Here is a 121,896-nt window from a genome sequence, read left to right on the forward strand (position 1 = left end):
ATCGCTCCGTCTCTTCTCCCTGGGAGTAAAGCACTGCTCCATCCAGTGTCTGTGAGTAGTGTCTTTCTTGGCGTCCCTGACACCTGCGCACCGTACAGGGAGGTGACATCCTGGGGCTGCAGCTTCTGGTGGCAGGCAGCTGGGGTCACTCGTCGAAAAGCAGACTGAGCTTTTCTTCCGCCATGCCTTTCTCTCTCCTCTCCAAACACTTCTCTACTATTTTTACATTGCGAAGATTTGTAAAAATTATATTCTATAATTAAAGCTCTGCTGTGATATCTAAAGGTTGATACAAATAATTAACAATCAAAATAACGTATCATATAAGAACCACATATGTGTTTGAACCCATAGAGAATGAAACATACACTAGGTCATTAAAATTTCGCCGCTTGGAGGATTTTCCAAGCATCAACATCCGAAGGATAATTTCTCACTTTCTCTCAAATCCCCTTTACTCTTTCTGGCTCACAGTCAGCTACCACTGTTTTTGAGGAGCCATGCCATCTCCTTTCTTAGATTCCTTTTTCGTTCTCCTTGCCTCTTCTTTAGACCAATTTAATCAGAATATATGGGAGGCGGACACTGAGTGTGATGGTTAATTTTGTGTGTCAACTTGACTAACTTATATGTCAACTAGGCCAAAGGGTGCCCAGACATCTGGTGTGGGGCCCAGGACGAGAGGAGGCTCCACGACAGAACCAGGCTGCCACGCGAGCTGCTCTGCCACCCGGGCCGCGGACCCAGCAGATCCACTGGTGCCCGAAGTGTCAGGGCAGAAAGGGACGCTGTTGGGAGGCTCTGCCAGGGCCCACAGGTGAATCGCAGCGCAGGCCCTTGGCATCCTGGAGCAAAGCCCTGCCACCCCCACAGATAACTACTCTCCTCTTGAGAAACGGCTCTGGCCTGCTACTGGGCCTCCTCAGAGACGGAGCGCTTAACCCTGGGCACCAAGTCACCACGCGACCTGAGCTGCCATCACGACCTGGGCGTCACCTGACCCATCCAGCCGTAAAGCTGCGCGTGCACAGTGGCACTCCATCACCAAGTGGAAGTGGTGGATGCGGCCCGGCCCAGCAGGCCTGAAGGCACAAATGAGTCACGTGAAGAAGTGGTCCAAATGCCCCCGGTCCCCCCTCCTGCTACACCTTCTCCTCCCAGCCTGCACCGACGGCCTCACGGGGAGTCCCCATGATCAGCTGACAGAGGAAGAGCTGACCACCCGGGAGTGGACAGCCGCAGCCCGACAGCCCCTACCTGGGACATCCCTGAAGGACACGGTGAAGGGACATCCTCCCGGGGCAGAACCTGGAGCAGCGCACCTGGCCGTTCACTTTACTTGGAAAGGGAAAAGACCTGACGTGTGATTAGATGCCAGTTCTTGGGCTGTGGCCAATGGTTTGGCTGGATGGTCGCTACTTGGAAGAAATATGACTAGAAAACCAGTGAAAAAAGAAATTTGGGGAAGAGGTATGTGGGCAGAGCACTTTGAAAGGGCAAAAAACCATGAAGGTATTCGTGCCCCATGTAAATGATCACCAAAGGGTGGCCTCAGCAGAAGAGGATTTTAATAACCATGTGGATAGGATGACCCCGTCTGTGGGTACCAGTTAGCCTCTCTCCTCAGCCACTCCTGTCATCGCCCAGTGGGCTGATGAACAAAGTGGCCATGGTGGCAGGGATGGAGGGTGTGCATGGGCTCAGCACCACGCACTCCACTCACCTAGGCTGACCTGGCTGTGGCCACTACTGAGCACCCAATATGCCAGCTGCAGAGGCCGACACTGAGCCCCCATATGGCACCATTCCTCGGGGTGGTCAGCCAGCTACCTGGTGGCAGGTTTCCTACACTGGCCCACTTCCATAGCGGAAGGGGCAGCATTTTGTTCCTACTGGAATAGACACTTACTCTGGATAAGAATTTGCCTTCTCCGTGTGCAATGCTTCTGCTGAAATGGCTGGTGGGGACTTACAGAAAGCCTCATCCACAGTCATGGCGTCCACGCAGCATTGCGTCTGAACAAGGAACTCAGTTCACAGCAAAAGAAGTGCACCAATGGGCCCGTGACCATGGAATTCACTGGTCTTGCCATGTTCCCCACCACTCAGACACAGTTTGTTGACAGAACAGTGGAATGGCCTGTTGAAGACTCAGTTACAGGGCCAGCTAGGTGGCAACACCTTGCAGGACTGGGCAAGGTTCTCCAGGATGCTGTATATACTGTGAATCAGCGTCCAATGTGGGGCTGTTTCTCCCATAGCCCGTGTCTACAGGTCCAGGAATCAACGACCCGTGTATACTGGTCCTTGATATCACCTATTACCTCTAATAAATTTTTGCCTCTTGTTTCCATGATTTTATGCTCTGCAGGTCTAGAGGTCTTAGTTCCAAAGGGAGGAATGCTTCCATCAGGAGACACAACAATGATTCCACCGAACCAGAAGTTAAGACTGCCGCCCGGCCCTCTTCGGCTCCTCATGCCTCTGAATCAACAGGCAAAGAAGGAGTTACTGTGCTGGCTGGGGTGACTGATCCTGACTACAGTGGAAACTGGACTGCGACCCCACAGTGGAGGCAAGGGAGAGCATGTCTGGATTATAGGAGATCCCTTAGAGCATCTCACAGTATTTCCATGTCCTGAGATTATGGCCAATGGAAAACTATATCCCAATCCAGGCAGGGCTAGGAATGACTCAGACCCTTCAGGAATGAAGGTTTGGGTGACCCTATTTAGTAGAGAACCATGACCAGCTGAAGTGCTTGTTGAAGGCAAAGGGAATAGGGGTGGGTAGTGGAAGAAGGAAGTTATAAATACCGGCTACGACCATGTGACCAGTTAGAGGACTGTAATTGTCATGAGCATTTCCTCCTTATTTCGTCATGAGTACCTGTGTGTGTAAAGCAAACCTTTGTCTTCTTTCCTCTCTTATGATGTAACATAAGAGTTTTACAGCATAGAATTAAGTTACGGGATGTCAAGAAGAGTAAGCATCACTTAAGGAACACACACACACGCACACACGCAGGCAGGCAGGCAGACAGACAGACAAACGCGCGCGCGCAGGTTCTGTTTCTCTAGAGCCTAACACTCTGTATTTGTTCCTTACAGGTCTCCAGGTGAGGACAAAATGCTTCCAGGATTAAAACTCTGACATAAGAGATTACAATTACTAAATCATGTTAGGAGAAATAAGTTTTGGGGAAAAATTCATTACCTGGACTGGTCAGCACCTGGCAACAAGCAGCAATTTTCCAAAAAACAAAAATCACACAAAAACGCCAAAAAGTGTTTTGAAAAAGTGCTTTGACAATTTACTGTACAGTGTTTTTAACAATTTATTTATATGTCGGCTTCTACATGCTCTTACATTTGTGTAAAACATTTGTACATATTCTTTACAATTTGTACATATATTAAATGGCTGTATCATAAACACTGTTCTATGAGATTTTATAAAAGGAAAATCAAGTAGGGAAAATTACTTATAAAACATTAACAAAAACCCGTGATATTAAGAACAAGAAGTTCTCATATTCATCTTCATTTGATTTCCTCTTCTACTAATTTTTTGGTTTCAGTTTATTTATGCTGGCCCAAATTTTCCATTTTCTATAATTCCTAGGTCATAAAAATGAGAGCAGTTGGAGAGACTGTCGTAAGGCCACGGTGGAGGGTGGACGGCGTCTGCAGGAGCAAGGTCGGTGTGGCGGCACGTGTTCAGATTCAAAGCTGACGGTTTGCAGAGTCTGCTTTGCTTTATGCCATTAGCTGAAGTACTAGCGATGAGAAAAATTCAGTCTGAAGTTTGGGACACAGGCTGGAAGAAGAGCCCTCTGCACTTTTCTTAAACACGAACGCTCTGGGGGTTACTGCGCATTCTTCAGGCTGCAGCCCTTATCAGTGCCTAAACTTTCCATTTTACTCAACTGTGTTTTTCATCTTTTCAGGTAATACCAACTGGCCTGCTAGTGTACAATCCAAATCAAGTGGCGCATCGTGTCTCGCTGGCACTTCTCACTATGCCTGACTGAACAGCTGAACACTGACAAGGGGGTTAAACGCTCGGGAGGAGCCTGTGTGCCCCCTGAGTGCTCCTTCCTGAGCACAGGAGTCAGGGCGCCGCTCCAGGCCCGGGAGCAGGCCGAGCATTTCAAAAACATCCCCAGCGTTTCCAGGTGTTCTTCCTAGTGTCAAGAACGCCTCCCCATGCTCAGGAAGGAGGTGCCAGAGAGAAAGCCCTCCTGGGGGAAGACGACGCTTCAAGGACGTTCCTAAGGAAAGCGAGGGCAGGAGAATCTGCCCATGGGTTTTTGCCAAGCTGCGTCCTCTAGGCCTCTCTGCTCCCTCTCCTGAAAACATAAGCACTTGAGTCATAAATATGTCAGTGAAAGGCATGTGGATTCTCCTGAAGAGACAGGAATCCCAAAGGACAGAAAAGTTATAAAAATATACAAACATATATATTTTTTATTCTGGCGTATTTCATATTTTTAAGAAAGCAATTAGTAATTATCTGACACGGGGTAAGAACAAGAAGATTGCAGGTAACTTACAAATTACAATTTTATGTAAAATATCACTGGGGGGAACCCCTAATTTTCTGTTCAAAATTCTGATAACTTTAAGTACTTTCCAAAAATAGAGAATTTCCATTGGTTAATAATGGATATGGAAACGAACAAAAGAAGACCATCCCCAGATAACGGATGCATTCAGGCTGGTTAATAAAGTAAAGGCAGTTTTTTGCAACTCTACTTCTTTTTGGTTTTCTTTTTTTCCTGTTTTTCTTTGTTTTGGAAGATAGGGGAAAAAACTGAATTGCATTGCCCCAAGTCAGAAAGAAGCACTTCGGAGTTTTCTTCACATTCCGTTCTGTTCTACATGACCGGGAAGCGGCCGAGGGCCTGCCTCAGCTTTTCTGCAATCTGGTGAAGAAAGAAAACAATTTTGAGATATTATTCCCATTATGACGTTGTAGTATTCTATTATTTCCACCTCTTATAAGTTAAACATTACAAAAATTTCAAGTACTTTCACTGGTCTGTGCTTCCAGTCCCTCCTGGCATCAACCCAGCCTCCACCCTGCAGGAGAGACCTCCTTATACCCCAGATGGTGGTGCCACAGCCTGCAGGAAGCCCCGGCTCCTCCCCATGGCCCCTGCCCGTCTGCACAGCAGCATTTCCAGATGACCCGCTTTTCCCCAGCGAGCCAGGTGGACGGGTCTGCGTTTGGGCCTGCATTCCTCCTGCGTGGGCACCTATGAGCTCCTGAGACCCAGCTGACGAGCCTGCGGCTCCTACACAGTGCGGACAGTACACACCTTCCTCTAAGGCTGGGGCTGCACTGCGTCAGGATTCTGGGCCTCGGTCTCCCCCACGGGGACCCAGCTCCTAGGAAGACACAGCTGTCTGAGTCGTCCCTGGGGCCTAAGCAATGGAGTGAGCGCTTGGTATATAAGAGGCACTCAATCAATGTTTGTTACATGAACAAATACACACATTTTAATAACTTAAGGGTTACCTTCTCATAAAAGCAGGTTAGATCTAACAAAGATGGTGGTTAAATACCTGGTTTTCTATTTTGAATTACAATGTCACTGATAACTACAACTCACCTGGGCTTGAGTCTTAAGTGATCAACATTACCGGAATTTCAGGAGTTGCCCTTCAATTATTTTCGGACATAGAACAACGTAATCTGTTATTCTAACACCTGATGCAAGGCAGCCCTACTGGCACCAACTAATAGAAAGTGTCTGGTTGGAGAGTGCAGGAGCCGCACACTGCGGGGGAGAAGCAGCTGGCGGAACGCTTTCTGTAAACTCAGCTCCGACCCCCAGTTCACAACACGCATGGGGCGCCTCAGCCAGAGCTCCCTCTCAAGCACCCGCCGTCGGAGACGCGAGTTCGGCAGCGTCCAGCCCAAAGGCGACAAGGCCTGCACATGAGCGTGGGGCTTGCCTGCCACGTCCCTGAAGACACATGAGCTAACACCACAGAACAGTGGGGACCTTAGGAAGAAACACGGCCACCAACACACGGTCAAATACAACGTCACAGAACTTGTCTTCAGGTCTGCGTTTCCATGCAAGATCTTTCTTTTCTGTACACTGATAAACAACAAAATTACTACGTAGAGGCATAAGAGTTTATGTTTTCATGATTGTTCTCTGAATGAAAGTATTTAAGGTTTCGCTCTCTTTTGTTTTCTTTCTGGAATTCCTCTTATGCATTGTGAAACCTCCCTCATCAACAGCCTGCCCGTGGTGTGTGCCGTGCCAGGCTCCGCGGAGAGCGTGCTGTGCAGTGTCCCTGTGCCCAGAGGCTGGGAGGAACTCAGGAACGACACAGTCAGGACTTCTGGGACCTCACGACTAGCGTCCAACACCCCTTCTTCTTCAAAAGAAAACCTTTTCTAACCCAGTGTTACTCAAAAAGGAAAAAGCAGACAGAAATAAGAGATTTGAAAAAACCCTTGCTCAGTATTTGGCCTCCTTTGGTTTGTTACTGAGCATTACAAAAACACCAACAGATCGACTTCATCTGGTCCGAGTTGGCAAGCAGGAGCCCTCTCTCCAGGCCCCGCACAGCCCAGGGAGGCAGGCGGCTTACCGTCTCGTAGAAATGCACCTGCTGCTCCAGGTACAGGCGGATGACGCTGTTGTAGTCGTAGATCCGGTTACTGTGAAAGTGGTTCATCTCGGCTGCAAGCAAAACCAAGACGTCAGTCAGCCCCAGGCGCCAGAGGACAATACCTGGCCCCCTGCTCACGTAGGACTCATCGCTGCCAGGTTTAACCTGGCTGCAGGGCAGTGCCGGTTCTTGGCAAATCACTTTACAAAGAGGCTAGAAAAGCAACTGGATCAGTTAATGGCAAACAACACTTTTTAGTAGATGGATGATTTTTTGCTGATTTGCATGTTAAATACGATGAAACCCAAAACGGATTATCACCCAAATGTGGACTATTGTTCTAACGGAACTGATGGAGCAGGAAACCACTTGGTGGTAATTCTCCTCAGATGACTGCGGGTCAGAATGCCACGTCTGTCTGCAGCGGAGCTGGCAAGGCCCCAGTGGGCCACGTTCCCTCTCGCACAGCGACCGCCTAGGCAGGTGTCTCAGGGCCTTTGGAAGGCTGGGCAGACGAGCAGACGCAGTGGACACCCTCTTCAGTAATGGCGCTTTGCAGCCTGAGCACCAGGGCTGTCAGGATGCAGCCTCTCACCAGGCGAGAGCATCTGACACCCACTCTTCATCTTGGCTGAAGGTACATATTCAGCACATGAATCCCCTATTGAAGTTTCTCTCAACACCGTCCCCACCCCATCACAGCTCTGGCGAGGCCTTCCTTATTGGAGCCCCTCATCGCCTCCCCACCTGCCTTTGCCATGATTCCCCGGGTGCAGAAAGCCAAGGGCTGGTGTAAATTCCTACAGAAAGCTAATTGTTCTGGGTGGTGGCAGTTCTTTTTTTTTGGGTGAAGAAGATTCGCCCTGAGCTAACATCTGTGCCAATCTTCCTCTACTTTGCATGTGGGATGCCACCACAGCATGGCTTGACGAGCGGTGTGTAGTCTGTGCCCGAGACCCAAACCTGTGCGCTCTGGGCTGCTGAAGTGGAGCATGCAAAATTAACCACTGTGCCACCAGGCTGGCCCATGGGTTTTACAGTAAGTCACCTGAAGTTGTACAAAACTTCTCATTTACCTCAAACATAAGTTCAAAGCCAAATTCCCCATTTCAAACCCTCCAAACCCAAATCTTCAATCAGGTTTCCCCAGTTCTGCCCCTAGTTGCCTCAGTTCTGGAACTCTTGCACCCATTCTTCTCTTTCTCCACTAATTCCCTAGGCCTGCAGCTTGTTCCTTGAAAAGCCTGCAGACGCGCTTCACTCTCCTCCCCCAGCACCACATCTTCTTTAGGCCCTTAGAATCTCAGCGCAGAAGCAGCGGTCGTCTGGCTGGGCTGCCTGGCGAACGTCTGCCCTCCATGGCGCTATCAAACTCTGCTCCCTTGACCATTTTTTTTTCCCCATCAAAAACTTTAAGTGGCTTCTTAATGCCCACATCGAGTCTAGACTTTTCTGCCTGGCTTTCAGGGACCTCCACAATCACCAAAACTTATTCCCCGATAACCTGCAAGTATGCTTTATTCCTGAAGGCCAAGGACAGAATCTTGGACCATTGTTTTGTGTGCTTTTTTCATCTTACAACATCCTTCCTCTTTCTCCTTTGCCCACACATATTCTGTCCATCCACCAAAACGGGAAAAATTCATTTACCGCTCCTGTCTGCAGGAAAACACTCAAAGACATAAAAATTAATTAACACCTTCTTTTTAATAACAGTCACACTATGCTGAAAATGCTACATCCACACTCCCTTCACATTCTGTGGTCCGGGGCATGAAGGTTACACTGCTAAAGGCTGAACTTTGGAGTCTAACAGAGCTTTGTGACAGGTGCTGATGTCAAGGGCTGTAAAGGCATCTCTAACATCTCTAAGACAGGTCTAATCGAGCTGTCACCCACAGTTACGGCAGGTAAATGTGCGAAAGAGTAAATAAATATTACAGATCTTCATTAACACTGGGATCCTGCAAACAGGAGGCGTATGAGGATATTTTAAATCAGCTTTCATTTATTCAACTGTCATTCACAGTTGGCTTTCTGTCCAGCAAGGAAAACAGCCACTTTGCTGGGGGAAAGGTCTCCACCAGCTAGGCGTAAACCTCTGGTCTTACCTTGTAGCGCGTACGACATGGTGCCCACGCGTTTCACCATGTTCTGCTTGTCCTGCGGGGTGATTTTACTAGTGGCAACCAGTTTATCGCTTTCTTTCACTTTTTCTATGGCTCCCTGTGAAATAGAAAATGCAATGGTATTACGAAAACAAAGCTAAAAGGATTAGTCACTCGTTTAAACTACAAGAGTGCTAGCGTCTTCTACAACTGCCTTGCTACTGAACAGGAAAATGTCCCCACGAAACAGGAACATCATCGATAGGAAAAGCATCAATAGGAAAGCAGTGAAATGTAACTGCCTCTAAGTCACTAGCGAGCAAAAAGGCTGCCACTGTTGAAAAATGGAACTAAGTTAAGGTTTATAGTTTTATTTTATAACAAAATAGAAAACCCCGAGCACACTGTTTGCGTGATATTTATAAGCCAATGCCAGCACAAGGGCAGGGTTTAAGGGGAAAGCTGGCGTTGGTGCGTTAGAGGGTCCTCTGAGGAGGGCAGTCCTGGGTGCACGCTCAGGTCCTCTCTGCGTTACAGTGTTTCCTGAGCTGCTGCCTAAGCCAGCTGGTCCTGAGGCTCAAGCTTCACCATATTGTCTGTAAGCAGCACTGAATCAACTTTAAATTAACACTTAGATGGAAGTAGTTTAAAAGCTGCCAAACATCTCCCACTCCAGTATCATCACACTGCTCATTACTGAGAGCCGTCTGGAAAGAAAAGCCCTCTCCTCCTGCATAAATTAGGCTCCATGCCTATAATGCTAACTCGGCTGGCACAAATTCCGAAAACATGCTAACTGTTCTGAGTTTTTCATTTATTGAAATTTTTATTTATTTATTTAATCCCCCTCCCCCAGTTTAACTGAGATATAATTCACATATAACACTGTATTAGCTTAAGGTGTACAACATAATGATTCTGACACATGTACACATTGTGAAATGATTACCATAACGAATTTTGTTAACATCCATCACCTCACAGAGTTATAAACGTTTTTTTCCTCGTGATGAGAATTTTTTAAGATCTGCTCTCCTAGGAATTCCACTTGTGGGTGTATATCCGAAGGAAACGAAATCACTGTCTCCAAGAGGAACCTGCACCCCCATGGTCACTGCAGCTTTATTCACAACAGCCAAGATATGGGAATAACCTAAGTGTCCACTGGCAGATGAGTGGACAGAGAAAGCGTTTGGAGTCTTCCGTTAAGCTGTCTGAAGCTGCACAGCCTTCTTGTTTCCTATGTCACCCTTCGTGGTGCTTCAATTACAAGCCAAATGCCAAATGGCCACAGGCAGGACTGTTGGGCTCACAGACCAGCCCTCGAGAGGGATTTTCCTAACAAACCCAGGTACATCGCAATATGCTGGGGGCACTGCAGTTGCTAAATACCCACGATTCTGAGGTAATAGACAGATTTTGACACAGAGACAGAAAAACTATCCATAACCAAAACCTGAGGACACCCTAAGCCAATTTCTCATTTAGTTTAAAAATATCTTTTTGCTGGGAATTATATAGTTTCCTTTTTATTAATACAGACACATAAATCAAGATTCTCATTTCAATTTTAATTAGGAAACCCTTCACGAGGCTCAGGGACAGAAAATCTTGTTTCGTCTCGACTTGCCCACAGCTCACGGGGTCTCACTGATGAGGGAAAGTATTATTTTTACTACCGTCTTGAATTTCCAACACCATGACCATTCTGACACATGACCTAACCACATGCATAAAGAAATATTCTTCATATTTTCACTTCCCTCAAAATCACCTTTTATAGAAGAAAAGACATGTAAAAACCACCCCTAGTTTTATGGGACCTCGCTACTGAAACACGTTAGCGGGCCCCTCCTCCCGACTCAGGCATGTGCTGACAGGCGAGGGGCGCAGGTGGCCAGGCACAAGGCCCTGTGTCACCGCAGCATCCTCCGGAAACTTCCACCATCAGGTTACCTTGTGAGTGCCAATAATATCCGGGAAGCAGCCAAGGAAACCTTTGTATTCGTGATTACACTCCATCAGGAAATGCAGATCCTTCTTCGGCTATAACAAGACACAAGGTGGTTGTTACCGGCAGAGGAATTCAGACGGTCAAGGAAAAGAAAACTGTCAGATCTGAGGACTGCTAGCCAAACCCCAGGGACCACGTTCAGTTACTGAGTGCCACACATTCAGCCTTGTTTTCCTACAAGAAAATAACCCCCAAGACTACTATACTCTCCATCACAGGTTGTCAAGAAAACGATAAAACATCGGATCATTTTCAGGTTGGTTGATAAAATTAGCAATTTGGGGTAGCCCAAAATACTGTGAGAAAAAAAAACTAGTTAAGAATGTATATAAGCAAAAAAGATGCTATAATGTCTAAATTTTAGCAGAGAATATAAAAATATTAATAAATCTGGTAATTATCTTAAGAGGCAACTTTGAATTTTTTCATTTTTCTGAATTACAATTTTTAACAGCTATGTTATGTACAGTTCTAAAAATGCATCTTTTTTACAATTATCAGGAGAGTGGTTAATGACCACATGAATGCGTACACATGAGTGTGTATGCACAAACATTTTCCTAGAAGTCATCTGGAAAAAAAATTTTTTACTTTAGAGATTTGAAACAACTGAGATGGTTATTCTCCTTAAGGGAACTTATTATCTTTTGTCTGTAAAAAGAACTGAAATCAGGCTCCTAAAGACTGCAGTGAAAGCCATGTGGCTGGAACGAAGCCCTGCTCCATGCCAGGAGCTGGGGCAGGAGCTTCTTCTCTACAGTTGCTGAGTCCTGAGATCCTCACGGAGTCGGAGCTACCGTCGAAATTTACCAGATGAGGAAACCAAGGCTCAGAGAGGCTAAGGGAGTCCAAATGGAGACCTGGGCAACGCCTCGTCCCGTATGTCCTAATCCCCTGACGGCCAAGAGGGGATCCCAGCCACTGACACTGGAAGGTATTCATAGATTTCTTGAAGACAGATTTATCCATCACTTCAGCTTAACCTACGAAACACTATTACCAAATACAGCTAACAAAGATACATAGGGCCAGAAAGGAAGAGGATAGCCATTTCGAAAGTGTCTTAAAACAGGTTTTAAATGAAACGTGCATTAACTAGTATAAAATCTTAACTGGCATTACGTGGTTCTGTTTATACCTGTTCTGCGACAAGACTGGCAATTTCTTCGTAAGTCTTCCCTGCTTCCGTTATTGCGTCATTGAGATCTGTTTCGCCTGAAAATCATTCAGTTATACCAGTGGTTATAAGTTAGACTCTCTTTTCATTTATTTAAGAAGTTTATTACAGACAATTTCAAACTTTTAAAAACTAGAGAACAGGACAATGAGCCCCCTCCACCCATCACCTGGTCTCCCCTTTAACAGCTCATGGCCAATCCTCTTTCACCTGGACTGTCTACTCCCTACCCCCCTTCACTGGTCACATAGCATTTCATCCACAGATTTTACGTAAAAGGTAAGGAGTCTTAAAAAAATAAGGACAATATAGGAGCACTACAGCTAAGGCGACAAGCGTTCCTGATATAGACTATCCAGTCAGCGTGCCGCTTCTTGGTGTCTCCTGTCAAGGCGGCTGCTTGAATCAGGAAGAAGGAAGGTCCACCCGGCATAGAGCCGATGAGTTTCTTAATCCACAGGTTACTTCTCCCCGCCCCCTTTTTCCTTGCAAATTTCTCTTTGGGGGATTGAAGAAACAGTTCATCTGCCTTGGGACCCCGTCTGGGTTTTGCTGACTGCATCTCTGTGGTGATGACGTAACAGTCCTGTCTCCCGTATCTTTCTACACCAGTCGTTAGATCTAGAGGTTTGATCGGATTCAGAAGACACGTTGTCCAGTCATTTCTATTCTGTACAGTGTTAGAAGCCACAAATGATCCCTGTCTGGACCTTTTATTTCAGCACAGGTTTGCAAAATGCTGCTACTCTGCTTCTAGCACTCCTTCTTTATCAGCTGAAATGCTTCTATAAAGAGAAACTTTCCTTCATCAACTTTTCGGTTACCCTGAGGCAAGTCTGAACAGGAAAAGCAGATTAAATGCTTGATTCCTTGTCTTTACAGTTTTCAGAATAATGAGGTGATTCCCTACCATCCCCAAGGGTAACAGAGATTAACTTCGTTTAAGCATCATTGTGAGTCTGGACTGAAACAGACTTGGTGTGCTTCACTCCACAGTGATGATTACTTCCGCTGATGCTCAGATCTCCTCTTCACTGGCCAGTGGAAGGCTCTTCAAGCTCGCTGCAGAGTTCTTTTTGATAAGCAGGAGCGCTGGCGCATTTCAGGGGGACAAAGTGTTTAGAAATCACCATGTGGGTGATGTCAGGCTGCCTCTTGCTACCACATTGGGTCACTATTTGTAGGCCTTTTCAGTGAACACAGCAAGGCAAACTGTATTACTTTTCAAAGGGGAAAACACATGATGAGCTCATGTTGATATTTCTAATTCCAATTTAGGACTCTAGGGCTTTTCTGAATATATTTTAAAACTTCTGATTTTTATGTTTATCTCTTTCATTTAAAAAATCTTCGTTGTTAACAGTAACATAATTACACACTTGCCTTACCCTGCAATATCTACAGCAGTTCCAGAAGAACCTGATCATTTTGGAGGCATGTGAATTCTACCACATTTTTTTACGAGAATGAGTAATCTATGAAAAGACTTATTTACAGCGTCAAGTCGTCGGAGAACTTCTCCAGGAACCATTTCCCAGATTATAACTGTCTTCTCTTTCCTCCCTTCCCAAGACTTGGCGTTCACTTATCTGCACCCTCCGTAATCACAGCAGATTCAGGCAACAGCAAGTGATACCTTTGTCTCTTTGAGCAGCGACCAGGAGAACAAGTGAACTGCTCTTTAAAAATTCCATGGTCTAGCTCTCAACAGTTTCTAAGTTTTATATGTGACTTCAAGTGACGAGAGACCCCAAATCTGGGCACATTTATTATAACCTAGCAACGAATTCTGAAATGACTGAAGGACCATTGTTAGCCTTAACAACCTAATCTCGGAGAGGTCCCGTTTCTAGATAGGATGTGGATGACTGCAAGGCTGCTGCTCTCATCACAACAAGAAAACACCAAAGAAATTAACAAGTCATACTTTTCCTCAGAGTCATGGAATCTCTGCTGGAAGGAAGAAATGCAAACACATAAACTCAGACAGTGGTGAGCCTGCGCCCCAGGCGAGCTGCTGGGTCTGGGGGCACCGAGGGGTGGAAGAGGGAGCCTTCCACCGGCAGAGGAGCTCTGCTGAGACAAGCAGGCACCCACTGAGCTTTCACCAGACACATGGGCTGGTGTCAGGGACCTGAACCTGGAGGGGCCCCAAGACAGAGCTGGTTCTCCCACAAGGACTTTGTGGACCGAGAAGTGACAGTGGGAAGTGAGGGCAGGGCTGAAGAGCAGAGAGACCTCAGGTGAGGTTTAAGGCAGGCGTGGATTCAGATGAGCTCTGACATAGAAGGACGCCATGGGGACCAACCAGATGTTTTTCCAGAAACTCCAGAACAAACTCAAGACACTAGAGAGCCACAGAGACGAACGGGCTCTCAGAGTCTGCCCAGCACCTGAGCAATGGATATGGCTCTAGTCTTGGCTCATCCATCAACCACCTGTGGTACCCTGGCCAAGGTGCTTATGTTTCCAGGCCTCAGGTCGCCCATCTTGAAAACGAGGGAACCAGACCAATCTTCAAAGTTCCTGTCCAGCCTAAAAGTTCTGATTATAAGACACATTTCAGCCAGGCCGATGAGAAATATTCACATACGGGGGCCCCGAATCTTAAATTTTGGTGAGACCAATTTCTTATTCCTGAGAATACTCAGAGACTGACACCCAAAGACCTACCTTCCCTGGGGATCAGGAAAACACCCTGGTGAAACGCCAGTTCTGTCATTTCGATAAGTGACAGACACACTCAAATTTAAGACGTGTCACTCACCTGACAAATCCTTTTACTTCCAACCTGCTCCACAGGTCAAATTACGTAAACATAAACCAAAATATAAAGGAGAAACAGCTAAGATGCTCTCATGAGTGTTGTCAGTGTGAACACAGCTCAGTGAACTCGAAACACCACAGGTGAGCCACAGAGCTCGGGGCACGCTGAGACCAATTGTGAGTTATGGAGAGACACAGGCAACGTGAATTGGTTACTTAGTCAAAAACTGCTCCTCCCAATGACATTGATGGGTTCTGGCCTCTGTAACAGGAAGACTTGACTTCAGAGTGTGGCAGAGAAATGAGAGCAAGGGCAGAGTGTTAGGTATCGCCCGCCTGTTTTATTACAACCCAAGGGCTGTATCTGAGCACAAAGAAGCTGGCAAAAAATAGAAATTCTAACAACCTTCACTTTTCTCGAAAGTAACACGGTGAGGTCACGGAAGTCCCGACTGGAGTCGCCTGGCCACTTTAGGGTCAGGGACAAGGGTTCTTGACTGTGGGGTTACCGTTGGTCTGCAAGAGCCTGAAGAGGCAGCTGGTTTGGATAAGACACTGGAGCCCCAAAGAATAAACAAAGACAGACGTACCTTGATAACCACTGGAACTAAACACCGTCGCTAAACTCTGCAGCGCCTTTCCTATCTTCTGATATTCCTTGGGTAATGCTGGAAGAGAAAAAGGAAAAAATTGTTGACTAGGCCTCTGAGTGAACTGAAATGGGTTTCAACTATTTTCTAAAAGTGATTCCTTTTATAATAAAAGAAATTTGAAGTGATTATAGTCTATGTGGTGGTTTTTTTAAAGATTTTATTTTTCCTTTTTCTCCCCAAAGCCCCCGGTACATCACTGTGCATTTTTAGTTGTGGGTCCTTCTAGTTGTGGCATGTGGGAGACTGCCTCAGCGTGGCCTGATGAGTGGTACCATGTCCTCACCCAGGATATGAACCAGTGAAACCCTGGGCTGCCGAAGCAGAGTGCGCGAACTTAACCACTTGGCCACGGGGCCAGCCCCAGGATTTAACTCTTTAAAAGAAACCATAATCCTGAGGTTCTGTGATACCTCTAAAAGATTTGATTGCAAGACTTACACTCATTTAAAATATTTCCAAAAAAAGGAAATAGCTTTCAAAGAATATACAGATTTAAATGATCTGCTATTATGGCCTCCTAAGAGTTTATAGCTAAAATTAATTATTTTAAAATGAAATTACTATTTTAGAGAAATGTCATTCCCCTTTTTGCTAAAGAGTTATTCCCTGTGACCACGGCTTGAAACAGATTTTGTCTTTTGGTTTTTTGTTGTGAGGAAGATGGGTGCTGAGCTAACATCTGTGCCAATCTTCCTCTGTTCCACGTGGGATGCTGCTGCACAGCGTGGCTCGACAAGTGCTGCTGGGTCTGCGCCCGGGATCTGAACCTGCGCACCCGGGGCTGCTGAAGCAGAGCGTGAGAACTTAACCCCCACGCCACCGGGCCAGCCCCTGCGTTTTTTTATAATGCTGCATTTGTATACATTATTTTTTCAGTCTTCGTTCTATCCTTAGGACACAGCATCATATTTCTTTGCCATGAGAAAGGAGCAACTGTTATTACTCCTGGCGTCTGGCCCTCGAGCACGAGCAGCTGCTATACTACCAGGGGTTTTGTTATTATTATGCGAATGGCAGAGGGCCATTCAGTCTAAGGCTTGGCCTTTTCTCCGCAAAGGCCAGACAGTAAATATTTCAGGCTTTGTGAGGCCACAGGTTTCTGCTGAAAGCACTCAACTCTGCCACTGCAACAGGAAAATAGCCACAGACAATGCGCAAATCAATGAGTATGGCTGTGTTCCAGTAACACTTTATTTACAAAAACAGGCAGCAGGCCAGACTTGGGCTGCAGGCCACGGTTTGCCACCTTCTGATGTAAGGCTTAGATTCCGGGTCTGGATTTAATAGACCTTAATACCGCTGTTAACTTGGCTTTGCTGTTTGAAGAATTCATCTACAAGTCACTTCACGATTCACTTTCTTGTTCATGAAAATTATTTTCTGACTTCAAAATTCTGATTCTTTTCCTTTACTTAGAAGAAAAATACCACCTTTTAAAAAATCTTCACAGAAACAGATAACTAAGCTCCTCCGTACGCTGAGTACCACAGGACTGACATACTCTGAAGGCAGGTATGTATTACTTTTACACAAACTAGAAACCATTTTTATTTTTAAGAAATAACCAAATACAACCAGTATTCTTGTAGAGTGTAAGAGCTGAAGGCCAGAAAACTCTTCGTGAGAGACTAGCACTGCCTCGAATTTTCCCAGAGATTCCCCTGGGCGGTTGCAGCTAGAGCTCAGCCTTCTCTCTGGGACTCAGAAGGCTGCTGGCAGTGAGCGCAGGATGGATGGATAGACCGGGGAGAAAACTCCTGTACCCTAGGCAGTCAATGGCATCTGTGCGAGTCCACTGCCTCTACAGCCTTCCGGGCCTCAGGGGTAATGGGGCAGCATGCTGTGGCGCGGTCCCCACAGCCGGACTCCTGTGTCTCTCCCCTGGGCCACCTGACAACAGAGCTGCACGGTTCTGGGGAGCACAGGAAAACACAGTCCAGCAGAATGACGGTCTACGAACATAGGGAAGGGGGGGGACACGAAGTTCTCAAGGACATGGAAAGAGCAGGAAAGGCCATGGCTGCCAGCGCCTCTTTCCCCCAGGCCTGCTCCTAGCCTGACCCTCTTTTGTATTTTCTATTACCAACTATACTAGTCTTTCCTAAAAATTAGGGCTTTGGTCAAATATACATCTTCCCAAATGGATGAAGATTAAAAGGTAAAATTATAAGATTAAAAATAAACAAAAGCACTCTCTAAACATGCAGAAAAAATGAATTTTCCATAGGTTACAAACTGCAAATAACTGGAAATATTTAAGTGAACATGGTGGGGCTTCTTTTTGTGAGGAAGACTGGCCCTGAGCTAACATCTGTGCCAATCCTCCTCCATTTTGTATATGGGATGCTGCCACAGCATGGCTCGATAAGCAATGTGTAGGTCTGTGCCCAGGATCAGAACCTGCAAACCCAGGGCCACCGAAGCAGTGTGTGTGAACTTAATCACTAAGCCACCAGGCCGGCCCCTGAACATGGTGTTTTGTGTCAGAGTTCTTGAACTGGCTTTATTGGAGCCCCTTTTCTGTTGTCCAACTAGGGCTGAAAAGTGGGGTTCGTCAAAGAGCTCTGGGAACCATGTGACTTCAGTTCACGGCATGCATTTTTGTTTGGGGGGTACAGTTCCTCAGTGTGATGGAAGTCATAAAGCTGAGCCTGCGTCGCCACCTCTAAAAACCGGAGGACGGCACTTACGTCCTGTGCACCGCTTCCAGTGCTCCTGGCCCACCGTCAGCAGCTCCTTCACGCCATCGTCCATGGCTTTGGTGAACTTACCCACAGCATCACACTTCTGTTCTCTGTGGGGCAGAAACACAAGAAGGCACGTCCTTGCCTTTGCTATCAAATGTCCCAACAGGGTGAGGCATAAGAGTAGAAAGATCGCTGCGGTCAATGGAGACTCTCACCAAACAGAACCACGGCTACTGTTTTCTTGCATTATTAACAACTGTCCTTTAACTAAATTAGTCTTAAAAACAGGCTTGATGCAGGTTTTTCAAGAACTACTTAAAAATCTGCCATTTATATTTTAACTCTGCTTCCGTTCCCCCTCAATTCCTCGTGAATTTTAACGAAAATTATTCTAAAGTAAATAAAAGAATCATTTCTTGCATATCTTATTTAGTGAAATCCCATCACTGGAGGTACCGTGGACTATACAACAACATGGTTGCTGATGGCAGCTGCTCAACCATTCCAGCAATTCCAGCAAGCACTTTAATGAATCAGAGAAAATAACCTGCATGTGCAATCATCTCAGTGATACTGAACACACCAGTTCTCTAAGGATGTAAAAAGCATTTACCCACCTGAAAAAATTAGCATAATATATTGCTAAATGAAAAAAGCAGTATAATCATAAGACAGAACGCATAGTGTGAGATGGTTTTGTTTAAACAATTTTTTCTTTAGATACGTATGTACAGAGGAGGGTTTGTTTGGAAGACCAAACACTTAGGACAACATATTAACATGGTTTTCTGTCTGGGTAGCTGGAAGATTGTGGATTTTTTTCCTGTCAAAATTTTTGGTAACACACAAGCATTGATTTTGTGATAAGAAAAAAGCTTCTTAAAATAAAAAAATCCCCTAAGATTTCTTATTAGTCCTTATATAGAAAAGGAATTACTCCAGATTTTCAACCAAGCCTACATTAAAAAAAAAGATAACAGATTAAAAAAAACATAGAACAAGCAGGTCAGAAATTGCTTCCTTCAAGGCAATATTCAAGGAAATTTCTGCTTTGTTGAATATTCAGTGGGTGTTGGCTGGCTCTGGGCACTGTGTTCCATCATACTTTATTGGAAATAACTACTAACCACTGTGCCAGCCATGAAATCACTGGCTTCAAGGTAAAAGGAAGCAGACTTCCATCTGTTATGGCTAGAAAGACAGTGCTTTCATGTGCCCATGACGCTTTCCTTGTATCTGACTACAAACCCCACTCATTTCATACGCTCTAGTCTGACAATCGGAATTCCAGTTGTAGTTGTACTGGCCAAAACCTGTAAGCAAAGATGGCGGACACAGTCTGAGAAGGAAAGTTTGGCAATCTCTCTTACATTTCTAGCAAGTCTAAGTCAGGGGCCTCTGGTTCCATGGTGGAAAATATCATAACTCCCACCAGCTCGTCTTTCTCAGCCTTCCTCTTCCCAGTTTTCCACTCCTGTAAATAGGAACATTGTAACATTACAGTGAAAAGCAAAGTCAAACTAGTCTTTCAAAATTCCCTAACAGAATCAGCTCGCTGATCATCTTTATTTTTCTAACTTTCAGGAAGCAGCTCCCACGCCATATCCCTCTGCACCATGGACCAAACGCCCACACATCCCAAGTGCAATCCTGCATGTGAACGTGCCACTGCACAACGGTCCCATGAGCCCAGGACCTTCGGAGTGAGGTGAGTCAGCCACTTGCCTTGCCCACTGCACACCAACAGAAACACGGCGACAACAAACACACCCTAGCAATGTGAACAAATTGCTCAAACTTTTAGGTTAACTGCTTTCTAAAAAAGGTTAAAGCTTTTCTAAAATATAATATAGGAACTCATATTATGAGCTATTTATAAAAAACATATTATTGCAAGATATTTATATAAAAGTGCCCAAAGGAAAAATACACAGTATAACGAATTCTCACAACGTGAATTCCTGTCTAACTACCACGAGGCCAAGAAAGCAAAGAGCTAGCATTCCAGAAGCTCCTCATAGCCTTTCCCAATCGCTACCCCTTCCTTCCCCCACAAAGGGGCCGCTATCCTCTCTTCTATGGCTATCACTTCCTCACTTTTCTTTACAGTTTGACCATCTAAGAGTGAGTCCCTAAACTATAGGTCTGCTAGTTTTCTGAACTAGCAAAGAACTCTATGCAGCGTATTCTTTGGTGTCTGGCTTCTTCTGCTCAACCTGTGCGTAGGAGCTACACCCACGCTGCTGTTGCAGCTGTGGCTCACTCAGTCCATGGCTGTATAATATTCCACTGTACAAATATTTCCCAATTTATTTATCCATTCTACTAATGGTAGCCACCTCCAGCCCCTGCCAAGTTACGAATAAAGCTGCTAGATACATGTCTCCAAGTGTAAATGTGCACGCATTTCTGTTAGGTATATATTGAGGGTGGAAAATGGTTCAGCTTTAGTAGATAATGACAAACTGTTTTCCAAATTGGTCTTACCAATTTTCACGCCCACCAGCAGTGGGTGAGAGTTTCAGCAGCAACCCATCTCAAGAACACACTTGGTATGGTCAGTCTTGCTTATCTTAGCCATTCTGGGGAGTGTGTAGTGGTATTTGCTGTGTTTTCAATGCATTACCTTGATTGCTAGTGAGATTAGGTGCATTTCTATACATCTGGTGATGATTCACATACTTCCCTTTGTGAGGTACATTACCAAATCTCCTATTTTTCTCCTGGGTTATCTTTCTTATATTCTAAAATCCAGCCCTTTTTGGTTATATATCTTCATTTTGAGCTTTTCACTTTTAATAGCTTCTTTTGATAAAGAGAAGTTCTTAATTTTAATGTGGTCTAATTTATCAATCTATTCCTGTATGGTTAGTCATTTTTGTGTCTTATTTCAGAAATCCTTCCTTACTCTGGGGCTATGAAGATATTCTGCTATGTTACCTTCTAAAAGCTTTATTGTGTTGCCTTTCACATTTAGACTTGTGGACCATCTGGAATTGACTTCATTTTTATTTTTGATTTTATTTACAATGGAAACTTAAAAACATATAAAGTAGAGAGAAAAGCATAATAAACCCCTACAGACTCAGCTTCCACAACGATCAACATTTTGCCAATCTTGCTTTATCCACTCTTCTCCATTCTACCTTTCATCTTTTCCAGCTTACTTTAATGGAAATCTGAGACATAGTATCATTTCACCTATAAATACCTCATTACATGTCTTTAACAGATAAGAGCATGTTTTAAGAACATAACCACAACACCAATATCAACTGTAACAAAATCAACAGTAGATTTTTGTGAAGGAGGGACCACATTTTCTTTTTCCCCCAGTGACGCCATCCAACTGACCCAGCGCCATTTACCAAAAAGACTGTCCTTCCCCCACTAAACTCAGCACCACCTTTGTCATAAAGCAAGCGTCCCCTCTATTCTGCTCTACTGGTCTGTCTGTCCTTCGCCAATACTATGCTTTTAAAACTATTTTAGCTTTATAATGAGTCTTGCTGTCCCACCTCCCACTTCTTACTTTTTCAAGAGCATCTTGGCTATTCTCAGCACTTTGATTTTCTACATAAGACATCTTTTCTGATCTTCAACCCATGAAACAGTATTGGAAAATTTATTTAGGTCTTCTTTTATTTGTCTCAACAATGTTTCATACATTTTTAGGTACACTGATCATTTTTATTCCTAAATATTCGATATTTTTGATGCTATTGTAAATTATAGTTTTTTTAAGACTTTCCTTTTTGTTTTTTGCTCATATATAAACATGCAATGTTTTATATCCAGCTATCTTACTAACCACTTATTTCTAAGCATTTTTCTGCAGATTTTTTGGGATTTTCTAGGTCCACCCATCTCTATGAGCTACTATGGACCACAGAATCACCGTTTTTACTGATTATCTAGTTTTACACTGTCATTTAGTAGGAGAGGAAAGTATGGCCAAGAGATGAAATGCCATGGCTGAGACCACAGAGGTAATCAGAAGCAGAACCAAGACTAGAACTCAAGTGCCCTGGCTGCGCGTTCTTTCTTTTTTCTAATATATCAAAACCACCAAAAAAGCCAACGTCTAGATTTATTTTTTTAATAACAACATTCTGCATAAAACACAACCTTTAGAAGTGCATTCTAGATCAAATCCTTGGCAAATCAATCAAACAAGCCCGTGTTAAAGTCCTGTGGGGAATGAGTCAGGCAGAAAACCTGGAGGGGTCCGTGCAGTTTTGTAACTACACAGAATTCACCCAAAGAACCTAGTTTCACTACTATACAGCTACACGACATACTGTGACTGAATATCGCATCTCGCCAGGAAAACTAGAGTTTTCTAGAGCAGACCATAAGGCCAGACCTACGATACATACAAATTCACAGAGAAATGCTGAAGCGCATCAGTCTTTTCTAATTCCTGACCTGGTCACGTACAACACACGCAAATGAGCCCGTCAATTCTAGAAATAAGCGGTAACTGAAAATAAGGCCCCAAATATTTCAACTATGTTCAGTGTATGCCTAAGTCTGTAAACACATGCACAGCCCTAATATTACGCTTGTTATTGTAAACATGTTCACTGTATGAAGAGAAAAGTACCACAAAGACGTTTAGCAAGTAAATCTCTGAAATTCCAACACGGTATACAGTATTTTATTATTTGATCAAACATGAAAATAATGTCAAGACTTTCTTCTAGGATCGTAATATATCTCCTATCTGCCTTTGGCGCCCGAGCTAACTAATGCTTTTATTCTTCAGACTGTTTTCTAAGATATGTAATATTTGTTATGAGAGAAATTCTGGAGAAAACACCTTTGGAGAATAAAAAGGTACAATAAAGAGTACAGTAAAAGCTTGCTGAGAGAGAAAACGATTTCCAAAGCAGACAATAAGGAGATGTCAAGTAGCCAATTTTGTCTTGATTTTCAAAAAAGAACAGATGACTTGGCAGAATGACAGCCCACGGGGGCAGGCAGACCCCAGCATTTACTTTGCACTCACAACTACAGTTCTGGAAAACAACTTGGCTTTGAGAAGCACAATTTAATTCCAAACCTACTTTTCCTTTCAAAATGCTATTACACTGTAAGATGAAGACGTGACCGTGAGAAATCATTCACTCTACTGCCCTCACTTCATGCTGATATCCTGCGTGCTTTGGGGTTTATCCTAGTTTTAAAAGCATCTAGGAAAAAACTCCCCACGCTATCATGTCCTTCACCGCTGCCCACCCTGGGCCAGCCCACTCCCCCCGTTTACGGGAACCGTTCCGGCAGCAGCTCTTTTGAACGTCATGACGGATTTCCTACGGTTGGGACTTACGTTTCCGTTTCCTCATTGTCTTTGGAGGAAATGAGAAATCACCAAGCGGCCAACATAATTTTAACTCCTTTCAGACACAAAATTGGTGTGAATGTGAGAACTCCCAATATCCTCTAAGGCTATCATAACAAAAAGCCTTACCTTTTCATCTCGGAAATTTAGAAATTGCTGGAAAACCTCACTTTCTGAGATTACTGGATGGCGACACATCCTGGTCATCCAGGCCTGCAGTCTCTCCATGCGCATTTTGATAAATTCTTCTTCAAAGCGACCTGCAAGAGACAGGCCCGGAGTGAGGTGCAACTTCGTCTAAATGGATTACTGCTGCTCCAACTGAAGAGCCGTTTACATCGCTGCTGGCTACTCGGTAGGAAGTCATTTAGTAAAAGGGAAACCAGGGTCAATTTTTCACTAACCTAAAACCAAGCAACAAAGTGAATGCTCAAAGACCTCCAGGAAAGATACAACAGACTTGTTACTTTGAAAGAACGAAATTCCAAGTTAACAAATTAACAAACCTTTTAACTGAGACAATAATCATAGCCTCAAACTGCTATTTTCTTCAAGGATCCCTAAAATACTCAACAAATTTAAAAGCAAATTTACCTCAATATGAAAAATTCTCTTTCTTATAAAGTAACATTACGCCAGTTCCTGTGGCCATATGAAGCCCCATAGGCAAGAAAGGAGTGAAAGAGTGGAATTTAATAAGTAATTCTTATGAAGCACATGAAATTTCTCTATTTATAAAAATGTGCCCAAATGCAATATAATCTCAGATATACAAATTCAAATTTAGTATTTATGAAAAGTAACTTAGGGCTATAGCTTTTTCATCTGCTTTGTTTTTTAAATTACTTGAACTGAAAATAGAAAAAGCAATTTTTCCATGAATGCAATAATGGAAGCTGCTATCCCAGAACTTATGACTATTCTAAAACACAGCTTAATAGGTGATATTCTGTTTTAAAAGTAGAAAATCAGCTTAACGTACCAAACATCAAAGGAGTACTGAGAATTTTTATAAGCCTACTAAACAAAGTCACTATCAGTTAAAAGGCTCCTGGAGATGGAAATTCTGGCTACAGCCCAGGGAGAGAATCAGCTAATTCTATCCCCAAAAAGCAACTACCAAGCTGAACAAAACCCACCAAAGCAGTGCTCTGGAAACCAAGCAAAGGCAAACAGCCATCTAAGAAGTGTTTACGTTTGCAAAACTACTGAACTTCGGGCAAGAAGAGTGGGAGAATGGGGCACTCTGGCCTGGGGCCGCTCCCGTGCTTCCCTGTTGCCCCTGCACGTCCCCACCCTCTACTTGGTGCACATGGAGGCTGTGCCAGGGCGAGGCCAGCTGCGAGGACTGCAGCTGCAGCTTCCCTGGGGAGGCAGGAGGCTCACTCGATCTGGAGCAGGAGACACCCAGGCTTCGGGGTGGTGGCAGTGACAACCCAGAGGCCAAGCTTGCACGGTTGAGCCAAGCATACTCCAGGCTGAGAGTGAGAGGAGAAACAGAGGGGACTAGAAGGGGTCCAGGCCAGCCACATCCTCCTAGCCACCTCTGAGGCTGCAGGCACATGTACAGGAGACACGAAAGGGCCCACGAGAAAGTAAAAGTCAGGGCTAACTTGGAAAGGACCAGAACTGTGAACGCACTCCCTGCCCACACACAGATCCATCAGCAGAGGACAGAGGCCGTCCTGGCTGGAGGGGGGCTTACTGCCAACCTACACAGACACAGGAGCAGGCCTGGGGAGCCAAACTCACCAAGGAAAACATAAAAATAATGGAGCTGCAGGGGAGACAGACTTCAGAGACGTAGCCCAGGCAAGTTACTTACCAAACAAGCAAGCGTAACGCAGAAACAACAATGACCCTCAGAGAAGAAAAACCAGAATCCAGAGGTGCTAAAATATATTCTCTAAAATGTCTCGTTTTCAACAAAAAATTAAGAGATACATAAAGAAACAGTGAGGTATGACCCACACTGAGGGGGGAAAAGAAAAGCAGTCACTAGAAACTGTCTCTAAACGTCCCCCTAGACTGTTTGACTCCAGCAGACAAAAACAAAAGGGCCGACAAAGCAGCTTCCATAAATATGTTCAAAGAACTAAAGGAAGCCGTGTTTAAAAGAGTAAAGAAAAATATGCAAAGAAATCAAGAAACAGGGGTTCTTAAGAAGGAGACAGAAACTATAAAAAAAATCAAATGGAAATTTTGGAGTTGAAAATACAATAACCGAAACTGCAAATTCACTGTAGGGGCTCAATGCAGACTCAAGACAGCAGAAGGAAGAACGAGGGACTCTGAAGATAACTCAACAGAAGTTATCTCATCTGAAGAACACGCAGAAAAGAAACTGAGGTAAAATGAACAGAGCCCCAGACCACATCAAGCACACCAACATACGTGTAATGGGAGACCCCAAAGGACAAGAGAGAAAAAGAAAAATCATTTAAAGCGATAGTGGGGAAAAATTTCCCAGATTTGATGGAAAACTTTAATCTATACTTCCAAGAAGCTCAACAAACTCCAAGTAGGATAAATATAAAGATATCCACACCAAGATACAGCAGAATCAAACTGCTGAAAGACAAACACAAAAAGAAAATCTTGAAAGTAGTAAGTGAAAAACGACAACATTTATGGGGAGTGTGCGCACAGGTGTGTAGCTGTGTGATCGACAGAACAGACTGGTTTGTCATCTGACACCCGGAGGTCAGAACGCAATGGAGGGACATATTCATCACGCTGAAAGGAAAACTATCAGCCACCAATTCTATAACCAATAAGCCTATCCTTCCTAACGGGGAAAAATGAAGACATTCCCAGATAAACAAAGAATTGAGACAATTCACTGATAGCAGACCTGTGTTACAAGAAATATTATAAAGAGTCCTGCAGGTTAAAAGGATATTACCTCAGGCTAAAATGAAATTACCCAAATCCACAAGGAGAAATGAAGAGCACCAGAAATATGTGGGTTAATATGAAAGACACTATAGATGTATTTTTTCTCGTGTCTTCTCTTAACTTTTTCAAAAGATATGAGTGTAGAAAGCAACAATTATCGCACTTTATTGCTGGATTTTTAACATATATAGATGTAATATATGATAATAACAGCATAAAAAGAGAAGGCAACGGAGTTATATTGAAGAAAAGTTTCTATTAACTTTACTAGAATTAATATTAATCTGAAGTGTACTGTGATGTTACAAAGAGATGCATATTATATCCACTAAGGCAACTACTAAGAAAATAACTTGTAAAATTTAGTTTTAAAAATGGGAAGAATTAAAAAGGCACATTAGAAAACATTTAACACAAAAGAAAAGCAGTAAAGGAGGAACAGAGGTATAAACAAGGCACATAGAAAACAAACAGCAAAACAGCAAATGTAAGTCTAACTGGATCAAAAATTATATTAAATATGAATAGTCTAAAAACTTTAATCAAAATGCAGAGATTGTCAGACTTGATAAAAAAGCAAGATCCAACTATGGTGCCAAGAAGAGACATACCTTAGATTCACAGACACTGACAGATGAAAAGTAAAAGGATGGGAGACAATGTACCACGCAAACAGTAACCATAGGAGAACTGCAGTGGCCATATTAAAAACAGACAAAACAGACTTAAACACAGACTTCCTGTGGAAATCTTACTAGAGACAAGGGGGAGCACTTCATAATGATAAAAGGGTCACTACATCAGGAAGATACAATTACAAACTGAATGAACACCTAACAAGAGAGCCTCAAAATATATGAAGCAAAAAGTGACAGAATTGAAAGGAGACATGTCCAACAATAATAGCGAAAGATTCAAATACCTTATTCTCAATAATGAACAGATCTAGAAAGAAAACTGGCAAGGATCTAGAAACCTGAACAACACTATCAATCACCTCAGCTTAACCAACAAGACACACAGACGGCTCTATGCAACTGCTGCAGAGCTGATATGTGGAACACTCTCCAGGACGACCCCACGACAGGCCATAAAAAAGTCTCAATAAATTTAAAAGATTAAAATCATACAGGATATGCTTGTTCTCTGAGCATAACAGAAAAAAACTGGAGATCAAGCAACAACAAAAACGTGGGAAATGCCCACATATTTGGAAATTAAACCTATTTCTAAATAATCCATGGGTCAAAGAACTTACAAGGGAAATTAGAAAATATTTTTAACTGAATGAAAATGAAACATATCAAGATTTATGAGATACAGCTAAATCAGGACTTAGAGGAAATTGTGTAGCATTTAATGCTCATAGCAGAAAAAGAGAAAGGTCTCAAAACAATAATCTAAGTTTCCATGCTACAAAACTAGAAAAGGAGTAAATTGAATCCAAAGCAAACAGATGGAGAGAAACAATAAAAGAGCAGAAAAGAACGAAATAGAAAAGAGAAAATCAAGAAAATAGAGAGGAGACACCAATTATCAAAATCAGGAATGAAGGAGCAGCTATCCCCACAGACCTTAAAAGTATAAAGGAATACCGTGAACAATTCTGAACCCATACCCAACAACTTACTCGAAACAGATCAACTCTAGAAAGACCTGAACAACCAAAGCTCACTGAAGAAGAGAGAGCCTGAGGAGCCTTATACCTACTTAGGAAATTCATACTCAAAGCCTTCCCACAAAGAACACTCTAGGTCCAGATGATTTCACTGGTGAATTCTATCGAACACTTACAGAAGAAATAATATCAGTTCTAATCTCTTCAAGAATACAGAAAAGGAGGGAATACTTCCAAACTTATTTATGAAGCAAGCATTACCCTACGCCAAAACCAGGCAAAGACATTACAAGAAAACTATAGACCAATAACCCTCATGAACACACACATAAAAATCTTCAACCAAATAGTAGCAAACTGAATCCAGTAATACAAAAAAAAACAATACTATGTCAGGACCAAGTGAGGTTTATCTCAGGAACGCAAGGCTGGTTCAGCATATTAAGAAAAACTGTACAATTGCATCAACAGATGCACAAGATACATTCAAGTAGAAAACTTTCAGCAAACTAGGAACAGAAGGGAAGTCCCTTAATTTGATAAAAGGACATCTACAAAAAATCTACAGCTAACATCCTATTTAATGGTGAAAGACAATGTTTTCTCTCTAAGATTGGGAACAAGGCAAAGATGTCTGCTCTCACCATTTCTATTCAATATCATACCGGACGCCTTACCCAGGTCAATATGGCAAAAACAGAAATGGAAGGCAGACAGACTGGGAAGGATGAAATAAAACCATCTCTACTCCAAGATAATGCGATTGTCTACATAAAAAATTCCCAAAGAATTCACAAAAAGCCTCCTGGAACTCGTGAAGTTAGCAACATTGCAGATATGAGGTCAATACACAAAAATTGGTTGTTTATCTCTAGATGCAACAAATAACTGGAAAACAGAAATTAGAAAACAAATGGTACCATTTATAACAGAACTCCTCAAATAAAATTCTTACATGTAAATCTAACAAAATATGTGCAGAATCTGAATGCTGAAAACTACAAAATACTAATGAAAATCAAATGTGACATATTTACGCTCTTGGATTAGAAGACTACATATTAAGATTTCAATTCTCTCAAAATTGATCTATGCAATCAATGCAATGCCAATCAAAATCCCAGCATGATTATTTACAGTTATCTACAAACTCACTCTGAAATTTACAGGGAAAGGCAAAAGAAAAAGAATAGCCAAAAACAATTTTGAAATAGAACCAAGTTGGGAGAGTCACATTACCTGATTTAAAGACTTACTTTGAAGGTACACAGATCAAGAAAGTGTGGTACTGGCAAAAGGATGGACACATAAATCAACGGAACAGGACCTCAGGCCAGAAATAAACCCACACAAATCTGGTCAATTGGATTTTTTACAAAGGTGCAAAGGCAATTCAACAGAAAAAGGATACTCTCTTTCCAACAGATAGTGCTGGAACCAGTGGATACCACCTTACCCTACCTCACATCTTATACAAACATTAACTCAAAAGGCATGGTCGACCTAAATGGAAAACCTAAAACTACAAAATTTGTAGAGGAAAATATCAATGTGAACTTGGGTCAGGTAAAGAGGTCTTGGTCACAATGCCTAAAGCACAATCCATAAACGAAACAACTGACACAATGGGCTTTATTAAAATTAAAAGCTTTTGTTATGCAAAAGACACTGTTAAGAGAAAGACAAGCTATGCCTGGGAGAAATTATTTGCAAAAGGACTTGTTTCCAGAATATATAAAGAATTCTCAAAATTCAACAATAAGAAAACAATCTAATAAAAAATGGGCAAAAGATTTAAACAGACATTTCACCAAAGGAAAGACATTGATGGGAAATAAGTACATGAAAAGTGCTCAACACCATTAGTCATCAGGCAAATGCAAATTAAAACCATGATGAGATACCACCACATATCCTAAACTACACTTGTTAAAATCAAGAAAAACTGACACTACCAAAAGTGCCCTGACACTCTCATCCATCGCTGGTGGGGATTCCAAAATGGTACAGTCACTTTGGGTAAGAGTTTGGCAATTTCATAAACATTAAACACACACCTACCATATGACCCAGTCATTCTGCTCCTGGGTATTTATTTGCCCAAGAGAAACGAAAACTTATATTCATATAAAAACTTGTATGTGACTGTTTATAGCAGATTTATAATTGCCAAAACCTAGGAACCCAAATGTCCTTCAGTGAGTGAACGGAGAAACAAACTATGATACAGCCATACATTGAAATACTTCTCAGCAGTGAAAAGAAGACACAAACTACTGATAACACACAAGATGGATGAATTTCAAGTGCATTGTGCTAAGTAAAAGAAGCCAGACTCAAAAGACTACACACTAGATGCTTCCATTTATGATATTCTAGAAAAGGCAAAATTATAGAGACAAGGATCAGACCTGTGTCGCCACGAGTCAGGACCAGGGGGAGGGGTTGAATATAAAGGGGAAGCAATGGAATTTTGGAAGGTGATGGAACTTTCCGTAGCCTGAATACAGTGGTGGTTACAAGACTGGAGTGGTAGTTGTCAAAACTCTTAGAACTGTACACCAAAAAGGAGTTAATTTACTGTATGTAAGTTTAAAAATAAATTTAAAAAAATGCAGCCTGGACTTTCCTTTAGAAATTATGAGTACAAATAAGCACAAGTCTTTTAATGAGAAGAGTCTTATCGACCCACATATCAAAAACCCATGAACAGCAGGATGGTCTGGACACCTCCTGTATAGTAAAACACTTCAAATTTTGCACTTACTGGGAGTAGAGATTAAGTAGTACATAAACTTAAGCTATGCAGACCCACCTCCCGGACAGAAGAGACCCAGAAACTCACTGTGGACCAGGATTACACTGAATTTCCCATAGGAGAAAGTGAATTACACCAAGAGTTCATAATCTATTCACTGGTTGAAATTAATTAACTAATGATTCTTCTTCTTCTTCTTATTTTCTGACATCGCCGGTTTATTTCCAAACTATGACTTCGGAAGTTATTTTGTGCTTGGTAAGATTTTCATACCAGGTTCCAGAGAATCAGGGAAAAGGCAGGGAGGAAGGATTGCCATTTCCTCATTTTCAATGAACCTTACTTATTAGCTTTCCACTAAGAATGTGAATGTACCAGTTTGGCGTCCAGGAATCAAACCAGATTCATTCAGTATTATTTCACAAAGAACAAAATCCTTGCACAAATGAAAAACGTTATCTCTAAGTGTTTCACGGAGCCATTATCGAGTCCACAGAAGTGTCATGACATCATCCACTTGGCAGTCCGGTTTCTTTTCTCCAGGGTTTCCGTGAGAGGGGAGTGTACAGAATCACATCTGGTTGGTACCACGGGCAGGAGGCAAATCAGGGAGAAAGAAAGCGGCTTCTGTGCTTTTCCGTTTCCTCGGCACACATCCCAGCCAGTGAATCAAAGCCCAACTCTCTTCTGACTGGGGGCTGCTGCTTTCTCGCTTTTCTGTGACATCCCCCGGCTTCAGGCCTGAACTGCTTTTTTTAAAGACAAACCTTAGTATGGGAGGATAACCGTGACTCTGATGCTTTAAAATGGCACCAAGTTATCTGACTCAGAATAGATGTGTTAAAGCCTGAAAGATATGAGAAATCTCCACAACCCTAAAACAGCTCATTGATCCATTTCCTTAAACACTACAGAGTGCATATTGGGCTAATCACGTTGATAAAGGAGAGGATAAAATTCAGGAAACGGACTGAAATTTGAAAATACGGAGAAGGGCAGAACTGAAGTTTCCATGCAAAGAATGCTAAAATTTTTCAAAAGAGAGCTGTGATTTAACGCAATAGAATGGCAAAAATGAGGGATAGTGAGTATCTGAACTGGGCAGGGGACTGGGGGTATGGTGACACCTCTGTGTGGAAGAAGTGGCAGCTGATGCTGACCTAGTCGCCCTGATACGGCTTCCCCTCACCTGCCTGGCTCCACGAGGGACTGCTCAGGACCCCCATATGAGGCCGGGATGGGTTCATCCACCGGGCCATGCCACCCCACCCTCCACTCTCCTAGGACAATTTGAAATTTCTGAAAAGTTTTCAAAAAATCCAAATCAAAACAACTTCCTTAAAAATAAAACTTTCCATCTCCTCAAAAAGTTTTAAGGAAACAAACATGAAACAAAGTAAAGTACAAAGTGAAGTTTTAAGGAGAATAAGTTTCTTCCCCTAAGGTTACTAATTCTAGCTGAAGACAAGCTGGTCCACATCTCATAAGGTCAACAGAGCCGGCTTCCGAAGCAGATTCAAATTCTGTTCTTAGCGCTAGCGAGCAGCGCCCGTTTAAGGTCTCTGCTCTGAAGTGACAAAGCACATGGGAAGCGTCCAGACACACGGCACACCTGGCACGTCAGGACAAACGGAGCCTGAGAACATCTGGAGCTGCCTCTGCCATCTGGCTGGCTAAGATTCTCAGTCCCTCCCTCAACTACTGATCTGGCCTCTTGCTGAGTCAAGACTCGCCCCTCTCTGGTGTTCCCCGCCCTCTGGGGAAAGAGCCCCTCCTTCCCAGATCCCAAGTTTCTCCTTTCTGGGCTCAGCCTTTCACTTCTCTTGGAGGCCTCTCAATAAAGCTCTGATCTTCTAAGCCTTACTCTCATCTTCGACCCCGTCCTTTCTATACTTACTAGTTTCATTTATCTCAAAATTTTCGAGCTACACACTAAACCCCTTTCTATTCTTTAGTAAAGTTTAGCTTCTTTACAAACTTTTATTCCGAGACAATCAGAGTCTGAGCACACAAACTCCAAGTTCTATACTACACTGGAGAAGAAGGAACTCAATGACCGTTCTCAAAACGGACACAGAAATAAATACTCTCTATCTGCATATTTACAAGGGGCTGTGGCAGCACTGTGGATTCGTTACCAGAAGATTACTTGGGGTGGGGTTGGGGGGGGACACGACACTTTAAACAAATAAGAAAGGGAGAGTGTAATAATCAATGATAAATAACAACACTCGAATATCAATAATCACTCACATGATTGAGCAGAGAGCCTGGCAGCTGCCTGCATTAACACCTGGAAGCTTTGCCACTTCTACAGCTGACGTTTACACACTTGTAATGAAAACGACACAGCTGCACTGTATAACGTGTTTGCATCATTTGGGTCACACATTGCTATTGCCATTTTAGGCTATTTGGATCATTTCTATTTTCTCCAGTGTCATTTTTCACATTTTAAAAATTCACATATTTCTTCTATAGAAAGAGTATAGCAATAAAGACACAACAATTTTGCTGGAATCTAAGATATGTGCACAAGAACTCTGAGAGAAAATTTTACGTGACATTCTCGTTAGGTGTTTAGGTAACTTCCAAATACATGTACAATAGATACCGCTACATTTAGCCACTGTTTCCAAACGTATACATCCTGCTCCTCTGGAGGATGGACAATGCTGTCACCAGTTTATACGATGATGCTCTAATGGAGTCCTGTCACTTGTCATCCTGGTTCTGGGTCACACACACTCACCTGTGACTTGCTTATCTGGAAGAGAAGGGATTGGAATGGCTGACCCAAACTTGACCAGGAGACGCTCATATAGCCAGTCAAAGTGCTTATACCTGTGGTTTACAGATCGGTTAGTGTTCTACAAAATAAGAGAAAGAGGAAAAAGTTACCAAGGCCAGCTACAGAAAATGAAGAAAAAAGCAAACTGTAACTAGTGAGGTGACCACGACTGTGTCTGCTAACCGGGATACTCACAGTAGGCGTTAATTGGTACTCGATGTAGCTCTTCAGACCATACATTTTGGAGCCCTTCCTGGGATCTGCTACCACGCAGTCGAACGTGGAGGTGGGATAAACCCACATTGGGCCGTAATCTCCGACCTACACAGTGTTCCAGGAAGAGATAACGTTGTTACGTGGAAAGACAGTGATACAACTGACATGTCATCAAATGATTCTTTTTAGGACTCGAAGTCCTTTCGAGGGTCATTCTTGCCCCTCTTTGAGAAGTTGCATAAATGCTCTGTTCCCCTGGGGGTCATACTTAAAGAACTCGCTTGCTGACACGAACCCTTCTGCTCCCCACGTGGGCTGTCTCAGGCCACGGGGCCCAGATGCCTGCTGGCCTCCCCTCTGGGGAGGGCTGGATGGAACACAGTTTTCTCTCTCTAGTTCAGCTGTCTTAGTTATAGGTGACGAAGGGCTCCTTTTAAAATTTCCAATCTATCACAGACTGACAGTTTTGTGAAATATAAAATTATACACTTGGATGTCTCAACAACGTCCAACTGCCATCACACTTCCTCAACACTTCCTCTCATTTTCTGCGCACCCAGTCCTAATTGTTTTTAAAGGTAACAGGAGGAAAAAGTGGGGTGGGGTACGAAAGTTCAGAGGTTATCAGGTCAGGAAGGTGACTGGAGCCTGGAAATTTTAATAAGGGATGAAAAAGAAGACCTGTGACAGCAAGCTACTATGACTGCCCAAGAGGGAGCCCAGATCTGGAAAACCCTCTTAAAGCTACAGAGCAGGAATGTTTAAGACGAGCCCTGGGACCAAGAGAGGCACCACTGACCCGCGAGGACCCAGCAGGCACAGGGTCACACTTTATTAGTGGGGAGGGTTACTGTGCCTGAAAAGCGGAGAACCAGGTCTCTGCTTTCTCTCGGTTTTCAGAAGACTCGACGGCTTTCCTCAGCTTCCTTCTCCACAGAAGAGGTCTGCACAGGCAGGACTGACCACAGGGGACGTGGGCCCAGTTCTGCCTAAAGCTGTGGGGCAACTCAAACACGGGGGCCTTTAGCTCTGTCCCAACACTATCAGGCTTGTGACAAGGTCCCCTTGAACATCTGAGGGCAGCGCCACAGGCTCTTAATTCTGTGAGGCTTTAAATTTAATGAAAAGAACAATGATGCACGTCCAGCATTTAACAAAAAGTCTGAAGAAAAAAGTTTAAAATAATCTTAAATCTAACCACTCAGAAGATTACCCCAAATTTGCTTTGAGGGAAGGAGGATAAAAGGGGATCTTGGTCACAGCCCTTCTCTCTGGAGGGTTCTAGGATTTCAAGCCTTTCAAAGATAAAGGAACAAGTAATAAAAAAAAAATCCAGTATTATTCTCGCAATTTTATCAAGTTTCCCAGGACCCAGAGACTATAGAATAAGACCAGATGTTTCCTCATCCTTGTTTGAGTCCACGGTGATTACACTCAAAGCTTCCCTCTCATCTTAGAGTGAGAGGGCTAAGTCAATAGGGTCAGAAGATAGCCACGGTTCTCTTCTCCAGAATTTCTTCTGGGAATATAGAGCTAGATAATGCTTAGGCAGAAAAAAATCTATTAGCAATCAGCATCTGGGTGACACCAAAGAGCCTGCTTCACGTATGTAATGATCAAGTTATTCTAAGACAGATAATGTTGACGGTGTCGTCAACGCTCAGCTTTTATTTGCCATGTTCTTATCATGAGCTGACAGCTGGTTTACTGGAAGGAAGACTATTGCCAACCAGTGGAAAAGGCACCTTCTGACAACATGCATGTACTTTGCTGGTGTAGAGACCTAAATACCTGAACTGGGTTTATCAGCTAAATATATAGGGCTGGTAGAAAAACAGGATATAAAAGATACTTGAAGACACTTCAGAGAAGGAAAGTTATTAAAAGAATATATGCTATGAGTGCTGTTGGTTCAATACTAATAGTTTGAAAAGTAAAAATAAAGAATATCTACACAATATAATGACAAGCATTAATTCATGCTAATCACCTTTACTACTCTTGACATGCTAAAACATACTGTCAGTTACTTGGAGCACTAAATGTGTTTAAAAACGCTTTCCAAAGACTAATACACTCTCCTGGCTTTAAGCTATTATAAAGGAGTTTAATGAGACACAAAGCAAAGAATAAAAATGGACAAACTTACAATGATAGGAATTTTCTCTTTGGGTTTTGCTAGTTGCTTGGCCAACAAATACTGTTCCATTCCAGGTTTTGCGAATCCAGGAAACCTAATCATGAAGACAACGCTTGTGAGTCTTACGTCTTTCCTTCTAAGAATTCTACAGCTCTCGTCCAAGTTTACTCAACGCTAGTTTTCACCTTGTTCTGTCTTTCAGATGGACTAGAACTAGGAAGCTGCGGTAAATGAGACCTGACACAATCAGATTGTTCAATGGCCCATTAGACATTTAATTAAGCTTCATCTGCTAATTGAACAGTGTGACTCCAGAAGGTGTGATATTTATGGGTGCTCTATTTGCTTAACTTGATCTGAAACACTCTGTCACCCCATGAAGAGTGAAGGGCAGACCAGAAAATGTCCCCCACCCCCGCCCTAGTCACAGGAGGGGAAGTACTCAGCACAGCAATGTGAAGTGACCACACAGGGCAGCAGCCACACGCCAGCATTTGCATATCCAAATTAAAGCCGCCCTTCAGCACACTCCATTCAGAAGGCCACAACTAAACCAAAGAAGCTGACACTGTTCATTGCTGATTGTACCCTTTTGGAATTGCCTTCAGAACCAGTTTCTGAGACACAAAAGAAAACCAGTCTCCTTACTAAAAAGACTCAAATTATAACAAATAAGCTTGGCTACCTCCAGAAATCAAATCTATAAAGTTCTAAATTTGGAGAAAGGCAAAAATAAATGCATAGCCGTCCAAAGTGCTACTTTTTTTTGTCGTTTTTTGGTGAGGACGACTGGCCCTGAGCTAACATCTGTTGCCTATCTTCTTCTTTTTGCTTGAAGAAGACTGTTGCTGAGCTAACATCTGTGGCAATCTTCAACTATTTTTTCTATGTGGGATGCGGCCACAGCATGGCTTGATGAGTGGTGCCTAGGTCAACGCCTGGGATCTGAACCTGTGAACCCCAGGCTGCTGAAGCAGAGCGTGTGAACTTAACCACTATGCTACCAGGCTGCCCCCACAAAGTGCTACTTTTAAAGAAGAAAAAATTAATTTGGGTTTTAGAATTTTTTTTTTAATAACCAGAAAGGAAAAAACCTTCAGAAAGCAAAATACCTAATATAGCAAAAGAAATCTTATTTCTACAAAAAACCAGCTCCATTACTTCGAAGTTCATTCATATACCAAGTTCAAGGCCAACAAGATGCTCTCAGGGGCCCAGATCTTTTCTTCCACTCTCTACTGACTTTCCTCCATTCCCTTTTCCCCAGGCATGCTTAAAACACAGCTCATCCAAGAAAGAACAAAGAGGAGTCTAGGAGCGGGATGGCCCTGGGTTTCAATTCCAACTCCAACACAACAGCTATGTGACCTTCAGAGCTTCAGTGTCCTTGTGCAAAGAATGGGACCAATACGATCTACTTGTTAAGGTGATAAGGGAATTAAATGAAAAGATCTATGTAAAGAGCCTAGTATGTACTCCTAAATTAGAATTATTTCTAATTACGCCATCATCTCTTTGAAATACTCCCTACCACTCAGGCAGAACCTTCTCTGTGCTTCCTCCACACTCAGAGCATATTTTTGCTGTACGATTTATCATGCGTAATCGCCATTATCCATTTACACACTGCAGCAGACTAGAACTACCTTAGAGAAAGCGTTCACACTTCCAGGACCTAAAGTAGTTATGGGAATATACTAAATGCTTAATGAATTAATTGGCTCACCTGGGCCACTTTTATTAAAGAACCTATAATTTTGGTAGAAAATGCTGATGGAAGAATCTGGGAATTACACTCAGTGACAACTCCTTGAATAGACCGTAAGCTTCTGAGTGCAGAAATCACATTTCACACGTATCTTGGCATTCTTATGGACCACAGTAAAACTCTAGCGCCAGCCGTGCACTCAGTTAATACCCACTGAATGGCAATGAAATTTTCTGAATATTATCAAGGTGGATTCCTACACCGCTCAAATTTCTCATCTCCTTTTCTAGTATAAGGTTTATGTCCCATGACTGGACTACAGCAGTCATATAAAATGGATTAGCTGCTGAAAAGTGTTAATACTTTAAAAAAAGTTTTACAACTGTTATAAATGAGTCATTTACACATTAGTCTAGTTAAATAAAAATACATAGGATTTTAAACAGCTCCCAGCACCAGGGAGAGAGAAGCGCCTCAGAGGTTCAGGGACAAATCAGGAGCCCTCTGATTTGCTTTCATCCTGGACTGAAAGTTTAGAGCAGGAAGAGTTCGTAACAGAAGTCAACTCCTCCACTTTAGAGATGAGGAAACTGAGGTTCAAAGGGGCCACCAACTTCCCCAAGATCATACAGCAACTGAGAGAGCAGGGGGAGCCAGGAGAGCAGTCAGAGGCCTGGGCTCGAGCCAGAACCGCACTTACTAGCCATGAAAACTCGACCCGTCACTTCTCTCAGAGTCTCTGCTTCCTCGTTTTCAAAATGGGGCTGAGAGAATCATTATAATAAAGTGGGTTTTAAATTTCCTCCGTATTTAGCTTTAAAGCACTAAGAGTCACGCACATCACCATACACTGAGAACTTCAAATCTGACCTAAGAAATAGGCCACAGTCAACAACGAACGACTAACTCTATTACGTGTGCAACTGAACATGAAAATACAAACGGAAGAAACCGAAGAGAAGGGTAGGAAAAGTGTGTAGCTAAAAGATAACTCATTTAATCACCTGATGCTATTCAGATACACCGACTTGCAGGGCTCATTAAACTCACGTATATGCAGATCTGGATCTGGATCTTGATATCCAGATCTCTACCAAACACTGTTTACAATTTTACCAGACACGGATTAACATTCTTTGATATCTGCTTTGAATCATGGACTTGGAACACTGAGAAAAAGTGTTACTCATTTTAGAAAAACGATTTTAAACCTGATTGCTGTAAGAAGAGTATCTGAAGATTCTTACGAAGTCATAAATTCTATCTCCTTCAAGGACACTGAGGGGGCCTGCAGACTGAGCCAGAACTCTCTGCAGGATCTGTCACGGCTCTGTCCACACTCGCCCCTTCGCCCACACCTTCCCGGTAAGCAGCCTAGCTACAGGTACTGTTCAAACATTTTTTTTAATCTGAGAGAAATCTACGTGAAAACCAAGTCTTAAACATGTTAGGGAGAGTGGCTGAGAGCAGGCATGTGCTCAGGACACTGAGGGACTGGACTGGAATCCACACTAGTCACTTTCCACCCGGGTGCGCTTGGGCAGTTACTTAGCCCCTGGGCTTAGTTTCCGCCATAGTGAAACAGAGATTATATGCACCACAAAGGGCCATGAGGGACACATGAGAATGCACAGAAACTGCTGTGCACAACGTGTGGCACGTGGTAAGTGATCAACGTGGATGACGATAACAAAATGGAGTAACATATGTCAAGGCTTCTAAAATGGAGCTGGGAGGCCATTAAGGAAGTGAGGCTTATGCACGCACACCACATCCACCGTGGCCAGATGTTAACTGAACTTTTGACCTTTACCTGCTGCCAGACATCACGTCTTGAAGCACTTCCTCATTCCAAGAACGGCCAACTTGCCTAGATACGACCCAAGGACCAACTGCGTGCTGCTGAGTCAGCTCACCCCATGCCAGAACCAACCATGAGCTGTTCAGTGTCAACCTCTGTAGGCCTGTGTCCCCTGCCTTCACAAACCCTGCCTCTAGCATCTTCCTCAGAGCGCATCTGAGTTTCTACTCATATCTGTCTCCCGAATTGCAATTCTTGAGACCTCAAGTAAACTTTTTGCCCCTTCTGCAGTTTACGCCTCTTATTCATTGACACGAATAAATAGCAAAACATTTTTAAAAGAGTTATTATTAATATTGTTATTTTTAGCTTTCCTGCAACATCAGCAATAAAATCTTAATACATTATTGATTTGATAAAGGTAAAAACAGTATTCGGCAGATCATTAAATAGAACAGATATTTCACTTTAAAATGAAAAAAAAAAATTTTTTAATAAGCTTCCAAGCTAAGATGCAAATAAAAATGACCAAATTCACACCCAAAACTTTACAGATCACTGGAAGGAGAGAAAGTCTCTTTGGCTCTCTTCTGTTTCCACACAGACTCCATGTTCCCCGATTCCGTTAAACCTACTTGTTAAGTGGCAGCTTCATAGAAGAGGCGCCAGGACGGCTGCCCCCCCGCTGAGCGCCCCCTGCTTCGGCCGACTCCGAATCCTTGAAGTAGGGAGACGACGACTTGGGGTCGTCCCAGTCTTCATCCCAGTCGTCGTCATCACCAGCTGCTGGAGGTGGCATAGAAGATTGTCAATAAAGGAAAACAAAATAAAAGTGGAACGACAATTTTCTGATATTAACTACCAACTAGGCCAAACAATCAAAAAAGAAAAAGAGAAAAGGACGACTTTATTTTCTACTAACTGCCAATTGGGCTAACCAATTAAAAAAAAGAAGAAACAGGTGCGGTACAGGAGTACTGCAGATGTGAAGGGTACAGCCTCTGCAGCTACCTAGTTTTAAGGCTTGAACTGTAGAGTCTGCCCTTTAGTGCCAAAGACAAGTTAGAAACAACTTAAGAGGGCTGTCAGCCCCAGGAACTGTAGATAAATGCAGACTGTGAAAACGCCGCGTGGTACACAAGGGAAGGCCCTCCAGAGGCCTATTCACTGCTGAACCCAGCTTTAGAAACTCGCCAATAAACAGGTAAAGCGCCCTTTACACCGAGAAGATTGAGGAGGACAAATGGGATGATAGAGCTCTGAAAAGGAATTGTTTAACACTAATAATACTAAAGGTGGGAGAAGGGCAGTGAGGGGAAAGACGGTAAGGAACCGGATGAGGGTGGAGAAGGGAGAGAGAGAAGAGAGAGACAAGGAGTAATTAACCAGCATCTGTAGCCTAATATTCGAACAATAATCCCCGGGTCAGATAAGATGCTGCCAGTGTCCTCCCTTCCTTCCTCTTCCCACTGTCTGTGCCCCTGTCTCCTGCCTCTCAGGGCCTGAGGTGTCCTTTCACTATCAGGCAGGAAACAGTCCATAGTCCTGGGACCTCCGCCCTAAGAGTGCCACCACGAGAGGCTGAGACAAATGCCAAAACAAAAAAGAAAAGAATGGAAAGTATCAGAAGGATCTAGGCTCAGTCTCCCGGGGTCATGCCAAGTTACTACAGAACTAGAGGTCAGCAGTCTGGTCCCAACATTTCTGCCCAGCCCATGACTCCTGGTCCTGTGACAGGCCAGCTCCTGTCTAGAGCAGGAACTTGGAACCCATACCCGTGCCCATTATGGTGCTCATACAGGGAACACACAAAAAAATAATGTGCAGATCTCTTTTCATTTAATTTCAGAACAGACATAAATACCCTTTCTTAATTCCTGAATTGTTTCCCCTTCAATCAACTCCTCTTCTGCCTCAGTACTTCCACTCATAGCCTGGCAGTCAAACAGGCAGATCAGGAGGGTCAGAGGTCATAAACTGGCAGGTGATAAACCATATTCGATCTGTATACACATTGTTTTGGCCCGAGATTTAAAAATAAATGTGCATTAGTTGCCAAGATTTTTAAAGTGGGAAGATGACATAAAAATCGAGCTTTCCAGGCTCTCTCTGGAGCTGTGGAGGCAGGAACACGGGCTCAGTTCTCCTGCAATGGTCTCAATCCGCTGGCCAGAGCAGGGCTGCCTTCTTCTGTCTTCCGCAGCCTCAGGGCCGCTTTGTTCTTTCACTTTATGAACCTGGCCCCTGCCGAGTGTTTGTGTTTGTGACTCCTTGACACATAACTGAGACTGGACTAGAGATCATAATTAACGACCACCTATATTTGGATCCAGAAAAACAGGTTCGCTGTTAATGAATGAGAGCACCTGAGAACAGCCTCTTTGATTAAAATCTATTTTTAACTCGGATGCCCTCCTGGCTTTAAGCGTGGGCTCCTCTTCCTCACCTGGTCCTTGGTAGGCCTGGGGATGACCAAAGGCACTGTCCCAGTTATTGGAAGTGCTTTTCTGGGCTGCAGCCCCCTCTGGCTTGGCTCCCCAGCCATCCGTGCTGTTCCAGTTTCCAGATTTGGAAGCATTCCAGGCTGACCAGGGGTCATTGCCACTGCTGACCTGTTGTGAGGGGTAAAAAAAGTAAAAAGAGTATTTGTGACTTCTAGAAAGCACTACTCAATTCAGGAGGAATCACCTAACAGTTGAATACAACGAGGGTGCTGAAAAAAACTGATAGAAATTTAAAACAATCTTAAATTTAAATAACAAATTTTTTAAACATGTAGGAAAGCATAAAAAGCATTTGTTTTTAAACATACAAGAGAGCCCAAATTAGACTTTCTGCTCTGCACTTTTGGCTTTTTCCCCACTTAATAGCCTGAAACACTGTCCAAGGTGCAACAGCACACGGGGATGGCATCGTTCTCCACACGGCTCCAGAGCTCCACCACACTGACTTGTGACACTTCAACCGGCACTCGCTTATGCTCATTCATCTCGCTTCCAGTATCTCGCTCCTGGAAATACCGCTGTGGTGCACAGCCCTGCACACCACTGACAGGCCAGAGGGGTTCTGTCTTGCACAAAAGGGGACTGCCACACTCCAAAATTATTTTTAAAATATTTTTCTCTCATTATTCCTTTGAGTAATTTCATAGTTTAACTACTAACATTATAAATAAAATTTTGGAATGGGCAATCAGAGCACCCAATTTCAAGGAGCAGTGCAGTAAGAGGACCTGTAGCCACTTCCCATCACTGCCCCCCACCCGAGGCAACCACAGTTTCTCATTTCCTTGATTTTTAAAATTTTAAATCTTTAATTTGTCTCAAATTTACATCAGTATAAGAAAAAAAATAGGAATCCAGCTTCATTTCTTGCTGTGGTCAGTCTGTTCCCCAACACCAATTCCCCCACTGATTTGAAATGTCACTTATTTTTTTTTTTAAAGGTTGGCACCTGAGCTAACAAGTGTTGCCAATCTTTTTTTTTTTTTTTTTGCTTTTTCTCCCCAAATCCTCCCTGTACATAGTTGCATATTCTAGTTGCAGGTCCTTCTAGTTGTGGCATGTGGGACGCTGCCCCAGTATGGCCTGATGAGTGGTGCCATGTCCGTACCCGGGATCCGAACCAGTGAAACCCTGGGCCGCCGCAGCAGAGCATGCGAACTTAACCACTCGGCCATGGGGCTGGGCCCTGAAACGTCACTTGGATCACATCCTGGACTTGGCTTATTTCTGGACCCTCTGTCGTATCCTAGCCATCTATCTGTACTAGTACCAAGCTACGCTGGAGCCCACGAGACAGAAGACCATCAGTACTTTAGCATGCCATCTTTCATCTGCTTATTTTCACTCACGAACTGTAGCATGAGCTTAACATTTTAAAACTAAAACAATCTGAGCTTTAGCATTAGAATGCTAAGTTTAAAAAAAGTGCTGATTTTCATTTGAGTCACCTTAAATTCACATATAAATTCAGGGAAAATAAACGGTGCCTTTTTAAAAGAAAATAATTTCAATATTGAATCTGTTTATCCAAGAACACGGAATAGCAAATTTTCCTCTACACTTGAGTCTTCTTCCTTACATTAAAAAAATAAAATTGGTATTTATTTAAAAGAAAAAAAAGCGAGAGAGATTTGCAAGAAAATTACCCAAACTGTCTAATATACCTCTTCACTGTTTTAGAATGCTATAGTGGTTGGTCTTTTTAACTCTTAACTGACAGATGGGGTGGACAACTGCCCTCCAGCCACACACCAGAAGCATCAAAGAACAGAGTATATGTTCTACACGTGGAAGCATGTCTTCATTCTAGCATCTCTTATACCTTCAAGAAAAAAATGAAGTTACTAGTGATTTTGCTCTAAGTATTAACATCAGAAAGACGTGTCACCCACATGACTGAATTTCTCAAACACATGGCTTACAAAGTGAGACTGTCCAGCCACTCTTGTGGATACCAGAAATGAAGGCGGTCACACCGAGGGCCTGACAACCACACCCCATGCAAGAAAATCGCTTCCTTCCACAGCTTTCTTTAAGGGAGGGAGTCTTATTCAGCAACATATACTCTGCGCCCTCCAAACTCTAAACGACGAGGTTTTGTTTTAAGAATAAAAACTTCAAAAAGCACAAAAATTTTGGCTAGTAAGATGATAAGAACAGACATCCATTTGTCTAGCGTGATTTCCGGAAGTGCTGACTGAGCAGGACCTGCAGCGAAGGGCTGGGCCTGGCCTCCAGGAAGCAGTTAGTGGAAGGCGCCAAGGAGGGCAGGCTGCCTGCTTGCACTCCTGGCTCCACCTTGTTCTAGCTGGGTAACCCCAGGCGGGAATTCCAACCCAGGCAGCCTGACTCAATTCAGAAAGACTAACAGAAGCTAAATGAAGTCGACTGAGAAAGAACTAGAACAGAAGAGTGAAAGTTCAGCACTGCTATAACAGCAAGACTCTAAGTGTCAGCAAGCTGTCAAAGAAAGATGAAAATTTAGTACTGAGGACAAACCTGCATGTGAACTATTCATAGCAAGTATCCTAAAAAAGTTAAAACCTATTAGGAGAGAAGCACGTAACAGGGAAGTTCTTTTAAAAACTACTTTGTTTCTAAATTGCTTGTAGTAACAGCTGTATTATTTGGTTATGTATATGATCTTAGCTCTCTACCTAGGCTATATAATCCTGGTAGGTAAATCCAGTAATTGTTTGCTTCTCTCTCTGGGTCTTTTTTTTCCCTGGAACATTCCATCTTGTTTCAACCTGACTCCTGCTGATAAATCTTTCAAAACCTGACCAACTGGAAATTTCCTCTCCAGCTTCTATCACTGACTTTTTACTCTCTCTCTCTCTCTCAGATGACCTTTTCCTGACCTCCGACATCAATGACTAATAATCAGCTCGCACAATCTGCCACATTCTGTCTGTCTGAACCCACTCTTCCCACACTTTGGCCTCCGACTTCTTTGCTTTCACCCCCAATAACCCTTCTGTTCCTCAACTGCACAGTGTGCTCACACAGTAATCCATTCTGGTCCTCCGCTAAGGTTTCAAGCTCTGAGGGGCCTCTTTGATACTTTTCCAGTTTTCCCTCGTTTCTCCTTTCTACTGAGCAATGTCTTCATCTTCTTTTCCCTACCATCGTGGTATAGAACCCCTCCTGCCTTTACCAAGCACGCGTAATTAAAAACCCCTCATTAGATCCCGCTGCCCACGGAATAAACTCCTAGCTTCTTAGTCCATCGGTCCAGATCCTAACTTCGCCTTCCATGACATCCCATTCTCATGACTCGCTTGAACCTCACTCTGTGCTTCAACCCTCAGCTTCCCAGACTTTCCTACAACCTTGCCTTTGCTCACACTGTGCTCTCTAGCGCACGCAAAGCCTTCCTCCTAATCTTCCTAAATTCTGTCACAGCCCTTCCCGCTCAGGGCTCTGGCCTCAGGGCCTGCTTGCTGCCGTTCAGTCAGGCCTCCCACACTCTCCCAAGGTCTGTCTTCTGTTAGAGGTATTTGCATATCAGCTGGTCACTCCCATTAGGAAGTCCAGAGCACAAGGCCTGCCTTATTTAAAAAACATTTCCCCCAAAAAGATTCTCAAAATGCCTTACATAAAGTGGTAAGGACTCAAACATTTTTTTTTACTTTAGTGTTTAAATATGATGTTCTTGGGTATTTGTGTGAAATACATATTATTCTTTATCAGACATCTAAACTTTATAAGATTATCATTAGTTCACGAAGAGGGAAATTAGGTTTTCCTTATGTATACTGACTTGAGTCTTTTTTGGGAAAATAACCTGCTGTGGCCAATCAGAGAACAAGCAATTTTTAGCACATGACACCACCATACTCTTAGAGCAACAACGCCTTCTAAGTTACATAAAAACTGTATCAGGCCACTGTAAAGAAGCCGGAAGACACAGACAGACAGACGGACAGACGTGTGATAAAGCAAGAACAGTAAGATGTTAGTGGTCAAATCCAGAAGGGGGGCGTACGATTATTCACTATGAAATTTGTTTAACTTTTCTATGCTTGAAGTTTTAACAAATAGTGAAAAAAATCCAACAAACACAAATTGTATATACAATCATTCTGGGTTCTGAACTCCATTAGGATGCCTGCAGGGGACACAGAGAAGGACTGTGTCCATCAGGTCACCAGTGATTTCCGCCTGCCTGTGAACAGGGGCCTGGCACACAGTAATGGCTTAGTAAATTCAGGATGTGCTAAATGAGTATGCCCCCAAAGGATGGTTATCTGTATCTCTGTTACAAACACGTTTTAATCCACCTTGCACTAGAACTGGCTGATTATATCCAACACTCTCCCTACCCCCACTCCTACTGAATTAAATGTTCCTTAAGGCCAGGAGCAATAATACGAAATACATTTGCTGATTTAGCACTCTGAATTTACAAGCTATCCTATCCTCATAAGACAAACAGAGAAATACACTTACCTTAGCTTTATATCATAAGACTTATTTAAATACATCAACTGAAAAGATTTATAGCCTAAGGTAAGTTTCTTTGGAAAGCAGACTGGCTTGTGCCTGACTGCAGAGCCAGAAAAACCGCAGTGGGGTCAGGATGGCCATGAGGGTGGGTAGTGCTGGGCACTCCTGAGATGGTAACTGTAGGAAAGCTGTGCATTTTACAAACATATAATACGGGGTATAAACACATAAAAGGAACAAGGGTAGGCACACTGGTCCACTGGGTAAATTTCACATCCCTTTCTGAACCAGCAGGAATTTGCCTCAAGCGCATCTTACGGGGCTACAGCGGGGAAGAACTCGGGCTCTACAGCCAGTGGATCTGGGCTACTGCCAAGTGACCTTGTGCGACTGACTTCATCTCTCTTAATTGCCACTTACAAAATGGGTATACTAACAGTAGCTTCCCCACAGGGGCTCTGTAAGGATTAAATGACATAATGCTTATAAAGCATTTAACATGTGGTGCACGGCACGGGGGCATTCAGGAGGGGTGACCTTATCAGACAGGGGCTCATCTAGAATACAGAAGGAAAAGAATGGAGACTGGCAGTTCTTTGAGTAAATCCCCATTTGAGTACTACACTTGCTAGTTTGTTTTGTTTTTTTTCTTTCTTTAAATTTTTTATCTTTGAGGAAGATTAGCCCTGAGCTAACATCTGCCGCCAATCCTCCTCTTTTTGCTGAGGAAGACTGGCCCTGAGCTAACATCCGTGTCCATCTTCCTCCACTTTATATGTGGGACGCCTGCCACAGCATGGCTTGCCAAGTGGTGCCATGTCCGCACCTGGGATCTGAACCGGCGAACCCCGGGCCGCCGAAGCGGAATATGCGTACTTAACTGCTGCGCCACCAGGCCGGGCCCCACTCACTAGATTATGCTATACAAGAAAAGATCAGACAGTTCTATTTCCAAATGGTTTCAAGGCCAGATCACATTAATAAAGAAACTTAATTGAAGAGGTGATAACAGGCACTTAAGATATCGTCTATTCTAGCCAAAGACCTGTTTCCTTCAGATACATAAAGGAAAGAGGAAGAAGACAGAAATGGTTCACCATAAAGTTCAACAGCAACTCCTAATTCTCGGGGCTCTGGGCAAACATTTTCTGTGGGCCAGACGCTGAGATCTTGCTTTCTTCAAAGCCTACCCCCTACTGTCACACACAGGCTACAACGATCTGGTTTAATGATCCTTTGGCCTCCGACTTCTGTGCTCTCAATCCCAATAACCCCTTTGGTCCCTCAGACCCGCGGTCACACAATAATCCATTCCGCTCCCCCACTCAGTTTCAACTCTGAGGCGCTTCTCCTCTACTTTTCGTCCAGCTCCCTCCTCTCTTCTCTCTGCTGAGCAATGTCTTCGTCCTCTTCTCCCTCCCTTTGTGGTACCAAACCCCTCCTGACCAACTATCAACCACATGAAATTTAAAACCCTTCATTAGACCTCACTGCCAGTGAATAAATTCATCAATCAGGTCTCAGCGGAAAGGTCTCCAAGGTGTAAATGGCGATGACCCTTCAGTTCCTGATCCCACAACACTCAATTCCCAGGTTCCTGAGCCCCATGAATAGCTTTGATAAGATCTTTACCTGACAAAGGCTCCTCTCTTGGAAAAAAGGATTGCTTCTAGGGGTTTTAAATGTTTATTTCCTCTTGCCTTCAACTTTGAATTTTACCTTATTTATGGGAGGAGAAGATGAAGAAGGTGCCGAGTGGCTGAGACTTTCGACACAACCAATCTGAGCCAAAATATCCGCCTTAAAATAAAAAGGGTGCTCAGTAAATGGGCAAGAAAAAAAAAGAAAGGGTATACCAAAGTTTTTAACTAAAAATGTAAATTTATGGCAGGTCTAAGTTCACCAGAAAATTCTAGCATGCCACTCATTCAAAACATTACACGTCAAAAGCAGAGCTCCCATCGTGTAGCAGTGGGTTATTTCCAACGGATTAGTACATATTCTAAAGACTGCTGCTGTCACAACACAGTGTCACTGAAGCACTAACAATCATTATAAGCACCACAGAAGGAACAGAACAAATACCATGCAAGTCATACAGCCGATGAAAGAAGCTCCACAGGAAAAACACAGCCAAGCTTTAAAAAACGTTCAGCTGTTGAACCTTCTGCTTTCAAAGTCACCAGACATGAGAGAGAGCCCAACCGAGATGAGCAAAGCCACCTGGTCGACGTGAAGCAACCACAGCACCACGATGAGCCCCACCGAGCCCAGCTGTGGGCACAAAGCGGCCAGGCCAGGCCAGGCCAGGCTCTCAGGAGCAAGGGCTTCTGATGTGCGCTCCTGAGGGTGCCTGGCTCACAGCGCAGCATCGCTGTGAGAACAGATAACTGATACACTCCCATGAAGACACCAATGGCCAAAGTGGCAGCCTTGCCAGGAGAACAACTTTGCAGTCCAATTTCCAGGCTTCAATCCCAGCTCCACAACTGTCTAGTAGGGAAATCATTACCATTAACATTTACATAGCGTTACGAAAATGCGCTTTCCAGGTTCAACTCTGTTGTGAAGTAAGTAGTGGTATTATTTCCATTCTACAGATGTAGATAAACTCAGTTTTAGAAATCAGTTAATACACAAAGAAGATAATCAAGATGGAGTAACTGGGATCCAGTGTACACTTTCACTTAAAACTAAAAAAACCAGACCCAATATATGAAACTGTTTTCAAATCATTGGACATCAGGCAATAAAGGACCTGATCCTGCCTGGAGAGATTTGCCAGGCCACAGATCGGGGATGGGGGCCCACACAAAGCCCAGTGGTCTCTGCGAATTGAGGAGACAGAGCTGGGTGTCCGGAGCAGAGAACTGGGGAGGAGAGAGCGGCACAGAGAGCTCCAGAGATCTGCAGAGGGGGCCTCAGGGCTGAGGCTCAGTAGCGACCGCATATGCATGTGGGCAAACGAGCAGAGGAAACGATGAAGTAGCGATCCCTCCCACTGGGCCGTGCTCAGCAGCCAGAAGGGAAAACCTCAGGGTTCCTAGGGCATCGGGTGAAGCACTAAAAGGGGTTTTGCCTCAACGGTGAGGCAAAAACATCCCTGGACTAAAGGTTGCTCCAGCCCCACTTTAAAAAGCTTTCAAGACCTGAAGGGATTCAGCTGTTTCTAAGTAACTTCACTGGATGCCAGAATAAGACTAGGAAACAATTATGGGAAGAGAAAATATCCAGCATCTATCAAGTAAAAATCACAATGTCCGGTACCTAATAAAAAATCATCAGGCATGAAAAACAGCAGGAAAACATGACCCACAGCAAGAGAAAAACCAGCCAACCCAAGCTGACTCAGGAATGACATCGATAATAGAATTAGCAATATTTAAGAGAAGGAAGCTTTCGAATACCAATGAGACAGAGGCAACACTTTGAATGGGCTTCCAAGGGGTGACAAATTTAAGCATAAAGAAAAAAGCCACTCTAGTGGACTGAAACACACTGAATCCATGTAAATCCAGGAGTACATAATAATACTAAAAGAAAGAAAGATAGGAAAACTCATTTGTCACTATTTGAGGCAGTCATTTAAAAAACTTCTTACTTGAAAACTGGTAATATGAACCTTGGACATGTATACTGAACTCCAACAGAAACTGTTCTTCAGGGCCAGCCCTGTGGCCGAGTGGTGAACTCCACTTCTGTGGCCCAGGGTTCGCTGGTTCAGATCCTGGGCATGGACCTACACACCACTCATCAAGCCATGCTGTGGCGGCGACCCACATAGCAGAACTAGAATGACGTGCAACTAGGATACACAGCTATGTACTGGGGCTTTGGGGAGGGAAAAAAAAAAAAGAGGAAGAGGAAGATTGGCAACAGATGTTAGCTAGCTCAGGGCTGATTTTCTTCACCGGAAGATAGAAGAAGCTCAAAAGAAACTGGTAAGTAGTCACAGCTCCAATGGCCCACCCAGCTCCTTACAGAGGATGCCCCAAATTCAACCCAGGTCAACAGAGATCATTCAGTTGGTAAGTCAACCAGGTAAGGGGAGTCCCTAATCACGGGCTCACTGCCTGTTATATTACCATCTTGGGGAGAGGCCCCGGGAGCGTCTGAGGGTCCAGCTTATCTCACACAAGGAAATTCTTGCTGTGCCTCAGTCACACACGTGCTGTCATTTGGTTATCACAGCCATGGCCCATGACACAACTGCCCCCTAATAAATGGTCTCCTGCTTGGAAGGAAAGGAAAAAGGATGGAATTTTGTAACTAGAAACTTCCAGGGCAAGACTTTGTCCAGGGGTATACAACAAAAATGTATGGAAAGTTACTTGTTTTGTGAAGGCTGAGTTTACTATGCTTTTTCTTTTTCAACTCATCTGCACGGCCGAGATATCAAAGTCTTTACTCTGACATTCCTCACTCATCAAACATTTAATAACTGTGTGCCAGCTGTGTTAGGAAGTGGGAACAGAAAGCAAATAATGTGATTCCTATACCCAAAAATAGTTCAATCAGTTTCGGACAAAGATTTAACTCTTTTTATCAAAAGGGCCGAGAGAGGGTATAAAATTTTCTTATGTAAAAAGCTTAACCATTTTAGCTCAAAATAGAGAAGACTTTGTAAAATTTCCTATTTGTTCTTTATAGATCTTTTGCTCCAAGGACATCATCTAATTCTACAGACAAACCTCTCCAGACTTCAGAAAACCACTAAAAGAAACATAAAACTTGTACATTCTTTCTGAAATGAGGCTAGATCACAAGAACAGATTAAATCCATTTTTAGCCAGTCACGTCAACACTACCGACCGGAAATTACTCAAAAGAGTTTAAATTACTTAACAAATCCTTTGTTAATTTACATTCTGAACCCACAGATGTCAATTCCAGGTATTTATTTTTTAAATAAAGAAAATTAAAAGCATAAAATTTGCCTTAAAAAATGGATAATATTTGTATTAGCTTAGAGAATTTGCTTATTAGCACAAAGTCTTAAAATAGGTAGTTTCATGTACCAAATAGGATGATGCTACAAGTAAAAAACATAGTTTACTCCCAGGTAGACCTGTTAATGAAGGTCCTTGAGAAATGGGTTTTCATGAACACTCTTCTGACGATAGGCTATGCGTACAATGCTGACTGGCCTTTCATCACAGCAGTTTCAAGGTAAAAAAAACAAAACAAACCCTTTGCTTTTGTCATTTGCGTCCAGTTAGACAAAAGCAAACAACAAAACCACCCTAAACTATAAATTTCACCAGCACGCATTTTTGAAAGGGTCCCTGGATGAACACAGCTGTCTCTTACAAGGCAAAGATCTGTGAGCACAAAGAAGTTAGCATGGCCAGCCTGGTGCAGTTTCGAGGGCAAATATCTCTAACCACATCCTCTGAACAGATGTAGACAGCGTTCCTCACAAAGCCGTGTAACCAAGTAAAAGGGATTCCTGTGGGCTAGCAGTGGGGATGGGGAGACAGAGAAAATCTTTTCAATAAGAATCTCCTAAAGAGGCAATCTCCCATTAAGCAATCCTGAGACGTCTAGAGCATTACGGACCTCATTTGAGACAATCAAATAATAAGCCAATCTAATACTTTTGTTTCTTTTGCTGACTTATTTTTAAATGGACTAAAAATGGACTATTTTTGAGAAATGAGAAAGCAAAACGTAGTTACTATTGTCTTCCTCATCCCTTAACCAATAAAAATTCCTTCCTAACAAGTATCATTACATTGCAAATCTCTGCATAATAAAAAGATGTTATATTCCTAAATACCCACGTAACTTGAAGCTTTTGTTTCATATCTAATCTGTTAAAAAATAATGAACAATCTCAGAGGATTTTCTGTAAGAGAATTTAACTCTTTTTGTTTGGGTAACCCAGCAGATGGTAGAGGATGGGCTGGGGCAGCTCCTAGTCCTACAGCCGATGCTGAGAACACACAGCTCCTTCAGACAGGAGTCAGGCTGAAATCCGTAAAGCTCATAACATTTTACACTGTAAGAGACCTTTTGATGTATTTAGGACTGGACAAAAACTTATTCAAACATGTGCAGAGCACTCTATTATGGTGCAAGGCCTCTTATGGGTTATGGGAACAGAAAAAAATAACACAAAATCTCTGCTTCTCACCAAGTTTATAAGTAAGTAATATCATTTGTGCTAAGAATCGCACACGGTGCTACAAGAAGGGGGAAAGGGGAGAAAGGAAAAATTAAAAAAGACTTCATAAAGAACATGGAACTTCAGGGAAGGGCAGATTTTTTTTTTTTGAGGTCATAATAGTTTATAACATTGTGAGATTTCAGTTGTACATTATCATTTGTCAGTCCCCATATAAATGTGCCCGCTCTCCAACCCCTTTACCCCTGGTAACCACTAAACTGTTGTCTTCGTCCGTAAGTTTATCTTCCACAAATGAGTGAAATCATACAGTGTTTGTCTTTCTCTGTCTGGCTTATTTCGCTTAACATCATAGCCTCAAGGTCCATTCATGTTGTTGCCAATGGGACAATTCTGTCTTTTGCTATGGCTGAATAGTATTCCATTGTCTATATATAGCGTATCTTCTTTATCCAATCATCAGTCAATGGGCACTTGGGTTGCTTCCACATCTTGGCTATTGTGAATAATGCTGCAATGAACATAGGGGTGCATAAGTCTCTTTGGATTGTTGATTTCATGTTCTTTGGATAGATACCCAGTAGTGGGATAGCTGAGTCATATGGTATTTCTATTTTTAATTTTTTGAGAAATATCTGTACTGTTTTCCATAGTGGCTGCAACAGTCTGCATTCCCAGCAGCAGTGTATGAGGGTTCCCTTTTCTCCACATCCTCTCCAACATTTGCTATTTTTCGTCTCGGTGATTATAGCCATTCTCATGGGTGGAAGGTGATCTCTAAGTGTAGTTTTGATTTACATTTCCCTGATGATTAGTGATGTTGAGCATCTTTTCATGTGCCTATTGGCCAGCTGTATATCTTCTTTGGAAAAATGTCTGTTCATAGCCTCTGCCCACTTTTTGATTGGGTTGTTTGTTTTTTTGTAGTTCAGTTGTGTGAGTTCTTTATATATTATGAAGATTAACCCCTTGTCAGATATATGATTTGCAAATATTTTTTTCCCAGTTGGTGGGTTTGTTTTTCTTTCAATCCTCTTTTCCCTTGCCTTGTAGAAGCTCTTTAGTCTGATGAAGTCCCATTTGTTTATTCTTTCTATTGTTTCCCTTGTCTGAGAAGACATGGTGTCCGAAAAGATCCTTTTAAGACTCATGTCAAAGAGTGCACTGTCTATATTTTCTTCTAGAAGTCTTATGGTTTCAGGTCTCAAGTGGTTAAGTCTTTGATTCATTTTGAGTTTATTTTTGTGAATGGTGTAAAAGAATGGTCTACTTTCATCCTCTTACATGTGGCTGTCCACTTTTCCCAACATTATTTGCTGAAGAGACTTTCTTTTCTCTATTGTATGTTCTTGGCTCCTTTGTCGAAGATTAGCTGTCCATAGATGTGTGGTTTTATTTCTGGGCTTTCAATTCTGTTCCGTTGGTCTGTGTGCCTGTGTGCCAGTACCATGCTGTTTTGATTCCAACAGCATTGTAGTATATTTTGAAGTCAGGGATTGTGATGCCTCCAGCTTTGTTCTTTTTTCTCAGTGTTGCTTTAGCAATTCAAGGTCTTTTGTTGCCCCCTATGAATTTTAAGATTCTTTGCTCTATTTCTGTGAAGAATGTCACTGAGATTCTGATAGGGATTGCACTGAGTCTGTACATTGCTTTAGGCAGTATGGATATCTTAACTATGTGTATTCTTCCAATCCATGTGCATGGAATATCTTTCCACTTCTCTATGTCATCATCAATTTCTTTCAGTAATGTCTTATAGTTTTCCTTGTATAGGTCTTTCACCTCCTTGGTTAAATTCATTCCCAAGTATTTCATTCTTTTTGCTGCAATTGTAAATGGGATTGTATCCTTGAGTTCTCTTTCTGTTAGTTTGTTATTGGTATATAGATATGCCACCAATTTTTGTAAGTTGACTTTGTACTCTGCAATTTTGCTGTAGTTATTGATTATTTCTAATAGTTTTCTGACAGATTTTTTAGGGTTTTCTATATATAAGATCATGTCATTTGCAAACAGAGAGGTTCGCTTCTTCATTGCCTATTTGGATTCCTTTTATTTCTTTTTCCTGCCTAATTGCTCTGGCTAAAACCTCTAGTACTATGTTAAATAAAAGTGGTGAGAGTGGGCACCCTTGTCTTGTTCCTGTTCTCAGAGGGATGGCTTTCAGTTTTTGCCCATTGAGTATGATGTTGGCTGTGGCTCTGTCATACATGGCCTTTATTATGTTGAGGTACTTTCCTTCTATACCCATTTTATTGAGAGTTTTTTTTATTATGAATGGATGTTGGATCTTGTCAAATGCTTTCTCTGCATCTGCTGAGATGATCATGTGGTCTTTGTTCCTCATTTTGTTCATGTGGTGCATCACACTGACTGATCTGCAGATGTTGAACCATCCCTGTGGGGGGATGGGCAGACTTTTGCGAGACAGAAGGAGTCATTCTGTCATTCTTGGAAGAGAGAGCAAAAGACACAAGGAGGCAGTGGGACAGAATGGGGCAAACTGGAGAACAGCCAGTTTGGCTGAAGCCTAGGTATATGAGGTAAGGTAAGGATGGTGCCATGTTGTGGAATCACAGAAATACAATCGAGGCTGGAAAAGTATCCAGTCCCACCTCAAATTCACATGAGTTTCTTCTACAATTTCCCTACCATGCATCATTCAGTGTCTGAGTGCATAATTCTAACTGATAGGAGAGTGACTACCTCCTCAGATAGCTCTCTCTTGACAGGTAGAAATGCTTACTTGTTTCAGGAGGCAACAGGGAACTCCTAAAGTTTCTTGAGCAAAGAACTGCCATGCTTAATGTCTTATTTTAGAGGCAGCAGAGTAGAACATACTATAATGAACAATCATTAACTCCCTACTAAGTACCAAGTGTTCTCAACAGTTTAGAAGTATTTTCCCACCTACTCTTTCCAACAATTCTATGAGGTTTTACAGATGAGGAAACTGAGGCACACAGAAGCTAAGTAGCTTCCCCTGAGTCACACAGAAAGTATGAGATCTGGGATTCAAACCAAGGGTTTTCCTGCCCTTACACATCTAAAGGATGCACAACACTCCTGTCCATAACGATGGCTCAGGATGACACTCTGGGTTCTAAAGTGGAAAGAAAAGAGGGCAGAGAAATAAATAACATTTCAGAGAAACACAAATGGGAAACTTGGGAAGAGAAACCAGCTCTGTGGGGAAATAATCAGGGATTCTGCGCATGGTGAGTCTGAGATACAGAGGAGGCACATAGGGCTGATCAGCAAGAAGCTGGGAGGTGGGCAAACTGAAGAGAAAATTCAACATTGGAGAGACGCGTATAAGGGAATCAACTACACAGTTAAGGAGGGCAGAAGAGGGAGAGAGGCTGGAACGAAAAAGGATAAGTGGATTGAGAATATCTCATGGAGAACGGAGAGAGAAAAGGAGGAAAATATTTATGAAATGTCTCCCACGTTTCCAGCACCTCTTTACACAGGTGGCCGAATCCTCCAACAATTCAGGGAGCGGGTATTATACCAAAGCCACAACTCTTACGAAGAGGAGCCAGACGGCCAAACCGGGGTCTAACCCCAGAGCTCATACGCTTCCTGCTGCACCAAGCTGCCTGGGGGGAGGAGGAGGGATGGGATGAGAAACCGTGAAACGGAAAAACAGACACTCAAGGGGAACTGGGATACAGCGTGCTAAAAAGCAACAAGAACTTTCCAAAAAGAGAATCGGTTTATTTCAAGTATGTATATCCTTCCAGTGTTTAAAGAAGACAGAATATGAATCTCTCAAGTCAAAAATCTTCAGATAGAACATCTAGTTTTATAGAACTTTTAATTAATGTTGAATCTCCATTATTCTTCTTTAAAAAGTACAAACAAAAACTTCCCATTAACTTCTTTTTTTTTTTTTTTTAAGATTTTATTTTTCCTTTTTCTCCCAAAGCCCCCTGGTACATAGTTGTGTACTTTTAGTTGTGGGTCCTTCCAGCAGTGGCATGTGGGACACCGCCTCAGAGTGGCCTGATGAGTGGTGCCATGTCTGCGCCCAGGATCTGAACCTGCGAAACCCTGGGCCACCGCAGCGGAGCTTGTGAACTTAACCACTCGGCCACCAGGCTGGCCCCACCCGTTACCTTCTACTTGAAAGAGGAAGTCATCGAAGGATGTTTTTATACACCCATACTGAGAACCTTTTTAGAATCGAGGCAATGATATAATTTAAACCCTATTAACTGGGTGAGAAACAAGACCAGGACAACTATTAACAAGACATGTCTTTCAGTGACTTCTGAGCTTCATTTCCATCAGCCGGCTAACTCATTCTAGCGGCACAGCCCTGAATACAAAGTGCTCTCGAAACTGGAAAACACCATGTAAATAATTAATCATGAAACTAATATCAACCACTAAAAATCAGTCTCTTCCAAAGGTACTGCAGTAGCTCATCCAACTGAAAATCCCCATTAGAATAAGAAGACCATGGGGGTCAGCCCGGTGGCGCAGCGGTTAAGTTCTCATGTTCTGTTTTCGTGGCCCAGGGTTCCCTGGTTCGGATCCTGGGTGTGGACATGGCACCGCTTGGCAAATGGTACGTGTCCCACATATAAAGTAGAGGAAGATGGGCATAGATGTTAGCTCAGGGCCAGTCTTCCTCAGCAAAAAGAGGAGGACTGGCAATAGTTAGCTCACGGCTAATCTTCCTCAAAAAAAAAAAAAAACCAAAAACAAAAAGAATAAGACGACAAGGAGACTTTGATTCAGTTCTTGGGTATACTTCAATGAATGTTCTACATGACTGCATCTGTGGTGTGTGTATATGTAAACACAAGAAAGGTAACATTACCCATACTGAGGTGCCTTTAAAAAATAATACATCCATATCTGTACATCTAAAAGAAGCACCACTTCCCACTGGGTGGCTGTCCTGTAGTCTACCTGGCCAGCTCCCCTACATGACAGACAGAACAATGCTGCACTAAACCCCTTGCCCCATGTCTGTTCTGAGAGGAGATCTGCAGGATCAACTCAGAAGTGCTGAGTCAGAGAGTACATGCATCTAAATATTAATCTCCATTATTAACCTGTCCTCCAAAAGAGCTTCATCAATTTATCCTTTCACCAGCTTCGTACCAGAACGCCTATTTGCCCACGCCTCTCCTCACACTGGTATTAAAACATTTTAATTCTCTGTTAATTTGACAAAGGAATCTCAAAATGAGCATTTTCTTCTCCTGAGTTGTTCATCTTTTTCCTATAGATTTGCAAGAGTTCTTTGTATATTAACAGAATTTGCCTATATCTGTGGCATGTTAGAAATCTTTTTCCTAGTTGACTATTACTGTGACTTCAGTGTATCAATTCTTTCCTTAATGGCTGCTAGACATTATGTCATGCTTAGAAAGGCATTCCATATTCCTAGGCTGTAAAAAATAAGGTCTATATTCTCTCCAAGTACTTAAAAAAAAAGTTTTATAATTTTCCAAATTAAATTGTTCCAAAACGTTTCAAAAATAATGCATTCTATTCCTCTGACATTTACAATTCTAGTCTATACCACAGCCAAGCGACTGGACTATGTTTTTACAAAGGTTCCCTCATCTACTGTCAAAGGAAGGAAAAGCTCATAAAAGGTCCCGTAATGAATGTGTCCACGTTACCTACCTCGACCCCAGGTAGGCCCCCTGCCTCAGTGATTGCTCAGTAAGAACCTAGAACCAGGAGGTACCCCACGCAACCTGAAATTAGGAGTTTCAAGAAAAACAAAAGGAAGTGCTGTGTTACATATTAAGACATAAATTTATGAACTGAAATGCAGTGTAGACTAAAAATACAAAGGCAAGGAAGGCTCAGATAAATTGAAAAACAGCAGGCTCGAAGTGAGTTCTTCAGGGACATCTGCAGCTGGACAACCTCCTAGAGAGGTCTTGTTTAAAAGACATGACTTAAAAGAAAGATACAACAGTCAGAAAATTGGATAACCAGGAGCTGGATGTGTGGGAAGAAAGCCAAACCTAAAACTAGGGATGCTGAGAAGAGGAAACGGATCCTGGTTTGGAAGTTTGCAGGGTACTGAGTGACAGGAGATGGAAGCCCCGACGGGGAGAGACAGGCCGGCTCCTCTGACATGCCTGCCCTCAAAACAAAACGGTCCTCTGGGAGAGAGCACAACACCGGAGTAATTAGAAAATCCCAAGAGAATATCCCTGGAACCAAAATAATATTTTCTGACTGACATTCAGTAAATCAAAGAACGGGGAAACCTGATAGCAAAGATTTTAAACGCTATCAATTAATAATGGTTGTCTGGTTTCTTATTCACGACATCTTTCATGGCATTTATAAAATAAAACCACAATTTTGGCCTATTTAAATTGTTCTCATATCCCAGATAACTGAGAGCACCAATGGCTGTTAAAAATATTTTTACCTGATTTAAATTAAATTCAAATGCTCAAATTCATCAATTATGGTTATCCTTTCTGTATTGTGTTACTTCTATTTTCAGCTCACCTTTTCTTTGCTTTCAAAGGATCTGATTAGATTTAACATTAGATCGAATTAGTAAAATCTAACTTTAAAAAAAAGTTGCTGATATTATCTTCCAAATAACTTGAAAGAAAAAAAGTTTAGACTTACACTAATCAGTGTACTTTAGCACATTTAAATCCTGAGGAATTCACTTCACAACAGAACAAGATCTGAGCCTGATTTCGGGTTTGTGTTCGTCGGCTAAAGTGCGTCAGCCTCTCCTGAGACAATGGTTGAAGCAGGTCCCTGAATTAAAGTAAGATGAGTCCTGAGCCAGCCCTGATGGCCTTGTGGTTAAAGCTTGGTGCTCGCACCGCTTCAGCGGTGACCCGGGCTCACTTCCCCGTCATGGAACCACACCACTAATCTGTCAGTTGCCATGTGTGGTGGCGGGCCACAGAGAAGAACTAGAAGGACTTACAACTAGGAGACACACCCATGCACTGTGGCTTTGGGGAGAAAAAAAATAAGATGGATATTTTCATCTTTTGTTTCCTTCACTTATTTTATGATCATCTCATTATAATTCCCTTTTATTAAAATGCTGCCTTTTACTTAACGCAAACGCATTTCCCTGATGTTTCTGCATAACTCAGTGAATCTCTGCTGGGTGCCCTGTGCCTGCAGGGGACATGTGGCAACATCTGGAGGCATTCTGGCTGTTACACTGAGGGAGGTGTGCTGCAACTAGTGAGCAGACGCCAGGGACGCTGCTCAGCATCCCAGCGAGGAAGCTTCAGGCCCGACGTTAGCAGTTCAGGCTGGGAATCCCTGCAAAACTGCGAGTGAGGGTTAACCGTGGTTTCCTCACATTTTGTCAGCAGCAGTCTTTAACTGACCAACGTTCTCGGGTATTACAGAGTAACAAAATACAGGAAAATGGGGGCTGGCCCTGCGGCCGAGTGGTTAAGTTCACGTGCTCTGCTTCGGTGGCCCAGAGTTTTGCCTGTTCAGATCCTGGGTGCAAACATGGCATCACTTGTCAGGCCATGCGGAGGCGGCGTCCCACATGGCACAACCAGAGGGACCTACAACTACAACGTACAACTATGTACTGGGGGGCTTTGGGGAGAAGAAGGGGAAAAAAAGGGAAAGAGCTTGGCAACAGATGTTACCTCAGGTGCCAATCTTTAATAAAAAACAACGAAATTTTCAAGTATGGGGATCACCTTGCCTCTGAATCTGAAATATCTGGGCCAAACTAATTTGCAGTTCAGGATGTCCACAAAAAGCTATTTTAAACTATATAAAATCTGTGGTTAATATATGGTAATACCACTTTGATAAACTCTCTTGGGAGCTTAAGATACAGACATTCTGTAACAAATAATTATAAGTGATATGATTATTAGACTTCACATAACTTAAAATTTTTTATGTAGTTAAAAATTATCAGGAAATAATATCCCCTAACGCCCATTCATTTCTAAAGACGTAGGTAGCAATAACATTTTGATATCCATCTTCTCAATTTTCTTGCCTGTTACTCTGGATAATCATCCAGCAATAACCAAACTAGTCAAATTTTCATTAAAATTAAAGAAAACTTCAGCGTATTTTCCTCAAATCACCCCATGATTCTAAGTTTTCTAGAAGCAATACAGCCATAGTACCAAGTGCTGTGCGCCAGATTTGCAGCCACTTGTACATGCATTGCACCTGCAAGAGGTGGGGGCTCCAGCTGAGAATGGAAACAACAGGCCAAGGGTGGAGAAATCATTTCCTGTTCCAGCCAGAGCTTTGACACTGACCGTCCCAACAATAGGAACCTTCTTTTCTTTCCGCACCCTCACTTGAGAGAGTATTTGCAATTTACAGGGTTTGTGTTCATATCATGTCAGACTTTTAAAAGCAGATCGATAAACACCCTGCCTTCGCTCTTACAATCAACTTTAAAAACAGTCTTCAGCAGGCTTAACAGGTGAGTTCTTTGTTAATACCCAACAAAAACGCCACACAAACATCTAACAGCTACTTTGTTTATGCTTGCAGCAGAGAGCAACAGCGTTAACACATCACAAGCTTTCACAAATGCCCTCTGCGCTCAGTAAGCCGGGGCATCCAGCAGGATGACGCAAGACTTACCTGGTTACTACTGTTGGCAGCTGATGAATTGGCTTGAGCTGTACTCGCTGAGAGGGAATCGAGGAAGGCTTGGTCGGCCACTGAATTTCCACAAGAAAACTGATCTTTTCCATCATTGGGCAAGATCTGAATATTAGAAAGGACCACAATTATTTTCATAGATCTGTTATTTCAGAGATAAGTCCCTGAAGGGCAGCAAGAATTGTTACTATAATGGAAAAGTGGTTCATATTCTTAAACGGTAAGCAAGCCTGAGAATGTCTGTATTAACTATTCCTTTCTGTAAGTATGCAGAGTTCTAGAAAATGCAATTCATGCCAGTTTCCACGTAAATCCTCAGAATTTCCTGCTTCTTGTCCTGAGCGCATAGCGTACGGAGGTAAACACAGCACAAACAGAAGACGCACAATGGGTTCAGGGACCTGTGACCAGTGTATGGATTAGGCTGGGTGTGCGTGCACGGGCACATATTCTGAGAGAATGGTCTAGATTTCATCAGATTCTCCAGAGGGTTCAAAACTCCCACCTCAGCTCCCAATCAGGAACAGCAGACAGACAGCACCCACGCAAACCTCCTCCAGGGCATTATTCCTCTCTGCTGGAGGGGACCTTCATTCTCCATCTCACTCAATTGCTCACAGGGCACCAGGCAGCCTTACTGTCTGTCACCCAAGATGAGAGGCAAGCTCACCAAGTACCCAGTACTCAGTGTTGAGTGACCTACAGACCACCAGCAGGGGGTGCCAGGAGGCTGACTCAGAAGAGGGTTTGTCAGCTGAGTGGGCGTGCCCTGGGCAGCCCTCTCTCCGGTGTTGCCACACCAACCTTGGCATCTATCATAAGAGAGTTAAACCGGGCATGGCTCACAGCAGCTCATTCTAGACCCTTCTGTCTATGTTCCAGAAGAAGGAATTGAGAGAGACATCCTAAAATTAGCACAGGGAGCAGGAAAAATCTACTATTTAAACTTTGTGAATCAATTCTACAATACATAGTATGGGAGGCAGCAGCTATCATATAATAGGAACAAAGGAAAAATAGATACTTTTATTCAGAATAAGTAAAAGTTGCTATCCTTGGAAGGAACTTAATCTAAACATTTGGAGTCACTCTTTGGAGCTTGAGACTACAGGTAATATTTTTTCTTAGTTCTACTTCCAATGTATTCTCCTCTGTTTATGTAATTCGCCTGTATTACTTTTACAATGGAAATTTTTTTTATTAAAAATAAAATTGCTATCTTCCAGTCTGTCCTTTAAGTTGATAATTTATAAAAATGTGTTTGACAGAGTCCAGGTTTAATTAATAAATGATAGTACGTTCTTACTTCAACATAGTCTGTGGGAACAAGGCCTCGTTCTCCTTTGTTGTTTCTTCCTTCCAACCATCCTCCACCAACATCCTAATAAAATTTAAAAAAAAAGAAAAAGATTACAGTGGGAATTTCTGGTAGAAATTTTGATTTGGGAATTGTTACACATGAAAAAGTAATTAACATAAATTAGGTTTTTATTCCTACAGAGTTAACACTTCAAAATTTTTAATTCTTAGGCCTTCTCTCCAGAAAATTATATAATCGAAAAATAAGAAAAATCAAACTTCAACAATAAGTAAAGCTTGAAAAAGAGTCCATTAATACAATGCCTTCATTTTGTAATTCCTTTCTATTTACTGGTCTGTGGTAGATTACAAAAATGGTTTGCAGCTCCAACTGTCAAGAAAGTAGCATGCACACCCCCCCTCTAGAATCTGTGCTGTCCCGTGTGACGTCTTTGGCCAGCAGAACGAGGTGGAAATAATATGGGCTGAGTTCTGAGCCTGGCCTTGAGCCTGGCCTTGAGGCTTTGCACATTTCAGCTCGCTCTTTTTTCTTTCTTTCTTTTTCTTTTTTTTGAGGAAGATTAGCCCTGAGCTAACATCTGCTGCCAATCCTCCTCTTTTTGCTGAGGAAGAATGGCCCTGAGCTAATATCCAAGCCTGTCTTCCTCTACTTTATATGTGGGACGCCTACCACAGCATGGCTTGACGAGTGGTGCCATGTCCACAGCCAGGATCTGAACCAGCGAACCCTGGGCTGCTGAAGTGGAATGCGTGCATTTAACCGCTGTGCCACCGGGCCAGCCCCTCAGCTCGCTCTTTTTTCCAAAAGAGCTGCTACGTAAATAAATTTGAGTTGTTAGATGATGACAGAGACAAGGCCCAGTCTCCCTGTAGCCCCATCCAAAGCCAGCCAACAAGAGCGGAACTGCTAGAGGCGTGAGCGAGCCCAGGTCAGGAAGGTCATCCATCCGACTTGTAGACTGCTGAGCAACAACACATGGTTGTTTAAGCCACTAAGTTTTGGGATTGCCTGTTATTTAGGAAAAGCTAACTGATCTATGTTTCCTTAGCTCTTCTGGATAAGCAGTATTAATAAGCTAAATAATAAAGAACTTTATTATTTTTCAATCTATTATTGCAGCAATGTCCTACTTTTTCCCCTTAAAATAGTATGAGTTGTCTTAAGTTCATAAATTATGCCCTAATTAGTTAATAATTACCTGAATCTAGAACACACATTCTTTTTAAAAATCACTTTAAGTCACAAATTTGTCCATTTTTGATACAACAGTAATTTAAAGACAATACTATTTTACCAAGAAATGAAGAATACTTCTTTGTTTAAAAAAAAAAAATTAGGGGCCGGCCTGGTGGCGTAGTGGTTAAGTTCATGTGCTCCACTTCAGTGGCCCGAGGTTCGCAGATTCAGATCCTCGGCAGGGACCTACGCATCGGTTATCAAGCCATGCTGTGGCAGGCGTCCCACATATAAAATGGAGGAAGATGGGCAAGGACGTTAGCTCAGGGCCAGTCTTCCTCAGCAAAAAAGAGGAGGATTGGCGGCAGATGTTAGCTCAGGGCTAATCTTCCTCAGTAAAAAAGAGGAGGATTGGCAGCAGACGTTAGCTCAGGGCTAATCTTCCTCAGTAAAAAAGAGGAGGATTGGCAGCAGATGTTAGCTCAGGGCTAATCTTCCTCAACCCCACCTCCCCCCACATAGATGAGCAGATAAAAGAATCTTTACTCTCTCCTCTGATTGAAAATAGAACCTATTTACTTATATACATGTTACTAGCACATTATCTAAAACATACACTTTTTCTCCCAAGTAATTCCTTTTTGCATCTAAGACATATAAAATAGGTTTAAAAAATACTATCAATATTAAGAAACCACCATCCTTTTGGGCATTCCTCCTTCTCCTTCCTTCATCTTTGTGCTGCCACAGTCCTCCCTTCCTCCCTCCCACCTGGTAGGACACATCTGCTTCTCCTCCTCCTCTTCCCAGAGTCTCCTCGGCCTTCCTAGCGCCTTTCTTGACATGCTTACTCTCAAAGGGATAGTCTGGGGAGCCAGGCCACTCCCTCATCTCTACCTCTGCAGTTCCCTTTTTTTTTTTTTCTGGGAAAGATGTGCCCTGAGCTAACATCTGTTGCCAATCTTCCCCTCTCTCTTGTTTTTCCCCTCCCCAACCCCAGTGAACCGTTATATATTCTAGTTGTAGGTTCTTCTGGTTCTTCTATTGCAATCCGCTGCCACAGCATGGCTACTGACGGGCTGATGGTGTGTTTCCATGCTGTGGAATGAACCCAGGCAGCCAAAGCAGGGCACACCAAACTTGAACCACGAGGCATCAGGGCTGGCTCTGCAGTTCCATGTTGAAACTGATGCAAAATTATAGGGCAGGGGTGATTATCTACTATTCTTTAAACTCAACACATCTAAAAATAAACTCATTTAATCTTTCCAAAGCTCTTCTTCCTGACCTACGTACTTTACTAAATTCATCATTCTCTCATCATTCATCATTTGGTGCAGAGGCCAAAAACTCAGTGATCCTTGACTTTTCTCACCACCACCATCTAATCAAGCACCAGGTCCTCTTGGTCTGACTCTCAAAGCCTCTTGCCTCCATTTTCTTTTGATTCCTATTGCTACCACCCAAATCTTGTCCCTAGTCTCCAGCCACACCAATTCATTCTATACACCCTTGCTACGTTAATTTCCTTGAAGTGCAACAATATCAACAATAAACACCAAGCAAAACCCTTAAATGAACCCACTGCTTCCCAAACTAAGCCTGAAGTCCAGAGCCTGGCCCACAGGCCTGTCTGATTGGCTCTAGGAGCCAGTTTTCCTGGCCTGTCTCCCACTGGCATATACATGCCCTGTCCCGATGCTCGTGGGACACTTGTCTACACAGAGTGTTCCCCAGCGGAGAAGAAAAAGCAGAGCCTCAGAGCCCAAACAGACGTGGCCTCAAATCCTTGTTTTGCTACTTACAAGCGGGACGATCTTGGGCAGTTACTTGACCTCTAAGTGAGTCTCATTACCCTGCTTCATAAAACAGATGAAAAACACCAACCTCAGCGAGTTCATGGGGAAAAGATATCAAAGAACATGTGCACAGGACTGAGCCAAACGCCTGGCTCCTAGGCTGTCAAGAAAGGGCTGCTGGGACTGCCAAGAACTGCTGAATACTTTCTCATCTCCACACCTTCGATCCGGCCGGCATCTGTCTGGGACGTCTCTCTTTCCATTTCTGTTTGATGGAACTCCAGCCAGCTATCGTTAGGGGACTTAACTTTTCTCACTGTTTATATAATCGATTCTTACTTGACCATCAATACTTCATAAGCAACAGGACAAAAATTCATGTGGGTCTGAATGATCAACTTACTAAAAATATACAATTTTAAAAATCAGTCCTGAAGGGAGAATCAGATTTGGACAGAACAGTCCTCTTACCAGATTTGTAATGATGATGATTTCTCCTTCATTAACTGTCAGTTCATTATTTCCAGGCTCAGCAGCAAAATCATACATAACCCGAGCCTATTGGGAGTGGAGAGGAAAAGAGGAAGTTAGAAATGTAAACTTAACAGAAAAAACCCGAACCACCTTTACAGTTCACTTGTAAACCTGCCGGTGTGAACAAACGCTTCACGCCCGTGGCCGGGGTTGTTTTGGAAGAAAGGAAGACACATTACCGAAATGATTCATCAGCCCCACCGTGAGGAAGAACGACACCAGCGTGGGAGGCCCGCTCTGCTTTGGACACAGGCAAGGCTTCTGACAGCTGCCCACACTGCACCTAGAGGTCACCCAAGAAGTACTCAAAATACACCCATTTCATGAAGGAGGGAAAAAGCACGCCGTTCCTTTTAGGAGGTAAGACGTGGAAATACAAATATCGTTCATTCTGGGAACACGTGCTCTTGAGGACTGAAGAGGTATACATACAGACATACAAACATGTACACATATAGAAGATTCATGCGCTTTTAGATTCATCCCTTACAATTAAAACTCCCCCTACTCTTTACCAAGAGATAATGCAGCGTCCCGAGCCAACTAAACTCAGAAGTGTAAGATTTGGGGAGAAGACACATTGACAGGCTTCCTCTGTAATCCTTCCCACGCTACGACGACGCTCACAGGCCTGCGTAGGTCAGGTTGCCAGGAGATCAGGTAACCTCAATAGCTGCGATTTTCAAACTTATCCTGCAATGAGATCTTAATTTCATAGAAAACAGACCAAAGGGAAGCTGCTGTGGTTGACGTGAGGGGGCTACTCTTTCAGCCTCTTCCTCAAGACGACCCTTGAGGAATCAGCCCAGAAATGCGGATTCCTTGGAATATTGCCATTTACGTATTCCAACACAGAACCAGTATTATAAAAAAATATATTTTATATGACTTTATAATATATAATAAACATATATGTTTTTAGTCCATTTCAAATTCTAAGTAATTGTCTTCCGTGGACTGTCACACAGAACTGGGAACTGAACCCATTTAACAAACGTGACTGAACACCTACCATATGGCAACTGAGCTCGGCCCTCTCACTCAACACTGCTCTTCCCCACATGCACTTAATGATGCCTGACATCCTTATGACAAGGACTAAGGATTCATATGTAGCCATGAAAGGTTAGGGGGAAAAAACCCAAAAACTCATTTATTTCGAAATACATCAAAAATAATATGGGGGCCAGCCCGGTGGTGTAGCTGTTAAGTTCATGTGTTCCGTTTTGGCAGCCTGGGGTGCGCGGGTTCGGATCCCAGGCACAGACCCATGCACCGCTCATTAAGCCATGCTGTGGCAGGCGTCCCACATATAAAACAGAGGAAGATGGGCATGGATGTTAGCTCAGGGCCAGTCTTCCTCAGCAAAAACTGGAGGATTGGTGGCAGATGTTAGCTCAGGGCTAATCTTCCTCAAAAAATAAAACAATAAGATGGATTGATAAATGAGTATGTGATAAAGCAGGTATAATAAAATGTTATTTATAGAATCTAGATGGTGGGTTCATGGTGTTCAATGGAAAGTGATTTCAACTTTTCTACATATTTGAAATTTTTCATGATAAAATGCTGGAAAGAAACCAACGGTAGTGTACAGCCTGTCAGTCAAGAAACGGCCTCGGCTCCTTGAATTCTGTCCACTGAGAGGCTGGGAAGGGGGAGTGAAAGACGGGACTGCAGGCAAAGAGAGAATTCTGTAGGCGTTTACAGCCTTCCTTGGGTCATTACAAAGGACAACGAAACTGTGCTGAGCTATTTTTCTCAAAACAGCTGAAAAAGTAGATACAGTTCTGCTTGTCATGTTGTAGAGTGTTTTTTAAAAGTATGTCACACCAGGCTCAACCCCTCGTGCAAGGAGGGCAGCCGTGAGACAAATGTGTGAGGAGTGAGCAGGGTCCCCAGGCCAGGACACACCCACAGGACAGCCAGCAGCCTGGGGTCCCCAGAGCAGCTGGATGAGGAACCTGCTGCTTTTTACTGTTCCTGAAGAATCCTGGTTAACAACTGTTTTCAATCCAGCTAAATCCACCAATCCCCAAATACAGAAAACCAAAGCTTCTAGTTTACTAAAATGACTACTTGGTGAAACAGAATGTGAAACAAGTCAAAAATAAAAAAATGGAAACTCCCTTACACATTCAAGTATTACTGAACATTTACTCATGGAAAAATGTACACAAACATCGTAGGTTTATTTAAAACGTTGATCTCAGAGGTTTTTTTTTTAACCTAGAGATGCTTCTTAAAAATTAGAATTGAGGATAATTTTAGAGAACAAAAAGATTGAAAAAGCACATGCCCAAATGAGCATAACATGTCAACAGAAAAAAAACCTGACCATGTAGCCTAGGGGAGCAACCACTCTTACGAAGCTTCGGTGAGACTGGCAATGTTCCCGACGTCTTTTCTCTCTCCCATCCCTGTGTCTAGCTTCCACCTAGCCTTCCCACTTTCTCCCCTTTGTCCCCTTCACCACTGACAGTACCCAAACAGATAAAGATGCTGACCTCGACCCCAAATGCCCATCAGTCTAGCTATTTTTGATGTGGCCTTTGAAAGAAAAGGCCCATTTTTCTACATTGCCTTTTCCAAAGTTAGCTGTACTTTTCGAGAAGACTTAAATAGCTTTAAGAGCTAAATTTCCACACAGTTCCTGGTCAGTAGATAACTTCACACTATATATTGAATACATACTGTCAACCACAATCTCTTCAACAGCAATTTCAAAAAGTAATACAGATAAGGTGAAAGGCTAGTACACAGCAATCTCACAGAAGAGTCCCATTATCCAGATACAGCAAAATAAACACTGGCGAAGTCAAAGCTTTCACACCAAATGCTCTAGGCACTGGAACACGAGTGCGCCCCCATACACCTGTCTGATATGTGCATAAGCCATCATCCTTAACACAGATTTCCTTTTGGGAGAGGAGAGGGGTATAAAAAACATTCACTCTTTCTGACCCATGTTGTAAACATCTGTTATTCTGTCTGCGCCAATCCCTTCCTTCCGGAAACGGTTCCTGCCTGACTCCGAGTGAATGGTGAGCATATAACCCAAACAGGGGTAATCAGAACTCTCCTAGAAACCGACACGGAGGCTGGGGAGAGCGGGTCTTTTTCTCTGATACTATTGCAATGGCTAACTAGCTGAGGCATGGCAAGTCTGAAAAAAGAGTTGTGCGGAATGACAAAGCTGAGATAAGGGGAGGACCAGCCAGAAGCCTTCTCTCCCCGCACAGACATCTCAGTCACAGGAGGCAAGGTCTCTCCTTGGTGCTTAAGCTACTGTGACTTCAGATTCTGCCCCGTGCAAGCAAGAGAGTGCACGTTAATCCAAACCAATCACCTGAAATCAAAGAATTTACAAAGGAAACATTCTAAATAAAGAAAACACAGGATGTAAGAAGTACATTGCTGTATTTCCTATATTACAAAACAAAAAAACCCCCAAAACACTAGAGCCTTTTTAAAACAAACAATAATAGAGAATTAAACTAAATGGTTCAAAATAGCAAAAAATCCTGACAGCAAAAAAGTTCATAGGGGGGTTAGAACGCAGAAGACAAGTCCCCATTCTTAAGCATCTGCTTTAGTTTCACATAAAGCACAACTAAATCTTGGGAAAAAGCAGTAAATTTTCAGCAATGTGCCTCTCCCAACTTTAATTAAAAAGTAAGTAATATGCGTAAACTTTCAGAAATTCAAGGGACTCAAGGATCTTATTAATTTGACACCCTTGAGAACTAAAGTTTTGCATGTAGGTGATATTTCTATATAACTACTTTTTTAACGGCAAGCTTGTTTTACTTAAGCACACCCATTTGACTTTTTATAAAACCTTACACATTAATGCCTTCCTGCAGCTCGTCTTTACCTAACCAGCAAAATCACCAGAAGAAACAGAACTTACTCTAAGAGACTCTGAGAGCATTATTATACTATTAATACATGTAGATGTCTTTGTCCTTATTCTAATTGGTTAAGGCTTAAACACTTTTCAGTTTATATCAATCTGTGCTTTCAACAGCCTTTGTTAAATCCCGGCCTGTGCTTGTTCAGTTGTTATTCTGAATAAAATAGAGAATCTTAAATTATCCCTGAGGCCATCATCCAATTATCCCTGATGCTTCTCTGCTGAGTCATCAAAAGCCTGACAAGCTTGCTCTCCATAGTGTCACCTGTGTCATTAGTAAATTGTTAACACATCGCAGGGCCAGGGCCCCAGACAGCTGCACACACTAAGAATCCTTTCCACGGGGGTACGGATCAATTAATTCTCACGTTTTGGGTATGGTGCTCTTAAAATTTCCAAAGAAGGAAGTAAAGGTCGTCTGCTTTCTTAAATGTTTTCACAAGGAATGTTTAATAATCTATTCAAGAACATAGCTAAGATGACAGAATTCTGTTAAAGTTGTATTTTAATAGTTGTTTTAGTAAAAGATCTTTTTCCTATAGAAGAAATTTCTACAAAGAATCGGAAGCAGCCATTGAGAATGGCTGAAAATTTAATTTTTCTTAGGCAAAATTTTTAAGAATTACCAGTAAAATTGATATGTTCTTCAAAAACGTTTTTCCTAAAAATGGGTTTATATCTGTTTTCCTGAAACATGATGTACTTAAAGAAATTTTTTAACTGGCGGTCAGTTAGACAAGCAGTTTGGGAAATTTCCAACCAAACAGAAATGTGAATAGAAAATCACTGAGTGTAGGAATATAAATTTCCAAGAAACATTTAGAATAATCTCAAATCTAAGTGTAACCAAGGACAATTATACAATCCCGAGAGGGAAGCAAAGTTCCGAATACTTAGAATTACAGTCAAGCCGTACCATCCACTTCCACATCACCCTCCCTCTCTCCACTCACGCAGGACAGTTCCGGAGAGAGCTTGGAGGCCATGTTGTGACCGAACAGCTGGAATTTGGGATGATTTTAAGAGACTTTCTACCCAAACTCACCCAGATCAAAGCTTCTTTACACGGTGTACATGAGAATAATCAGACAAAGGCGTTTCAACAGTTATTTGATGTGGTGGCATCAAACTGGCTGTGTCACACACAACATCACTGTTACCAAGTAACGTGCCAGAAAAGACACTTCTGACACCCACATGCGACTGCTTTTCTGCCCATTGCTTCATAATTAAACATACACACAACACACACATGAAAGCAACTGGATTTTTTATTTTTAAGGCCATGTAAAAACGGCTGCATCATACGAAACACTTTGATGTAGATGCTTTAAATTGGGGTTGGTTTTCTTTTTCTATAAAAGGCCAGACAGTAAACATTTTAAGGTTTGCAGGCTATACCGCTTATCTCTACTGCTATAGTGCAGAAGCTGCCACAGACATTATGTAAACAAATGAGTGTGGCTGTGTTCCAATAAAACTTTATTTACAAAACACAAAATCTGACCTGGGCAGGTCCAATTTTGCCCATTGGCTGTAATTTGCTGATCCCTATAAAATGGCTGGGAACAAAGTTATTATGTAAAAATCATTAATATATAAAACATGAGGTCTAAAGGAAAGAATCTTTGCAATTCATATCACAGAGGTAATCTTTCTAACATATAAAGAGCTTCTGGAAGTCAACAAAAAGACCAGTAACCTAACAGAAAAATGGGCAGAGGAATAAAGGGTTCACTGAAAAATATAAATGGCCCTTAAACATGTGAAAAAAAATGCTCAATTTTACACATGAAAAAAAGATGAGGGCCAGCCTAGTGGTACAGTGGTTAAGTGTACACGTTCCACTTCTTGGTGGCCCGGGGTTCGCTGGTTCGGATCCTGGGTGCGGACATGGCACTGCTTGGCAAAACCCATGCTGTGGTAGGCATCCCACATATAAAGCAGAGGAAGATGGGCATGGATGTTAGCTCAGGGCCAGTCTTCCTCAGCAGAAAGAGGAGGATTGGCAACAGTTAGCTCAGGGCTAATGTTCCTCAAAAAAAAAAAAGATGAATTAATTTGGTAGATGTTGCCAGATTGCCCTCTATTAGGGACTGCATCATTTAAACCTCTACCAGAAATACAGACGAATGTGATGGTTCTTCACAAACAGGATAAATCACCCAACTTTTGGATTTTTGCCAAACTAGTAATTGAAAAATGCTACCCCAATATACTTCTAAAGATACATTTACCCTCTGACCGAGAAATCTCGCTTTGGGAATCCACTGTCTAGATGCACCCGTGCACATGTGTACAAGGTTATTTACTGCAGCACTGTTTGCAAGCTGCAAAATAGAGCATATAGTATGCAACCTTTTTCACAGGCAGAAGAATATTTATATTTGTCAGTATTTCCAAGGAGCAGCATTAGATAAATAAAAGAAATCATTTTTATATTGGCTTTCTATCGAGATGGGAGAGGACAATGAGTGGATAAGAACAGAAGTGAGAGGGAAAATCCTCAGTATATTTCTTTTCATATCGTTTTAACTGTGTACATGTATCACCTACCCAAGAATTCTAAATTAAAATAAGGGGAGAAAGACACCATTTACAGTAGCACCGAAAGATAAAATATCTAGGAATAAGCTAAAGAGATGTGTAAGACCTATCTGGAAAAAGCTTTAAAATGTTCCTGAAAGAAACACAAAACTGGAAAAACTGGAGAGTATGACAGATTGTTTGCAAAAATGGCCACAATAAATCTTACCTTCCCTGTATGAATACCTCTTTGCAATGTGATTTTGCCACCCCTCCCATTAAGAAGTGAATGCTGTTTTTCCCTCCTCTTGACTCTGGACTCATTCATGTGCTTGCCTTGGCCAGCAGAATGAGAGCAAATGTGATACACACAAAGGCATGAAAAGCACTTGCACACCGGAGTCTTGCTCTCTCTCAGCACTGGGACCTCTGTAACCACTGAACCAGCCTGGGTTAGCCTCTGCAGACAAGAGACCACCATCCTAGCTGTAGAAGGTAAGAACCCCAACACGTGAGCGACGACACCCAGGGCCATCCAGCTTCAGCCGGGCTTTCCAGACCACAAGAACACCCACAGACAACCCACAGAACTATAAGAAATAATACGTGTTTGTTGTTTTAAGTCACTAAGTTTGGGGTAGTTTGTTATGCAACAAAAACTAATTCATACAAAGAACCTCCTCATGTTTTTAGATGGAAAGTCCCAATATCATCAAGATAGCAACTTTCCCTTTATTAATTCTAATAAAAATATGAACAGGATTTTTTTTTTTCTGAAACAGAACAAACTGATCCTAAAATTGATTTGGATCCAACACTGGATCATTATAAATACACAAGAATAGCCAAAAAAATTTTTTTCACAAAAAAACAAGCAGACACTAGAAAAGTAGAAAGTCCACAACTAGTCCCCAAAACACAGAAATACAGTAGTATGATAAAGGTGGCATCATATTGTTTTAGAATAAATAAATAGCTATCTGGAAAAAAGCCAAGTGAATCCCTACCTCACATCTTATTACCAAAATAAATTCCAAGATTGATCAAAGATTTACATTAAAAAAGAAAAGAAACCACATATCTAGTACCCAGATTGGAATCTCCAAACAGCATTTTTCATTAAAAGGAATCAGATTTATTTAGAGAAATGACTGATTCCAGGTTTTAGGGAAAAAAACAAGAAGAAAACCCATACACAACATGTAAGATGCGCCTGGAACGTCTTTACTTACCAGATATCAAAGACACCAGCAAAATCTACTACGGCTGCATCAAAAGGACACAGGCTCCAACCTGCAGAGGAGCTTGCTGTCCAACTAACTGACAACAGAGTATCCATAAAGATAAGGACCGCACACATCAAATCTGTTTCAACCCACGAGTTCAAATGACAGAGCTAATTGGGCACCACTATAGGATACAAGGCGACCAATTCATTTTGAAAACTGGTAAATAAAGGTGAAAAAAATCAGGCATTTATTCTGCCTCTCCTTTACAAACTATACCACTAATTAATCAAGTAGCAGTTAAGAAGGTTTTCTTTCTATAAACATTCCAGCTAATGCAAAATGGTGCAGCCACTAGGGAAAATAGTATAGAGTTCTCAAAATATTAACAATAGAACTATCACATGACGCAGTAATTCTACCTCTGGGTATTTATCCACAAGAATTGAGCTGAGGGTCTCGAAGAGGTATTAGCGCTCCCAGGTTCACTATGGCACCATTCACAATGGCCAAGACATGGAAACAACCTCGATGTCCTTCACAGACGAATGGACCAAGAAAATGCGGTACACACGTGAAAAAGGAACAGACGAATTAGGACATCACTTTTCAACCCCCAGTAATTTACTGCATCTGAGCACAGTTTACCCAAAAGACAACCAGGAAATATTAGCCTTCTAATGGAATACAATGCCAGCTTTGAAATATACTTGAAAAGAAAAAAGAATTTGAACCTTACTGACCCTCTAGATCCTTGTACCAATTTACAGCAAATACAAAGGAATATATTAAACTATGCAATGAAGATGCAATAAGAAAATCAGATGCAGGAAATTACAGAACCCATTTTCTCTAACAAACAAATCCCAAATCTTTCGAAAAACAAGCCCGGGTGTGGAGGGGAGAAAGAGAGGAAGTAGGGGAACCTACAAATTTAGAGACTTACATGGATCACGACTGCAACATACAGACTTTATTTGGATTGTGAGTCCAACAAACTGCAAACAAGATTATGATATTTGAGACAGTTGGAAATCTGAATACTTAAGGGCTATGCAACATCTAAAAGTGTTCAATTTTTAGGTGTCAAAATGATATTATGGTTATATTTTTAAAGGACTCCCCCATCTTTAGACATATACACTAAAATATTTATGGATGAAGTGAAAAAATGCAAGAGCACGGGAAGTTGACGGGTTCTAGACAAAACGAGATGAGTCAACAGTTGCTGAATTTGGGTTATGGGTACACAGGCTTCATTATGCTATTCTACTTTTGAGTATGTTTGACATTCTCCACAATAAAAAGGTTTTTCTTTTTTAAAAGATTTTATTTTTCCTTTTTCTCCCCAAAGCCCCCTTGGTACATAGTTATGTCTTTTTTCTCAGTTGTGGGTCCTTCTAGTTGTGGCAATGTGGGACGCTGCCTCAGCATGGCTTGATGAGTGGGGCCATGTCTGCGCCCAGGATCCGAACTGGCAAAACCCTGGGCCACTGAAGCAGAGTGCGTGAACTTAACTATTTGGCCATGGGGCCAGCCCCTCCACAATAAAAAGGCTTTTAAAGAAACTATAAAAAGTACCAAAGGAAATCTTAGGAGAATCTTTTTAATAATCTTGCAGTGGAGATGGACTTCAAATATGAAACAAAACCCGAAAGTCCTTAAAAGGGAGAGATGGAGAAATTTCTCTTCACCCAAAATAAAACATACTTGCCTTGCCTGGCAAAAGCCAATAGAAACAAGATAAGAAATAAATGACAAACTGGGGGAAAAAAATGCAATTCACATCGCAGTCTAAAGGTTGGTTCCCCACTCTATAAAGGGTAACACAAATCAGTAAGGAAAAAAAGGAAAATGGCTCTTAACAATGTAGAACCTCACTTACAAAACTAAACAAATAGTATTTCTCACCTATCAGGCTGACAAAAAAAACAAAAGCAAAACTCCAATAATAATATCGTGATGGCGACGGTGCCATTTGTTGCAAACAAAGTCACAAACACGCACACTCCCTTACTCAGAAATTCCACCCCTGGGAAATACTAGAACTACTGGAAATGCTCACGTACGTGCAACGACACACATCCAAGGCCATTCGCTGCAGCACTGCTTACGACAGCAGAGGACCAGACAGCCCACAAGGAGGGCCTGCTTTGGCCTGGTAAAGAAGGGTACCTCCAAAAAATGGAATACGGGCACCCCAGGAAAAAAGAAGTATTTGCTTATTTTTTGGATGTGGAATTATCTCTAATGTATATGTATTAAATGAGAAAACACCACAAAGTACACCATTTATGTACAAAAAAAGGGAAAATGTGGGGCTGGCCCGGTGGTGCAGTGGTCAAGTTCACATGCTCTGCTTCAGCAGCCCAGGGTTTGTAGGTCTGGATTCCTGGTGTGGACCTAGACCACTTGTCAAGCCAAGCTGTGGTGGCGACCCACATACAAAACAGAGGAAGACGGGCAACAGGCGTGAGCGCAGGGCCAATCTTCTTCACACAAAAAAAAGCCTGGGAGGGGGGCAGATGCATTTGCTTGTACACGCACAGACTGTCTCTGTAAGGACAGAAAAGAACTTGGTGACACTGCCTCTGGGGAGAGGAGATGGCTGGCTGAGGGAAGGGACAGACAGTCCAATAACGGAAGAATATTCAGTGTTATCCCTTTCGTACCTTTTTAGTGTGTGTGTGTTTAATGAACCTACTGCCTAGTCAAAAAACCTAAAAATTGAAATCACCGTCTTACATCTCTGCCAAAACAGCTCAGAACCCTGTTGAAAATACCACAGTTTATTAGACAATGCTTTCCTGGTTATAACAAAGCGCAAAATGCCCCGAAGTGTAACTCCACGGACGATGGGAAGGCAAACAGAATCTGTCTGTAAGGCTCCATATTGCTGGGGTTCTCATCCCGAGTCCTGCTGTTTTCACTGTACATAAATATATACATAAATGCACTTTCACAACAACAGTAATAGACTGAAGTTAAAAAAACAAGAGTTAAAAATGTTTCTCTTTTCTTGCCAAAGGGCACAAGCACTGACAGATCTAAAAGTATCCTTGAAAACATCATGCGTTTGCACAGACACGCTGAACCAATCTGAACCAAAGTACACACACCCTCCTACATTTCATGTCTTATTCTCTTAGGACTCGTCCCACTGGAATATCCACCTTGTTCTTCTCTCAGCTGCAAGGTTACTAATCCCTGTGCAACTTCCAGAGCCGAGCGCATGAAAACTCACTCAGCTGTGCTAAGAAAATCGCCTCACCTCCAGCCCCACTTAAAACAGCTTCATTGTTCTCCCTGATTGTAACATGTGCATTGCAGGGAAAAAACACAGGAAAGTTGAAAAACAAACTGTACTCCAAGTCCCCAAATCCCAAACCTTGGAGACAACTGGTAGAAAACTCACCCCCACCCAGCACATGGTCCCCTCCCGCAGCACTCTGTGTGGACGGTTTCTGACTCCCCCCAGGAGCGGGGGAGATGTAATTATTGGCCACATGCGATTCTGAGCTCACTCCGGAGCCACAGCACATGGGTTCAGCTCCCAGCTCCGCCGAGTCACCAGCCTTGTAAAACTTGGTCGAATTCCTTAAAGTTTCTGTTTCAAATTCCTCAAGAATAAGATCAGGATAACTGCATGCGCCTCGTGACACAAACGATAAATGAAGTCATAATTACAAAGCGCTCAGAATGGTAACAGCACAAAGGTCCCAGGCAATGTGAGGTACCACGACCTTTGGGTTTTCTGAACATTATATACACATTCTGCACGTGCTAAACACTGTTGCCTAACAGTCCTCTTTCCTGCCCGCTGAAAGTTCTGGAACTAGCTTCAGGGTTCCAGGGAAAGAGCTGAGCACTGTCTTACTTGTTCCCACAACAGGTGGTGGAGTCAACTTCACCAGATCGTGCGAGAACCAGACCCACCTGAGGGGGTCAACCGTCGCCCCCGGCCCACGCCAGCCCCAAGTGTGGCACATGTGCACAGGCGGGGAGGACCCAGCAAAGCTGAGGACAGTCCCACAGGGAGTCCCCCAACCCCAGTCATTCGGGAAACATCAGAATGACAAATATTTAAGGAGACCAACCTTAAAACAAACTCGCAAAAATCAACAGCTTTTCTGTAATCAATAACAATAAAAAACCATAATTGGGGCGATATTCCCAACAGCAACAAAAAACAAAGCAGAAGAGATAATCAAAAGCATGAAAACCTCAGTGAAGAAAGCCATGTCAATATACCATGCTCTGTTCCTGAGAACAAAGGTAAAAACCATAAAGACGTCTGTCTCTAAATATAGGGCCGTTTCATCCGAAACCCCAAGGGCCTTTTTTTGGGAGAAATTACAAGTGAACTTGTCCCAAATGTACTCTGCTCACTTAAAAAGGGGCACCTGAAACATAACATGACCTGAGAAACAGAGAATGGCAATACTTTATTTTTAGCACTTTAAGGCCACAAAAAAAAAATCAATAGCCAGGGACCATATGGTGAAGATTTTCAACATTTTCATCCAGCTCTTTAAAACAAACTCAGCATAGTTTCCAAAATGGCACAAACTACCTTGAAATATTTATTTTCCACATGAGGTTGAAAACTTTCTCCAGATTAAACTGTCCTGTAAAATCAATTCCCATTTTAGCTATTAGTCCCTTTTGTCTTATGCTAATGACCACTGGCAAGTATTATTTAAGCCCTTTACCACACTGATGACTTTGTACTGAGTAGTCCAACAACTCTGTTTAGAAAGAAATGCCTTATCTCATAAAAGTTAAGAGAAATAGTCTTCACAAAGTACCTATCAAAATATTCTATTACACTCAGTGCCTTAAGTTCCTCCCATGGACTGAAGTTTCTCCTAAATCCGTATTTCCCCAGCAACACAAAGATTCTCAGAGGGCTCACCTGTGTGCTGGGCACTAACGGGGTTCCAAGCTAGAGCGCAGTCTGCATCGCTATTTGGAGACCCTGCGGATAAACTGTGAAACACTGATTACATGCAAAGACGGCAAAAAATAAACTTGTGCCCCAGAACTTCAGTATCATTTTCCTAGCAAATAAAGTAAAAAGAGAGGAGAAAAACTAGTACATTAAATAAGTGATACATCAAAATCAAGTGGTTAAAATAACTAAATTAACCAAAAGCAAATAGAAAGCCACTGACAATGGAGTAGCTGGTATCAGATTTGCCCTGTTACCATATACAGCTGGAAAACTGGACAAAATACATGAAACCAGAGTTTCTAGATATTGGGCAAAAGGGCAGTGGACCCTGAGAAGTGAAACAAACAAGGGGAGCCCTGTGATGGCTCCAGCTTCCTGCCTGGAGGCATTTTCTGACCCAAACGCTGGGAGAAGAACCCAAGCAGAGAGCCCCGAGCAGAAAGCACAGGTCTTGCTATGTTGAAGAGACAGAGACCAGAACCCCAGGAGGCTAGGGCAGCTGGAACCTGAGGACAGACTAGCAGAAAGGAGCTGCTCCGAGACCAAGCTACAGAAACCTGCACAGAGGCCAACCTGAGCCTGGTCAGGAATGCAAAACTGCACACAATAGGGTGAGGCTCTTGAAGGCCAAGCAAAGAAGCTGGAGGGAAACAATTCTCAGAGGGCAGGCAGAGCTGGAGGACATCAGAGTTCTGAGTAGCCCGAGCGGGAAACCTCACTGAACACCCAAAGCATTCGTGGTCGAGATCCCAATAGGGCTCAGGGAGGGCTAAATGCGCCTCAGGATAAGGCCACTCTAGACTCACTCTAAGAAAACTCAGAAATAAGCCTTGAAAGACTTGAACTGATTCACAGGTAATTAACTGCCTACCAAAACACACTTTAACACCGTTTAAAGGAAGGCAACAAAATCCAGACACTAACAACGTGCCAACACAATGTCTAGTAGCCAATAAAAAATAAGGAGACAAGCCAAGAAACAGAAGAACGTAACTCAGGATAAAAACATCAGTCAACAGAAACAGACCAAGAAATGACAGACATAATCAAACCGGCAGATATTTTAGAACAGCTAACATAAATATGTTCAAGGACTTCAAGGAAGACATGATCACAATAAGGAAAATAAGGATGTTATAAAAAAGAACCAATTGGAACGACTACAGCTGTAAAACACAATTTTGGAAATGAAAAAATTTACTGGATGGACTTAGATGATTAGACACTCCAGAAGAAAGGGTCAGTGAACTTGAAGAAATAGCAAGAGAAACTATTAGCAGGAATAAAAGAGGCTGAAAACACCGGGCAGTGCCTCACTGACCTGTGAGACAGTAATCAGCAGTCTAACATACATGTAATTGGAATCCCAGAAGGATGGGGAGGTGGAACAGAAAAAACTTTTTGAAGATGTAATGGCAAAAATTTTCCAATTTCATGAAAACTATAACTCACAGATCCAAGAGGCTGAATAAATCTCACAAAGAAAAAACAAAATACAACAAAACACACAAACAGACATCATAATTAAATTGCAGAACATCGGCGATAAAGAGAAAAGTCCTAAAAGCAGCCAAAGGAAAAAATCCTTTGACATACAAAAGTACATGATACAAAGATACACGACACACAAAGAAACAAAGAATGACTGCAGACGTCTCATCACAAACAACACAAGGAAAACTCCACCTTTAGGGGCTGGCCCTGTGGCCTAGTGGTTAAGTTTGGCGCACTCTGCTTCAGCGGCCGAGGTTGTGGCAGCTATGCTGTGGCAGCGACTCATTTACAAAACAGAAGAAGATTAGCACAGATGTTAGCTCAGGGCAAATCTTCCTCAGCAAAAAAATAAATAAATAAAAATTTAAAAATCCATCTTTAAAGTGCTGAAAAATAACCAAAACTATCAACCTAGAATTCCATAGCCAGTAAAAACATCCTTGAAAGATAATGACAATATAAATACACTTTCAGACAACCAAAAGCTGAGAGAATTTGTCACCAGCAAACCAAGACTACAAGGAATGTTAAAGGAAGCTCTTCAACCAGAAGGAAAATCATACTAGATGAAAACCTGGATCTACACTAAAGAAACAAGAGCATCAGAAATTATATGTGATCCATATAAAAATAATTCTCATTGTTTAATTTCCCTAATAGATAATGGACTTTAAAAAGATAATTGTTAAAACAAGAGTAACAACAGTATTGTGGCGTTTATAATCTTGAGAAATAAAATGTACAACAAAAACAGCACAAAGGACAGGAGGGAAATACACAAGTATCTTGTCACAGAGTTCTTATACATGAAGTGCTATAGTATTATTCAAAGTTAGAATGTGTCAAGACACCAATGCATACTGTGAACCCGAGGGCAATAATAGAAAGAAAAGAAAGGAAGAGAGAGGAAAGGGGATGGGGAGGAGAAGAGGGGGAGGGGGAAAAAGGAAGAACGAAAGTAAAAGAAAAAGAACATGTGGGTCTGGCTCAGTGGCATAGTGGTTGGGTTCGTGCACTCCCCTTCGGTGGCCTGGGGTTTGTTGGTTCGGATCCCGGGCACAGACCTACACACTGCTCATCAAGCCATGCCGCAATAGCATCCCACATAGAAGAAGCAGAAGGACTTACAACTAGGATATACAACTATTTACCAGGGCTTTGGGGAGAAAAAAAAAAAATAAGGAAGATTGGCAACAGATGTTAGCTCAGGGCCAATCTTCCTCACTAAAAAAAAAAGAAAAGAAAAGAAATGGAAGATGCATCTATTTATGTGCAGTGTCTCCCCTCATCCAAGGGTGATACATTCCAAGACCCCCAGTGGATGCCTAAAACTATGGATAGTACCGAGTCCTATATATACTATGTTTTTTCCTATACATACATACCTATGATAAACTTTAATTTATAAATTAGGCACAGTACGAGATTAACAACAACTAATAATACAATAGAATGACTATATAATATACTGCAATAAAAGTTACTGTAGACCTTAGCAACCTCAGCATACGATTCCTTCCTTTCCTTATTAAGTCAGAAACTTCCATCTTTTCACTTAAAGGAAGTACTTTACAGCTTCCCTTTGGCATATCCGAATCGCCAGCATCATTACTCTTGTGCTTTGGGGTCATTATTAAAACAAGGATCACACATCGAAATTACTGAACACAAGCACTGTGATAGTGCAATAGGTGATCTGATAACTGAGATGCCTACTAAGTGACTATTGGGTGGGTAGCACAAATATGCTGGACAAATGGATGATTCACATCCTGGCAGGAACAGAGTGGGACCACAAGAGATTTCATCACAATTCAAAACTTAATAAATTGTTTATTTCTGGAATTTTTTTATTTAATATTTTTGGTTGACTGTGGGTAACTGAAATCATGGAAAGTGCAAGTGCAGATAAGGGGGTGCTACTGTATGGCTAATAAGCCAGTGGTGAAGATAAAAAGTGATTCTATTAAATAATCTAAAAGAAGGCAGGAAAAGGAAAAAAGGGGACAAAAGATCGACGGGGCAAATACAAAACAAACAGCAAGACGGTTCACCTGAACCACATCAAATCAATAATTATATTAAATGTAAATAGTCCAAACACTCTAAATAAAAGACAGAGACTGTCAACTAGATTAAAAAAGCAAGACCCTGACTATAAACTATCTATAAGAAATGCCCCTTAAGTACAAAGAGACAGAAGACTCAAAAGCAGAAGGAGGAAAACGCTGGAAAGCTGCAAACAGACGGGAGTACTGCTGCAGGGCCCGCATCAGGACACAGGCTCAGGCAGCACAGGGAGGCCAGGCAGCTTTTTCTCCAGGACCCAATCACTCTGCCAGCTGGCCGGGCGAATGCATCAAACAGATGCCTAAGAGCACCCAGGGCCAGCCCCTCTGAAGGCCTGTACGACCCGACTCTGGACGTGTGCGGAAACGCAGGCAGGCAGGCAGGCAGGCGTCACTCCTCAACGGCTACACAAGAGACAGGAAAGAGTGAGCCGTGAGGAGAGGAGGAGGAGATCTGGGCACTTTTTTTCTGAAGATAACTGGCCCTGGAAAAAGGTCAATTTAATAGAACATACTTTAGAAAGCACACAAAAATTTCATAATAAATAGGGGCCAAACTTCAACTTCCCAAAACATGGACAATCAGGTGCATCAAACTTTAAACAACTTAAACACTAAAATCTACGAAACAAGAGTTTTCAGGCAATGGATAGCAGGCAGTACAGGACAGTGATCCTTGAGCGAGGGGGAGAAACGGGGTGAGCCCAAGAACTTTCTGCAGGCCACAGTGCGGGGAGGGCAACCCAGGCAAAGCCTGTCAGTCTCTACACGCTGCGGACTCAAAGGTGGGAGTTCGCAAGAGGCCAAAAGGGCGAGGGTCCCCTGGCCAGAGCAGGGGCGAGGAAAGAGCTGCAGAGACTGTTCGGAGATCTGCAGAGGGACCTCCCTCTGAGTCTGCAGCTGAGAACTGATCAGCACACGCATGCAGGAAAGCTGCCCGAGGACAGAACCACCTCCAAAGTCCACCCAGAGGTGGTGCTCCCAGCAGCCACAGTGGAAGGCCATGTGCTCCACGAGGCCTGAGTAGATTATTCAGTCAGGTACCCTTCTCGGTATTTGGGAGAAAACAGCCCCTGCGAAAGGCTAATCTGACCTCACCTTCAAAGCTGAAAGGCAAGCATCAAAAGGATCAAACTGTTTCCAAGCAACTTAACTGCATCCCAGAAAACAGCTCAAGAATGTTCTGGAAAATACACAACTATCCAGCACCCAAAAAGGTAAAGTTCACTGTGCCTGGCATCCAGTCAAAAGTTACAGGCAGGAAAAGGGACCCCCAACGAGGTGAGAAGGAAGCAATGGAAGCTGACCCAGAAATGTCTACTAATTCTATCATCTGTGGCAAGTTAACATTAAACATTAAATTAGTTATTATAATACACATTAAAAATTAAACATTAATTTTAAATTAATTAAACATTGATATAGCAATTAAAAAGACCAATGTAAATCTATAAGGATGTACAAAGAGCTCTTAAGATATATATTTTGAAAGACAAAAGTACGTCACAGAATAGCAGTATGACCTTGTTTATTAAAATTATGTGTACGCTTGTGTATAAATGTATCTTAGAAACATCTGGAAGGATGCAAACACAACAATTAAATGAGGGGCCAGCCCCACAGCCTAGTGGTTAAGTTCGGCGTGCTCCACTTCAGCAGTGCAGGTTCGGTTCCTGGGCATGGACCTACACTACTTATCAGCGACCCACAGACAAAACAGAGGAAGATTGGCACAGATGTTAGCTCAGGGTGAATCTTCCCCAGCAAAAAAAAAAAATACCCTGATGAGAATCAAGGAAACTAAGGAGGGCTGTAATCTTCTACTGTAGATAGCTCAAAGTTTGTTTTGTTTTCTTTACCGAGAGCCTACGTGCTTCTCAGGTCACTTAAAACAAAAGTATTCACTCAAAAGATATATACACAATGCAGACCAAAGCAACTAAAGCTGGGTGCTAGTTCTTAAGCAAAGTTTAGAATCTGTTCAACAAAAATCTACTGAGTAACTACAATATGAAGGATAATTTACTTAGAAATAATTATTGCTTAGTAACATTAGGTTGCTTATAGACGTTATTTTTCTAAATTATAGAGAGAAATTATTGAATAAATAGCATCATGAATTCATGATTATTGGTAAAAGGATGAGATTGAACAATAGAAAATTAAGCAAAAATTTCATAAATAGTATTCTATCATACTATTATGTGACACCAGAGGTATACTTGCAGCCCTGGTTAACCAAAAAGCCGTATGGTTGCAAACTCTGGTTCAGTATAGTCTAGCATAATGGAATGTCACCATAAAGAAATCAGAAGTCACAGAAATCAGGGCGATATATGGCAGAGTGAAAAAGGATTGTGACTTCTGAGAGTCATAACCTAACATAAATCAGTTTTCGATGTTTGGTAATTCAGCTATTTCATTAATTCAAACTAATTTCCACTTCAAATAGTTCGAACTACTATTCTTTTAGAGTATTTGTAAAATTCGGACATACTTTTTAAAATAGCTGAAATAAAACAAAGTGAATGGTTGACAGGAATGTAAAACAATGCAGCCACTGTGGAAAACAGTCTGGCAGCTCCTCAAAAGGTTAAATGTGGAATTACCATAAGGTACAGAGCACATCTAGGTACACACTCAGAAGAACTGAAAGCCGGGACTCAAACAGATCCTCGTACACCCATGTTGACAGCAGCGCTACTCACAAGAGCCAAAAGGTGGACGCAGCTCACACGCCCACCAAGAGATGAATAAACAAAACACAACGGAATATTAGTCAGCCACAAAAAGGAACGAAAGTCTGATACATGCTGAGACAGAGATGAACCTAGAAAATATCATTTTAAGTGAAATAAGCCAGATATAAAAGGCCAAATATTGCATGAGTCCCCTTGTATGAGGTACTCAGAATAGGAAATACACAGAGACAGAAAGTAGAGAAGTTACCATGGGCTAGGGGCAGGGAATACTGAGTTATCAGTAACAAGACAGAGTTTCTATTTGGGATGATGAAAAGTTTCAGAAATAGAAATAGAGGAGATGATTAGACAACATTGTGAATATATTTAATGTCAATGAATTGTACATCTAAAAAATGGTTAAAATGGTAAATTTTATGTTATGTACATTTTACCACAATTTTTAGAAGACCATACAAATAAATAAAAATGCCCAATTGTTGGGGGTGGGGGGTTGTACCCTAATTGCACTTTTCTTCCTTCTACAGATTTAGCCTTCTGTAGCTGACAGTTGGGACACTCAAACACATTCACAGCCACCAGCAGCCAGCAGTCCTGTGGGTTGACAAGCCATAGGAACAAGCATATGCTCTCAAAAGTGGTCTGCCAGAAGCCTTAAAAGAAAAGTAAAATACTTTAAATCTACAATCACCAAGCATTATGAAACAGATGAGCTTAACGCTGAAAAACCACTTCCAAACTTTTGCTTGAGGGCACTTTTGGGGGTTACATGTAAGCACACGACCTTAGCTCTAACTTCAAAAAGGAAAGAAAGGAAGGAAGGAGAGGCCATGAGAAAACTCCCTCAGCAAAGCAGGAAGGTAACCTGCATGCACCCACTCAGTGACAGAGGGACCACTCAGCCCCCGAGGCTTTCTCACTATCCAGGATTTTAAACTTCTCTGCACTCTTCTTCCCATTAGCATTTAAACCACCCACATGTGTCACATCTTTACAAAGAAAAAGTCCTCCCCAACCCCAAAGACCGCTGTGCCCCATGCTTTCTCTTACTCTTAAGAAACAGAAACGTGAGAAAAGCTGGCCACGGTCATCGTGTCTACCTCATCTGCTCCTCGCCTGGGACCCACAGTGGCCCAGCTCCGCCCCAGTCACACAACGGAACGGCTCTGGCCAAGGACACCAGCCCCCTTCCTAAGAAAGCCAGGGGAGCCTGCTGGCCCTCAGCTCGCTTCTCCCCCTCGCTGCACTGGACACTGCTGTCCACTTCGTCCTTCTTGGAGCACTCTCCTCCCTTGGCTTTGCCGCCCCCGCCCTCTTCTGCTTTTCCTCCCCCGTCTGTCTCCTGTCCTTTCTCAGGCTGCTTTGTGGACACAGGCCACACTATAAATGCTCTTGATACACTCTCCCTGGATCACAGGCGCCCTGACAACTTCAGTGGCCATCTTTATACTGATGGATCCCAAACCCGTACATGCCTTCTTCCTTCTTTGCCTGACCAAATCCTCCTCATCTCTCGGGTCCCAGCTTAGATTTCACTGTGGGAAGCAATCTGGGACCTCCAAACCTGGTGAGCGTCTCTCCTGCAGACTGCCTTTGGGCCTGCGCTATATTCCCCCATCGTTGTATTTACGCTATTAGTTTTGCTTGTTTGCTTGTGGTGCACTCTCTACTAAATTCTAAGTTCCTTCTCTATCTTGTCCAGCCCAGTACCTGACACAGCAGTCACTCAAATGAATGAATGACTGATTGAATGAATGATTAATCTCTTCACCACCCAGCACCATAGCCACTACCTAACAGGTGCTTAGGCATTCAAGCTAATGAATTCACTCCATTTCCAAGTAAATTTCATCTTGCTGTTTCAATTTTGAAATAATAGAAAGTGCCATTTTCTTGAGATGAAAAACTTTCTTTAGTCTAGGTTTAACGCCCAAGCTAAAAGAACCAAAAACCAATGCTTTAACAGGCAACCTAAGTGTCTCAGGTTTACAAAGTAAACTTCATTTTCCAAAATGCCAATGCTTATCCCAAACATTTTTTTTTTAAAGATTGGCACCTGGGCTAACAACTGTTGCCAATCTTCCTTTTTTCCCCCCAAAGATTGGCACCTGGGCTAACAACTGTTGCCAATCTTCCTTTTTCTTCCCCTAAAGATTGGCACCTGGGCTAACAACTGTTGCCAATCTTTTTTTTTTTTTCCTGCTTTATCTCCCCAACCCCCCCGTACACAGTTGTATATCTTAGTTGCAGGTCCTTCTAGTTGTGGGATGTGGGACGCCGCCTCAATGTGGCCTGACAAGCAGTGCCATGTCCGCGCCCAGGATCCGAACCCTGGGCCACCGCAGTGGAGCGCGAGAACTTAACCACTCGGCCACGGAGCCGGCCCCCCAAACATTTCTTAATTATACTTTTCCTAAATCCCTACCATGATTCTGGGGAGGAATTTCCCCCCAATATCCTAGGCTTTCCTGCTTAAAGCCATCAGCAGGAATTTCAAAAGTCTGCATTCTCACGGATGCTCTGTGGCTGCTGAGGCTGATGCCGGATACCAGACTGAAGCTGGGTGGTGGACAGGCATTCATTTTGTCAACAAATATGGAAGGCGGTCACTCCTGCCGGCTCCATCCGAGGTGGTACAGTGGTGAAAAGCATAGCAAGGTGTCTACCTCCCTCAGAAGCGCTGGTTTTAGGAGGAGACAGCCGCTCGACTTGCAAGGTAATTCCAGGCGGTGGCAGGTGCGACTAAAGAAATGAGTGAGTGATGTGATAAGTAAGCGGCTGGTGGAGGGCCACATTAAATAATGTGGCTGGGAAGGTCACTCTGAAAAGCCGGCTTGTGAAGAGCAGGGATAGGGGAGGCCCGAGGCTAGGCATGGCAAGAGGGACAGCCACCGCAAAGCCTGGATAAAGCGCGCTGGGTAAAGCTAAGTGGAAAAACACAAGTCAGAGGTCAAACAAGACAAAGGTAATTTTACAAAAAAGAGTATTTAAAATTAACACCTTATTTTTAGAAGGGCTCCCCTGCTGTGTCTATGCAAATCAACTAGCATTGAGAAGGAAAAAGGGGATATTATTTATTAAACCCATGAATAAAATATACTGAAAAATAAGTCACAGGAATGAAGCGCTACCAAAACCAGAAGAGAAGATGTGTAACATGTTAGGTGGGCGCCCCGATTCCTGGGCCCGGCTAGAACCACTCATCTATGAGCACAGTTTGTACCTGGCTTCAGCCCTTCTCAGCACTGCCCTCCTGGCAGCCTGTTTGCCGTCTGTCCTAAAGCTCAATAATCAACAGGGAGGAAATTAAAAACAAATTTTTCTTTACTTAGAAAACTCCTCAAGAATATATGATTAACCATTTTTCATGGTCCTTCTTTTCTAAGTATCACACATTTACCTGGTTTCAAAAAAAGATTACACTGAAAGTATAATTCATCAAGAAAAGATTCTTCTTAATGCCTCAGGGTCTCCATCATAACCATGAATTACTGTAGAAGGTAAAAGCCATTGGATATTTATTTCCGAGGCCTCAGCTTTCACACATGAAAAATGATGGGGTTAGACTACATGACCTGCAAGGCCCTTTGGGCCTGTTTAAAGAACGTAAGTTAAATATCTTACATTAATGTATCTAAAGAACACCACTAAAGTGAAATGTACAGATGTTTAAAATTAAACTACTCAAAACGTTGCTTCTCTTTAAGGTCATCGACATAAATACACATACAACTGGGTTACATGAGGAATACGGGTGTCAGCTTCGAACTCACGCTTGGAGGAACGCCGGCACTCTTAACTGTGATTTATTTTTAACAGCGGTTTCTCTTTAGGGCGATTCCTCTTCTAGATTCTCACAGTTGATATAAAACTCACCACAGAACTACAGCTGGATTAACTGTATCACAGGTGTAAGGTTCAAGATCTAGTAAAACAAGACTGCCAGAGAGAAGTAAGTCACAAAACAAAACACAATTTGAGCGGCTAAGTTTATTGTACCAAAGATGGAAGAATGAATCACGGTGGTTCAGATGAAGAGATTTAGACCAAACAGCAACCAAGAGAGGGGCAAAGATTACCGAATGAGGGATTCGTCACGTGTGAAGACTGAGAAGCTGGAAGAGCTCCTTGGTGGCGGCCTAACTACACACCTACGGGGCACGAAATGTGCCTCTGCCCAGGTTTGCGCCAGCACCCTCTTTTCCTCTTCCAGCTGACCCTTCCCGCAAACTAACAAACAGCACAAAAAGGGAAATCCGAGCAGATGAGGAAAGTGAGGGAGGATGAACTAACGTCTCCAGGCATGAGGCACTTCACCCAGGTCCAGACTTATTTTCAAAACAACCCTGGGATGGTGGCGTTACTCAGTTTTTTTTTGTTTTTTTTTTTTAAAGATTTTATTTTTTCCTTTTTGTCCCCAAAGCCCCCCGGTACATAGTTGTGTATTCTTCGTTGTGGGTCCTTCTAGTTGTGGCATGTGGGACGCTGCCTCAGCGTGGTCTGATGAGCAGTGCCATGTCCGCGCCCAGGATTCGAACCAACGAAACACTGGGCCGCCTGCAGCGGAGTGCGCGAACTTAACCACTCGGCCACGGGGCCAGCCCCTGGCGTTACTCAGTTTTACAGAAGAAACAGCAGCTCAAACCAATTACACACCTCGACTAACCTGCCTTGAGGCAGAAGGACCGACAAATGGAAAAACTGGAATTTTAATCCAGTTCCTTGCCCTCCAGCTTCTGTGATGTCAGCTACCCTGGAGCCATCCTGGCCCCTGAACTGATCTTCCGGCCACCTCTCCTCTCTTCCAGTCAACTCCGCACACTGCTGCTGGAGGCTCTCTTGAGAAACACACATCAATAACTTCTTACCTAGGATCAAGTTCAGATTCATTTCCCTGGCAAGATCGCCCAAAATCTAACCCCACCCTAAAAATCTAACCCCATCTCCTCCTCCACAACACCAAACCCCCTCCCACAGCACTCTCTTCTCCCACCCAGGAAGCCACCATTGGCAGCCACAGTGTAGATGCTCACACATTCAGGCCCTCCTCTTCCCTCTTTACTGGACCCCCACCCCCATCTTGTTCAGGTTTTCATCCCTCCCTCTTGTGAGTCAGGTAAGGTAACCCCACGTCCAGCTCTGGGGACAGACCTAGGCCTGATGAGCCTGGGCCAATGTTTCTCACGGTGACACAATTCACATCAAGGCAACAGGAGGACAGTTTTTTATATTCTTTCTTTTGGAACTCTCCTGCACATTATAAGAAGTTTAACATCCCTCCAAAGGATATGATAGGCTCTGGCATAATTACAGATGAGGAACCATAGCCCAGAGTGACTAATTTGCCTACGATCACAGAGCTAGAAAGCAGTGAAGCTGAGGCTGCAACCCAGGACTGTCTCATGGTAGAGCCTGGGCCTTTCCAGGATACCAGGTGGCTCCCAGCTCCTACTCGAAAACTCGTCTACTGAGTGTCTACTACTGATCACTCTACGAGGATAGGAAAACAAGGAAGAGCCATTGCCCTCAAAGGCTGATGGGAAAAGAGACAAAGTTACAAAAGAATGTGGTGTAATAGAGAGACTGTACCAGGAGAATGGCAGCACAGTGGGCAGAGATCTTATTTGTGGGCAGGGAAGGAGGTGTTGGCAGCGAGGGAACAAATCCGAGAAAGTAGGGGAGAGGGTATCCTGAGCCTTAACGACTTGGTCAGTGTCTTTCATCTTCCTATCGAATGTGGTCTTGTATAGTTGTTTTTTAAAACACTAAAATCACAAAGGCCTCAAGGACAGAGACCATGTCTGTCTTCTTTTATATCCTCCATGATAAACCTAGTTCATTTAGTTTCAAATTATAAATAAGCACTGAAAATAGGCTAAATTGAAATGCCAAGAAAGATTGTGTCCCATCGCCACCAGCAGAATATATCTTTTCATAGGAGGAAGTCTTCCCCTACTTCTAGGGTAGAAGGAAAGACTACTGCAGATACTGTAACTATTAAGCTCCCCATCCTTGTAGGAGCCTCTAAATTTAAAGAGCTATGATCCCATTTTCTTTTGTAAAACAAAAATGATAGATTACTTAAGTAAACTACATTTTGCTGTTTTTTAGATAATTGTTTAAATCATGATATGGCACAAGGATACCGATTTACTAAAGGCAGTTGATCAAGTTAAAATAGTGAGGAAAGAATACTGAATTCACCACCCATCATCAACTCTCCTCAAAGCCTGAGGGGCCTGCGAGAACCAGACTCTAACCTAAGCAATCCCAGGGAACTAGCCACAAATCACAACAATCTGACTCATTAATAGGAGAGTATCATGCAGCCTGTATGGCATGTGGCCAATCTACCCAATTACTGACGCTCTCTGAGCTCCGTATAAAACACGTGGCATGTTGAACTCTTCATTTAGCCACTGTCTAATATCCAGCGGCAACTCTGATCCCACCAGTTGAATCATCACATGATTACCAAGATGGTTCTCAAACTCGTTTATGTCAGTTGTACTTATAGTTGTAGCCAAGCAATTGAATTATTACATAAGCTAATGAAACGACAGTGGAAAAGAGTAATTGTTTCTAAGAAAATTAAGTTGAATGTTTTCAGGAGCCTTGATAAAACATAAGTTGCTGAAAAGTTTACTGTCAAAGTTCAGTGTAGTTGAGACAACAGTTAAGACATATGGGAAAGAATTTTTATAATCTAAGATTCTATATTCACAATGCTTTGAAACTGTTTTTAAATTCTCTAAGCTCTTTAAAAGAAACTAAAAATGGAAGCCAGAGGCAATGCATTCTATCATTCACGATGGATCACTTACAACTCCAGTCAGAGGAACAGAATCAAAGACAAGACCTTGTCTTTCCATCAAAGGATTGGTGAATAAATGTATATTTATGTACTTCAAATTAAAAAAAGATGGTATTTCCTTTTCAACTGTTATTTTCATCAACTTTTTAGCCAACTACAGTTAACATCTGGAGGTGAAAGGTCAGGCCATGTCTTGGTCACCTCTGATGTAACAGATGCAAATAATCCCATTCTCTTCACTTCTAGTTCTAAGCATCCTCCTGTTGCCAGCTTAGGAGCACCTTGTCTGTTGAGGATTGTGTTAAGTGCAGTGAGATGACAAGCAGACAGCAACATAACACATCCTAAAACCTCTGGGGATGTTAGCTGTAGCCACTCTACCGATGGCAAAATCCGTTCTAAATGAACACTGGCAGATTCATACAAATGCCAAGCAATGACAGTTTTAAGTATCATCACCAAAGCATCTGGCCGAACTAGATGGCACTGTCCTTACCTTAACGCATATCAAGCCACAAAAATACAGCAAACTATTAATTTACGAATATGTTTACACCATATACCATCAGACTGGAGATTTCAAGATATTAAGGATTTATTCTTAATTTTTAAATGTGATAGGAATTACTGTGTTCTTAAAAAGTCTTATTTTGGGAGGTACATACAGAAATATTTATCATGAAATAGTATGCGTGAAATTTGCTTCAAAATAACAAAGGAAGGGGAAAAGGAGGAAGGAAGTTTAGAGGAAACAAGTTTGGCCAGGAGTTGTTAATTGCTGGGGCTGACGATGAGTAAACAGTGGGTTCACCACATATTCTATTTTTGCCTACGTTTGGAAATTTTATAAATAAAAAGTTAAAATAAAGAATACTGAATCATGCCAAACTGTTTAGATAATACCCTAAAAACTCACAGGCATGGAGTTCTTAAGTGCAAATAGTATGAAATTTCAGTAATATATTTCATACCAAAAAAAAAATCACTTAATGGAACCAGGAAAATGAAGACGCATGGAATCTGAAAATCCTAAGCCAGGTTGATGCCATTTCTTCTAAGCCCGTGAGAACATTCTGACCCCATTCTCAGTGTTCCGGTTGCTTTCTTACACTGCTGTTCTCGAAATTGCTGAGGCTTCAGAAAGTTTACTCAAGAAACTGCTTCAGCAGCGAGTCCAATTAGGAAAGGAACGTAGTGGGCTGTAACTGGTTATAAATACTTTTATATCTGCTCAAAATCTGCCAGTTTGGACATATTTTACTTACAGTCCAGACGAACACCGGTCAAGTCAATAGGATGATGACAGCCAATCCCACTATTTTACAGCCCAAAGGGGGAAATGGTCTGATGGGTGTCTGTATTTACTTTCAGTATATCCAGGTGACACGATCTGAAACTTTCTGTCAGACAGAACCTAAAATTCAGTATGTTAGAGATTTTTTAAATTTCATTTAAAAATTCTTTTCAACTGACTTGACTGGGAGATTCCTCCTATATAAAAGGATAACCTATCAATCGTTCTGTAGCTTTCTCACTCACTGGCTTAAATGGAGCACAGGATTTTCCTAGAGTGACTTTAACTAGATCCAATCAATTAAGCTTCAAGAAGGGATAAAGTAAGACTCAACTTCAATATAAAAATAACAGAGTGTTAACTCCCTGAAGTTAGCTTTGGTCAATAAAGGCAAGCTCAACTCTTTAAAAAAAAAAAAACAAGAAAGAAAGGAAAAAGTCATCTTAGGTGTTGAAACCTAGTGGTTTCAAATCTCATTCAGAAAAAATGCCAAGCCCTCATCCCCCAGAACTCTAGGACCTGGGGGACGATGCCACTCTTCCTGGGGGCTCCCTCCAGCTCCGCTCTGCGCAGCCACACTGACTTCTAGGCATGCTCCCGCCTGAGGGCAATGCTCTTTCCTTAGAGGTCCAAATGGCGAGCTCCCTCCCTTCTTCAGGCCTTGAGTTGAGGGTCACCTTCCCAGTGACCGGTCACCCCATCTAGCATTGTGCGCATGCAAGCAGCACACACCCCGTCACACGTTCTCTCCTCCTTCCCAGCTGTGTGTTTCTCCTCACCTTCTTTTTCTCCTTATGACCTTGTTTATTGCCAGCTCCTTCACTAGACGACAAGGGCCCTGCGAGCAGGGATTTTTGCCTGAGTACAGGGATCTTAGACTATTTTCTTTAATGCTGTGTTCCTAATGCTTCAGCAGTTTCTGTCCCATAGTAGATGCTCAACAATTTACTGAAGGAACAAAATAACATGATGATGGCACACTGTGAGGATCCAATGAGAGCTGCTCTCTGTGAACTTAGTGAACGGATCTGCTGAACACACGCAGTGGTATCACATCAGATTTTCTAGTAATGCCAATGCGCTTCGGAACCTCATTCATACGTCTGTCTTCTATGCCTCCAACACTGTTTTTGGAATGTTTTTATCTCGTTTGGATGTCTGAAAGGTAGTTTACCAGAATTAACAAGGCACACTGAGGCAGTGATAAACAGAACCAAACTCAAATTGCCAGAAACCCAGACAACGGGAAACTGGGTTAACAAAGTTTTGGATAAAGAAGCAGCAGATAGAAAAGTTCATCACCTCCACAAGAGTAACTGGAAACCAGAAACACTTGGTTCAGCTCCCCGAATACAGTTAAGGCAGACCTAGACCTTGGCGTCTGTCAGATCCTAGTTGACAGTTTATTTTTACAATAATTTGAATAAGATTACCCAACCATAACAACTATCCTTTGGTAAGCCCTTTCCATAAATTTTTACTTAATTCTTGAGATAATGTGGTACAGACAGTATTTTTGAAACGTTGTTTTTTCACCTTTAGGGCTTTTTTTCCCTTATCCCTCCCCCACCCCCAACCCTGACCCACACCAGCAGTGCCCCCTGGGCCCCTGCCTCAGGAGAGGGATACGATGCAGCAGGACAACACAGTCTGCCCAGCTGTGGGTCCCAAGGCCCTCAGAAGAGAAGGACTCTGAGCTTCAGTGGGAAACATCTGTGAGAAATGCTGCAAAGGAGAGACAAAGCCCCACCTCGTTTCTCCCACCCCCGCCTCCACCCTCAAAGCCTGGAAAAGATGACCCGGGCTGCGGAAAAGAGAGTGGGGAGTACACAGCAGAGTCTAGAGACAGTGGTGAGACCTGGAGAGAGAACCATCACCCCCTGGTGCCAGACCGCAATGAAACAACAAGTGGACTGGAGGGAAAATAGCGCTTGACTGCATCAGGGTAGAAAGTCTCTCCAGCGCTGCAGAGATGCGGGTCCCTCCAGGGCATGGCGACAGCAAGGAAGCAGTGGAGGAGGGAACCACCACACCGAGGGGTGAGGACCACAGGAGCAAGTGACACCTCTGTGCAGAGGGACTGAGGGCTAGCCGGGGTGCGCCCCCGGGGCATGATGTAACTCTCTCTGCCCTCAAAGCAAACCTAACCCTGGGCAAGAGGAGGCCGCGTGCGAACTGAACATACAGGTCCACTTCCCAGCAGGATGGGGACAGAAGCTGTTGTAAATTATTACAGAAAAATAAAGTTCTATTTTTTTTGCCCATCCGGATTGTGCAATGGAATTCACACTCAAGTTCATATTATTACTTATATTTTGCAGATGAGAAAAGTGAAGCACTAAGTAACTTTCCAAAGTAACGTGGCTGGATTTGATCCCAGACTCCCAATCTCCATGCCATTCCACCACTACTGCATTGAAATAAACTTCATCATCACATAAAACTGATTTCACTCATTCACTGCATCTCTAATAGAAGACACAACAGAATTTCTCTTCTAAATGTAAAACTCAAGGGAAATCAAACAGTAATAAGGGAAATGCGCTTTTATGTCACAGCTACCATGAATCATAGAGGAATGCCAACAACCTCAAAATTAATTCATTACATACACGTTGCCCCATAAACAATAGTAATTATACAAAAGTACAATTCATTAGAAATACTTAATACCAAAAAGATACTATGAAGTCATTAGCATTTTTAAATGTATCCATGTTTTATTAATAATCTACATATATTTTTAAAACAACTGTGAATTTTAACTGCAACTGTGAAGAAGTACGATACACAGTCTGTGACAATGTTTTTGCTCATTTAGATCTAAAGATCCCCTGAAAGCTCCCCAGCTGGGAATCTCCAATCTAGAATGAACTCTGGATTTTTCCAACCAGGCACAGAAAATACTCCAAACATTTTAACTAAACCACTAAGCTGCAAATCAAAAGGAGCAGATCTGTTTTAACCATTCTGAGACACTACGTCCACGGCCACAGGGATTTAGAACGAGCCGTGCCAGAGAAACAGACTCTGCACGTGGTGCTCACTGGCTCCTGAAAGCGGCTGAGTGTGACCAGCCCCAGATAAAATATTAGATCACGACAGGGAGACTGGAAACGTACGCCTTCTTTGAAATGTACTTCCCAGCCTGCGAGGGCAGTCATTATAAGGAAGAACTCTTTAGGAGACCTCAAACTGGAGCCATCTTCATTTATTTGACACCACTCCCTACTCTACTCAAGGAGAGAAATGATCCTCTTCCACATTAGCACTAACGCACGTTGGAGTATTTAGCTAGTGTTTATTTTTTTTTACATAAAATTTTCCAACTGTGGCCTCTTTATTGACATCAATTCATGACTCCAAATACTTTGCCATCACTGTACACTGCACATACTTCTGCCACAGCAACTAAACTTAACTGAAGAGATGAAAGTGTCTGTTCCCCCCCATTAAATGATAAACTGTTTGAGAGTAGGAAAATGCGCATGCATTGTTCACTTACAGGGTTTATAAGTTCTGGAGAGAGACTGTTAAATGAAAAGAAACATGCTTTCAATTTTTGGTAGCACACTTAAAATTTCCTGTAAATATCCTTTGATATTTATGTATGATGATAATCTAACGTTACCCACAGCCAGTGAAAATGAATAGTATTCCATAACTAAGAGCATATGCTGTTTATGGATCCAACAAAAAGACTCTGAATGGTGTAAATGCCAACAAGGACTTCACAGTATTTTCCTGCACTGTTCTTCCTAGACACACGTAAATTCTTCCTGAGTGCACAGGCAAGTGGCGTGCACACAGCCAGCCTCTCAATCATGAGGCTCCTTTCTACGGCGGTGTACACCTCTGCCTTCATCCATACGTCAGTCCTAGAACAATCAATTTAATTATTCCAAGGGCGGTTTCTCCACTTGAGGACTATCCCCATTCTTTTCTCAAGCTCTTCTTTCTTTGGCTTCAGGTCACTATTCTTTCTTTATTTGGGCCTAATCTGCTCTGTTACTATCCCGTTAATTTTCAATTATATTCTATTTTTAGCAATTATATTTGGTTCTATTTCACTCCTTTGAGGCGTCTAAGTGGGCAAAGAGGAAAGTTCACTGTGATGAAATTCAAAGTCATCAAAATTAAGTGCAGGTGCACACCACACGAATAAGATAAAAACTGGATTTACACAAAGATCAGATTATCTGAATTATAAAATAATTACAAACAAGAGTATTTTATACAGTAATCCCCCCCAGTGAACTAAAAATTCTTATCATTACACAGGCACTTTGGGAACATCTGATACAAAGCAAATAAATGTGGACTGACTACTGTGAACCACAATGACATACAAAATCGTAGGCATGCTTTCCGGCTAACTGGCCAGTCACCTCACCACCAGTGACCCCAACAGTGTCAAGTCGTTGTGCACACAATACAAATGACCAATCAATAGGGCACTGCAAAGTTACTGAAAACCACAAGTTGATGAGAAACTAAACAGCTTTTGAGAATTTACCAATCTCTTGACTTTCAGCATCACTTGAACCCAATTAGACAGAAGAGCCCTTTAAGCAAGAAACAACACTGACTGCACAGGGCGTGGTAGCGCGGCCCACCCAATTTACAGTCCACAGAGGCTGGGGAGGAATCGAGGACAGAACCCAGGTTCTTACTTTCTTTTTCCATCTTCTGCAACAGTGGTTCTCCAAGTGTCGTCCCCAGAGCAGCAGCATCTCCCAGGAGATGGCAGAAACGCGTGTTCTGGGCCCCACCCCTGAATCAGAAACTCTGGAGGCGGAAGGCAGCAATCTGTGATTGAACAAGCTCCCAGGGTGGGGACTGTGACGCAGTCGGGTACCACAGGTCTACCACTAATGCCGAAAACTCAGGCAACACGATCGCCACTCATAAAACTTTGAGGCACTTCAGTGAGTGTCCAATTTCTCTCTTAGATGGAAGCTTATAACCACTGCCATAATCTTTCTTTACAGAGAGTCCTAAAGAGTCAGAGAAGAGGGGAGTTTGGGGGAAATTATTTAATACCGGCATTTTAGAGAACCACCACCTATCACTTTTAGAACACAAAGTACAGGAAGAGCATGAGATATTTTTACTTACCAAAAAGGGGAATGGGTTTTAAAATATTATAGATATAGGCGTAAAGACTAGAACCAGAAGTAGCTATAAATACCAGAATTTTAAAAAACAACCTCTATATATTTTGTATCACCTCAGGTTTAAATGGTTAAGATGGATCAACCTAATATAACCACAGGCTTTCGTAGTCTAAAGGCTACTGACTTTCCGGTGTTGTGGTTATAAGGATAGTGAACATGCTTTATTTATTGGTAACGGCAATTACGAGACAAAGTCAGTCTGACACATCAACGAAAGGGCTGAAAATCTTAAATTCAACTCTTGACTAGAGAATCTATGAAGGTGGGGAGAGGACAGAAGTGATGAAACTGCTCCTGAGCCAAAAAGGGTTACTGCTCTGCTTCCTCGAGGCTCCTGGGGGTGGGGGGGGGTGCAGACAGGCAGGGAAAATTACGACATATTTATAAAGCAGCAATTTTTAAGACCTTCAGGTTCAGTGCTGGTTGCTCAGGAAGTTTTCACTTATTTTTAAAAGTTAAAAAGCATGCTTTTTCTCCTTTGGAAGAAGTCAGAAAATATGGCGCTCGAGGAAGCAAAATTTTTATGCTTCCACTTGTAATGTATTCCACCTGAATGTATTAGCATTTTCCCATTGAGGTGCCACCTACTATTTATAAGCATTCATTAAAAACAGGTTTTTTCATCTTAGTATAATTCAAAACAAATTAACAGAAGATGGGTAAGTCTGGGAATCTGCTTTAGAGGCCTGGCTAATGACAATAAGTTTTTAAATAAAAAAACAAATGAACTTGATTTCTTCCTTATTACAAATGCAATAAATATTCATTACTCAAAATCTTGAGAATACAAATCACACTAAGGGGCGGAAAAAAGTGCCCAAGTGTAGCCATCACGAGATAGACAACTACTGTTAACACGTGTATCTACCTTTGCAAGCCCTCTTCCACTGACCTGCATCATAAAATCCACTTAAACTGGCATTTAACTGGTGCATTTCAGAGAGCTCATCAGTTTTTGAATGTCAGCTGTCTCAGGCAAGGATCCAAATCTTACCACCCTCTCTTCCAGCATAAGACAGGCACATAGGAGCTAGTGAAATGTCTCCTGAACATCTGGATCCTACAGGACAAAGTCTGGACTTGCAGACTGTCAAGATGTACTGTGTAAGTGTTTGTAAGGTGACTGATGTGACAGAATGAGGGTTAATGTTCACCCGATGAATTAAAGAAAAACATAGACATTTCAAGACTCAGCTCCTCTGAAAGCCTTGCTGGGTCAAGAAGCTGGAGCAGGAGCCCCACAGAAAGTCTGCACTCCCCTAGGACACTAAAACTTTGGTGAGGGGCTCTCTGAGGGCAAAGAGAAGGCCCTTCAGACTGACATCCCAGCGTGGAGCAGAGGACCTGGCAATGAGCCCATGTGGAGTTCAAATGATGGAGTCAGTGAACAATGGCAGGTAACAGTTCCCAGAATAAAGTTGCATTTTTTGCCCTCGTGAACTTATCCCTAACGTTACATGCCTTTTTGACCTAATGAACAACCACAAACAGGTGACTTTTGAATCCTGTCTCTGCAGGTAGTAACACTCTATGACTCCATTTTCAGATACTAAGAATAGCTTAGAAGAATTGAGTCACATTGAATAACATCCTCAAGCGCTGTATTTACAAGGCCTAAAAATGAGTAATATGGGCTACATCTATCACATGTTTTTAACAGTCAAGAGGGGGGATAAAAAGAAAAGAAATACCAACTGCAAAGTGAAATGCCCACAGTCTGTTACTTTGATTGCTTGACTTAAGGTCTGCTTTCAACTAAAATGCTTAACAACTTTGCTTTTCTACCCTTTCCCCTCCAAAGAGCAGAGTAATGCTCTGTGCACACACATTCCATGCCTTCCCTTCACAGGCTCTGATCAACACGCTCTGGCTTGGATTCAGTTGCAGCAGGCACAGCAGGCTGACACCCTGAACCCCCACCAGACTGAAACACTGAAGTGCTGAATAAAATATCAGAAGCAAAAGACACACAAATAGACACATTGCTGAGTCAGCAAAAAGGAAAGGATCCAGAGAGGTCACAGAGGAAGTGGGAGCAGAAACCAGGGGAGAAAAACGTGCTGAGACAGGACTCCACCCAGGACTCTCCTCCAAACCCTGCAGACCCTGAGTTTGGGTCTGTGCTGAATGAAGGCTGTCTCGGGAGGGCTGGGGAAGGGGGTGGGAGGTAAAGGATAAAGACACCTGGATTCAGCTAGAAGCTGGGACCCCAAAGGATCTCAGCATAAAGGGGCAAAGCGAAGAACCTGCTGTGCAAAAGGAAGAAGGGAACTTGTCTTATCATCAACCCAGAGTAGGGGAATAAGGGACACTTCCTGAGATCTGAGGTCCATCTTTACGTCCCCCAGTACGGCTGGAAAACCACCGAGTCAGGAATTAAAGTCACAGTGACCCCAAGGACGCAGTGTCCCCAGGAGACTGGCATAGCAAAGACAAGTTCTCTCTGGAAGAACGTAACTTCAAGTTAGGTCAAAATTCCCTCAGACGAAGTTCTAAGGAAAATGAGCAACTCACGGGAAAAATAAATAAAATCATAAAACACAGAAGAAAATAAGGCACCAGGAGTGAGAAGAAGCAGAAACAGATAGCTGAATCACACTTCAGACATAAGGATCAACAAACACAACCATAAATGTGCACTATGCTTAAGAGAAGCTTAAAAAAACGGGGAAAAAATGAGAGACTATAAAGAATGACCAAGCAGATTTGAAAGAGAACCAAATATAATTTCCAAAAATAGAATACAGCTGAAAATTAGAGAGAGGGTAGAAGAGTGGATTAGGCTCAACCAAAGAAAGAATAGCGAACCAAAGAGCCAAAGAACGCGTCCAGGATGCAGCACAAAGAAACGCGGCAGGCGGACAGTCAGGACACTGGATGTCGGTGGACCTTTCCACGATAAGTTGAGTTCCAGGAAGAGAGGAGGAGGAAGAGGCACCATTCATGAAAGAATAATCTCGGGGAATTTTCTACCACTGCACTCCCCACCACGGAGGCCGTTAGCCATGTGCGGCCACTTAAATTAAAATTCAAACACAGTTCCTCAGTCACACTAACCACATTTCCAGTTCTGGTCAGCCACATGTGCAGGCAGCTGCCATACAGGACTGCACGGATGTGGAACATTTCCATCATCACAGAAAGTTCTAGTGAACCGCACTTTCTGGAACTACTGAAACACCCATCCTCAGACCTAAGACACCCAATAAATCTCAATCTATGTGAATAAAATTCACACCTTGACACACGGCAGTGAAACCACAAAATGCTAAAGACACAGGGAAGGTCTTAAAAACAGGCAGAGGGCAGAGACCAACCATTCACAAAGCACAAGATCAGATGGCTAACTTCTTAGCAGTAGTTTTGAAAACCGGTGGAACACGGGAATACCACCTTCAAACATGCTGAGAGAAAATACTCTCAACCTAGATCTCTGTGCCTAGGAAGCTCTTTCAAGAACAGGACAAAATACGTTTTCACTCATAAAAGATTTACCAACAACAAATCTTCTCTAATGGAAATTGCAAAGAATTCATTTTAGGCAGAAGACAAATTATCGCAGAAAGGACTGAAGCATAAGAAGGAACAGTAAGTAAAACGTGATTAAATCCAAATAAACACTAACTGTACAGAAGACGAAAATAATGTCTAATTTGTGGTGGAAAAGATAGAATTAAAATACTGGGCAATAAAAGACTATATTGGGGAAATGAGTGAAATATCTAAAAGTCTTCCAGCAATTCAGGATGAGGGTAATGGTATTGAGTAATTTCCGACTTTGACTTAAAAATGGTGACATACATGCTTATGGTAACCACTGGAAAAAAGCGACATACAGGACAAACTTTCCAAAAAGTCAAGAGGGGGCGAAGAAGGAAGGGGGGAAAATCCTCAATCTGTAAGATGGCAGCCAGCAATCCAAAGACACCAGTCATCACAAATAAAAGCGACAAAACTCTCCAGCCACAAAGACTGCCAGACTACATAAAAAGGCAAAAGTCAGCTCCAGACCCTTATATACCAAGGAAATATTTACCAAAAGAAAGCCAGCGAAACCGCATTAACTTCAGACAAAAGTGTCTTTGAAAAAATTCTCTATAAGGAGGGTCCCTTCATAATGATAAAAAGTTTAAAATTCACCATTTTAACATCTGCATCAAGTAAACAAAAGATCAGTTAGATACACCAGATCAAACAGAGTTATAAGGACACAGATAGGAATAGCATAATTAAGTTCAATGTAATGGACATACACAGAATAAATACACACACACCGATTAGAGAATATATATATTCTTTCCCTGCACAGGTGGGACATTTCTGACTATATGCTAGTACAAAGTTAGCTTCAGCAAATTTTCAGGTATACTGTTAGTATCAATCAGATTCCCTGATCACAATGCAATTAAGCTAGAAATCATTAACAAAAAGATAAATAGGAAAACTCTTACTTTTGGAAATCAAACACATTTCTAACAACTCAAGGATTAAAGGTAATTCCCTTTCAAGTGTCAGAAGTATGAAGTTTGTTTCAATTACCTTAAGACATATGAACCAATTTCTCATAGAATCATTAGTAAAACTGAATTATTTAAAAAACATTCCTAGTATCTAAGCTGTAGATGTGTATTTTCTATTGTGCGCGTATACTTAAAAAAATATTTACTAAAATGCACAGTTGAAAGAATGAAAGCTTACAGTTGAAGATAAGGAGTTTTAACAGTCACCTATCTCAATGGAATATCTTTTTGCTCTTTCAAACTGGAGAGGGAGGAACTGAGACAAGAAAATTCAACATTCATTAGTGTAATATCACTTTATCAAGAGCCTTGTCTGCGTTGGTCACCGAGGATACAAAGGTGAGCAAACACACAAGCTCCCAGCCTCCTGGGGTGACAACATCCTAAAGGCGACAGAAACAAACGTAAGATGGCAGCTTGGGAGATCAGGAAAGTTCGCCAGAAGAAGTCACGCTCTCGCTGAGACCTAAGGTGTAACACAAGAGAGGCCAGAAAACAACATTCCAGAAAAGAAAGGAACAGCACATGCAAAGTTACAAAGTGTTAGGTGGGCAATCAGAGTAAAACTATAATTTTCTTCTTAGATAGTCAACATGAAAACAAGGCACAATAAAAAACAGCAAAACTTTTATGCTTTCTAATCTATTCCTTCTTTAATTAGAAATTGGTTGACCCCTTCTACTGTCATAGAAGTTTTCTCCGACTATACAAATACTATCCAGATATTCTATTTATTAAGACACTTAAGAAAATATTACTGTTATACAAAATTGAATGGTTAGCATTTTCCATTCTGTCTAAAAAAAAAAAACCTATCAAAACCAACTTTAAGCCTTAAGGCCTTTCAGAAAGATATTTCCATTCCTTCAAATAAAGAGGTTTTTGCTCAGGACAGAATATACAAACTATGCTTTCTAACATGTTCTCACTAATGTATATCATGGAACAGTCCTGGCCAATTCACTCATTTCCTACCAGTATTTTCAATATTCCACACCCACTTAATTCAACCAGACAAGAACAGTAACACAAACGTACAACTTTAGATGTTGGAGCTGGAAAGAAAAATTTTTTTAAAAAAAGCATCAGGGGGGCTGGCCCCGTGGCCGAGTGCGTAAGTTCACGCGCTCAGCTGCAGGCGGCCCAGTGTTTCATTGGTTCGAATCTTGGGCGCGGACATGGTACTGCTCATCAAACCACGCTGAGGCAGCATCCCACATGCCACAACTAGAAGGACCCACAACGAAGAATATACAACTATGTACTGGGGGGCTTTGGGGAGAAAAACGAAAAAAATAAAATCTTTGGAGAGAAAAAAAAAAAAGCATCAGGGACTTCTAGAATCTTGTTATAATGATTACTCCTAAAAGTGACTATGTCAGCACAAAAGGATCCAAATCAGTTACTAAAGGTCAACTCTGACATGGAAATTACAGTTAAATTATACAGCAACAGATTAACTTCCACTAACTATTTACTTCATGTCCCTTTTGATATATATGGGCAAATATGAGAATTTCTTTCCCAAGACTTAGTAAATAAAACTTATTTTACTCCTAAATTCACCATACGACTGTGTTGAAATAACGTCCTGAGGTTTCGAGTAGAAGTCAAGACTTTACACACTCCTATTGGCCTTTTGCTGTATTTGTTAAATAAGACAAGACTGGCCTCAGAGCGACAGACAGACTCACAACTGAATTCAGCATTCTCCGGAGTAACGATTAGAAACAAAGAACAGATAATCCCTTTAAAATCTGCAGTTACTGATTAACTTTCTTTGGCAGTGAAGAATGGCCCAATTCAAGTTTTTCTTATAAAAGATAATTCCATTCTATTGTGAATACACCAATGGAGTTTTTAAGAAAGCATGACAGTTCAAAGATAGCTGCATCTTCAAGAAAATAAGAACAAATACGAAAATTATATCTGAAGAGAACTGAAGCCATTCTCTGGTAAATTCAAAGGGAAACCCAACACTACCTAAAATATCCAGATACTGTTTTTATTTCTGATCACGGTAGCAAGAGCCCAAGTGTCTTATGAGTTTTCAATTTTATAAAAAGTTAGATGTTATTACTTACCAAAGGTACATTCTCCCTACCTACTCAATTAAAGAAAAGAAAGAAAAAAACCCCAAACTACTCAGACGTTCCTAAGGGCAGGGTGCGGGGTGGGGACAACAAGGACAACTTTACTCTCTGGGAACAGTCAAAAGCTGAGATTTTGGTTTGACCACCAGGACTCACCAGGAAGTACGAAAACCAGGAAACTGAGGCAGGGTCCTTTTTACATAAACGCTTCTTTGCTCCCCCTTTTTTTAAAACTGGAAGTGGTTTGTCATAATGTAAACATGGAAATGAGCAACATGTGGAATAGTGATGAGAAAGGTTAAAGAAAGGAAAAGTCAGTATTCCTGGACTTGTCTCGAGACCAGTGTAGATAACACAGTAGGAAGTGCTGACACAAGCTTTTAAGGCTTGTGTTTAGCAAGGACACGTGCAATTCAAGTTTAGCGCAAGAACCACTATCCTTTTCAATTTTACGGAAAAATTAAGTTCAGGTTTAACAATCAAATAAAATGTGCATTGTGTACACCCTCAGGAGTTGCTAAGCTGGGTCTCACTTAAGGGACAATACGTGTAACATGCATGAGTAGATCAGAGAGCAAAATACCACAACAATGACCACCATGGAACAGATATCTACCACAAACAGCTTTTAAGGTTGCAGAATGAGTGTAAAATAGCACGTGTAATTGGTCATTTCTGGCATCTTTGGCAGCAAACCTCAAATTTCCTTAGAAATCCCTGGCTTGAGTTTTGTTTTTCAAAAGATCAACACAAAATTATATAAGTTAAAACGCCAGCCAATTCTATCACATCTAACAAAACCAAGGAAGAGCATAGCCAACGACATATTAACAAGAAGCTAATTATTTCAGTAACACCAAGCAACAGGTTGTTCCCTGGAGGACAATCTCCATTTTTTCTCAAAACAACACTGCACACCTAGCCAGACCCAGAGTACAAAATTTAACAGACTGAAAGGATATCAGATAATCTAATCTTTCAAAGGGATTTCAACTTTATCACTTCCCTAAGTTATCTACTAAAACCCTAAACCCGACAGCCAAAAAAAGTTACTATTTTCACCAACCCCAAAGAAGCTTAGAGATTTCAAAAATGAACGTGGAAGCAGGCGCTGATGTTTACAGAGGTGACATCACAAAAACTCTTTGCACAAGTCAATCCATTTCCCAAAGCACATCGGCGGCTCCCGGGAGGGTCTCCTATTTCTAATCCTCGCTCGGTGACCCGTGGTTTTCCCAGTGACTGTTTTACATCAAAAACTCAAGAAAACGCCCCAGGAAAGGGCGCGGGGGCGGGCGGCTCCTGCAGACTCAGGTAGTAAAAGGCGACCGCCGATTCCACCGACAATCCCCCGAAATGAGCGAACCCCCCGCTCCTGGCCAATTACAAGCCAATTACAAGCCTCAAAGTTGCTCCACGTAATCCGGGCCTGGGCCTCTTTTTCAGGCAAACGGGTTTATTTCCCTCCCTGGAGTTGATTCATGCTGGAAACACCGTTCAAACCGAAAAGCGAGCAAAACAAAAGGAAAAAAAACTAGAAAAAGGGAGGAAGGGGAAGCGCGGGCCGTTCCACCGGCGGCTTCCCTCCCCGGGGCCCCCGCTCGCCGGCCTGCGGGGAAAACGCCCGGTCCTCGCGGGCGGGGGGCGCGCCCCCCAAACCGGCCCGCGGGGCTGGGGTCCCCTCCTCGGGGGGACGGAGGGGACGCTCCCGGCCGCCGAAGCCGGCCGCGCGGGGCGGCGGGGAGGGGACGCCGCTCGGGATGGAGCCGGATGGTCCGGGGGTCGGCGCGGCGCTCCGGGGCCGCAGGCTCGTCCCCTCCGTCCGGGCCGCAGCCCCGCGCTCCGGCGCGAACTTCGCAGACGGCGCCGCGCGTGCGCCCCGACCCGGCCCCGCAACGCCCGCGCCCCGCCGGGGACCTCCGGCCGACCGGGCCCAGCGAGGGCGCGGCCCCTCGGCCTCCCCGCCGCCCGCGCCCGCCGCCCGGCCGGGCCTGCGCCGCGCGCCCCTCACCTTGGTGGCCATGGCGGGCGGCTCGTCTCCCGCGGCGGCGGCGGCTACGGCTGGGCCCCGGCGCGGCGGCGGCAGCGGCGGCGGCGCTCGGCGACTCGAGGCGCCGGCCGCTGCTCCAGTTCCTGCAGCTCCCCGGCTGCGCGGCCCCCGCCCCTGCCGGCCGAGCCGCCCATGGACCGCGGCGTGCGCGGCGCGACCGGCGGAAGCGCGCCCGGTGCCCTCGGCCGGCCCGGCCTCCTCGCCCACTTTCCGCCCCCGCCCCGAGCCTCCGCCCCGGGCCCCGCCGCCGCCGCCGCCGCCGCCGGGCGCCCTTTGTCCCCGCGCCTCCCCGAGCGGCGGCCCGGGTCACGATCCGCGGCCGCGCCCCGCATGGCTGCCCGTTCCGGGGCAGGGGGGACACGCTTTGCGGGAGCGCCCTGCCGGGGGGCCGCGTCCCCCGGGCCCCCAGGCCGCGCACGGCGGGCGTTCTGCGTGCGCGGTGCACGAGGTGCGAGCCTAACCCGGGCCCGTCCGCGGGCCGGGCATCTCTGTCCCGGCTCGGGATGGCTGCTGGGCCGAGTCAAATGAGTGCTCAATAAACAGCCGCGACGGAGTGGAGCCATGGCTGCCTGGCCCGACCGGCCCTTCCAGGAGGTCCTGCCTCCGGCCTGGAGTGGCCGCAGGCTGGGATCCCGGCTGGAGCGCCTGGGCCCCGGCGCCCGGGGATTTCATTCTGAGATGTCCCATTAAGCTGCTTCTGGACGCCTGATGGATTTCAGAATGCCTCAGGGCCCCAGAGTTTTGGGGGAGACAAAACAGGCTTCCACAGTGGAAATGAGAGATCTCAAATTTGCCCTTTTTTTCGTCAAATGCTTGTCTTCAGAGTTGGATATATGGGTTTTATTGGTAACTGACTTCAACTGAGCAGCAAGATTTTCTCTCACCTACCAAAAACACCACTGGAAAATATATTTTAGTGTATGTGCTGCGGAAGGGAGCACAGAGATCTATCCTAATTATTAACCTAGCGCATTTTGTTTTTATCATCAGGGATATATATATCTATATATATCGGGGGCAACTAGCAAATCAAATCAGCTTTATTAGTCTAGGAAAGCAGTAACTTTATTTAGAGTTAATGTCAAATTTGTGTCCTCTCGAAAATATTCTATTTCACCTCCAGAGAGTTCACTAGTTACCTTTAACAATGAGGTTTAAAATGGATATGGTGTTATAGAATTTTCTGTGGATTTCTGTGTTTGCTGAGCTCATGGCTAAGGCTGTAGTCATAACATTTATAAATAGCTGCCTTGCTAAGTAAAAGGAGAGTTGGAGACTGACATTCGATGACAGCCCACTTGCTGTATATTAGGCTTTTCCATGCCTTAATCTCATTTTATCCTGTTAAGAAACCCTTGAGAAAGTCCTTGTTGTCCACTATTTACAGGCATGAAGAAATCAAGGCTCACTTAAATAACTTGGCTGATGCAATAATAGTCACCAAGACTGAAAATGACCATAACCTTAGACCTAGCAGCTCTTCTAGGAATTTATCTTGCTGTCAGACTTGCACAAAAGAGCAAAGATGTTCAATAAAGTGTTGTTCTGTGATACCCCAAACAGAAAGCAACCTATATGTTTGTTAATAGGACTGTTTCAATAAAAATGGTACATCCATACAAATGAAATACTAGGAAGCCCATTAAAAAAAGGTGATATTTTAAGAAGTATTAACAAAGGTAAAAAGAACATTATGTATAGTACAATCTATTTGTGTAAAAAATATGAAAATATATTGTATATACCTAAAAGATTCCTGAAAAGATTCTCCAAATGCTACTGTCAGGATTTTTGAGTATGTATATGTATTACTTTATTTTAAAAATGAGTCTACACTTTAACAATTAATTATCTTGACTAAGAGCACACAATAATATGTGGAAAAGCCAGGATATGAACCTGGGTAATATAACCATGGGCCCTCCAGGACCAGTTCAACTAACCCCATCTTATCAACAGGGTAATTAAGAGTTGTCTTTCAGGAGCTGAGCCCTCCCTTGTCCAGTTCAGGCTGGTTGAGACCTCTAACCCATCAACTGAGCCTGTGCAAATGCTCCATAAGTGACCGTTTTGCCGTCAAGGAGCTAAGCTCATGACCTCAGATCATGGTGAGGCGCCATTTTGTGAACACCCGTCCTATGAAGAGCCATGAAGCTTGACGACGCTTGCACAGATCAGTTACCTCACTTCTCCTCACCTCCAATCATCTATCTCCACACTTCAGACCACCCTGCCCTTCATCCCATAAATTTTACCCAGATCTGAGGGCACATGCTGCCTGTCTCCTTGCAGATTAATCTCGCGAAATAAAGCTACATTTCTTTCCCCAAAAGCTGATGCCATAATCATTGGCTTTTTTAATGCTCACCAGGCAAAAGAACCCTAATTTTGTGTGGCAACAGTAGTACTATAAATAATGAGTTTTCCGTATTCTTTTACATTTGAAAGCTGGGTACAGCTCCCTGAAGCAGTTCAACAATTCGTGTTTGACAGGAAGGTACACAGTTGGAGTTCCTCCTTTGACCTGTGCCTTTCTGCATGCTCAGTTGACAAGTTCTGGGTAACCAATAAGCCTGTGCCCCTGGCACCAAGACAGACAGAAGACCAGAGTCCAAGCTTTTCCTTCTAGAACAATTTATGTAGCTCTGGCTCCATTTTTCAGAAGTAACTGTGGAGACAACGAACTCAGAATGACTAATGCAAATCTATATAAATAGTTAAGTAAACGTCACTACATATATAAATAAAAGTCACTACCTATATTTTTGAGGTGGTAAAAATATCACAGCATTGTTTTATAGAGCCCAGGAGAGCAGTCACTGACACACACCTCAGGTGAGCCCGATCCCCAACTCCCTCTCAGAGCTCTGCTTCCACTGGCCTCTCACTTCCTCCTGCCTCCTGAGCATCACACTCCCTTCCTTGCAGAGGGCCAGGACTGGCTTCTTGGGTCCGTGACGTGTGCAGTCGTGCAGGGCCTCGTGCTTAGCGGCACCCTGCTCTTGCTTTAATGCTCTGCTCTCACCATCAGTAAATTCTTAATGGTTTTGAACAAGGGGCCTCCCATTTTCCTTTTGCATGGGGACTTGCAAATTACATTGCTTAAGTTGTTTCTTGGTCTGAAATACCCAATACGCAGGAGCCCATGCACTCCCCCCCCCACCACACTCACACACCAGCTAACCTCCCACACGTCCTTCAGAGCTTCCCGGCACTGTCCAGTTCCTGCCCCAGTCTAAGTCAAGGTTATTGATAGAAGGTCTCCGAGTACTGGTTTCCTTGACCTTGGAAACTTAGCTCAGTTTCTTATTCACTGGAGAGACCATTTGCCTGCCTCCCCCATCAGACTGTAGGTAAGTTAAGGGGAGGAGGCTCTGGGCCCCTCTCGCACCTGCTCCTAGCGCCACACTTAGCTCCGAGTAAGCCACCACTAATTCTTTGTGAAATGAATGAGGAAATGAATGAACAAGAGGCGTTGCAAATCACGAATTAAGCAATAGGGCATTTGCCGAGTCTGCTTTCAAGCAACTCGCAGGATTCTGAGGAACACATTTGAAAACCACTGTCTGTCATTATCTAAGGTAATGTGAAATGTTGCATGTTTACTCAACAATATGCTGTTTTTTATTTTTATTTTTTTGGTTTCTGTTTTCTTGTCTTTTGGTAAGGAAGATTGGCCCTGAGCTAACATCTGTCCCAATCTTCCTCTATTTTATGTGGGATGCCACCACAGCATGGCTTGAGGAGCCATGCTAAGTCGGTGCCCAGGCTTTGAACTTGCAAACCCCTGGCCCAAAGTGGAGCGTGCTAACTTAACCGCTATGCCACCGAGCAGCCCTAATATCCCGTTTTTTAAAAGTATTCTTCAGAAGTGTCATTCCCTTATGATAACATTTTATAAAATAATGTTGATTTAGACTGGAAAATCGAAAATAAAACTCCTAAATGTAGCAGTGTTTACTGGAAATGTAGTGCCCAATTCATTATTTAAAAATGCAGTAAATGAAGATTTTCATTGTGTTCAAGATCTCTTTAGTGTGACTTATTGACGTGCACATCTCATGTACTTTATAGTTATTGGTTGGCATTTGTTTGTCTTGCATGTAATTACCAAGTACGTGGGATTATAAAATGCCAGTCCCCTCGTTTATAGGGGCAGAAATGAGACCGAGGGAGTTAAATGACTTACCCATGGCCACGAATTAAGGCAGAGCAGGGACAAGAGCCCACTTCTCTTATCACAGTTCTCCAAAACATTTCATTTTCAAACTAAAAATATGTTAGGTGAGAAGTTGGAGAGGAGTTTTGTGACAGTCAAGACAGTCATTGCTAAAACAGGACAAGGATTCTTGTCCTGAACTGCGCTAGGAGCCACCCACCCACACTAGAAGAACAGAAGGAGCATGACATGCTTTTGTGTCGTCTCACGGAGTCCACCTGCCCAGTGGAACAGTGGCTTCTCCCAAACGAGAAAGTTGACTTCGCTCAGATAATCATGAAGAGCCCTGGGCAAAGCTGGGGAGTCGGTGCTTCCATTTGATCACCCGTTCACACCTCCTTCTCCCCTCCCAACCATCTCCTTCCTTTGACAGGCATCCTCAGGGGTGGTGCCCTACGTGGGCTGCCCTCAGAACCCAGAACCCAGGCACGGAGCCAAGCACACGCCCAGTTCAGTTACTTCCTCTACAGCCTGAGTTTCCATTACTCCCGTTGGCGAGAACACAACTGATTGGCTGAGAAATTTGATCTGCATTGACAGACTGCTTTTGGTTATACCTAGATTGCACTTTCAAAAGAAAAAAGAGCTGCAGCCAGGGCAACAGAGCTGCTCTGTTTAGGCTTTGCCCTCTTTTTATCAAGCGGAGGCAGATGGAGTGATAAAGATTCCCAGGAAGCCTGGACTAGTGACAGCTGGTGGCGCTAGGAGAAGAATGGCCCTTAACTCTTGCCCTTGGTTCGGTTAGTGACGGTTAGGTGTTATGACTATACACTTACAAAGTTAAAGCACTTTGTTTTAACTGCAGAAATTAATAACTTCATCGTCATGACTCAGAAACTCTCTAGCCCCAACTCATTTTTTCACATTGAAATGATAGTTTTTAAAATTCGTCTTTTAAAAACTTGAAGTTTCTTAGATATGGCTATAATGGTTCAGCAAAACACAAATGCAGACTCTTTCCTTTTTCCCTCTTTCCTTCCTTAGAAGCACAGCCTTTCCCGTTGACCAATCTGGATTCTGTTACTTACAAACCATGTGACCTTAGGTACATTACTTAGCTTCTCTCATCCTCGGTTTCCTGAACTGCAAGATGAGGATGATAATAGTACCTGTCTCATGGGTTTGTTGTGTGAGTTAAACCAGATGATGAGCTCAAAGGACTTAGCATGATGTTTCATACATAATAAGCACTCAATCCATATTAGTTATGGTTCTTGTTTCTTCTTCTAGTCAAAATCAGGTTGCCCTTATGTTCCAACAGCTCAGAGCCCAATTAAATGCTAGGTCAACTAATGTGAAACTAATGTGGGAATATGAAAAGTAATGTGAAATGGAATGAAAATGTGTGATGGTCACTTACAATACGTGTTGGGGGATGGGAAGAGTGGGGAATGGTACGGATCCCTGAGTCAGCCTGGGTCCACGCTAGGATATATCTTCAGCTCTCGATTTATGAGTTAAATGAGGTTAAAGTGAACCTCAGGAGTGGCCTTGAAAATAAATAGCAGAAAGGGGTGCGACAGGTGCCTTGCCAATCACAATAAACGTATGAAGTCCTCCCCTTGTACCTGGCAGTGGTACAGGTGTTGGAGATAACAGTTCCTGCTCCCTTAGCACTTACAACCTTCAGAGGGTGGGGGAAGACAATAAACTACAATCACAGATATAACGTGCCAGGTGTCTCAGCAATGCTCTGCAGGAAAATCAGGCAGAGCAGAGGAATGAAGAGAAGCCCGAGAGGTTATTTTTATTTTTATTTTTCTTGAGGAAGATTAGCCCTGAGCTAACTGCTGCCATCCTCCTCTTTTTGCTGAAGAAGACTGGCCCTGAGCTAACATTCATGCCCATCGTCCTCTACTTTATATGTGGGACGCCTGCCAAAGAATGGCTTGCCAAGCAGTGCCATGTCCGCACCTGGGATCTGAACCGGTGCACCCCGGGCCGCCGAAGTGGAATGTGCGAACCTAACGGCTGTGCCACTGGGCAGGCTCCCCGGAAGAGGTTATTTTATAGAAGTCTTTCCCTTGGCGTTAGGATGGCTGATGATATGTAGAAAAGTGTACGGTTCTTTGTTTTGGTTGGTTGGCTAATTGGTTGATTTTAAGTTTTGTTCCATTTTGACTAAGTCACTTTTCTCTCTCTGCTGTCTGGGAAACACAAGCCGTGAATAGTAATGGGACATAGGATCCAGAACTGGAGATTTAGTGGGAATCTGATTGCTAGGAGCTGAGCAGGCAGGAAGGGGCAGTAGGTAATGGCGGGAAAAGGCTGGAGGTTGGTGAGGTTGCACAGATGGCAGAGGTGGCACAGGCAGGCAGGGTTGGGCTGCAACAGAGACTGTTGGCGCTGGGTTCCGTACTAGCCTGTTTGCTCATCCTAGAAGGAAGACTGGGTTAGGAGATTGAGATCAGGGCAGTGATGGTAAGATTGGCTAACCAGTTGGCTTCCCAGAGGAGATTCCAGCCTCCAGGATCCCTGATGTCCCCTAAAATTCTACCCTAGGACATTGCTTTGACTCTCTGACCTGTTATGGACAGACTCTGGTGCGAGTCCTCAGATACATAATTTACAGTCAGTGATTGGACACAATGAAGTGAATAATAGTGAATGGTTGGGTAGCAAAGGACAGTTTGCTAGCTCATGTGTCATTGCTCAAGTCACAGGCTATAGAGTGTTACTTTTAATGCTGATGTCCCACCTAACACACTAGCACACACAAACACACACTTCTGATCCTTCTTCGTGGAGAGCAATTCTAATGACAGTGCTTGCTAAACACAAGTACAGGACATTTACTGCACCTGCCATGCTTTAGAGTGGGCAGTGTGAATGACAGCCTCCATCCCTTGGAGTCCTGTTCCTGTCCAGGCTTTGGATCAGAAAGGCCACCGACAGCTGAGTGCTGAATGGTGACCACGTTCCCATCGAGTTGGACATTCCTCATCTTGAAACTCATTTCTGCTGCTACCACCTGTGTGAATTTGAGCAGGTTATTTAATCTTGATCCTCCATTTTCTCATTTATAGGGAGACTCCCCTGAAGCTTGTTTAGAAGATTCAGTACAACTGCCTTTAACTGGAGTAGGATGCTGTTCTAACAGATCTTAATAGTGATCAATAACTGTCTACTTGGTGGGCTTCACTCTGGGTGCCAATTTCTCGTTGCAGTTTTCAGATCTATAACAAATTGCCTAATATGCTGTCCCACAATGATTGCAGCTTTTTTCTTTTTTCTTTTTGGTGAGGAAGATTGACCCTGAGCTAACATCTCTGCCAATCTTCTGTTTTGTGAGTGGGACATGACCACAGCATGGCTTGATAAGTGGTGTGAGGGTCCACGCCTGGAATCTGAACCCATGAACCCTGGGCTGCTGAAGTGGAGCACGCAAACCCGACCACTACACCACCCAGATGGCCCTGATTATAGCTTTTTTATGGTTCACATCCAGTGAACAAATTTGCTCACTCCTATGGCATTTCTTACTTCTTTCCCTTTCCAGTCATTCTTCTCTTTCTTCCTCCTTATTGTGTTTCATTTCAGCCCCTTGATATATTTAATCTCTTCTCGAATGTGTCTAGCGTGTCTACTGTAGTTTCTCGGAATTTTCACAGGCACCTCAGCAATTTTTCTGCTTCTCAAGATCATTAAGCCTTTAAGTCAGGAAATGTGAAAATGCAAAATATTCTTTTAAGTAAATAAATGCATAGGAACTCACAATTCTTATAAACATAAACTGTGCATTAATTTCAAAATAGGTTACAAGTTTATTGTTATGCTTTGTAGAAATAGAGAAATTCTAAGCTTAATTTTTAAAAGGTATTAAATAGGGGGCCGGCCCCACACCAAGTGATTAAGTTCATATGCTCTGCTTTGGCAGCCCAGTTTGCTGGCTCGGATCCTGGGGGTGGACATACGCACCACTTATCAAGCCATGCTGTGGCAGCGTCCCACATAGGAGAACTAGAATGACCCGCAACTAGGATATTCAACTATGTACTGGGGCTTTGGGGAGAAAAAAGATAAAAGAGGAAGATTGGCAACAGATATTACCTCAGGGCCAATCTTCCTCACCAAAGAGCATACTTAAAAAAAAAAGTATTAAGTAAATAACTGCTCAGAAACACATGGTTCTTATAAACAATCCCTAGCTACCAGTTCGCTGTGCAGGTTGATACTTGGAAAGTAAAGGTGTAGTTTTCAGGTGGTGGTTGTTCATTGACCGGAGTGATGCACGCAAGAGGCCTGGCCCACCACTTGGCACACATTAGGCATTCAAGGAGCAGTGGCTCATATTAGAGCTAGTATTGTTTATTAGCTGCTTTTTATTTCATTCACAAAATATTTGAGAGCTTACCACGTGCAAAGAGCTACGGTACATAAACTCAAAGTCTTGAAAAACGCATTTTGTGCTCTCCCGGAATTTAAAAGGTCATCAGGAAAATAAGACATCGCTCCTGCTACCACATTCCGAGGCCCTGAGGACAGTCCTGGCTGGCTGTTCCCTCTTACTAGACAAACGTCCTCTGCTCTTTCCTGGAAACAAAACTCTCATGGTCTTGCCATCAGAACCACTGGGAGAAATGCCTATGTTTTAGAGAACCTGTGGTTTCAGAAGTAAAGAGAGGGAAAAAGCTGTGAAAAGCAGAACAATTTAAGGGAGGTAGTCAAACCACACTGCCTGGACCTCAAACCCCAACACACTGGCCCCAGGGCTAGCATGCCTCTCTACCATCCCCCACCTCAAATGTCTCTCACGGGAATGTGACAAGTAGAGACTAACTTCACATGTTCTTTTGAAAATCTAATCGTTTTTTTGGAAGGCTAAAGGAACTATTGGTCCTTTGTATAAAACTGTCCTGATAAATATGCAGTAGACTGAGTTTATTGAAATGAAGGGGACGTGAATAATTTTGTGATACTGATGAGGATTTTTAGGCTGCTTAATTTTAAAATGGTTTATGATGAGGATTTTTAGGCTGGTTACTTTTAAAACTGTAGATGAGAAGCAGGCTCCGAGGACTGGAATTTTGCTTGCCCTTTTGAGACATTTGCGTTTGTGAAGGAAGGGGGGATGACCTTGTAGGGACCCGAAATTGGCCACCCCAGGATATGTCTCTTTGGCATCAGGATTGTTTTGGGCTGATTGCTTTCGATAAACTGGGACAGGGAAGGAGGCTCTGGGGAATGGAACTTGCCCTTGTTGGGACACATTTACATTTGTAAGGTAAATCTCTACCTGTAAAAGGTGCCTCCCTCTCTGTACCAGGAAGAAGAAAGGAGATGACCTTATCCCTAGAAATTCTTAATGGGGAAGGCAAGAACTTAAGTTGGTTGCTGTCTGGCAATCTCATGTAACTGGTTTAGGGTGGTGGCATCTAACCTTTCTAACCTTTACGTAATCCGATTTGATTCTTGTCTAAAAGTCATGGGATCACCCAATGACCAGACCCCACCTGCACTGATACCATTTTAACTTTTTTTCATGTTCTTCCCTTTGTCTTCGTAAAGAGATGACTCACATACCTATGCCTTAAATTTAGCCCTAACCCTCAACTCCGGGCAGCAGCAGGAGCTCTGACTGCCCGTGGGTCCTGTCCCCAGGCACCAGCTCTGCCTGCCCATGGGTCCTGTCCCCATGCCAGTGGGGACAGCAGAAGCGGCGGCAGCAGAAGCTCTGACTGCCCATGGGTCCTGTCCCCATGCTATTCCACACTATTCTCTAAATAAAAGAGCACTACTGCCAGATCTTAAGAGTCTAAGAAATCTTTCTTTCGACTCCTCGGCTCACCGACCCCGCATCAACACCACTACTAACTTTGTAATCAGATACTTACGCTCTGAGCTGACCTGGGTCACTGAGGAGGGGATCCAAGTTCTTGCCTCAGTGGGCACGGTTATGCGCCCAGTTCCATAATTTGCAGGTCCCAGAGCAAAATGAAAATATAGGAACTCTTATTCAAAAATGATTAAGAATTTCAGAACAATAAATGAGAACTTTATCTTATACCATACACAAAAATTAACTCGAAATGGATTAAAGATTTAAATGTAAGACCTGAAACCAGAAAACTCCTAGAAGAAAACATGGCGGAAAAGCTCTTTGACATTGATTCTTTTGGATATGCCACCAACAGCATGGGCAACAAAAGCAAAAATAAACCAGTGGGGCTCCATCAAATGGAAAAGCTCTGTGCAGCAAAGGAAACCATCAACGAAATGCGAAGCCAAAGTACAGAGTGGGAGAAAATATTTGCAAACCATATATCTGATAAGGGGTTGATATTCAAGATATATAAGGAATTCATACGACTCCTTAGCAAAAAAGCAAATGACCTGATTTAAAAATGGGCAAATGATCTGGAAAGACATTTTCCTAAAGAAGATATACAAATTGCCCACAGGTATTTGGGAAAGTGTTCAACATTGCTAATCATCAGGGAAATTCATATCAAAACCACAATGAGATATTTCCTCACACCTGTTGGGCTGGCTATTATCAAAGAGACAAGAGATAAGGGTGTAGAGAAAAGGGAACCCTTGTACACTGTTGGTGGCGATGTAAATTGATACAACCATTATGGAAAACAGTATGGAGGTTCCTCAGAAGATTAAAAATAGGACTATTGTATGATGCAGCAATCCCACTTCTAGGAACAGAACCAAAGGAATGAAAATCACTATCTTGAACAGATATCTGCATTTCCACATTCATTGCAGCATTATTTGAAATAGCCAAGATACGGGAACAACCTAAATGTCCTTTGACAGATGAATGGATAAAGAAAAGGTGACGTGATAGAACATTCTTCAGTTGTAAGAAAGAAGGAAATCCTGATATTTGTGACAACGTGGATGAACTTGGAGAACGTTAAGTAAAATAAACCAGACACAGAAAGACAAATAGTGTGTGATCTCACCTATATGTGGAATTTTAACAAGCCAAGCTCATAGAAACAGAGAGTAGGATGGTGGTTGCCAGGAGCTGAGGGGTGGGGAAAACGGGGAGATGTTGGTCAGGGGGTACAAACTTTCAGTTACAAGATGAATAAGTTCTGGGGATCTAATGTAGAGTATAGTGACTGTAATTAATAATACTGTATTGTATACTTAAAATTTGCTAAAAGAATAAATCTTAAGTGTTCTCCCCATGCACAGAGTGGTAACTATGTGAGGTGATGGATGCGTTAATTAACTTGATCGAGGTAAATCATTTCACAATGTATACATATATTAAATCATCACTTTGTATACCCTAAATATAAATAATTTCTATTTGTCAAATATACCTCAATAAAGTGGAAAAAAGTAAAGAAATTTAAAAATAAAGCTGAAAAATAAAAAAGAGCAAATATCCCAACAAAAGCACAAGGTGAAAAACATTGAAAATTCAGGACAGAGTTAAAAGACAAGTGGAATGTGATTAAAAGGGAGGTAGAATTTGAGATGGAATTCATATCAGAAATGAAACTACACAAGCATGTTCCAAACTGATGAATGACAGCAATCTTATAGATTTGATTAACTCAACATCCCCTAAGCAAAGAAAATACACAGGAAACCATAATGAGCTGCACTATGGCCTAAAAACTGAAGATAATGAGAAAGATTTTAGAGAATACAGAGGCCAAATAAGCAAGAAAAAGGCTGACAGCCGAGGTCTCAACAGAAATAAAGACTGACATCAGTGGAACACCATTTTTAAAGAGGTCAAGAAATCTGTTAAGACAGAATTCTATGCCCAGCAGCAATACTGCCCCAAAATGAAGATTTAAGAAAAGCTTAAGATAAAACATTTTGTCGTTAGCAGCTTTGAATTAGAAATAATACTAAACTGAGTTCTTAAGTCCAAAGGAATATAATCCCAGATTGAAAACTGGAAATGCAGGAAGGAATGGAGATTAACAAAAAGGATAATATATAGACAAGAATAAATGAAGATTGTTTTAAGAAGCTATACTAGAAGTGTGTCATGGAGATTAAAATACATGCAGAATTAAAATGCATGATAAGAGTAATGCAAAAGTCAGTAAGGATAACAGTAGAATTGAAAGTGTTCTAAGGTGTCAGCATTTGGGGGATGTGGTAAAAGTAATTTTTTTATTAGGCTAATTAAGTAAAGTATGCATGATTTAATCATTAGTGTAACTGCACAATGATTTGTGTGGGATTATCACTAACGAGTTTATAGAGGGATCAAGGGAATAATAAAATACTTAGTTCAAAGTAAGTCAAGGAAAGAGATTAAAGGGATAATCAGGAAACTTCAAAACTAGGTGGAATTTGAGCTTATCTTGAAAGACAGTTAAAATGTAATTTTTCAAGGTAGAAGAAACGGTGTGAGCAAAGACACAACAATGAAACAGTTCAGGCTGTATTCCCCTGATGTCAGCTAGACCAAGGTTACTGGGGACATGTGTCATGTGGGAAATAGACCTAGAAAGATAGAGAGCACATTATAGCTTGAGAGGCCATGGGAAACCATTAGAAGGGATCTTAAAATGATGTCTCTGGAAAGTGAACCTGGCAGTGGTGTGTAGAAGGCACTGGAGCAGATGGACCCGAGACGGAAGGAGGCAGGCGAGAAGGCCCTTCTGTATTGAAGGTATCATTTGTATAGCAGTCATGGCCACACCATTTTGAAATGTCCTTCTCTCTTCTCTTCTCCAGGAACTTGGGACTAAGACAAAGAATATGGCCATCATTCTTTTTTTTTTGAGGAAGATTAGCCCTGAGCTAACTACTGCCAGTCCTCCTCTTTTTGCTGAGGAAGCCTGGCCCTGAGCTAACATCCGTGCCCATCTTCCTCTACATTATACGTGGGATGCCTACCACAGCATGGTTCGCCAAGCGGTGCCGTGTCTGCACCCAGGATCCGAACCGGCAAACCCCGGGCCGCCGAGAAGTGGAACGTGCGAACTTAACCGCTGCGCCACCTGGCCATCATTCTTAAACGATCAAGACAACCTTGATAAGAGAAGAAATATCCAAAGTCACCTTGAAGAGATAAAATGGCTCTTTGGCATGTGAAGTTGATGAAGAATTAGATTAAAGGTATTAACATATTTGAAGAAAGGAGTGCCTTTCAGTAGAGGGTGTTTGACTTGCCTTGGAAGCAGAGAAAAGGAGAGTCCAGAGGGCAACGTGGCCGTGCCCACGAGCACCTACGCAGGACTCTGGTGCCTTCCCTGTCCTGGCCTTGTGAGGAAGGATCAGCCTACCTTGGCCTGATGCCGGTAAACATATGCAGAGCATGATTATCTCCCAGTGCTCTGATTCCAAGCTCAGAAAGCACTCCATCTAGCTTGCCTGGAGGGAGAGAAGCTGCTGTCCAAGGACTCAAGTGTCCCAAGCCTTTGGCAGTTACAGGTTCCCTTACAGTAGGATAAATTGGCATCGTGAAGTCGCTGTCACTCTCCTGAGCCTGGTTCGTGTGAGTCTGCCCCTCTGATGCAGAGGCACAATTAAGGTGGTGACAAATCCATTTCTGAGCGTGCCAGGTGGGTGGCTACAAAGGAGTCAGGCAGGTGCATTGAGGGAACATGCCACTGTGCCCCTCTTGTGTGACAGGGACACGTTCCTCTGCATGGCTGCTCATCAGTATCTTCTTGCTTCTTCAAATGTCTATACAATGGGATGGAAAGGAAAGAATCACATGAGAGATAATTTTGTTGTTGTTGTTTTAATTTCTATGATGGAGAATTTCAAACATTCAGAAGTAAATAGAATGGTAAAATGAACTTCCATGTACCCCTTATTCAGCCTCAGGAGCCATCAATTCATGCCAGTCCTCTCATTCCTACACCCACCCACAACTCCCTCCCATATTATATTGAATGAAGTACTAGCCACCATATTTCATCAGTAGATATTTCAGGAAATGAATGTAAGAGACATTTGGAATGAAGCACATACAAGACTTGGTGGCCAATTATATACATGTGGAAGGGAAAAAAATGAAGGTAATGATGCTTCTAATGCTGGATAATAGCAATTGCTAACATTTTCTTAGCACACACTGGGTGCCAGGGACTGTTGGTGGCATGTTTCGTATTAGGTCTTCCGGAGAAGGGTGAAGCCATTGATAGAAATGAGGTGCTAGGGAGGAGCCCGGGTCTGACTTCTTTCTTCTTTCTTCCACGGCTGGCTCCAGCACCTCTGGGATTAACATGATTCTTGAAAAGCGAAATTTTAGTGGCCATGGGCCAACATCCCTTAAGGGAGATTCTCAGAAGTGGGGGCAGCACTTATGTCCAGTAAGGGGCAGTGATGGCAAACGTGTAAATGTTAATGATCATCAGAGGGTGTACGGACTAGATTTGCAACCTCTGTTAGACCATTTCCTTAAGTCCCTCCTACTCTGATGCTGGATATTTGCGCCCACTGCTGTTGTCTGTGGCTCACCCTTTACCCGTGTATGTAAGCAGGCTTCCGCCTGTGGTGGGTAGCCCCATCTGTCCTGGCTGGGGTCTCCTCCACCCCGAGGAGGGGTCAGAGTCTTGCCTCCAGCTCCCCGAAGTTGGCCGAGCTGAACCTGACTGAGCTTTAAGAGTTGATATCTGGGTGGAAATACTTGGCAGATATTAGAAAGGAGAATAGGGCTCTGGAGAAAGGATAAGCCTGAAAATGAAGACTTAGAAATAACAGAGCAGTGAAAAGAGGTGAGATATTCGAGGGAACAACTGTGGAGGCATTGCAGCCAGGACTGAAGAGCAAGCTGGGTGTGATCAGACGCTAACACGGGAAATGATGGAGAGAAAGGATCCTAGCTTTTTCCTGTGCCACACGATTTGGGAACAAGAACATTTAATCAAAGATGCAAAATTTTGAACATTTTAATGCCATAGGGAAATCAATTTTTTAGTTATAAATTTTTAACTGAAATAAAAATCTTATATTTGTAAGGCTCTTTTACGGACCTAAAGTCACTTAATTAGCAACAGAATAATCATTTACTTTGAACATAAAATGGCTATATTTCAGATACTAAACCTGCAAG

General features: G+C 42.8%; 1 protein-coding gene across 9 annotated transcripts; it reads right to left on the reverse strand.

Annotated features, from left to right (window-relative positions):
• Window positions 1-3,288: 3,288 nt before the first annotated feature.
• Window positions 3,289-107,351, reverse strand: SNX9 (sorting nexin 9). Of its 9 annotated transcripts, XM_070256310.1 has the most exons (19): window positions 66,362-68,407; window positions 65,784-65,870; window positions 62,323-62,397; window positions 60,996-61,121; window positions 47,987-48,067; window positions 41,761-41,926; window positions 39,950-40,100; window positions 35,815-35,899; window positions 33,645-33,770; window positions 33,411-33,528; window positions 23,514-23,644; window positions 19,411-19,514; window positions 18,044-18,147; window positions 15,291-15,368; window positions 11,896-11,972; window positions 10,700-10,789; window positions 8,747-8,861; window positions 6,615-6,706; window positions 3,289-4,927 (listed from the first exon to the last, which is right to left on the reverse strand). In XM_070256310.1, the coding sequence occupies exons 1-19, from the start codon at window positions 66,425-66,427 to the stop codon at window positions 4,880-4,882; spliced, it is 1,920 nt and encodes a 639-aa protein (XP_070112411.1). In that variant the 5' UTR covers window positions 66,428-68,407; the 3' UTR covers window positions 3,289-4,879. The 9 variants fall into 9 exon arrangements, with proteins under 9 accessions (XP_070112411.1, XP_023488729.1, XP_023488730.1 ...); XM_023632961.2 differs by lacking the exons at window positions 47,987-48,067; window positions 66,362-68,407 and adding an exon at window positions 107,143-107,351; XM_023632962.2 differs by lacking the exons at window positions 47,987-48,067; window positions 66,362-68,407 and adding an exon at window positions 106,643-106,876.
• Window positions 107,352-121,896: the final 14,545 nt, after the last annotated feature.

Source organism: Equus caballus, chromosome 31 (assembly GCF_041296265.1).
Source record: "Equus caballus isolate H_3958 breed thoroughbred chromosome 31, TB-T2T, whole genome shotgun sequence".
In the NCBI taxonomy this organism is placed as follows: Eukaryota; Metazoa; Chordata; class Mammalia; order Perissodactyla; family Equidae; genus Equus; species Equus caballus.

Bases quoted from the DNA above. Each gene is read 5' to 3' on its own strand.
- SNX9 (XM_070256310.1), bottom strand. From the start codon at position 66,427: ATGTGTCTTCTCCCCAAATCTTACACTTCTGAGTTTAGTTGGCTCGGG. The intron at 41,927-47,986 runs GTAAAATTCAAA...CCCTCACAACAG, and splicing joins CTTCTCCTCCCATAAATAAG to GTCAGCAGTGGCAATGACCC. The intron at 19,515-23,513 runs GTAAGGCTTTTT...TCCTATTTACAG, and splicing joins TAAATTTCCGAGATGAAAAG to GAGTGGAAAACTGGGAAGAG.